At 37.8% G+C, this 118,998-nt stretch overlaps 12 protein-coding genes across 33 annotated transcripts; 7 read left to right on the forward strand and 5 right to left on the reverse strand.

Annotated features, from left to right (window-relative positions):
• The first annotated feature begins 5,702 nt into the window (after positions 1 to 5,702).
• LOC103998917 (protein IRX15-LIKE) lies at positions 5,703 to 7,429 on the forward strand. Its single transcript, XM_009420527.3, has one exon. It carries the CDS (start codon positions 5,903 to 5,905, stop codon positions 6,887 to 6,889), a length of 987 nt encoding a protein of 328 aa, XP_009418802.1. The 5' UTR covers positions 5,703 to 5,902; the 3' UTR covers positions 6,890 to 7,429.
• A 6,765-nt stretch (positions 7,430 to 14,194) lies between these two features.
• Positions 14,195 to 15,736, forward strand: LOC135623626 (probable isoaspartyl peptidase/L-asparaginase 2). 2 transcript variants are annotated; one of them, XM_065126795.1, is made up of 3 exons: positions 14,195 to 14,640; positions 14,719 to 14,805; positions 14,882 to 15,736. In XM_065126795.1, exons 1-3 carry the CDS (start codon positions 14,215 to 14,217, stop codon positions 15,395 to 15,397), a joined length of 1,029 nt encoding a protein of 342 aa, XP_064982867.1. In that variant the 5' UTR covers positions 14,195 to 14,214; the 3' UTR covers positions 15,398 to 15,736. The 2 variants fall into 2 exon arrangements, with proteins under 2 accessions (XP_064982867.1, XP_064982866.1); XM_065126794.1 differs by having other exon boundaries at positions 14,195 to 14,805.
• Positions 15,737 to 16,224: 488 nt separating this feature from the next.
• Positions 16,225 to 17,884, reverse strand: LOC135586149 (protein TEEBE-like). The gene is made up of 4 exons (XM_065126792.1): positions 17,820 to 17,884; positions 17,603 to 17,709; positions 17,033 to 17,530; positions 16,225 to 16,856 (listed from the first exon to the last, which is right to left on the reverse strand). Exons 1-4 carry the CDS (start codon positions 17,867 to 17,869, stop codon positions 16,333 to 16,335), a joined length of 1,179 nt encoding a protein of 392 aa, XP_064982864.1. The 5' UTR covers positions 17,870 to 17,884; the 3' UTR covers positions 16,225 to 16,332.
• Positions 17,885 to 19,485: 1,601 nt separating this feature from the next.
• On the forward strand, positions 19,486 to 23,171 carry LOC103998921 (uncharacterized). Its single transcript, XM_009420531.3, has 3 exons — positions 19,486 to 20,176; positions 22,765 to 22,836; positions 22,938 to 23,171. The coding sequence occupies exons 1-3, from the start codon at positions 19,526 to 19,528 to the stop codon at positions 22,938 to 22,940; spliced, it is 726 nt and encodes a 241-aa protein (XP_009418806.2). The 5' UTR covers positions 19,486 to 19,525; the 3' UTR covers positions 22,941 to 23,171.
• A 2,336-nt stretch (positions 23,172 to 25,507) lies between these two features.
• Positions 25,508 to 27,503, reverse strand: LOC135623627 (mavicyanin-like). Its single transcript, XM_065126796.1, has 2 exons — positions 27,229 to 27,503; positions 25,508 to 26,130 (listed from the first exon to the last, which is right to left on the reverse strand). Exons 1-2 carry the CDS (start codon positions 27,395 to 27,397, stop codon positions 25,688 to 25,690), a joined length of 612 nt encoding a protein of 203 aa, XP_064982868.1. The 5' UTR covers positions 27,398 to 27,503; the 3' UTR covers positions 25,508 to 25,687.
• A 17,245-nt stretch (positions 27,504 to 44,748) lies between these two features.
• On the forward strand, positions 44,749 to 54,369 carry LOC103998922 (probable serine/threonine-protein kinase WNK1). Of its 3 annotated transcripts, none has more exons than XR_010491450.1 (10): positions 44,749 to 45,117; positions 45,233 to 45,343; positions 45,433 to 45,611; positions 45,707 to 45,927; positions 46,046 to 46,203; positions 46,294 to 46,729; positions 46,822 to 47,924; positions 49,090 to 52,068; positions 52,171 to 52,222; positions 53,961 to 54,369. XR_010491450.1 is itself a non-coding variant. In XM_009420532.3 (7 exons), exons 1-7 carry the CDS (start codon positions 45,043 to 45,045, stop codon positions 47,274 to 47,276), a joined length of 1,611 nt encoding a protein of 536 aa, XP_009418807.2. In that variant the 5' UTR covers positions 44,749 to 45,042; the 3' UTR covers positions 47,277 to 48,037. The 3 variants fall into 3 exon arrangements, 1 of the variants encoding a protein (XP_009418807.2); XR_010491449.1 differs by having other exon boundaries at positions 45,233 to 45,270; positions 45,384 to 45,611; XM_009420532.3 differs by lacking the exons at positions 49,090 to 52,068; positions 52,171 to 52,222; positions 53,961 to 54,369 and having other exon boundaries at positions 45,233 to 45,270; positions 45,384 to 45,611; positions 46,822 to 48,037.
• LOC135623628 (small ribosomal subunit protein eS28) lies at positions 52,015 to 54,369 on the forward strand. The gene is made up of 2 exons (XM_065126812.1): positions 52,015 to 52,068; positions 53,961 to 54,369. The coding sequence occupies exon 2, from the start codon at positions 53,962 to 53,964 to the stop codon at positions 54,157 to 54,159; it is 198 nt and encodes a 65-aa protein (XP_064982884.1). The 5' UTR covers positions 52,015 to 52,068; position 53,961; the 3' UTR covers positions 54,160 to 54,369.
• Positions 52,075 to 69,049, forward strand: LOC103998925 (phosphatidate cytidylyltransferase 1). 18 transcript variants are annotated; one of them, XM_018818456.2, is made up of 15 exons: positions 55,044 to 55,172; positions 55,271 to 55,435; positions 55,595 to 56,026; positions 59,289 to 59,392; positions 59,829 to 60,082; positions 60,229 to 60,380; positions 61,646 to 61,787; positions 63,457 to 63,613; positions 65,981 to 66,028; positions 66,124 to 66,210; positions 66,896 to 67,024; positions 67,098 to 67,154; positions 68,019 to 68,102; positions 68,178 to 68,276; positions 68,488 to 69,049. In XM_018818456.2, the coding sequence occupies exons 4-14, from the start codon at positions 59,318 to 59,320 to the stop codon at positions 68,265 to 68,267; spliced, it is 1,275 nt and encodes a 424-aa protein (XP_018674001.1). In that variant the 5' UTR covers positions 55,044 to 55,172; positions 55,271 to 55,435; positions 55,595 to 56,026; positions 59,289 to 59,317; the 3' UTR covers positions 68,268 to 68,276; positions 68,488 to 69,049. The 18 variants fall into 18 exon arrangements, with proteins under 18 accessions (XP_064982881.1, XP_018674001.1, XP_018674002.1 ...); XM_018818457.2 differs by having other exon boundaries at positions 68,497 to 69,049; XM_065126800.1 differs by having other exon boundaries at positions 55,062 to 55,172; positions 55,363 to 55,435.
• Positions 69,050 to 74,333: 5,284 nt separating this feature from the next.
• LOC135623629 (DEAD-box ATP-dependent RNA helicase 37-like) lies at positions 74,334 to 82,780 on the reverse strand. 2 transcript variants are annotated; one of them, XM_065126813.1, is made up of 7 exons: positions 82,630 to 82,780; positions 81,620 to 82,497; positions 81,413 to 81,496; positions 78,716 to 78,958; positions 77,692 to 77,859; positions 77,419 to 77,532; positions 74,334 to 75,217 (listed from the first exon to the last, which is right to left on the reverse strand). In XM_065126813.1, the coding sequence occupies exons 2-7, from the start codon at positions 82,367 to 82,369 to the stop codon at positions 74,705 to 74,707; spliced, it is 1,872 nt and encodes a 623-aa protein (XP_064982885.1). In that variant the 5' UTR covers positions 82,370 to 82,497; positions 82,630 to 82,780; the 3' UTR covers positions 74,334 to 74,704. The 2 variants fall into 2 exon arrangements, with proteins under 2 accessions (XP_064982885.1, XP_064982886.1); XM_065126814.1 differs by having other exon boundaries at positions 81,620 to 82,463; positions 82,630 to 82,775.
• Positions 82,781 to 84,164: 1,384 nt separating this feature from the next.
• On the reverse strand, positions 84,165 to 91,091 carry LOC103998928 (carbon catabolite repressor protein 4 homolog 1). The gene is made up of 13 exons (XM_009420555.3): positions 90,858 to 91,091; positions 90,392 to 90,710; positions 88,944 to 89,700; positions 88,276 to 88,362; positions 88,105 to 88,188; positions 87,934 to 88,020; positions 87,760 to 87,846; positions 86,672 to 86,725; positions 86,483 to 86,574; positions 86,287 to 86,401; positions 86,060 to 86,210; positions 85,777 to 85,930; positions 84,165 to 84,364 (listed from the first exon to the last, which is right to left on the reverse strand). Exons 2-12 carry the CDS (start codon positions 90,547 to 90,549, stop codon positions 85,785 to 85,787), a joined length of 1,818 nt encoding a protein of 605 aa, XP_009418830.2. The 5' UTR covers positions 90,550 to 90,710; positions 90,858 to 91,091; the 3' UTR covers positions 84,165 to 84,364; positions 85,777 to 85,784.
• Positions 91,092 to 108,689: 17,598 nt separating this feature from the next.
• LOC135623630 (hydroxyproline O-galactosyltransferase GALT6-like) lies at positions 108,690 to 114,113 on the forward strand. Its single transcript, XM_065126815.1, has 7 exons — positions 108,690 to 109,736; positions 110,194 to 110,426; positions 110,518 to 110,805; positions 110,891 to 111,019; positions 111,150 to 111,323; positions 112,946 to 113,053; positions 113,489 to 114,113. The coding sequence occupies exons 1-7, from the start codon at positions 108,842 to 108,844 to the stop codon at positions 113,693 to 113,695; spliced, it is 2,034 nt and encodes a 677-aa protein (XP_064982887.1). The 5' UTR covers positions 108,690 to 108,841; the 3' UTR covers positions 113,696 to 114,113.
• A 1,674-nt stretch (positions 114,114 to 115,787) lies between these two features.
• On the reverse strand, positions 115,788 to 118,723 carry LOC103998930 (vesicle-associated membrane protein 721). The gene is made up of 5 exons (XM_009420558.3): positions 118,405 to 118,723; positions 116,726 to 116,867; positions 116,515 to 116,635; positions 116,335 to 116,397; positions 115,788 to 116,171 (listed from the first exon to the last, which is right to left on the reverse strand). Exons 1-5 carry the CDS (start codon positions 118,592 to 118,594, stop codon positions 116,028 to 116,030), a joined length of 660 nt encoding a protein of 219 aa, XP_009418833.1. The 5' UTR covers positions 118,595 to 118,723; the 3' UTR covers positions 115,788 to 116,027.
• Between the last annotated feature and the right edge of the window lie 275 nt (positions 118,724 to 118,998).

A 118,998-nucleotide genomic window follows, 5' to 3' on the forward strand; every position in this document is an offset into this window, starting at 1 on the left:
GCATCATCGCAGTTATACTGTGTGGATCATCGCTAAAGAGGAGAACGCTTGACCTCCTTTATCCTCTCCTACAGATCTGCTGGGATAATGAATTATGTAATATCATGCTTGATAATTCTTGACTCTTTAGGTTGATGCGGGTTCTGTTGGGAGTGTTTTGTATTTTTATAGTGTAGGATCTCGTCCATCCATCTTAACTCTTCCCAAACTGTAGCAATGTGATGCTTCTCAATGGTTCAAGTTAGTAATGTTTCGATCAACAACTAGCCATCCTTTGGGGTCTAGGTCAATGCCAATCTAGCAAGTACATCGACCTGAGCATTCTTTTCGTGGGGGGACCCATAACAATTAAGTTGAAAAAGCTGTGGGTTAATTTTTGTACCTTGATCAGATACTTTATCATGGTTACATCTTGAGCTTCATTATTCTCTTTCACTTAGTTCGTGACCAACTGTGAGTCATTGAACACCATCAAGCCCTAGACTTTGAAGCTCCCGGGCAAGTCGAAGCCCGAAGAGATATGCCTCATACTCGACTTCATTGTTGAAGATTTTGAACCTAAACCGGAGAGCTTGCTCATACACTTGTTTGTTTGGGCCTTTTAGGATAAGTCCATTGCCTCCATTCGAGGTAGCGAAGCTATCCACAAACAGCGTCCATACGAGTGTGGTGTGCTTGTTGACCTCGGGTGAATGAAGAGTTAGTTCTGAAATAAAGTCCACCAACGCTTTAGCTTTTATGATAGTCCTCAGAACATATTGAATGTCAAACTCATCCAACTCTGCTGATCATCTCAACAGTCGATCCAAGACATCAAACCAAGAGAGAATCTACATGAGTGGTTACTTGGTGATCATCTATACAACATGCATTTGAAAATAGGGGCAGAGCTTCCTTACCGTCAATACTAGTGCAAATGCGAGTCTCTCGATAGTGGGGTATCATTCCTCGAATCCACTTAGAATATAACTGATATAGTAGAGAGCTTCTAAATTCTTGAGTCATCCCATACTAACGTCGAGCTATAACTAGGTCAATGGTAGTGAGGTAGAGACTTAGAATTTCACCTAAGGTCGAGGTGAGTTGTGACAACTAGGTGATGTAGTCCTTCAACCTTTCAAAAGTCTCATGACACTCTTTGGTCCGTAGGGAAGCTCTTTGGATTCTTTAATTTCTAAAAACAATGTGGCCATATATCTCTCATATAATGTAACTCAGACATTCTCGAGGTTTACATGTATTCTTCTCTAGTGCATAATAATCCGAGGATATTTCCCGAGTTGATTTTGAAAGCACATTTGGTTGAATTGAGGCAAATGTTAAACTTTTTTATAACTTAAAATGTCTTGACTAAATCTTTCAAATGTGAATTTATCGTCCTGCTCTTTACTATCATGCCATCTATATATGCTTGAATATTTCTCCCGATCTAATGCTTGAATTTTTCATTAACCATCATTTAGTATATCGTCCCAATATTTTTTAACATGAATGATATAACTCAGTAGCAATATGTGCCTCATTTAGTAATAAAAGAAGTGTGTTCTTGATCCTTTGGTACCATTTTGATTTGGTTATACTTAAGATTGCATCCATAAGGTGAGACGCTCATAACCAAGATAGCATCAACCAACTAATCAATTCGAGGAATTAGATAGTTATCCTTCGGTCACACCTTATTGAGATCGATATAGTTAACACATATCCTCCAATTTTCATTAGATATTTTAACGAATAAAATATTGGCGAGCCATTGGGGTTACTGCACCTCAATAATAAATCTTGCAGTTAACGACTTATCTATCTCATCACCAATTGCCTACTGATGGTCAAGATTAAACTTGCGATGTCTTTGCTTCATTGGTCATACCTCGGGAGAAATGTTCAAGTGATATTGAGTTATATTGAGGTTGATTCCCGGTATGTTTCTCGGTGACCAAGAAAACACTTTAGCGTTCTTCAGAAAAAAGTTGATGAGTTGCACTCATCTCTCTTCGAGAAGTGTCGTCCCAACCTTGATAACTTGATCGAGTTAGGCCTTGTATAGGGGTGCTTCAATCAGTGACTCCATCGATTCAAGATGTGGGATAGACTTAGCGAAGTCTTGAGGGTCCATAAATAACATCTCAGATCAAGCCTATTTCAATATGGAGATTGTTGTCAAGTAGTACTAGCATGATTCTCTTGGGTTGCTTCTTAGCTCTCTGATATCGGTTCTTATTGGGAACTTTATTATCATGTGTTAGGTTAACACCATCACCCTTTGTCTGTTTAGTATGGGTCTACCTATGATTGCATTATATGTCGAGGAAATATCCACCATCATGAATTTATCCAGTATTAGTTTAGAGTAAGGCTCATCCCCGAATATGACGTGTAGGTCCATGGTCTCGAGAGGAGAGATAGAGCCACTAGTGAACCCCATCGATGAAGTTATATGGGTAAGGTCGTTAATCAAAAACCCGAGTTTTTAGAAAGAATCAAAATAAAGGATATTGATAAAGCTATTTGTATCAATCATGACTCTCTTTACCCAAGCATTGATCATACTTATAGAAACTATCAAAGTATCATCATGGTTCGAGTCAAGGTACTTCATTTCTTTCTCCTTGAAGATTATCTCTATGTTGTCCTTCATTCTAGGGTGTTTTTCAATGGCAGCTCAAGCATAATCTTTATGACTTGAGGAGTTGTCTTCCCTCGAGATGGGTCCACCAATGATGATATTAATTTATCTCTCTATTAACTCTTGAGATTAAGATGATGGCTCCTAGTGCTTTCGGACAAACTGCCTGAGGTGTCCTTGACATATGAGTTCTTCAATCTACTCTTTCAAGTTACAACAATTCTTTGTGTCATGATTATAATCCCAATGGAACCGATAGTTTTGGACCTATCTCTTTTAACCAACAAAGTTTTTATTGGGTTAGGGTTTTTAAGAGCCGCTTCTCTTTTATCCGTAGAAAAACTTCAGTTCTAGTTATATTCATGGGGGTTAGCTCGGACCGTGGTCGAGGTAACTCAGGCCCTTCAGTTTTCCTTCATTATGGTGACCTTGGGGTCAAGATGGATTGTGGTTGCTCATACTTCAACCTCTTGTGTGATCTCTCAAGCTTACCCAAGACTATTGCCTTATGTATTGATTAACCCTTTAAAATATCTTTAATACCATCACTAGTGGTCTCTCAATCAATGACCAAAATAGGTGAGAGGGTCTCAACTCCATCATAATTGTCTATATTATAAGTAATTGATGGACATCTATCACGCCTCGAATTTCATTAGTGAACCGAGTAACGAAGTATGTAAGCATTTCCTTCTCCCCTTGTTAAGTTAGAGAAGTGTTGCTATCGATGAATTTAAGCACACATTTTCGAGGAAGTGAAGTTCGAACTCCTTCACTAGTTGAACAAAAGGACTAATGAAAAGTGGCTTTAGGTAAGCATATTATTCTTATGCTAGGCCTCTTGATATGGTTTGGAATGTATGAAATATCAAGGCATCCAAAGTGTCATATGACATTTAGGTACGAAAAACTGTAATGTGCTCCATCAAGTCAACATTCTCATTAAATGCCTCCAATGATGAGAGGCAAAAGTTTACTGAAAATAGTTCTTCCTAGATTTTCTTATTGAATAGCGATTGACGTAAGGTGGGGTTGACTACCACTTCCCCGTTGGATTATCTCTTCCAAACGTCGATCCATCTACTGTAGTTGGATACACAAGGAATCCTCTATCGAATCCGTCAGCTAGGTTTTGGATTCAACTAAGGTAGAGTAGTGGTGTGGTCTACTAAATTCTACGGTTGAGGATCGAAGTGCTCCCTCCACTGACAATTTGATGAGTCTCAAGTGCTCTTGAGATGTCAACACCATATCGAGTGGGGGAACCTCGATGGGTGCTGATGTTGATGGTAGTTGAGCAAGTGAATGATTGAGCTGGTGGCATCGCCTGTTATACTAACTGGGGCAAAAGTGAAGTAATGACATGTATTATGTCTATTAATGTCTATACTTATTGAGTGAGATTTAAAAATACTTTGATAGAGATAAGCAGGTGGCTCAAAGTTATCCTTGGGGGTAAGAGACTTGGGTCATTCAATATATACTAGTATTGCATCGATGTTTACACTGATGTAGGTACGTTCATGTGTGGAAAGGATGACTACTTCTCTCTTTAGGTGAAAATGCTATGGGTCGGGGATAAATTCTTATCGTTGAGTATTCATTGAGAGGGTTGATAGGTCGACGTTCTTGCGACACCGAACCCTCTTTCTAGCACTAAAAATGTTGAGGAAAGAAATCATTGATGTCTTGGTTAGTCCGACATGGTTCGGATCTATATACGCAAGGTTATATGAGGTACATATGAGGTAGAAATGTTGAACTACTAAGGTGTCACTTGCACGAAACTGAGGTCAAGAGAGTTTTTTCACCCGGTCTCTTCGACGCTCAAGCTAGTAACATGATATATATGAGTGTAGACATGAGTGGTCAGAAAAGATAACCCCGTTTTTCTTATATTAAAGATAACCCCTTTTATACCTAGTGTTATAAAGGGGTATAAATGAAATATTATGTAGAGAGATAATATCTAACCGCCCTTCCTCTTCTTGGTCTCTTGTCTAGGTGAATGATAAAAGAAAGGGTAGCCCATAATCATCTATTTTGTATTCTTACCCAGGTGGGTAGATACGTGGAGGGTAATCTTTATCGTCTCCATTCATCCTGAATATTACATGATGATTATATATCGAATGATAATTAATTTACGGTGCACTGTAACATCTCAATTTATGTAATTGAACATAAAAAACTTTGATACTGACCATATTAAGTCAATTCTGTTTTTTTTTGTAACACATGTAGTTGAAATAAGATCTTGTGATCCCAGAAGGTTTCACATGTTCTACTGGTTATGCTGGACATGTTGAATGAGTGATTCTTGCAAGACCATGATTCCTCCAAAATGTTAGAGAATATATATATATATATGACAACCAATTGATTTGTAGGGATTATTGGGCATAAATTTTAGCAAGGAAATCAAAGGCAAGATAGGAAGGAAGATTTGAGGAGATAGTTGTCTGCCTATTCAGATAAAAAAGAAACAATGAAATGAACCAACCACTGTTGCATCTGTGCATGCTTGTAAAAGAAGAACACATAATCACATCATCTAGTAATAAAATATCCATATTCACCTTTGCACATGATTGATGGCTCTCCCAATTGCACTGCTAAGAAATTGTTCAAGCAAAACCATCTGTGTTACATTTAAATGGCATCATTATGTTACTTGTGAGCAAGTCTGCTAGTTGTAAAGATTCTTTAGAACCCCAGAAATCTCTTTTTTTTTTTATTAGTCAATCAATTATTTATTTTTGGCAGCTCCAGAAGGGTGTTGTTCTGTGAAACTATATGCATCTACAATCTGGATGGAGACTCCTTGAAACACACAAATCTTATCAACCAAGAACAACTTTGCTTAGAAAGATCCAGGATTTGATCTTACAATTTTACTATCAATAATCAATTATTTTACTAATATCCTCAAATCATCAAACCAATATTTTGGACGTAAAAGTTTTGTCAGATCAATGTTTTAGATATAAAGAATGAGACTAATATCTCAAGCCAACACAATCAAAATAGCTGGTCGCACTCCACATTCCAACAACAGCAGCAAATCCTCATCTCTCTCCATTTATGATAATAATAAATGGGGAATGAACAGAACAAAGTTGGGCTGAATATATTAGACTCATTCTCCTCTCTCCTCTTCCTCTTCTTCTTCCTCCTCCTGCTATCCCTCTTCTCCCAATTCTCTCAATCAGAGAGAAGAAGGACTTATGGCAGTATTAAGTTGAACAAACTTCTCTTCTTTCACTGCACTTCAAGATGAAGGGAGTCAACAGCACCAGATTAATCCTTCTGCAGCCATCATCCAACCACAAGCAAGGTGGCAATGGGGTCAACACATCCATCTCCATCTCGGTCTTCCACCATCATCGTATTTGGCTCATCGCTCTCCTTTCCTTCTTCACCTTCGCCTCGCTCCTCACCCTTCTCAGCACCACCACCGCGAGAGATCCAAGTGACCTCCCCTCGGCTTCCTCCTCCTCCACCGCTGCTGTTGCGTCCGCTGGGTCGGCCTCTTACGGGAAGCCATCGCCGCTGCCGGCTCCTGTATTCGATGCCCTCGTCAACTACGCCGTGTCCTCCAACTCCACGGGGAAGATGAGGGAGGAGGACCTCCGGGCGGTCGCGGGCGTGCTACGACGGCGGGCGCCGTGCAACCTGCTCGTGTTCGGGATCGGGCACGAGACGCCGCTGTGGCGTGCGCTCAACCACGGCGGGCGGACCGTCTTCCTGGACGAGAACGAGTACTACGTCGCCCGCGTCGAGGGGCGCAACCCGGGGCTGGAAGCCTACGACGTGGCTTACACCACCAAGGTTCGGGAGATGCCAGACCTCCTGGCCGCCGCGCGTCGGCAGCGCCGCGGGGAGTGCCGGCCGGTGCAGAACCTGCTCTTCTCCGACTGCCGCCTCGCCATCAACGACCTCCCCAACCAGCTTTACGACGTGGCCTGGGACGTCATCCTGGTGGACGGGCCCAAGGGGCACACGCCGGCGACGCCGGGCCGGATGTCGGCCATCTTCACGGCCGCCGTCATGGCCAGGTCTCGCGGCCGCGGCCACACCGACGTGCTCGTCCACGACCACGACCGGGAGGCGGAGAGGGTGTGCAGCGCGGAGTTCCTCTGCCCGGAGAACCTCGTCGCCGCCACTCCCCACCTCGCCCACTTCCTCATCCGCGCCGGCCCCGCCGACGAGTTCTGCTCCAACCGGACCTCCACGGCCGGCGACGCAATAGCCACGTCGTAGTTTGACTTCTTCCCTTCACCGCCATGATCAGGTCAACTGTCACGATAAGAACAAGAAACATAACACAAATCACAACATATTGCAGTCGTCGTTTCCTTCACCCTTCTCTGTAGTTTCGTAGCCGGTAATGTTTATTAGGTTACATCATCGCATGATATGATAATATGAGAGCATGAATTCTCTGATCGAGATCGACGTTGACTTGGTCGTTTCTGCTAGAATCTTTATTTTGACCAGTTGCTGCTTGAGAGAAGCTTATAGATCTCATTTGACCACGTGCGGACGTGGGGCCCACCACGTGGCAATTGGCTGATAGGTGATCTCTCCATAAACTTCTCTTCGCTTTTCCTTTTTGATTACAGCTGTAAACAAGACCAAAAACAACTTTGAGACAACATAAATTGTATGCGGATGCAAACCAAATACTTTGATTTGGTATTGACATTGTTTCAATGTTATATAAGAAAGAATGCTTACATTTTTGTAATGATAGGCATTAATATAAAGGAACACACGTTATGATGGGTGATGACAGTTTCAGATGATGTCTCCAGTTCCCTCTCTGAAGAACTTGCTCAGAATTCTGGGTACCTGTGGCTCTAACAGTTCATTAATGTGACACCTGATCTGTTCCTTCAAGCATTTACAATGTCAGTAGATATGGTATGCTTTCCATGATCTGCTAAAATTTTATATTCACATCAAACTCAGAATCAGAACTTTTGCCCATTGCTTGTTTGATTTAAAGAGGGCAGGGGCTGAATCCAAGTAGGTAAGTTGTCAATGTCTCTTACCAGAATCTGACAGCACCTTAAACCTTTGATGCAGAAATCATACCTGCCACATGCCTTGCAAAACACCAAAAAATGTGATGTATACAAATATGTGATGCTGCTCAAGATTTTTGAAGTGAATGATTGTGTCGGAATGATATCCTGACAATATTTATTAAAAACATAGTGGTGTGTGCCTTCTTTGTGCTCTCAGAAGTCATATGATAATATTGTGTTTTATTTCACCTCAATGATCTTTTTTTTCGTAGCAGTTTAGTTCAGCAATCTGGCAAAACATTGCTTTTTGGTTAAGGAAAGTTCTTATTTCATTTTAAACCTGAATTTGTATTGGAAGTTTATCAGTCTTAAAAACCTATTCATGCAGGAATCTCCATTCATTAGTTCCTAAATTACCCCAAGAACCTCACATTTGTTGGGAAGAAATAATTTCTTACTCCAAATACAGAAAAGAACAAAGACCAAAGAAGATAATATATAATGAAGTATCAATTTGATTTAAAATTTTAAAAAGAAACACAGTTACAGATAAGGGAATCCACACTTCTAAAACTTGAGATGGTTTTTCTTTCATTATCTGCCCCTAAATATTTGAAGTTTGTGTTGCAACCCTCATTTAGAGTAAAGTTCATATTATTACTGGAAACTAACAACCCTAGCTACTGTGCAAAGGGTAAACTTGCAAAATAAAGAAAGGGATGGTTAGTCTAAGAACAAGACCTTTACACATAGCAAGTAAGAACAAGCATAAACTTAAAAAAGCATGAGCAAATGTAAAAAATATTGTGGCTAAATAACAATGAAATATTTAAGGATTCAAGTTATGAATATGGGCCAGAAATTTCCTTTCTTACTGGAATCTTAACGTCAATGTGCACTCCCTTAAATTTGGGCAGAGGCAATTGCATAAAAAATTTATAAAGCGTTCCCAATTGTTGATCTAAGCTTCCACCAATAACTTGAGCAAGCTGGCCTACCTTCCACTATAATGAATAATAAAATATAAAGTGCAACCACAGATTGACTTTAATTATTTCTTCCTTTCATTTTCTTCTTTATTCTTGGTGCAATCACCTCAAGTGGCTGTCCTTTCCTGAAGATGGAAAAGACCTTTGAACCCAAGTCACTGGATGGAGTTGGTCCAACTTATATAACTAAGTGCCCCAACCCCCAAGCTATCTCCTATACTCCCACCTGTAGGCTCTCTGAAGCTGACTTTTATTTGCATCCTCAACAGTTTGATCCTCATTTCTAGGGATGACAATGGGAAATAATATTCCAAAATCCAAACCAATTTTTCAGCATGTTTTCACTTAAGATACATTAATATTTATTTGATTTGTTGTGGATCTAGATTTACAAAAGGGATGAGTCTGATAACCAACTATGATTTGATCCAAATATTGGTCATATATCATCAGTTTGAATCCAAAAGATTATTGGATTCAGATCCTAGGTGGACCACTAGAATTTGACCAAATCTTGTTCCTACTCATTTCGACACGACAAATCTAAAGTCCTTTGTGTTATGGCATGATGCATGTGCTAATGCATATATGTCCTATAAACAAAAAGCCAATATAGATACCAACATAGAGATTAAAGCCTAGGCTGAATCTTGATTCCAGTATACACTCTATACAACAGTTTAGCTCATGTATTTCCCACGTTTCATATATGCTATCCTCCTGAACCGAAAAAGATTTTACATGGTGAGGGTATTCTTTCTCTTATTAATTAGTTCCTACTTTGAAATAGATATATATTAAAAAAGAAAGAAACAGAAAAGAAATGAGAATGATCCACACAGTACATTTAAATATACTGTGTGGATAGTAAACAATTAATGGATTTTAAAATGCTATGCCATTTTCCTTCTGCCCAGTATATTTAAATATTCACAGATAATCAAAAGTTAGGCAGTTATCATGTATTTATATTACATAACCTCTTTGATGTGCTCTATTCTTTTGTAAACACAAAAGTCATTCATTTTTACATGCATGGCATGTGCAAATTACAGTGTAATAAATGCCTTTGTAGATCCATATTACATCAGCAAAGATATTGAAACAAATTGCTTTGAAAGAAAAAAAAAAAAAAGAAGTAAATATTGTCCATACACCCCTTTGCTACTGCTGGGCAAGCTGAGATACATCAACACCATAGAAGATATTAATGGATGTTAAAGAACAAAAGGTTTAGGGTCATTGATGACAAACCTGCTAAGGTTAAGGTTAAGGTTAAGTTCACAAACCTGCTGAAACCACTCCATGCAAGGTGATGATATCAACAAAATGTTGTGGTCATTGATGACAGGTAAGAATTGCACTGCTGACAGGGGTAATTCCATCTGCATCACATCCAGTGTCATAACTTGTTTGACAAAAGCTCAAATCAAAATAGTTGGCACTTTCCAGTACAGAGCAAAAAAACATGTAGACTTCAAATTGTAGTTTCTGTATAGGCATCTAGAGATAATAACTAACTTCTGACCTAATTTCTTAGAGATTATATGGCCTTAAGTTGATCTAATTTTGAGGTAAGTACTGCTAATATATGGACAAAACCACTTGACACTGGTTTATAATGCATAACTAGACAATCAGCAGGACTGGGCCTATCAATCCTGACCTAGACCTATCAGCCCAAGCCAACTGACCAGTGTAAATTAAACCATCAGTTATTCGCCTGCTGGCGAGGGGAAGGGTGGATTTTGGTTGTAAGGCCTTGGACTGCTGAGTCAAGATAGACTTACTCCCATGAGCCCGATCCATATAGTAATCTAGGATACAAAGGCTTGAACCTATTGTAGTCATGGACCTAAAGAACCAATTAATTCTTGGCTCCAAGAATCCATAAAACTAGAACTAAAACACCATAAACCAGTTTATATAAACCAATCTATATAAACCATTCACCTCTATGCAAATATATCTAGAATCCAGTTTTCTATTGCATATTGAAATTAAAAAAGAACAATGTGACATAAAAACAACAGCATTGTAACATTTTTTCTAAGAGTCTGCAACTAAAAGAAGTGACAATTCTGAAAAGAAAAAAAGAAAGAAAGAATCTGAAGACCACATTATGTGTTATCGGTCGCTTATTGGAATGGACTGAAGAAAAGGCAGTGATCAACCACTTCTACAAACAGAAAGTGAAAGAAATCCTAAAAGTATTTGAAGTGTGCAAAAAAGGCATTTGAGAATATAGACCCCTCTAGCAGTAAATTGCATTGAGAACTTATTCCAACAAATTCTACTCAGAAAGAACAATTGGATACCTGTTGCACATCTCACAAACTGTGAGGGTGAAGATAGCTGCACTCACTGGCATTGATTATGTGCCAGAGATATTGTATCTGTAGAGATCCCAAGTAAATGGGAACTCTCATCAACAACAAGCAGACATAGTTATTCTTTGCTAGCCAACTCTGTCAGCTAATGTATGATCATGTCTCCCTCCTTGCACAAAGAAAGCTCCTTCATTACATCCTTCACCTGCACAAAAACGGCTGAATCAGAAAATGCCACTTCTCAAGATCTATATAAAGGATAAACCATCCACAGGTCACCACCGGATTATCACATGATATATTTGCATTGTTACATCATTCATATATTTTTGAGCATAAATACACTGCAACTATTTATTTCACCATGACTCTAAGATGTATATGTTAGATAAAGGAATTTTTTACGTGTATAATAAATGTTTAGAATTGTGAGGAAGATTGACAAAAGATATCCATGGAACAGTTCAGCTTGCCGATAACTTAACAGCTATCAACTAGTGAACAATGAAGCTCAGCTATTTCTTAACTCCTGAAGCTATGCTCCTTGCTAGGATCAACTCTCAACTTGTTTCTGTACTAAGATCTCAATGTGGAATGCTGACAATTTGTACGATTCTTTGAGACAACTGTATAAAATGGGGCAATAAATTAGAAAATGATGATGAGACTGTACAGCACAAAGCAAACTGGTCTCCACAGTTTTTATAATGAAGTAGAAAGATTAACACATGATATTATAATAGCCTTGAAATTAAAAAAGAGAAAAAGAGGGGGGGAGTGTGTGAGGATACATAGCCAGCTTGAAAAAGTTAAGGAATACCACAATTATGTTTGACATAGTAAAACCTAAATCCAGCAGACAATGATGCAAAATATCTGCAATTTAGAAATTTAGTTCCTAGTCACTTCATACCACAAACATTAGATACTGATTTCATTCTTGACACGGAAGTCAGAACCAGGAATTAAGGCAAATATGTAAAATGCAAAACAGGCTCGACCTCCAGAAGTTTGCTATAGAAATTTATCATGTTTATCGAATGTGCTAAATATTATCTTGTTGATTCTCCATCAAAGAGTCATGAATCGTGTGTCTCAATGGATCGAGCTCCATAAGAGGCAAATAACATTAAATTTATTTCACCGACAATATGGTCAAAGAATACCAAGAAATATAACCGAACGCAAAGTTTTCGAGATGTGATCCAACGATTACGGCGAAGATGGGCTTTTCCCGATGTTTCCGACAGGCGTATTGCTACCACTTGAGCCGACGGGCCCTTGGACAGGATGACGGGGCGGAGAAGTGTGGCGCAGGCGAAGAACAGGGAGGCGAGGCTCTGGACGAGATTGTGGGCACGATGCCGAACTTTCCGATGCCGGAAAGAAGACGGAGTCTGGGGCCCGGGCAAGGTCGATGCTCCGCAGGGGCCTCGCCTGCACCTGGAACGGGTCGGGCGGAGTCTGGGCTATTTCGAGCCGGGCTTCCATCTCGGACATTTAGCCCGGCCCGTGAACAGGTCTTGCATCCAGAAAAATCTCAAGATTAATTCAGGCAAATAATATGATTTTGGTATAAATATGTATTACATCAAAATAAATATTCTCTATCACAAAAATTCATACAAATTACTCAGCTTATACTCTTTCCATAAAATATTAACTATAGAACTCTTAGCTAATTGGCAATCATATGACTGATCTTAATGGCAATAAAACAACAATGAAGTTGATGTCCATTTATTCCTACATTGAAAGTGAAAACAAAACCTGAATTGTTTTATAAACTTAACATTCTTGTTGTTGATGAACATATGCATCGTGACTGATGAGTCAGTACGGTTTGGTTCACAGGTCGATATCGGGAGTCTTGGGTCGGCTGAGTTGGTTGTCGAGGTCGGTCAGGCCTTTGCGACGAGTGTTGATGTCGTGATGTTGAGTAGCGTCTCTCGGTCTCCAAGCTAGTTAGTGTCTCGCTTTCGTACACTGGATGGCAACTCCCAGGTCAGAATGCTCGTGGCTCGAGGGCGTCCGCTTTCCTACAAGAATGGCCTTCGTCGGGTGATTCCCGACTTTGGCCCTACGAACAAGTCAGTTGTGGGTTGTGGTTAAACAATTACACTTTTGTGCGGCCATCGTCTCGGGACAAGTGAAACAACGTCGGCCGACACCGTCCCGAGATTCCGAGACAGGACAAACTGAGCAACGTCTTTGGTATGGATTCTGACTCGACGCATGGGGGTACTCATCTTGCTGACTTGGGCTGTAACGTGGCGTGACATCGATCGTGACGTGGCCTACAACCAAAATATACCTTATCACTTGTGATCGGCAATAAATGTTTATCTTGTGATCAAAATACTTAATAACTCTTTGACATGATTTACTTGGTTGCTTGAAGTCCTCAATTTGAGAATGCTTTTCATGCATGTGTTGTATATCCACATGCTAAATTAGTTGGCCTCCATAATATACAGTATATTAACAAGCATGCATTGGTTGCATGATGTGTTTGAACTATATTTCTCTTTGAGACTAACAAAGGCCACTTGGACTTGACCACCTGCCTTTGTGTCCACCATTAGTTTGGCTATCAGTTGCCAGATTGGTGCTGATGCAAAGTTTAAGTAGCAGATAGAGTTGGACTAAGTCTTGCCTCATCTGCCACCTCCGATTCAAAGAAGTATTTTGTTTCAGCAGCAATTTTTGTCTCCCAGAAGACGTAGATTTTGACATGGATGATGATCATCATCATCCAACTGGTCAATGCTGTGATCACAAGCTAGCTCACCAAACATATATTTCGTGTGGAATAATACTCGAAGAATAATGGTATATAAAATGGTTTTAATACGTGTATATGATTGGCTCAAATTAGGATCATATGCGATGAAAAGAGTAACTTTGGTTCATTATCATTATTATTGTTTAATATATGTAAATTTGGTTCAATTGCATATTTTTTTGAACACATATTTCAAAGAAAAAGAAAATAATGTTGGATTTCGATGGAAAGACACGGGCGAAGACGTGACTCGGATTGCCTTACCATGAAGTGTCGTGGGACCCGCACTCGCGTGATCTTTTCCCCACGGATCGGGGGTTTGACTCGGACTCCACCGCCCTCTCTCAACTCCACCTCTGGAATCCTCTCGCGTCCGCGCACTCTATTTAGAGCCCTGGGAGTCGTGGCACGCAGAATACGACTCACGTACATCGAAGCAGATACGAAGAGGATGTGGAAGAGGCGAGAAGGAGAGGCAGAGATGGGAGGCTGGGCGATTGCCGTGCATGGGGGAGCTGGTGTGGACCCCAAATTGCCGGAGGAACGGCAGGAGGAGGCGCGGCGGGTGCTGAGACGCTGCCTTGGTGTGGGCGCCTCCGGCCTCCGAGCCGGCCTCCCCGCCGTGGACGTGGTGGAGATGGTGGTCCGGGAGCTGGAGACCGACCCGGTGTTTAACTCCGGTCGCGGGTCCGCTCTGACTCAGGAGGGCACTGTGGAGATGGAGGCCAGCATCATGGACGGCCGGGGACGCCGCTGCGGTTCCGTCTCCGGCCTCACCACCGTCAAGAACCCCGTCTCCCTCGCTCGCCTCGTCATGGACAGGTCTCCCCACTCCTACCTCGCTTTCCACGGCGCCGAGGATTTCGCCCGCGAACAGGTCCTCTCTCTCTCTCTCTCTCTCTCTCTCTCTCTCTCTCTCTCTTCCGCTCCTGATGCAATGCTAGTCCCGTTGCAGGGGGTTGAAGTGGTGGACAATAGCTACTTCATCACTGATGAGAATGTGCGTATGCTGAAGCTGGCAAAGGAAGCAAACAGTATCGTGGTATGTGAAGTAGATGTTATTTGATTGCAATCCGCGTTCATATATCATGTGCACTCATGTAGATGTTTTGGAGCAGTACGATTACAGAGTTCCAGTCCCGAGCGCGGACACCTGCAGCGCCAGCGCTGGACTGGTGGGTGCAACGACAGATGGGGGACTGCAGATGAACGGCCTCCCAATCAGCATCTACGCGCCGGAGACCGTCGGATGCGTGGCGGTCGACAGCGGTGGGTGGTGCGCCGCCGCGACGTCCACCGGAGGGCTCATGAACAAGATGAGTGGCCGCATCGGGGACTCGCCCTTGATCGGCTCCGGCACCTACGCCTGCGGAGCCTGCGCCGTGTCGTGCACCGGCGAGGGCGAGGCCATCATCCGAAGCACCCTAGCGAGAGATGTGGCAGCGCTGATGGAGTACAAGGGGCTCGGCCTCCAGGAGGCGGTGGACTACGCTCTCAAAGAGAGGCTGGACGAGGGCAAGGCCGGGCTCATCGCCGTGTCGAGGAATGGTGAGGTGGCCTATGGATTCAATACCGTGGGTATGTTTAGAGGATGTGCAACGGAGGAGGGGTTTATGGATGTGGCCATATGGTAGGCGTCATACTCTTTCTATTCGTGGCCTATGAATTTATAGCGAATGTATTGTATAAATCTTCATTCCATTTATACTGTGGCTTTCTATGAGCTTCAAATAGTTGTTGTTTATAGAAGTGGAAGAGGAATAAGTTACGCTTGTAGTAATGAGATATATGAGACCTCTTTTATATAGGATTTCGAACTGCTCAACAATAGAGAATCCAATGAGGGCAGGATCTCAACTGTGCTTAGCGACACGAGGGTAGAATCTCGATTGTACTTAATGATGAAGATTCGGATCTCGATTGTGCGGAGGATCCATATCTTCGCTATGCTTAGCAATGGAGGGTTGTGCTCAGCGATGGAAGACTGTGCTCAATGACGAAGGATACGAATCTAGGCTGTGCTCAGCGACGGAGGCTTGTGCTCATCCACAGAGCTGGAGGGCAACTGGGGCTCCGTGAAGAGGAGCGAGCTGCTGCACCACGGCCACCACAACAATCTTGTTGGAGATGGGGCCATTGTCGAACACTTTGCACTCCTCAAGGAGGTGGGAGAAGACATCATACGAGCGCCCACCTTTGTCGCTACCATCATTGTGTCATCGCCTCCATCCCTCGTTTGTTGCTGACGGACGATCTCTTGAGAGGGCCTCCGTCATTTGCCGCGCTCCTACCTCGACCGTCGAGTTTAGTCCTGAGAGACCACTGCCTCGACCGTCGGGAGACGAAGGCAACGAGAAAGGGGCGATGGTTTTCGTCAAAGATAAAGGGGGCTAATAACAAACAGTAAAGAACGCTACGAACGAAAAATAACACTTCACCATCAGCATCAGCAAAAGTGCTCTGGAGACAAGATCCATGCTTTAGATTACTAGAAAAACTTCAGATTCTTCCTCGGATGTTGCAGATTTCACTACAGAACACTCCAAACGAAGCAGCGACATCTAAAGATTCAAGCTTTGAGAGGGTAAACTCTAACTTGATCCAACAGAGGCCCGCAAAGGGAACCCGGATTACTAACACTAGTGTGGTAGTATGAACTGTAAAACGTGATCCGTGTCCTGCTCCCGGTTGCCGTAAAGTTCAAGCTTGCAGCTTTGAATCCACCCTTTCCCTGCGACTGGAATGACACCTTCGCTGTCCCATTGCCGGCAAAGGCTTCCACCAGCATCGATCCATGGCAACCGTTCTTGGCATCGCCTACCACGAAGCTCAGGTTGTAGGTGGTGTTACTGGCGGTCCTGATAACTTGGGCGATCGCGCTTTCTCTTCCGGCGACAAGCTCGATGGCGAACTGGCCGGACGGGATGGCGTAATGTGCGGCGTCGATAAACCTGACGGCCTTAAGGGATTCGATGATCCAGCCAGGGAGGGGAGATGTGCTGTCTTCCTGCTTGGGGGGGAGGAGGACGCCGGTCGTGGAATTCTTGAACACATGAGGGCCCTCTTCAAAGCCACCATTCTTGACTAAGTTGTCTGCAGTTGAAGAACAGTGCAGCAAGAGGTGATTGGGATTGTTGGATACATATCACAATCTCAGGTGAACGACAGTTGAACAAAACCAGCAGCATGAAGGGTTCTCCTCCTTCATTAGATCCGCCATTTTTGCATGCAAATCCACTGATCTCACATACATTAATGGCTAACCTTACCATGTGTCGACATGGGAGGAAAGAGCTCCTTGATGGCCACAGCGTCCAAGAGCGGCCCGCACGCCGGATCTTCCTGAACCCCCGTGTTGTGGAAGATCACCTGCACCGTCTTGTTACCGGGCCTGAATCCCCAGGCGTAGGTGTCACCACCGGTGCTGCTGTAAAGAGTCTGAATGGGGAGGTCGCCTGAGAGCGGCGGCACCGAGACCCTCAGCACCTCGTCCTGCGCGCACGTTCTGGTGGCGCTGAAGGTGAGCGCGTAGAGGGATCCCGGCTTAACGGTGATGTTCTGGGAAATGGAGGCGTCGTTGCCGAGCCGCACGGCGTGGACGCCGTGAGGCACCGCGAAGAACATGCCACCGGGCTGCGGCCCGCCGGAAACGTACTCCACCAGGCCGTGGATGGTCCAGTATGGGAGGGAGTGCTTTCCCTGGATAACCGTCTTGTTGAGCTTGTCCTGCCTTGGGCTGATCTCGAAGTTGCCGTTGGCAAGGAACCCTGCAACAGATCAACGGAGACAAGCTTGAATAGCTACAAACTTAAAGAAGGAGATGTTGCTAAGGTCATTACCATCAAGTTCTAGAGACCCGAGAACACCGATGCAGAAGGAGAGAAGCAGGAGAAGCTGCAGGGAACCCATTTCCCTCCTCAGTAAAGCTGAGACAGTGCTACAGGTACTGTGAGAGCTATATTTATCTCAGAAGCCTGCGTTCAGATATCCCTCAAGCACAAAGCTAAAGCCCACCTACACGACTACTCCCTCATGCCTTGTCATCCGAGCCCATACCTTTCCTTGAGTTGTATGCTTGATCCGGAGGTACATGTCAACTGCGTCATTGATTCACCCTACTCTGTTGCAGTAAAAAGGAAGCAGAGGGTTGCAGAAATCACGTTGGCGATGGCAGAAGCCTGTCGGATTGCTGCAGAGTTCATCGAGACCTGCCTTCTTAAAAGGATGGCAGAAATATATATATAGTTGGATACAATTCATGTGGTTGCAAGTGGCTCACACACATCGGTTACATCAAAAGCTCACAAGAAAATAAGGCTCTGTCAGAGTCAGTCGACAGAGACCCGTACATCTGCAATGGACATGGGGATGTACATGACTTGGCTTATTTAACTCCAAGATTAGCAGCAAAGAACATGAACAAACAAATGGTGGAAACATGTTCTGAGCGACAATTCCGCTCTCCAGTCTCACCTCACAATCTTGGAAAGGAAGACAAGATTATGGATACTTGATCAGGTATTGAAGTTGGTACTTTGGGCACTATCTTGGAAGTATCGGGGCTTTTAGGAAGCTGCAGGTTGCTATAAGTGATCTGAAACAAGCAGATTCAATTCAATGCACATGAAACATCAAATCATCTGAATCTCTACGCTAACGAGCTCTTCTACAGACTACTCTCTCTCTGGGAGAAAGAGAAATCAAGCTGTCATCTTCTATATACTATCTGACTCTATTCCTTACCGTGTACTGAACCCAGCGGATAAGGTTGTGAAGGGCATCGAGGGATTCCTCTTCGTCACGTCAGATTGGATCGGATGGGACTAAGAAAACCCAACGAAAAAGAAATCAGCTTCCTGGGGAAGACGAGAACAGCGGAGAGGGAATAGTTAGAGTCCGCCTCCCTCGCCGCCGACGATGGCGATGCTGCAGAGCAGCTGGGCGTGGAGTCGCCGCCAGTGCTTCGGCAAGCAGGAACAGGCGCACGTGGTGGCGGTGGCAGGCCACCGACTTGACTGCGGTCAATGCAGTCCTTGAGATTCATGTAGGCATCCTATTGGCGTCATCAAGCTTCTCACACGGTCGTTGATCAAAGAACCTTTTGTCGCTTTAGTCATGGCTATTACAGTGGTATTTACATTGATATACCAGTAATAGAATCAATATTGATCTGCACTACTTTTGATGCAATATAATTGAACATGATCTCTGCCGTCCATAACGATCAAAAGATCGATCGTGGTAATGAGAATGTCTCCTACGATCCACTTAACAATCTTATGGTTTTAGATATTGTCAAAATTATTATATTTGCTTAAAGGAATAAAAGAGAGAGAGCAGATCCGATCCGATCCATTTGGTATTGGCGGATCTGCTTAGGCTAGGCCTTCGTACCCGTATAATCGCATTTCGACCCGACCCATATTTTTACTCTTACGTGGACCCGGTGACGTGACTTCGATGTCAACACTGTTGTTATCACGCGTACGTCCCAAGTAAAAGAATCCAATTGGGCCACGTTTGGTCTTGAAAACCCATTCTACGCTAGACCTAAGGCAATAACTTCTCACACCTGATTATATGTTGCTCACTAAATTACCCTCAGTTCACGTAGTGATATTGACAAATTATGTGGTCCCACTGCGGGGTCAGAAATGAATTCCAATTACATGGCTGGTATCATATGTAGTTGAAAGTAAATATCCGAACAAATAATAAGAGTAAGAGCGGAGGCAGAGCAACCGCAATTGCTTCTCCTCGGCATGGAGAAAACGGGAGATCCCGCGGCTCCGCTCCTTCCGCCTCATTATCCGCCGGCGACGGAGCCGTGTTACGGCGTCCCAGCCGCAGCAGCTGCCCTCCAGGAACCCTACTTCCCGGAACCCCCGGCCTACGTGCTTCTCCCCTTCTACCCCCGCCGCCACCGCCGCCGCGGACGCTGCCACTGTTGCGGCTCCCTCTTTTCATCCTCCGCCCTCCTCTCGTCGGCCTTCCTCCTCGTCATCCTATGTTCCGCCGCCTTCTTCCTCTGGCCCTCCGACCCCCAGCTAACCGTCGCCCGCCTCCGGTTCGACGACCTCCGCGTCACCCGGTTCCCCTTCGCCACCATTGATGTCGTCCTTAGCGTCGACCTCATGGTCCGTAACCCGGACTTTTTCTCTCTCGACTACCGCTCCATCGTGGTCTCGATCGGGTACCGCGGGAGGCCGCTTGGCTCCGTCACGGCTGACGGCGGCCACGTTAGGGCGCGGGGAGTCTCGTACGTCCACGCCAAGCTCGATCTCGACGGGATCCGCGTGTTGAATGATGCCATCTATCTGATCGAGGATCTCTCTAGGGGATCACTGCCTTTGGACACCGTCACCGAGGTGCAGGGTCGGTTGCGGCTGTTCTTCTTCGACGTCCCCGTTCAGGTACAATTTACGAACGCTTCCTATTGTTCATTAATGTCTCAGCTGTTCCTTGACTTGGTTGCATCTTTTGTTTTATCTTCTCCCATCGATGAATTTGATGTGCCAAAATGATCCTTTGACATCTGATTTTTGTTGTAGGTTTGTAGGATAGGAATTTGATCTAATGAGGATTTTTATTATCTTGATGGATACATATAGAAATCTGAAAAAAAGTTGTAGCTTTCTTAATCCCAAGAAAAAGAATTGTATCTAATTAAATGCTTCAAGAAGCATTTCCCTGACTGTTGTGTGATTTATACTGGTAATCTGTAGATACTTCTCAAAAAACATTGCATACTTCATGTCACTATTGCCTTGTGTTAAGACTTCTAAGATATAGATTTGGAACGTTTATTTTAATAGAGTGTGCGAACCTATTATTACTGATTAAAATGGATGATTGACTTAACATTGTTTGCTCATACAAATCATGTCGAGAAGCCTCTCCAGTGTTGCGATGTGATTGAATATGTTCTTTTGCTCCTTCTCAACCATAAGGGTCATGTGAGGACTAAAAGATAGTCTAGGATTAGAATTATTAAAAGGTGAACTCGAAGCAGTCGTGGATAACATGTGCTATTATAATATTTAGGCAGCAGGGATGATCTGTCACTTAGAGGTGGTCATGGAAAAGATGAAAGGAATTGTTGCCCTGCGCAGAACTTGGAAACATCAGGTTTCTCTGTTGTCCTAGATGCAGGAATTGGGGTCTCAAGGACCAGATTAGTGGCTCAATGAGAACTGCATGTTATTTCATAGCATCAGGACTAAAAACACCGGTTAGGGTGTAGTTGGAAGGGATTATTGCTGGATACTAAGTACAAAGTATGATTTTGATCAAATTAGATGTTTAGATTTAGAGTTCATGCTATAGTTAAACTATCAAGTACAGAACACAAGAAGAAGAAACTAAATCTGGAATACAAATACAAAAGATGGATACCTAGAGACAACTCGATTACTGCAAACTACTCCGGTTTATGGCAATTGTTCTTCCAGCAGACCTCACACCAATAGTTCTACTGATGGCCTTGGTACAGTATAATAGAAAATTTTCAGGCTTCTTATTACAAAAACCTTGAAAACATTGTGTATATGTGATTTTTTTTAGTTTTTTTAAATCTAGTTCTAGGAAATTTTAGCCTTAGCCTTTACCCAAAAATTTAGTGGTTGATGGCTAAGATTTTGTACATGACAGCTCATAAAAGGATGAAATATAATGTTCATCCTTTACTAGTATTTCTAGGCTGATTAATTCTCATATATGAAGCATCCTTAGAAACTGCATGAATGCAGTAGAGGCTTGCCAAGCAACTTGCTTATGATTTCTTGATACATGTAATAACTGTAGCATCTGACTTAAAGTATTCATTGCAATCAGGAAGTCTTGAAAATATTTGCATGTTGGTGCTTTCTTTTTAAGTAGATAAAGGAAAGATTTCTTCATGTGATGTCAGAAGTTTAAAATCCAGCAGTTCAAGCTAATAGGCATAAAATATCCAAGCTAATAGTTTCAGGTTGTTATGTCCAATCTATTATTGTATAAAATATCCAAAGATAACTGTCCTCATGAGCAACAAGATAAAAAGGTGGCCTTCCCATGCAGATGGTTGGGTTACTACATAAGAGAGATGTTTTCTGCAGCTACTTCTGAGCTTAAAATGATATATAATTGAGTGCAAATACAGAAATATGCAAATGCAACCAAGTGATATGAGAATTCATGGTAGGGCACATGGAATAGTGATGTAAGAGAGGGAAAGGAAAAAACACAAGGGTAAAGGAGGAGGGAAATGGCATGCCGAAACATGACACCTAACTTGACCATCAAGGATATCGTGTTCCAAAATGACCCCTTTCTTTCCGAATAATGCAAGTATCCAGTTATTCTAAAAGGAAGAAAATTAAAAAAAGGCATCACACATATCCCTGCATGTATGTATTCATTAGGTTGAGAGAGGTGGAGGTTGAGGGATCAAGTTTGATAGCAATTCGGCATGAGAGAAAAAAGTCAGTTTAGATCAACTTTTGGAGAGATTGGTCTGGCCTGAGTTTGATAAGTTGCGGATACAATGGGGGCATTTTGCAAATTGGGTTACCTAACCCATATCATTTACCTGTTATTGGCTGAGCTCCAGTAATGGTGGCTGAGGGATGAAGGTATTTAGAGTTGTTTCATCCCTACAGGGATATACATGATATTTTGAAGTTAAAAGGGATAAATATGATATTTTGCTGTTTTGCAGTGATATTTAGTAAGATATTCCCAGAGTTGTCAAGCTTTAGGTTGTTTTTTTTTTTTTGTAAATATTCATTAGGTATATTCTGGCCTTCGTCTTCCTTGCTAACAAATATTCTCAGCCAGTCAAATTATGTAAGGATACATAATAAGTTAGCTAGAGTCATGCCAAATAGTAATGAACAACAATCTTCACATAGTTTCTTTTCTTCGTTAAAGTAAGATTTAATTGTTTTCTTGTCTATTCATTCTTTAGTACTTTTTGTCTAATCTGAGCATCAATTACCCACTTATCTCTACATTTTCTCAGGGAAATGTTTCGTGTGCATTGAATGTCAATCTAGAAAACCAGGAAGTCATTCGTCAAGACTGCTACTCTGAGGTAAGTTCTTGTCAAGTATGATCAAGTTATCTTATTGTTTTCATGTCTTCGCCTACCATAGGCTTCTGATGTTACATCCTTTCAATTATTCGGTTGTTCAGTGATCTCTGATACTTGAAGTGGAGGATTCAGGTGGATGGTTCAGAAGAATTTGTTTCCTTGTCATGTAAAGATTTTCTGCATGCATCATAATGTATATGAAGTAAAACAAAACATGTATGTGAGATATGAATATTTGTCCAGAAAACATATAAAGAAAAGTGTTGTAAATAAATGGTGCATTTGGCTCTTGTGACTGGTGATTATCTAATGTTGAACTCAGAATTCCTAGCTGAGTGTGTCTTTGTCTTTTGCCGATTGTGACTTTGATACTATTTTCTGGAGGTTGCCCTCTTTGGTAGTTGATTCCATGGCAAGGATGGACTCAGTTCACTAAAACAGAGTATCACCTACCTCAGTGTATGCTGGCCGAAACAAGGACTGAGAAAGTTGATCCTATGTCTCCTCTTCATTCTTGTCTGTGAAATCACTTGTTTTGAATGGCAGTGCTCCGAGGCCAAGATTTCGGTCATCATGTTGGACTGAGGCAGGAGGAGGATGTTGCTGCTCAAGGCCTGTGTTCAGAAGCTGCTCTCACAGGTAAGCTGAACTCTCAAGTTCATCAATGATCACTACATGAAGCTTATATATTTTGACAATTGCAGGTTGCACTGGATATCCTTCTACAAGTATCTCAAATCCAACGACTTCCTTTGCCAGGTAGTGGCCATGGGGGTTGAGCTAGGTCTTTCCAGGTAACCCCTTCTCCATTTTCTCTTTACCTCCTCTCCCTCCTGGTATGCATGAAAATGACACACACTGTTGTTCTCACTTTGCTTCATGCCCCAACATATTAAAGATTTGGTAATGAAGATTCTGTAGCTTCAGTTTGTTCCTGTATTTGATATGCATCTGTTCTTAATGTGTGAAGATCCTTCTTGTTTTGATATGAAATGAGAGATTGCTTGTTTGCCTTGCAATAATAGCTGGAACTTTAGTTGGATTATGTATATTACAACTTTCTCTCAGTCAAGGATTGATATGCATAATATGTTCCACCAAACTGAAGCCACTGGCACATGGTACAATCACATGAATATCAATCACCAGATTGATATTGCTCTACTGACACTATGGAAAAGCATTATTCATATACTTCACTCCCAACAACTAAAATCACTGAAGTCAACTTCACTAATGAGTTAGCATACTCAATTTGAAAATTTTCTCGTCTCTACATCATTCCTTCAATTCTCCAATCAACATGAAGTTATTAGGATTCAGTCACATCTCATCTTACATTTATGGATGGTGGTTATGAGGTTGAGATGGAAGGAAAGATGGTGATGCTATAAACGAAGGGAATACTGGATCATGCCAATTGATAGAGAATCATAGCTCCTGTTAATACTATGGCTCTGCATGTCACATTTACTTATATTTACTTTAATAGAAGTATTTGCAGGAGCATGTTAGAACTTATCACATTTATCTTAGCATTATATATTTCCTATTTTGTGTTTAGCTGTGGTTAATTTATCATTCTTCATAAGCTTTAATACTGTAAAATGTTTCACAGAACTAGTCAATTGACCATAGAGTATGTGTAGTTATAGCATAAGAATTCTCATGGTATCTGTTCTATGCAACTCTGATTCTATCAGCTAAACAAAAGTGAAACACATGAGAGTGCATAGGAAAAGAAAGCTGCTTTTGCCCTTCTACTGGAAAGATTCACATGTCGAGCACTGGCTCTGCAAGTTTGTGAGTTCAAAGTGGAGCTGGTCCAAATGCAATTGTGCAATGACAAAAGGAAAAGAGAAAGCAGACAGTGGAAACAAGAGCATGCTGAGCATCTATCTCCTCTTCAAGATCCTTCTCATCACACAGAAATGCCAAAAATGATACTTGAATGTGGCAGTGGAAATGTCTAGAAATGATTTGATCTGGGAGGTGGGTCAAAACCAGATTTGGCATGGCACTACAAGGCTCTTCTGCAAAGCTCTCTGTACCACCAGAGAATGTGAAGGTTGGATGAGACACAATAATGCAGTTTGTAGATGGCTGGCTTCTGCATCACCAGCACAGTTATCTGCACTGGTCCACCAGTTTCTTGTATGAGTTGCATAATTTTCTTCGAGAATTCATCCTCATTTCTTGTTAGTTTTTATTGGTGAATAAATTGATAAGAAATTATGCAAAAGATCAATCAGTAACTTGTGTTCTTGAGCACTTGTTGATGGATGCAGAAACCAAAGTAGCAACTTCTTAGCAACAATCAACTTGTCATAGCATCCAACCAGCATGAGAAAGTTCAGATTCACCAATTGGCTCAATTTGCACAAGTCAATCTCAGCACATCATGACTGACAAAGATTTAGGAATCAGTAGCATATATCACAGTATCAACAAGCATGCCCAAGATGAATTGCAGAGAAGAAAACATGAAATGTAGATACATTTCTACTTGCTCAACTAGGCAAGAACCAAAAAAGATGTAGATTTTCATGAAAATATTGCAGGGACCAGATAATAAATAGATGACATATATTCAACAAAATTCTGACTATCCACCACCAATTTGAGATACCAGGCAAATCAGAAATAAAAAGTCTAATTACCAAGACTGTTCTTCATGGTCATCTTCATTACTGATTCATAATTCTAATTGACCATCACCAACAATTGAAATCTTGGGTTGATATGCAAAATAACAGAGCGACTCTCGATAAGTTCTCATTCCTACTAATCAGATGCCATGCATATCGTTTATTGTCGAAACAATCGTATCTTATTTCTTCTGATAACTCAACTAATAATGCCAAACAAGGCCACCATATATAGCCGCCAATGAAAACACAGCAAGAAGAAGAGCAATGCCCCCAGGAACAGCTCTTGTACCAGTACTAGCTCCAGGGGCAGCTCCCGGGGTGGAGACACCTCCACCAGCACCACCACCACCACCACCACCACCACCACCACCGGAAGAGGGGGGAGTAGCAGGAGAGATGGAAGGAGGCGTGGGAGCGGGGGAGGTGGCAGGGGCAGCACAGGAGGAGACTTTGATGTCCACCTTCTGGCCAGCAGTGCAGTGCCCAGGGATGCCACAGAGGAAGTAGTGGTGACCTTTGGTCTTGAGGGTGACGGAGTCATTGCCGGTGGCATAGGTGGCAATAGGAGATTTTTCACTGCAGCAATCGTAGTCATGTTTTTTCACCTCAACCACATTATGATACTCCTTATTGTACTCGAACACTGCCAACACACATGAGAAGATTGAGTTACTGAGAGGTAATGGAAGATCTAAAACCAGTTAAGCATGAAGTGGAAACAGTGTAATCCTTGTCCAACAATCAACACATCACTTTAGTCTGCATGGGAAAACCTCTGAGAATTTTATCTGCATTCAATCATCTTTTGTGATCAGGAAGAACTCTTTCTATATGTAGAAGAAGATGCCAAGTTCAATTCAAGATATCCATGTAAAGAACAAAGGAAAAACAGAAAGAATATGTTATAGTTGGCAATATTCAATTCACAGAGAAAATAAGGGAAGACCATTAACTGGTGCACTACACATTCTACAGTCTTTATCTCAGAGCTCGTGATCTATCTGCACTTAAATTATCTATGACTACTTCACATTCTTCATTTGACTCTGTTCCTTACTAGTCCTTATAAAAGATCAGGAATAATTCTTTCAAATATTTTGAAAAAGCTAAACTACACCAAAGATTGGGAACCCAAGAAACAAAAAACATACAAGGAAAAAAATCAGGTAAAAGAAATAAGAATAACAAAAAAGTTCAGAAAACTGTCATACAATGAAGGAAGAAAGAACCAAGAGAAGGGTAATCAGAGGAACAGAGTCATATTGCTATTTTAAAGAAATTTATTTTTTTGTCTCTAAAGATTATATTTTTTTCTGATTAATTTTAGAAATATAGTGTATGACAATAAGGAGTGTTGATGAGTTAGTACTGAGAAATCGATTTCTATTATTGATGTGTTAATACTTCTAAGACTGAGAAAACAACAAACACAAACATTGTCAAACTCAAGCTTGAGTTATAAGCCGCAGCAAAACCGAACAGAAAGATAAAAATATATATACAAGGAGAGAAGGAAAAGAGAAAAGTTTGTCCCACGAAGGAAGTCTTCCATAGTTGAAAGTTCCAACTTTTCCAAGAAAACGCCAAATCAAAACTACACCAAAGTCAACAAAGCTCACAAAAAAGAACAAAAAAGGGAAATCTTGGTTTGGAAAACAGAGGAATAAAGTCAGAAAAAGGAGAAGTCTTGCGACCTGTCACACGATATTCTTTAGGGGGAAGGAAGACGAAGAAGACTCACCAATGGTGTCTCCCACTTGGAAGTTCTTGGACAAGGCCCAGGCGGTGTAGTTTGGGTTCCCCAAGAGGGTCCATCCTGCAGAATCTCCCACCTTGTACACCGCACCCTCCGACAACCCTACGCTGGCAGCGAGCAGGAACACCACCACCAACGCCATTGCCGTTGCCATCCCCTTCTCTCCTTGGTGAGGGAAGAGAACAAGACACAGAGATGGCTTCTCTCCTCGGTTACTCCTTTGGTAATTAGTGGTGGCTCGTCGTTATATAAAGCTTCATATGCAAAGACCCTTTTTGGCTTTCCATGTGGTCTTACTATTTATAAATATAATTATGTAAAATATCATAAATGTAATTATGTAAAGCAATAAATGCAGAGATGGCCAAATCTTTTGTGCCATTAATGACCACCAAACTTTTCATATTTATTCCTCTAAATTTTAGTTTACCATACATATATCCCTTCAAATCTTGAAAATATATCAACACAGAATATATATATATATATATATATATATATATATATATATTCTTTAAGAAAATTAAATATTTTCTAGATATTTTAATATTTATTTTTAAATTTAAAATAACATTGATTATCCACAATTATTAGTAGTTGAGATAAATTCTCTTGAAGAACTTTTTATATTTAGAGCAGATGTGCCATTTTCAAACATTGCAAATATGGATAGAAATTCTTATATATGATGGTATGTATTTAGTGTTACAATTTATTATTTACAGAATGTAGTTCTCTTCTCCTGCTAGACTTGGAAATTTTGATCTGAATGGAAGGATTTCAAATCAAAATATAGTTTGAGAAACAATCTACCCTTTTTTGACTTATTGTTGTTGTGGAAAACAAAAGGGTTCAGCTTTGTTTGACTACCAATGAGGTGTTCTTCTTCTTCTCAGTGGCCTTCCTGCCACAAAAAAAGCAGTGAGTCAACTTAGTTTAAGGATATAGATTTGAGTAGGAGAGGAGTGAGGAAGGCCACAGAAGTCAGAACTGGTAATCTTCCAGTTTCTTCCTGAATTCAGTTCAAAACCTATCAATCAAAGATGGAAAGTGGTCTGAATAAACAACAATCCTTTGAGTAATGACAGCAGTGGCATGGAATTATCCTTCCAAGAAAGTCTTTTTCCTAATTTAATATGTGCTTCTGTTTCTAGTAAGAGTCCAGTGGTGCAGACTGTTTACAAGTCACACCCAGCAAATGTTTCTGACAGCATATTAGAGACCCCAACCACATGTTAATCCTTTAATTCTTCTGGGTGTGTCATTTGGCACTTGGATTCAGTCTGGACCTGCTTTTATCCTTTATTTGATGCTAATTCCTGGCCATTTGGTCCAGTTTTGGCTTTCACTGTTAGGTTCATCTGATTAAAGGCAAATCCCAATTCCTGGATTTTTAGCATAATAGTCACATTTTCATTATATGAGACACAGACACTGCCATCACCAAGGATAAGATTACAAAAACATTTTAGTTTAAAGATTATTTCCATCACAATGAAACTTTCAATAATATATGTTTTCCCATTCATAAATGCTTGATGGAAAACCTTCCTAGAACTGTTTATAAATAAATATATGGAGATCCCTGCTTTATCTATATATGAACAGGGTAATGAGGATGAAGAAACATAGATGGATCCAGCTAAAGTTTGGACTACATTTAGTTCTCTGATCTCTTTTGATTTGATCTTTCTTGGAATATATTTGTATTAGATGTCCCTTTATGGTTTTTTTGGATTATTTCATGCTTATATCTTCTATATTGATTTCTCATCAACTCAGTGCCTTATTTTCTTAAAAGAACATAATAATTTTGATTCAGTGTATAATGGTAAGATTAAAACATAGGAAAATTTTCATGTATAATTCAGGTTGTCAAATAATGAGGAAATTTTGACAAGAAGCATAAAATCTGTTGTAATCTAATCTTTGATTCTTCAGTCCTCCCAGTTGTCTCCTACAACATCTGAAGTGTACTTACAAACTATAAAGCACTTCCAGCATAGAGTACAGCAAGAAGTGAAAGGAGACAGAAACTGCTACTGGTCTACATGAAAATTATGCCTGTACTTTTGTCTGCTATCATGTGATGAATCAGTAGTTGCATGGAAACAAAGATTACACAATGAAAAGAAGCATCAAGAATGCTAACTCTTCTACAAATGGACACCAAACTATGTACTATGAGTTGGTCTGAGATGTAAACTGATAGAAGATAACCACAAGTTCTTCCTTTATGCAAAAACAATAAGAATTCAACTAGTCATCATTTCTAATTTAGATGGTTTCTCATTAGCTTTGGTTCACTTCCTAGTTATTTGAAATCAGAAGCAATCAAAGCTAACATATATGAACATCAATACAGTGGTTTCAGTCAAGTAACGTGATATGATGTTAATGTTATGATTCAGATCTAATACGTAATGTCAACATAGTTTGCTTAATCAGAATACTTAAGTTTAAGGTGATAATTATATACCTATCAAATTTTTATAAGTTAATTTTAGTTTTATCTATTTTGGACGTGAGTTTAATCAGGGTGTCATAATCACTTTCACTCAAAAGCTTGAGTGAAAAATTTATCATCAAACTCTAACATAGTACATGTGGGACATAGCCCAATGGTGACGTCACGATGAGTTTTCTAACTCTATCCATTGGTACTCTTTTTTACTCGAGCCCTCTCACTATACTGTAATACTGTGTCATCTCTAATACCAAATATCTTAACTCGATGAGCCTCTTTATCATGTCACAATGTTATATCGGTGCTGATACCAAATATTATAACATAACCTGATGGTATAATTGGCCTCTCAACTTTGTTTAGTCCAAACCACTAGTCAAAATGCTTAAATTGATGTTGATATTAGTACAACAATCGGACTCTTATAAGTCAATCTTAGTCATACCCATTTTTGATAGAAGACTATTCGAGGTATTACAAACTCCCCTATTTAAAGGCTTAACGTCCTCATTAAGACTCAGCATAGTCTAGATTAAACCCTAGCATAGTACAAGTGAGACGTAACCAAGTGGTGACTCATCATCATGACAAGTCATCTTAGATTGACTATCCATTTGGGGATGAAAAGATATACTAAACTTTAATTATGTGCCCAAGAATTTTTACGGACTTTTTCAAAACTTAAAGAAACATTAGATCTTTATTAGAAATAACTAACTAATGTCTAATATATTAAATGATTTTCTTAATATATAAGTCTTTCGGTTTATCCAATAAATACTTCTTATTAATAGGGAGAAAATTAACATATTTAGTGAGTTTATCTATTACTATCCAAATTTCTTCGTATCTTTTGTAGCTTTGGGTAGTCATATCATAAAATTCATAGTGACCTACTCTCATTTTCATTCAGGAAGTAAAATATTTTATAATTTTTTTGTAAATACTTGATGTTATGCTATTATCTATTAGCAAATCAAATATTTAGACACAAACTCTACTATGTATTTCTCTAATATCACACAATCAATAGCTTTGATGCAAATACTGATATATCTTGATAGTTCTACGATGGATATTAAATCTTGATATGTGAGCCTCCTCTAATAGTTGTATCTTTACTTAATGACTTTCAGGAATACAAAGTCGATTATAAATTCTAATAGACCATCCTCGACTTTGAGGAATTCTGATCTAGATCTTTGAGCTATCTTCTTAACCGGAAATATATCTTTCTTTAACTTTCTTTAATCCTTTCTACTTTCTACTAAAAATGATTGTGTTTAAGTAAAAAAAAACCTTTATTTATCTTAGATAATAACTCAAGCTTCATTTTATCAAATCTTTCATCAGATATCCTTTGAATATTTATATAGCTATAAGACTTAAAAACTTTCGCATCAACAACTACATCAACCTTCCCAGGATGATAGTTAATATTAAAATTATAATATTTTAAAAAGTCTAATTATATTCTTTGACTCATTTAACTCCTTTTAAGTAAAGATATACCTAAGACTCTCATGATCTATGAAGATTTTAAGAGTTTGTCCATAGAAATAATATATCCAAATTTTTAGTACAAAAATGATAGTTACTAGCTTTAAGTCATAAGTACGATAGTTCTTTTCATAAGCCATTATCTAGATGCATAAGCAACTATATTTTTATTTTTGAATTAAAACATAATAAAGTTTTTAAATTGATGCATTAATGTACATTACAAAATCTTCTCCTATGGAAGGAATCGCCAAAATAGGAGCACCAGATATTTTTTTTTTTTTTTTTTTTTTTAGTTTTTGAAAACTTTGTTGACACTTGTTGTCTGAATTGAACTTCACATTCTTCTATTGTCAATCTAATCAAGGGTGCTACTAAGAAAAGTTATTTACAAATCTTCTATAATATCTAATCAAACTCAAAAAACTTTAATCTTTTAGGAGTAAATAGATTTACCAACATCAAAAATTGTATGGCCAAGAAACATAATTTCATTGAGCCAAAAATTATATTTGCTCAATTTGATATACCGTTTCTCTTATCTCAAGACTTTCAAAACTATCCGGGTGTTAATACTTTGCCATACTTTTAAAGTAGATCAAAATATAATCAATGAATACGATTATAAATTTATCAAGAAAAGGATGAAATACTCTATTCATGAGATCCATGATGGTAGTTAATGCATACGTAAGTCCAAAAGATATTATTAAGAATTTATAATGATTATATTTTATTCTAAAAGTAATTTTTTGTACATCTTCTTCTCGTATCTTCAATTGTTAATACCAAAACCTCAAATCAATCTTTTAGTATATTTGAGTACCTTAGTTAATCAAATAGGTCATCTATCTAAAAAAATAAATATTTATTCTTTATGATCACTTGGTAGAGTTACCTATGCACAGCCACATGAATCGATCTTTCTTCTTCACAAATTGTACAAATGCACTATAATGTGATACACTATGACGAATAAAGTCCTTATTCAAAAACTCTTGAATCTGTTTCTTTTAACTCATCCAACTCAATTTGGTAACTATAGAAAGATTTAAAAACAAGTATATTGTTAGGTAGAAGATCAATTATAAATTTAATCTACTTATTAGGTGATAGTTAGGTAGTTCTTCAAGGAAAATATTTAAAAAATCTCGTATAATATGGATATCCTTTAATATTGGCTTCTTAAATTCTTCTCTAGAAATAAAAGTCAAGTACCCTGACATTAATAAGTGAGTAGCAATTAAAATAATACAAGAAAGCTTTTTTTAAATACTAATTAACTAAAATAGTGGTTAATCTAGGGGTAAGAAAGTAATAATCTTTTGAAAATAATCGCATGGTATGTTGAAGGTCAATCCATACCCAAGATAGCATCGAAGTCTTAAAACTCTAGTGGAATAAGATGTACTAACAAATCATAACATTTAATAGTAATAACATATAAATATCTAATTAGTTATTAAAGAGTTTTTAATTGGTGCTGCTACTATTAATGTATTACTCGTTGTCTTAGGAATTTTATATAGTATCATAGTAAAACAATGTGCAATAAAATAATATGTAGAACCATAATATATAAAGACAATAGTATGTGTACCATAGAGTATAATTATACCTTAAACAATTGATCTTGAGACTTCAGCATCCCAATGTGTGAGTGTATAAACCCTTACCTAACTTTCCCCTCTAGGTCCTTGTTGCTATCTAGATGTTCGTTGTGGAGCTAGACGCTGATATTGCATCCATAGGTAATCCTTTGACATGTGCCCTGGTTGTTGACAAAAAATATGTATACGTTGTCACATAGGGCATGAGGTGTAAATATTATCAGGCTTCCTTAGAAAATAATATTTTATGACAGTTTGATTACTTAAAGCTCTTAGTTATTTATGTACGAACTATTTGCTCTTACCCTTCTTTTAAGATCTAGAATGTGATGCCTTATAAAAAATGGTGCAACACTAAAAGGTCACTTTCGATCCTATGTTTTTCTACTAATAGAGCTTGATTGAGTACTTCAGTATATATTGGTAAAATAAATATAACAATAGATTTTTCAATAGATAGATGAAGTTTTTTATCGAAGTGACAAGCTTTTTTATGTTCATTGAAGATAATATGTAAACATAACTGAGCCACCTTAGTGAATTAATGATGATACTCCATCATAGTCCTGTTTCTTTGGTGGACGCTAAGTAACTCACGTTGTTTCTCGAAGGTAATTGAATCAAGGAAGAACTGCTCATATAATATATTTTTAAATCATTCTTGATCACCATATTGCCTCTTGCCTCCCACATCCTCCTTGTTTTAGGTCCACCAAGTGTATACCTTCTATTCTTAAATGAAAGAACTAAAAGCACATTCTAATTTTCTCTACATTTAATAGTTTCATATGTTTTTTATATTTAATATATCCAACGTTTAGTAAAGATTAGATTTGGTTTGCATTAAAAAAATAGATAGTCTCAAATTCTTAAAGTGATCTAAAGAGTTATTTCCACCTCACTACGCTCAATCCTACTCCTACCGATGCTCAAAATAGCCTCCAATAGCATCAAGGACTCCATGTACATCATCTGAGATATTGACAGGTAATAAAGCATAAGGTGCATTCTACGGTGTCGAAGAAGTCAACACATAATTAATGATAGGTGTATGCGCACAAATACCTCTTTGTGTGCATAGGCCAATAATATTATAACCACGAGCACACCGAGTAGTAGGACCACTACTTTCTTGAATTGGCTCTATCACTTATATAATATGTTAAAGACAATCATTAGTCAAAATTAATCCTAAGATCAAAACATCTACGAGCCCTAAAGCATGCACTAAATTAATAAAAAGGATATTATATCTTGAATATTTTTTACAAGATTACAACATCTTGTAATGGGTACATCAATAACACAAAAAATTACTTTATTAATAAACATAAATTATAAATATTTAATATAATTTATTAATTTATAAATAAAAGTTAGTAATTATTGAGAAACATAATAATGTCACCTCTAAAATAAAATATAATTGGCTCTACCTAGTGGTAGAGAAAGATATGCTTTCCACTAGAATGGGCCTACTATAAGGCTGCTTTGAAAATAAAAAAATAAAATGAAGAAATTTCAACAACATTGAGTATGAACACTTATAAGTCAATTATAAAATATTTATATATCTAAAAATCAGTCATTGCACTGGCATATATTAAATACTCGAAAGAGCACTCCCCGAACAAAGAAGTCTTATCCTACAAGATGAGTTCATGTTCTCTCAACAGTAGATGGAGACAAACTCAGATCGTACTCACAACAATGGATATAGTTGTGCCTCTCTCCTACCAAAGTAGAGACATATTTCTCCTAATAGCATATGAAGAAATCATCAAGCCATCATGCTTGACGATCTATTAATCCCTGAACTGGAATCACCCTACATACCTTGGGTAGGGAAATAAAATCATCACATACTAGTCATATCTATATCAAGATTAAATAAATATTAAAAAAATTATTTATCTTTTAAATATCATTAATATCAAATAATATCAATTAGCCCTCAATTGATGTGAAATCTAGCTCAATTGGTACAATTGAGCTCGATTGGTCCAATTGAGTTTGATTTAACGAGAACTTAATTGAATTGATCTCTAATCATCATTTAATCGATCTAGAACTATCTTGAACTTATATAATTTGAATTAGATTAGGTTTAATTTAAGTTAAAAAAAAGACTTAAATAAGTTAAATCGATTCAAAATCACCCTAATTAATCTAAGCTTATCAAATCTGATTTGATTCAATCAATGTTTGACTCCAAATCAAATAAAGAAATGATAGTGGGCTTGGCTACGTAACACTAGGCTGGGTTAGGCTAGCCTATGTGCTAATCATGTGCACTGCACATGATTGTGCATATATCGTATCAAGTTAGGCTAACCCATAGCCTCATAGATTGCTTATGTGCATTAGACATGACTACCCTTGCTAGGTTGGATCGAGTTAGCATGTAAGCTATGACCTAGCCTACGGTTCAGTCGTAGTCTATCAATTAGGCCATGCCTACTAGTTGGGCCTAGTTTATGGATTGATTTTAGCCTAAATTTTAAATAATTCACTCAATTCCAAATTATAACTTAATAAAATTATAATCAAAATATCTAATAATTAATATTAAGTCATTATAATAAAATAAATAGTAGTAGATTAAAAAGATAAAATTATATTAGAAGGAAATAATATTTTTAATCAACTATTATACATGTCTGACATAAATCAAGTTTTATAACTAGCATCATGTATACAAGATAAAAATTTTAGAAAACTATACATGAATAATTACAATATGTTTTAATTTAAGTCTAAATATATAAAATTTTAAACACTTGAAAAAAATAGAAGAAAATATTTATGTTTCTAGAAAGGCATGAGAACTTACCTCTTCTCAATATAATGCAACTCCTTGTTCCTCCCGACTTAGCTTGGAGAGGAATGTGTTAGGACCGAAACAACACTAAGAGGGGGGGAGGGGTGAATTAGTGCTTTCGTAAAGCTATGATGATTTAAAAACTCGTTCGATCAAACCTGTATCGGAAATGCATTTAACTTAAAAACGTTCGTAAGAGTAGTGAGCAAGTTAATCAGTAATATGAATGAAAAGCATAAAGTAATGCAAATCGATTTTATAGTGGTTTAGTCGTCGCGACCTACATCCACTCTCGATTCCTCTTCCGTCGAGGCCACCAGTGTTCACTAATAATCTTTTTTAATGGGCAAAGACTAACTACCATCTTTATAACTCTTTCTCCTTTTCATGGGCAAAGAGAGAACCTTTATATCTCTCTCTTTTATACTAAAATCTCACTCCTCCCTTAGAAGACTTCTAATTCTAGGAGGAAGAAACTCTATACTTCAAGAGAGATTACAACTTACTTTTCACAAGAATTCTTTTCCCTTTTCCACTCTTTTTCTTGCTTACCTAAGCAGAAATAATTAGAGTATTTATAGATCCTAAATTACTTCAAAAAATGGAGCCAAAATTTAAATCCTTAGGTTTTTAGGGTACTAGGTTGTACCACTACTTACCAGACTGACTGGCCACTAGTGGTACCAATGCCCAGTTTAGGCGATACCATCACCTGACACATGGGAGATAGTGTACTGGAAGTACCACCACTAGTCTAGGCGGTACCACCACCAGTCTGGGCGGTACCATCGCTTGACACTAGTGGTACCATCGTCGGGTCTTCCGATAAATGTACACTTTGTATGTTTCAGCTCATAGGTGGTTCCACCGCCTGGTCTAGCAGTGCTACCACCTGACCTAACTTTGGGTGACTGAATGTACCTCTCAATGTGCCCAACTCATTCTTAATTCAGGCCCAATGGACCCCCAATTGAGTTAACATGGTTACACCCGAAATTAACTCAATTAAGGCCTAAGCTACTTCGATCTAGACACATACGATTACAAGCAAGAATGTCATGTTGTTCGGCATGTCATTAGTTCATCCGACACTTCTTCCGATCCTTCGGCACATCATCCTCTCTTCCGGCATATTGACCTCCCGCAATATGCGATCTTTTTGGTGCAATATACAATCCTTTTAGCCCAATGCCCAAACTTATGACACGAAGTCTATCTTCCGGCATATCGACCAATCCTCCAGCTTGACATCTAATCTTTTGATATAATGCTCTCCATCACAATGTTTGATTCTTCTGCTTTAATCGATTTGTCTTTCCATGATCGAAGTTAGTCCTATATTACTCAAACGCTGATTAGATCATAACTTCATCAATTGATTTTATCATCAAAATCTGAGATTCAATATAATGAAGTAAAGTAATATCTCCCCTTAAATAGGAGGAGATGAGCCCTCCAAGTAAGGTAATATTTTTTAAAATTTTAATTTATTAACAAAAATAATGTCACCCAACTTAGAAAATTAAATATTTCTTTCTAAATTTTATTTTCAGAAAATAAAATCAAATAATCATACATTAAATTGAGAGATTTAATTATATTTTTTCTCTCCTAAAAGAAATTTAGTCCCTAAATTTAACTTCTCAAGAGACAGATACAAGATCTAAATTAATTATGTTACTCTACGAAGGTAGCATCATCTTTTACCTATAGAGACCGATAAGATATGACATGAGATGAATCCCTAATATATCTTCAAAGCATAGATATATGGAATACATCATGATTACCAGCTAAAGCGGGGGGCAATATCAATCTATATGTCACAAGTCCAACCTTCTCTCAAATGGACTAATAAATCTAGGGGTTAATTTTTTCCTTTGACTAGTGACTCTCTTGATTGAGGACACTTTCAAGAAAATGTGATCATCAATTTTAAACCCAAATCTCTTTGCCTTCAATCCTCATAGCTTTTTTGACAACTCTAGGTTGTTAATAACTTTAGATTAAGTATCATGATTAGTGGTTTATGTAAAATAAAAGTGACAAATCAATTATCCTATTAAGATAATGATACTTAAATTGTTCAAGTTACAGCTGAAAATTGATAAATAAGTTCCAACAATAAGATGTACATCTAGTTTGGTTTTGATTTTTATAGACCTGATGTCTAATCTATAAATTTATGACTCGAAATTTAGCTATATAATATACCAATTAAGATCAGCATTAAATTTAAATACTAAATACCAAATCTCGGCAGTCATTTCCATTATATGACTACCATTATAGCAAATAACAAGTTACAATTAGCATTATCTTGAGGTCCATCCTTCATATGTTGCATGATAGTATCCCTTGACATATTTGTAGAAGTTCTCAACCTTGCTCAACATTAACCTTGATGATCTTGTGACAAGACACACTGTTGAGGCTAATTTTACAAGACACTGTTGTTGAGGCTGATCATCTTGGAGATGTCAGCATCTCCAAGTATCTGTTTAATGAAAGAAGACATTGTATCTTGAAGTAGAATCCTCTATCAGTTCAAGTTTAGCCCAATTATTTTATACCACCATGAGGTCATTGCATTTGATTCCTACTGAGTATTTTCACTATCTTCTCCTGCTTGCAAGTGCATTACTTTTTTTTATTTCCTTGCAGCAAAATCATGTCAAAAGTAAGCTCAGTAAATCCCTTTATCTAGTCCCTACACTGTCAATTCACTCTTTGTTTTCAGCAATTATTTTTTCTTTGAATTTTTATTGTCATTTTCCATGTGTGAACTATATATTTTTTTTATTTCCAAAGAAGTGATATAAACAAGATTTGAATCTCCAAAGAAGATTGCTGCAATCACATGTTGGTGTATATAATTTAGAGAATTGCAGTCCTCTGCCTTGTGTCCCTTCAGATATGATCTGGTAGAAATCAAGCAAAGTCTCAGTGCAGATGTCTATAAGAAAAGATTCCACTCACCATCTTGGTTGGCACAGCATTCATATCAGGAGTGGATTTTGAGGATTCTGAAAATTACTTCTCCATGAAAGATAAAAAATAAGAAGAATCCAAGTTTTGAAACATGATGCTAATGTGACAAAGTCAGGCAAAAATTATCAACGTTTACAGAGAGATAAGTCAGTTGCAAAAACAAGGTGTTTGTGCCAAATCCTTGTACCATGTTCTACTATTTAATTGCATTTTAATTAAATGTTCTAGGTGTAGTCTATTGGTAATCACATCTTCTTATGGCATATTTTAATAGTATTTTTTTCTCTTTTTTTTCCTCTGATTTATTCGATATAGCAGTCGCATATCATCCGAATTTTAGGTTCAAAAGGGTTCTCCTGCAAGAGACCCCTGGCTTGTCATGACAATTTAAGAGTGATGGACCAGCTGCACCAATGTTACCCTTAAAGAAGAAAATAATGGGATGCCTAAAAGGCCTAATTAGCTGATACCATCTTCTCTAGTGTTGGAAGACTATTCATCTGTCTTGATCTTAAAGACTAATTGCTGAGGCATGTACATGGTCTCGGCTGATTCATGGTCTAGCAAGCAAGAGATAGCTTTCCTGGTGAAGTGAGACAAGGAGAGCTTCAGAGAGAAGAGTGGGAGGGGGACAGCGACATGGTACCAAGACAATATGTGATTCATGATTGCGTTGTGGTCATGAATTCTTTTGGTGCAGGAGACACTGTGAAAGAGACTTCACCCCTGCCTAAAAGCAAACCAGGCTATTACTTGACTCTCCATCCTCCTCCTTCAACTCATCTCCCAACTCACATACAAATTCACCCTGCCAAAAATGGAACAGTAGTGCAGCTACCACCTCCTTCCTATGGGGTGGCTTCATTCCCTCTTCTCCCCTCTCAAGAGGCTCTGGTTTCGCCGGCATTCTGCTAACAAAAAGAGTATGTTATGATCCTCTACTCCATGTAATCTCTTCCATGCACTAAGTTTGTGTTCTATGTGGAGAAAAATCCAAGAAAAATGAGCAAGAATTGGACCATTTCATGTGTTCTTCTCAGAATCCTTTTGTGTTCATTGTGTGCTTTCTTTTCATGGCAGAGAGAGGGATATACATCCTGTATGAGGATGTGAAGTCATGCCAATGCGAGGATGTTCAGATCCTTTGGTCGATCCTGGTGGAGTCACACTCACCCTCATTGAGACTGAAGCAGTGAGGTGCTCCCCATTGATCCATGAAAAAACACCAGAGAAGATTGAGGTTTTGATGTGTATGTGTGTGTATATATATGAAGACACTGTCATATACCCCCATGAGAGACTCTAATTCTTGTTTTTTTTTCTTGATTCGTGAGAAAGAAAAGAGAGAGAGAGAGAGAGAAAGAAAACATAGATGGTATGTTCTGTACATACACAGAAGAAAAGAAACAACAACAACAGGGTGTAGTAGATGGCTTGTTTCTCCTTTTATCTGAGGAGTGCTATGTCTACTGTGGTTAGTTTGGTGTAGCAGGGAATTCACTTTCATGGTATTTCTGTCAATACTTCTAATGTGGATTGTGTATGAAGTCAAGTTGGGCACTTTCATGGTGTTTCTTCCTGCATGAGCTCTAGAATGAGTGAATGATTCCTGTGCCAACAGGGAAGTGACATGGACAGAGGAAGAAGAGAAAAGGACAGTATTCCTCTTGCTTGCAAATGGAGGGGCAAAAGCTTTTGCTCTCTTCTTCCTTTTGAAGGGTGGAGCCAGTTTTTTACACTTCTCCAATTGCTTTGTTTCTGCTTTGAAACCTGCCTTCATGAAACTACTTTTCTCTTTTCATTTTTCTTTTATGTTCTATCAAGTCACTCACTCCATCAAATTCCTTCATGATGTGTTCCAAGCATGAATCTTATGATTTCTTCTAGCTTATTCATATTTCACAAAAATCATTGTCTGCCACCACCAAATCATGATTTACAACATAGCTTAATGATCTCTCATTTAATTTGACTATTGTTTCCATTTTTGGTTGTCTTGATCACAGTAGCATTTTTCTTCAGATTATTGAAATCCTTGAATAAATTATGACTAAGATTCTCTAAATAGAATCTGCTTATCATTCTTGTATTTACCAATTCTATATTATTATGAGAAACAACCATAAATCTTAGATGCATAATGTCACTATTTTGCACATTTTTATCTGTTTTCTCCATGTATAATTTCATGGAAAAAAAATTGTAGGAAATATGTGAAAAATAAAATCTTTATCTTTGTTATGATTTACAAGGAAGGAGTTAGCAGCATTAGCATCAGTTGGGCTAAATTATTACAGAAAAAAATAATAACAGTTGTGTCGAAAACCATTACCAGTTGCTTCCAAGATATAAAGCACAAAAGAATTCCTATCACTTCTAAAGCAAAATTAGATCATGTAAAATTGTGTCCTTTTTCCTCCCAAAACTAATCAACCAGTCAATTCTAATCATGCTATACTGCTTAATGATCTGCTCAAATGCACTCTTTACAACATTTGGCTCAAAGCTATATCACCACCATATCCTCCATGGATCAAAATTGGTTGACTTGTCCAACTTTAACTTCCTTCAAAAATCGAAAACATGTAGAGGAAATATTTAGGAAAACAAAACCAGAAAATTGTAAAGATACTCTGTTAGATGATCAACCAGCAGAATCAAAGGCAATTTCTGCACTTTGCACTACACTTCAGTGTTCTATTGTTCATCTGTTTCATCTTCATCTTCACAATAAGATTTCATCCAATCTTCCATGACTAGTCTGTGTGATCAAGAGTTTCAGCAATCAGATGTCAACCAGAAGACTTGAGGATGGTGAGAAGAAGTTGATCAGTCCAATTTTTTGGGACTAATTAATGCCAATAATGCATTGTGGAAAGGCAAATAATGCAGTTGGATCAACTTTAGATCAATTGCCACCGATGACAGATAGAGAAAGGGTACCAGTATTAAGCATAGGAGGATCAAATGTCATGTTTTGATTGATTTCTATGAAGGTGGTATGACCTGCAACTTCATCTATTATTTTTTAGAGGTCTCCATGCCTCTATCAGTGCCAGTTGCATACAAATCCATCCAAATATTAAATTGTCCTGTTTATAAAAACTCAAGTTGACCAATACAAACCATGGATGTCAATTACTAGTTTGAATTTGAAATGTTTGAAACATAAAATATCTTACAATTCTTATCATCATAATTAGTATATTTTAAACCTATTGGATTGGCTAGTGATCTATATATATAATATTTAATTTTGATATAAAATAGAAAATACTGAATTTGGATATATATATATATATATATGTGTGTGTGTGTGTGTGTGTGTGTGTGTGTGTGTATTTACTAATTTTTATAAAAAAAATTATTTGCAGAGAGACTTTAGGTCAAAGAATATAAACATATATTTCCAACAATATATATTTTTACCACATTTTCCACCATGGACATCCTATTAGCTTTTCCAAAGATATGAGGGAAAAAAAGGCAAATCCAAAATGAAGGATCTCTAACAAAAATATTGTCCTCTCATGTCATATTTTCCAGGAGAAACAAGGAAAAGTAAATTCAACTCACTCTTCACACAATCCCTTTCCAGGAGATATGAATAAGAATGGATATTCTAGATGTAGATATTCACACAAGTCAATTGATAATAATTGACATAATAGGAATCAAAGTCCTAGAGGCTGCACTAGATTAGGATTTAATGCTAACCTTAAGTGGGAGAGCAATTAAGTTGATTTGTAAGAACAGATTAGTAACTACTATTAACTTCAATCTAAGAATTTTGGTTATTGATTCAAGCCTATCAATTACATGAATCAATTGTCCTATAGATAACATCATGACAAATGACATCAAACCCATATTGTATTGATCCAACTTCCAAGATTGTAGTATGCATGCATAAAACCATTCCCAGTCCTTGCAAACTCAACAGTAAACATTTTGAATTACACAGAATTCAATCTGTAACTCTCTCTATTTCATATCCACTAAATTTCTTCCCATGATCCAGTAATCCAACAGTTCAAGGAAGGTCTAAAGTTCACCTCAATCCCTTCTCTCATCTCCTACATCTCATCTCGGCTTTCTGTATTCTCCATGCAGTCATATATGACCTTCCATGAGAAACACTATAATCTAATAAATCCAAGCACTTCCCTGACTTCCAGTCCAAAATCTTAGCAGTGTCAAATTGAACATGGAAACCTTCATCAGTGGCATGAATAATCCAATGCACACACATTTATCTCAACAATTACATCTAAACTTTTGAATTCATAGACTGGATGTCAACTTACATGTGGAAAAGAATTCAATGATCCTTGTTGATTTCCATATAATACCAATAAATAATGAGTTATGAGCCCTCCAGTGGACTTGACTTCTTTTTTATTCATTTTTTCCTTCCACAGTGGTCAGAATAAGTTTGTATTTCCATCTATATACTCCTTCAACTCAATATTTTTCTTGCTTTGTGAGCTTGATATGTACCTAAATTTCCAGAAGAATTATCACATATTCATGGCACTATCTTCAGAAAAAAGAACATATCTCAAGAATTCAACATTGTTGAATCATCATGGTATTACAGGCTGAGCTTCAGGTCACCAAACAAGTTTCCTTGTTGAGGGATTCAAACATATTTATTCATAGTCCCATTCCCTCAGGAAAAAAAAATCTCAAGAATAGAACATAGTTGGATCATCATAATGACAGAAGTAAACCTCATGGTCAAGCCAAGTTAATTTGATTCACAAGGAACCCCTTGAGTCATTAATATATTATGAGCCTGATATGTACCTAAATTTCCATAACAATTCAGAAATTATCATAGCACTATCTATTATAAAAGTGAATATTCTTGTAATTACAGAAATGAAGATGTAAAGCTAATAATGCAATGAACCATTAGAAAACTTTGGTATTTTTCTCCTTAATTTGATAAAAAATAATTGGTATGTGGAGAGAATACAACTTTTTGATAGAAAAATAATATCTTGCAATTCCATAAACTTTAACTTCAATGTCATATATAAACTTTCATTCATGTTAATCAATTCCATAAAGTTTAGTTGATCATTAATTTTCATCCGTAAATTTTTAAGAATAAAATTTACCAATTTGACATAAATGGCAGGAATAAAAGTGATCCAATATGCTCATTGCAATTAAAAAATAAGTTTTAATTGAATTGATAAATTAAAGAATCATTATATGACTTAATAATTCTATACTCAATATTATGGGATGCAATCTGTGTGTCTAATTTTATCTAATGAAACTATTGTTATTCCTTAATCTTTATTCTAATTGACATTCTGAGCCTATTTAAGACATTAAACATGATGCAGATAGAGCATGTCAATAGACAAACCAACTAATTAGCTGACAAAGCTGATAGGTTTGGTAGATCTTTTTGACTTTTTGTTTTTAGTTTTCTTGGGATGGGACATATCACAGATCTGCTGATATATTTTGAATGACTAATTAATATAATTTTTCTTTGGGCTTCAAAATAAAATCTATACTTAATATTCAATTCTCAGAAATCAAAATTAGAAATAAAATCAAATTAAAATTACATATATATATATATATATATGGTGATTATATGAGAAAAAATTTATCTTTTTGAGTTTTTCTTGAATGATACCTCTTCTCAAAATTCTAAGACAGTGATATTCGATTTCAAAAATCTTAAAAATATCCTAAAAAAATATCATATATTTTTTCACCCAAATTATTTAGTATTTTATTTTAAAAATATTGTATAATATTTTTATTTTAAAAACACTTTATAGTATTTTAAAAACAATATACTGTGTTTTGTGGATAAAAATCAACCCATAAAACATCATAAACAATTGGCGAAAAAAATGATAGTTTTTAAAGGGAAATTTTTGGAAGATTAAAAATAGAGGATCTCTACTTAAAATTTTTGAAAAGGAATACCATCCCAAAAAAAACCCAAAAAAAGAAATTTCTTGGACTATCACCCATAATAAATAAATAAATAAATAAATATATATATATATATATAATGAATTTTGTGCTATAAATCTGCCCTGATCCAGTGGGATGGCATTTCTCCTGAGAAACATTTATGAAACAGCCTTGTTCAGTTACCAAAAAAATCTATGTTCTTGGTGGGTGAAACTTCCCAAGCCTACTTGCCAAAGAAACCCCCTACCACTACTTGTAGCCCATACTTTATTTAACCAGGAGTTGGATTTCCTTGTTCCAATCTTTGTCTTGTCTTCTCTTCTTTCAACCACTTGGCCTGCCTTCTCCACTTCTCCTCTCCAATCTCCTTGTAGGTGGCAGACCCCAAATTGCTGCCATCTGTGTCTGGCCACACTTCTTTCTTACATTCAAAGTCCTTCTGCAGGAGGGCAAACAGAATGATGGGTGTTCAAGTCCAAGACCCAGATTACTCAGAATTTGTGGAGGTTGATCCTACAGGGAGATATGGCAGGGTACCTGCACTCACAAACCCTTCAATTTTATTCATTCCTTTCACTTTCAAGGTCAATGCTTTTGCAGTTTCCATGTTGGCCAATGTGTTCCATCTTCTTGTTTGTGTTTCTGCAGTTCAATGATATCCTTGGCAAGGGTGCTTCAAAGACTGTGTATGTTCACTCTCACCTGTTGCACCACCCAAGCTCTGATTCCTTCTGATCCATGGAGTTCTGCTCATCTTGGGTTTGTTTTGTTTTCTTTTTTTGATGTAATTTTATGCCAGTTATAGGGCTTTTGATGAGTATGAAGGGATTGAGGTTGCCTGGAACCAGGTGAAGCTCCATGATTTCCTGCAGAGCCCTGAGAACCTGGACAGGCTTTATTGTGAAATCCATCTTCTCAAGACTTTGAAGCACAAGAACATTATGAAGTTTTATACCTATTGGGTTGACACCTCTGAGAGGAACATCAATTTTGTCACTGAGCTGTTCACCTCTGGCACTCTTAGGCAGTAAGTGGATTTGTTAGGAAGATGTTGGATCCAAGAAATCATGCAATTTTGTCGACCATAGATTTTCTTTTGATCATGTGATAATGTGTGGATAGGTATAGGCAACAGCATAGAAGGGTCAATATTAGGGCAGTGAAGCATTGGTGTAGGCAGGTTCTTAATGGCCTTCTCTACCTCCACAGTCATGAACCCCCTATCATCCACAGGGACCTCAAGTGTGACAACATCTTCATTAATGGGAACCAAGGCGAGGTCAAGATCGGTGACCTTGGCCATGCTGCCATGCTCTGGAAATCACATGCTGTCCATTGTGTTGGTATGAGCCATAGACATTAGGAATCAACTATAAGGATTTCTATCGATTCCACAGACAAAATTCTTCCTTTATGTCGTTAGTAGTATCAATTTCATGTTGTCTTTGAAATATTTTGCAGGCACACCAGAATTCATGGCTCCAGAGGTGTATGAGGAGGAATACAATGAATTAGTGGACATCTACTCATTTGGGATGTGTGTCTTGGAAATGGTCACCTTTGAATACCCATACAATGAATGCACCCACCCGGTGCAGATATACAAGAAAGTTATCTCTGTAAGAACTGTAAACTTTCAATTCTATTTGCAATTTAGCATCTTGTTTTGATTATTATGTCAGTAAAGATAGCTTTCATTTTACCGCTAGGGGATCAAACCCAAAGCTTTGTACAGAGTTAAGGATCCTGAGGTCAGGCAATTTGTTGAAAAATGCCTTGCCACAGCATCTGAAAGGCTTTCCGCTAGGGAGCTGCTTAAGGATCCTTTTCTACAAGTTGATGATCTTGGTTCGAGCTATGACGAAGGAAACATCAGCAGTATCGACTGTATTTTGGGGCAACCCTCCCTTGGTCTCATCCAAAGTAATGTTTCCTTTATCACCAATGAGTTTTCAAAGATTTTGCACCCTGAAACAGAGTTGCAGAATGGCTGGGACTACGATGTGACAAAAATGGAAGCGCTTGGAATGGACCTACTCAATAGTCACGAAGATGAGCATCCTGCTATTATGGACATTACTATCCAGGGAAGCAGAAGGGAAGATGGGAACATCTTCCTGAGGCTAAGGATTTCAGACAAAGATGGTACAAGTGATTTTAGTTCAAAATGTAATTTTCTTGTATTAATTCTTTGATCCAAAAAAGAGATAACGGACACCTAAGTATTATTTTTGCAGGCCATGTACGAAACATATATTTCCTCTTTGACATTGATGCTGATACTTCATTGAGCGTTGCCATGGAGATGGTAGCAGAGTTGGCTATCCTGGATTATGATGTGACTAGAATAGCAGATATGATTGATAGAGAGGTAGCTTCACTGGTACTGGAGAGGAAGCCAGGTCCAAGATTAGAAGGAACTCCAGGGGTTCCTGCAGCTACTTTCTGCCAGAATTGTCCCTCCAATGTTTTATCATGTGGTTCACTTCTAGACTCTCTCTCACTGAGAAATCCATGCTGCAGTAACATGAAATCAGTTCACTGTTGCCAACTTGAGGGTGCTGAAATGCCTGGTCAATGTGAAGAGTTAATGTACCCGGTTGAGGGATCCGAGCTTCGTATGACTGGGAGACCACCTATGCTATCAACAGGCCAAGGCTTAATCACTCAAACAATGAATGTAAATGATTAGAACCTATTGTAGGGGGATGAAGAGGTTCTACAATTTGATGACTGCAAAAGAAGTGTGTGAGAAATCTCTAGGCAAGTCAATCTCGGAATCTCACCAGTAACAGTCTCTTGATTTACCAGAGGGGAGTTACCAGTTCACTACACCCAAAAAATTAATCAATGGCTATTAAAATGAGATCAGTCATGACAAGGCAAGGTGCCAGATTGAGCTACAAGAACAGATCAACCAACAGATGACAGTATCCAAAAGAATGCTGTATCCAACCCCAGACTCTACCAATATAGAAAGAATAGTGGAGTCCTCCCTTTCAGACAATCATAACTTCTTCCATATACCTCAAAGTGATACAAACTGTGCCTCTATGCTTAAGATGGCTCCTGCTGATGTAAATTCTGGGTAGCTGCGGAGAAACTGAACACTGCAGGTGGCCCCTGAGATAATGTTCACAAGAAGGAACTTCTATGCTGGATCCATTGCGCCACATGCTCTTACTAGAACCAAGTCCTTCCTGTTGATAATTAACATCTGAGAAGCCTTTTTACAAATACACTGGCAGTCTGAATATCATCTCTCCACCTGCTTTCTTGTACAGCAATAGTGAGATGCACTGAAATGTATTGTTGTTCGCATATTCTTTCGCAGTTTCATGTAAGTTGATTTTCCTACTCGGATAGATGAGGGCTGTTGTACTAAAATAAACACTAACTTGTTTTACGTTATAAGATTTTCCCAAGAGCATGAGAAACATTTCACTTGCTTAATGAGCTTAATCATGTCACTATGTTAATTTTCATTTTCGGGTTTAGCAAGCCTTTACTAAGTTCCTTTAACAGCTTCAGCATGTTCACTGTGAGTTTGCTGCTGTAAGATAACTGTAATTAGCCTAGTAGGTCATTGGAACTTCAAAATTGTTGCTGAAAGCTTGTAATTGACTATCTAAATCATTAAATGAATGAATCAAATATCAAAACCTGTACTTTAACTGTTTGCTAGTTCCTTCAGTTGCTGTCTGTGTTCTTTAAGCCTCTTTCTTTGAAATATTGAGGCTGGTGTTGATCTTCATTGAATGGCACAAGCCAGACAATGAGTGTCCACTGAAGAGGTTGAAAAGTCAGAGCCAGCCTTGCAGTTGCTGCTAATAGGCCTACAGTGGCTTCCATCACATGCTCTCAAGAATCAAAGGTGATAAAGATAGCCATAAACAAAGTAATACTGTAGAGAGATCAGGAAATGGATGGAAACTGATAGTTAAAAAGGTCCGCAGTTGAATGTGAGAGAATGACAAAAAGACTTTTAGAAGTCAGCTTTATGATATGGTCAAAAGCATCGACTCAGATTGTGGTGGATAGCAAGGGAGAAAGAATCTTTGTGATGAGGAGGAATCAAGAGCACTTCCTTTGCTTGATCAAAAGCAAGTCCATCTTGTTTATAGATCACATACCATGATATGTACAGGCACATACACCTCTTTAGGATCTACTTCCATGAAAGTGCCAAAACTGACACCAGTGGAGTTGGCCAAAGGTGTCTGTTTGATAGTAGAGCTGGGTTTTGTTCATATGATGAAGCTCATTTATTCACAAGCTGGTTAATGAGTTATTAAATTAATATTCTTTAGATACATCTCCTTTTAATCATGACAAAGGACTCATCAGAAATATGGCATGCACATCAGGATCTAAATCAGTATGTTCTGCTTCTTTTTTAAATAACTTTTACTGACAAAAAGATGAGTAAAAATTAGTTCATGCACAAATTTGATTGAAGATTTAAACCTCAGGCTTCATACTAACTGTCTGTCTTCTCTGTCCAGGCAGAGATGATTAGATCATGAGTTGGAGTGAAGATTTCAGGAAGGAAAAATCTATTGGGTTGAAGTTTTGAGTTGCCTGAATGGCTTACTTGCACTTTTCCTCCTTCCAATTTATGACTTGGTCAGGTATCAGTTAATGTAGAAGAAGATTGTTTTTCTTTCTAGCAGTATTCTCTTTTCTAATAACATCAATCCTACCAGCTTTCCCCACAAGTCTAATTCTTTCAAAAGATTTGATTGCAGGCTATCTTTTTATTCATGAGGTACCTCACATAAAAGTCTGTGAGATCAGATGAGCAAAAGCAACATGAATGAAATGATATAATATATGAGCTGCCAGATTTCATGGGACAAAAAAGATTTATATGCTGAAGATCCAAAACAAAAGCTTCTTACAGCAAAAAATGCAGTCTATGAAACTGAGTAAAACATACACCTAACTATTACTGGCTTTAGCAAGAAATTATCAAACTGTCTGCATATGGTATAGAAACCAAGAATCGAATGTCAGTATATAGCAAGTCCTCAACATCATGGCAGCTCAGAAACCAGATCAAATCTTTTCCAGAATGGCTGGTAAACAGCATACTGGAGTCAGACAGACAGACATATATATGTATATAGTCAGATCTTTGGTCCAAGACATATTTTGGATACCTAGACTTGTCTTCGTTGATCAATGAGGATCATGACAACCCTTAATTGAGTAGAATTCTTGGTTTGAAATAAATTAAGGAGTTCTAAAATCTGTTGATCTGAGAGGCATTATAGGGCTAATAAGGACTTGATAAATATACTAGTAATAAGGTGAGCTTAAACATTTTGAATTAGTGTATAATTTCAACAAAATTAATGTCAGTTATTTCATTGGATCATTCTCTAATAAGAAAGGACAATTAGACATGACATCACAAAGGAGGATGGTTCAAACTAGTATGCACAGGATTGTCTAAGGTGTCTTTAAGATAGAAACTTTAAGCTTTCAAGGTACTTCCGGGATGAAAACTGAGTTTATGAGAGATTTTCCGACTCGGTCTCTGTATTACCCAAGTTAATAACCTGAAATATATGAGTCGTACATGAGTAGTCAAAAGAAGTAAGCCCTGCTCATCACGTTGAAGACAAGTTTTTATACCTAATCACTTTATAGAATATTCTATGGGGAGACAACTTCTAATCACCTCCCCTTTTGGCCTCTTGTCCATGTGGGTAACAAGAGAGGGGACATGAACTATTTGCCTTGGACTTGTTTTGAAATCTTATCCACATGAGCAAATGGGTGAAAGGTGATTTGAAACTTTTCTCTCTACGGAGGACACACATTGGTTAGGCTAGAAGTTTTATGACCTCCCCATCTCTTCGGGACCTCTACGTCTCAAACGAAGGTAAGGGTTGGCCTTCTCAACCTATACACCTTAGATAGAGGCAAGGATTAGCCCTCTTAACCTCCACATATCTTGAAAGTACCTTAGATAAGTTTATATATATAGATTCGGATCATGTTGGATTGGTAAATACGATCAACCATATATTTTTTTTCCTAGTAGCGGTATTCTAAAGACCAGCATTCCCATGACAGGACAAAGAGGGATGATGTGCAGAGAACCAGCTCCGTCAAAAGGTATCTCATGTGCTCTGTTCTTGGGTCTTTTCTAATAGCTAAGGATTCAGCAGAATATTACAGTCAGTCTGTCAAATCTCTGGATTCTTGAGGAGTTCCTGCAGGGAGGACCTCAATGGGATTGCCGCTAGTTTGGCAGTTATGCTTCTACGGTACTTTAAAGAACATGTAGAAGCTGCAAACAAGAAAGAAATCAATCAATCAATCAATCTAACAATGGTGGTTGCTCCATACAGATGAGAGACAGCTCAAAATATGGGTCATGCAACTGTCATGCCAGCTAAAAGTATTGCACCAACTTGTGGACAGCCCCTTCTCCTCAAGCAAAGAAAAGAAAACCCTACAGCTTGTGAATCCATGGTAGAAGAAGGAAGCCAGCCTGTGCAGTCCAAAACTATACACAGCCTTCCCTTATAAAAAGCTCGCCTTCTTCCACAACCATAACTGCATTCCCTTATAAAAAGCTCTACTTTTCCCTCCTTCCGTTAGTAGCAGCAATGGAGGCAGCTCTCAAGCTCAGGCTCTTTGCCGTCGCCATGATCGCAGTCGTGATGGCCTCTTCCTTAGTGGAGAAGGCCGCCGCGGCCGAGGCTCCCGCCCCCAGCCCCACCTCCGGCACAGCAACCTCGTCGTTCTCGGCCACTGCTGCTGCTGCTGCTGCTTTGTTCACCCTCACCTTCGGCTATCTTTTCTGCTGAGCGACATGTTCTTCGAATCCTCTCTATTGTAGCTTCATTCTTCATTCCTCTGTTGCCATGGGTGGATCTCACTGTTGTGTGTGTAATGGATGGAGGGGAAGAGTACAATGCATGTATGACGATAGTAAATGGTGGGTTTGTATCATTTCCATGGTGTTTATAATGATATGATTTGTTTTTTTTAGCAAATTTCCCAAAATAATCAAGTTTTTATTTTGTTTTTCACATAGCACCCGTGCTTTATTTTGACAAAGTATTTTTTTAATTTTTTAAAAAATAAGATTACCGAAATATTTTTAATTAAATAAGTATTCTTATTTATAAATAGAAGCTCTGAAGTATGAATTCGAAAAAAAATATATATTTCAAATTGAGACCTCGAACAAATCATGAATTATGAAATCATGAACATCCACCTTTTCCAAGTTGTTGAAAATGAATTATGAATTATTCCCTATATTTAAGAATTGGTGGGATAAGAGACCAGGAGCGGATCGGATCCAATCGGATCTGGGATGTGGATCCGAGTCAATAACGCCAACCCGCAGGGGAGTGACAATGGTATTACCGTAAATTTTGTGAATCCAAGGATGCTAATGTGTCGTATCACCGTATGTAAGGAGAGCCGGGAATTAGGGTTCTGCCAACGCTGCATCCGAGGTACGTGCGTGCCTGCTCACCCTTGTCGATCGTCGTTTGTCATCTCCAAACTCGATCTTTTCGTTATCTGACTACGAGTAAGTCTTGCTTCGGTCTCCATAGTTCGCGCTCTCAGCTGACGGTTTAGGCTTCTTCCGGAGGCGGTCCTTGAGAGGTTAGGAAGAAGAATTTGTTTCTTCGATGTGTCCTCTTGTTATTTCTCTCAACTTGTTCCCTAGGCTACTCTGTTTACGATAAATTCCTCAAGGGACTTGGGGATTGATATGTATCATTGTAAAAGTTCACTTTTTTTTTTTAATGTTTTTTGGGTTTGAAGCTCAGCGCTTCTTGATCTTTCTGTGACGCATTTACATATCTATCATTTTGCATAGGTGCTATTGTTCCTTTTCGGACTTCTTCTTGTATTAGATATATTCTAGCTTAAGTGTTGATTGGAGTAGTAGCGTATTGGGCTAGAAGAGACTTAATTTTTCATGTTACTGATGTATGTGCTAAAGCAACATGAATCATTTGTCTTAATTTTCTTCAACAAACCATGCCTTGTTATACATAATACTGAACAAGAACAATATATTTAATTTGCTAATTTTTCCCTAGGCATGAGTTGGTTCCTGTGACCCCTTTTAACAAAGTTTGCCCGGTCATTATTACACTACAGCAATTGATCGAAGTAAAGAGAGATGTTGAAATAGTTAATCTAGTTTATTTTGATGTCAGTTTCAGGCTTTGCCAGAAGCAAAGAGTTTTTCTTGGTGTTATTTTTTTTTCTTTTGCTGCTTAAGCCCTTGTCATATGATGTTGAGATCTATACTGGCATTTATTTTTATGTTCATATGTATGTGCTGTTTATATGTTTGTAGACGTAAAGATTATATACCATAATGGCTGTATGTATTTATATGAGTGACAAAATCCCTAGAACCTATCAGAATTATTCATAATGTTTTGGAAGATTTAGTTATTTTAAGTTGTGGTTTTTAAACATCTTCTGAAGGAAGCCTTCTGCTGTCTACACCACTAACATCACGGTGTTGCCTTTGCCATTTATACTGCTGACAAGCTAATTTGTCCTAAAATATTAGTTTCTTGCACCTGCGCCGCCCCTACGATTAATGGATTTTTAGAACTTGATTGTTCAAATGTATTCTAATGGTTTTGAAAAGATTGAAATTCTTACTATTGGGATACAGCTTGTGTACATATTCAAAATCAAAATAGTAGGATGCTTTGGAATGTCTGCTTAGACATTTTAATTTTAATTTCAACTTTTTGAACTAATTTAGGTATTGTTTTTTTCCCCTTCTGTTCCTCTTTGAGGCATTGTTATGTAACTTTCAAACTCCATGCAATATATTTTGTACCTCAATCATAGTCTTAGTCGAGACTTGTGTATCAATGTTTGAGCGTTTCAGTACAATTTCATCCTCTTATTTGACACAAGGAACTGGTTATTGACAATGTATATGAGGATTAGTACATCCTAAGAACCAACCATCTTAAGGTTTGTTGGTAGAATTCAATAGATTTTCATTTTCCCTTTTGATATATTTGTGTTTATTTTACTTGTAATTGATGGATTAGTTTCAGGATATCATGTGCTGTTTTCATTGTAAGCTTTTGTCGAGGAAACCATACATGCTGTCTTTTAAAGGCTTTATTTGTTTTAGAAGGTCATGCTTGATGACTTCTACTGCTATTCTGTGCTAAATCAACGTTACAAACCTGAACCATGTGATTCTTCAACCAAGACCTGCAACATTTAATTCGTTGGACATGCTATGCTTACTATGTTTCGTCTCTTTTCCATAGTTATGTTGCTTTTGTTTCATAAAAAAATAGCAGGATCCACCAATACCTTATCTGATCAGATTGTGTAACTTGTCTTTCTGCAGCATGGATACTCAAGCTAAGCTTGCAGTCGTCGTCAAGGTGATGGGTCGTACCGGATCCAGAGGTCAAGTGACTCAGGTCAGGGTCAAGTTCTTGGATGATCAAAATCGTCTCATCATGAGGAACGTGAAAGGTCCAGTAAGGGAAGGTGACATCCTCACTCTCCTCGAGTCCGAAAGGGAAGCGAGGAGATTGCGCTGATCGTATTCCCTCGGTGAATCCTGCATGGATGTGCACATGAACATGATGCAGTTTTGTGGTAGATTAGTTATTTGCCCTATTATGGCACTTTGGTGTGGTGTGCGATACCATTGCTAGCTTGACCAAATGCCACAACTATCACTTTTATTGAACTCTTGGAATCATTTTGTTTGGTGCTTATTAAGTTGAAAATGTGGTACTTGTGTCTGATCCCTCGCATCTAATTCTTTTTGGTTACTAGAATTAGAACAACTATTATGTCATCATTTTTACTCTCCATTTGATCTTTAGTCTGATCTATTAACATTGATGAGTAAATAATTAAAAGGTTCATAAAAAAAAATTAATCTCTGTTCTATTAAAATTCACTGAATAACTAAATATAGAAATCAACAATATACACATGAAGAAGTATCATTTTTTTTTCGTTTTATGCATATAAGCCCTCTAAAAATATAATTACATAGGATATGCCCTTATATTAGCATGGTTAACACCACCACCACTCCAATGCCTTGCAACGACATGCTTTAGGGGTAATCCTGTCATTCCGACACTTCTTCCAGAAAACAATATTGATGTAAATTATACACCATATAATTTCCCACTTTATATATTCCGAGAAACAAACAGATTATAAATATATGTATTGTCTAACCCTTATTCCTTTAAATATTCCTTATTCTTGTGTTCGCAATCACATCAGTACCCTTCGAAATAAACTATAGCACATACTATAGGGGTGTTTTTATGATTTCAACTTTTTAATAGACCTAAGTTATAAAAGAAGTAATGCAATTATACGCTTTACGTAATTAACTACTTACATGAGGGTGGTTATGCAAAAATACCCGTCTAAATATCACGGGCACCGTTCCTCCTGCCATCACATCACACCTGTGTTAAATCTGCCATTCAGTGGCCGTCGCTCCCCAAATCCATTTGGAGGAAGCCCAAAGAGATAGGAGAGCTCGACTTCCGCTCCCGAGACGGTCATCCCTGCTTCCCCCGAGGTAAAAGTCGAATCTTTGGTGCTATTACTCCAATTTCTTTTGCGGAGATGGCAATCATCTTTTTGTTCATCGTTGGTTTGACTTCCCTTCCCCCACAGCTCCGGAATTGCTGGGAAAGGGTCGGCGGCGGGTTTGATTTAGCTAGTAATCGATTCACCCAGAGACCAATCTTGTTTGTCCTTTGTGATAGGTGTGATTTCTCTTTTCCGCTACCAGGGTTGTTCTTGTTGAGCAGCGGCGGAGAGCGAGTTCTTCAGGGAAAGGTAAGATTGGAGCCGCTTTTTCCTCCCTCTTTCGGGCTGTCTTTGCCCTTCCTTGCTGGGAACTTTCTATCGCAGGGTCGTCTGTGGTGGGTATCTGGGTGCCTTTTTCTTCGGTGCTTTGTGTCCTGGCTCGCCTTTTTGATCTGTAGTTACTTACAGGGTGTAGCCGTGAGTTGTTTTGAAGGGTCATAGATGCTTAAGATGGAAAAAAAAGGAGAACAACGATGGTTTGTTCTTCGAAATCGACACTACTAGAATTTGCTGCGGAAGCAGAACTCTAGGGTTGATGATGTTTGTTGGTCGAAACATCAAGCTATTCTGAGACGGAACTAAAGATCGAGCCTCTGTCACTTAAAGGTTCGCTGGGAGGGCCGGGCGCCCGCCTGGTTAAACTTAGGCCAGCTCGAGCGTGAGTCGAAGCAAAACACTCATCTGGTTCGATTGAACCAGGTATCTGTCGCAGAAACCACCACCCGCCTGTGCCCTAACGCCGAAGTCCTTCTTTCCCCCACTGCGTTCCTCGCGGCGGCGGAGTTCCTCCCACCGGCGAACGACGGCGGCAGCGGCGGCGGCTTCTTCCCCTCCCTCCAGGTATATCTCTCTCTTTCTCCTCCTCCCTCCTACCTCTGCCCCGTTCACCGCAGTCCCCCGTCTCCCCCACTCTTTCCCTCTTTCCCCTTCTTCCCCTCTTCTTCGTTCACCGCTGCCCTTCTACCGTCCTACGAACCTCGTTTTCCCTTAATTTTGATGTGTCGAATTTTGAGTATTTGGAATTTTTTCTTTGGATGTTTTTATGCTTGAGTTCTGGATTTTTTTCTATGAAATATCTAAAGGTTATGTTTTCTTCCCGATCAATTGTAATCGGTTTGGAATTTGGTTTTACAAGAATCTAGTATGCATGCAATGAGTGTTTGTTACGTTTTGTTGATTGGGTGGAAAGCTTTTAGTGGAAATAGCATTTCAGCATTCCCACATAAAGTCGGTCTGTGCCTTAGTTTGTATGAATTCATTGGACACCTGATGTTGTTCGAACAGCATTAGGAGGTACTGTACATGCATAACATACAACTTAGTGCATGGAAAGTTGCACATCATTGTGCGCTGGATCAGTTGAGAACAACAGCTGCCTGCTGTAGTGAACAATGTGGTTTGGTATTTTAAATGAATGCAAGTTTGATATATTATTTTAGTTTTAGTTTGTTTTTATTAATCATGATATATAATTTTTAAATTATAATATTCATGAGTGTCTTGCACTCGCTCGAGCGAGTGCCTAGCGTTTTGAACATTTTGGGACCGTGGTGCCTTTTGGCGTTTAGCATGTTTGACTACACTTAAGTTTCTTATACACATTCTAGGACGTATATCAGCACTTTTGGGCAGTGTCAATCTCAAGAAATTTTGCCTTTCTTTTCAATCTACTGCATGGTTGGTTTCTCACTAGTCGTTGTGACTTAAGAGGAGTCATAGTTGTTAACAGACATTTACACCAATGATTTTTGAGCTGATAGGAGATGAAGAAGATTCTGAAGAATCTACCTATCAAGATCCATTCTCTCTGGATTGTTTGCATTCGGTGGTTACTCGAATTAGATGTTGCAAAACTACATTGCTACCTATCAACTAGTACGGGATTAGTATGATGTCCTTAGAAACAATATTGTAATGCTGAATTTACCTGACCCCCAGGTGATGCTATTTAATTATTGTAGTTTTGGAGTGACAATTAGTTAAGGAAAGTTGACAGAATAATTAAAAGGCATCAATCATAATCTAGGAGATTTCTGATAGAATTGCATCTTCAGTGATATGAACCATTAACATGAGTGTCTTTCTATTTGATTTTAACACTTGTCTAGGATGAGATTTCTTTAGAAATTGGGAGTTTTTTTATGACCATTAATTGAGGGGGATGACAAGATACTGACGGTGTAAATAGTAGTGGTAAGTCATGGAGTACATGTGCTAAATGTCTTTGCCATTGATTATATATGGTTTAAATTTAAATAGTGTTTTATGTGGCTGCTTTTGTAGATGTGTCTGAGTGACCAAATTTTATAGGTCATGTATAAACCAATGATTTAAAAAGCGCTAGGCGCCAAAATGCGCTAAGGTCCAAAAACGCTCGAGCGCTCGCCCAAGCGAAACGAGACGCTAAAATATAAAAATATATAATATAATTATTTAAATAAAAAAATATGTTATTAAATTAAGAAAATCGGGTACAAAATCACAATGTCATATTAATAAAAAGTCTCAAAAATTAAAACAATAAAATTTTACATCAAATCTATTGAGTTACTCTATACACTTATCATTTATTCTGAAACTTAACAATAATTTTAAATAAACAAAAATTAATAGTATTTAAATCAAAATAATATATTATTAATCTAATAAATAAAAATACTATTATTAGTATACAGTTAGCAGTATACTATTAATATATTGTTAACAGTATAGTGAGAAGAGTGTGAGAAGACCGAGGCTGCTAAGGTAACGACAGCGGTAGCTGGAGCGGGAGCGGCGAGCGACGGCTGCACCGGGAGCCGCGAGCGATAGCGATAGTGGGAGCGGGAGCTGCGAGCAACGGCGGGAGCGGCGAGCGACGACAGTAGTGACGAGTGATGATTGTGGCAGCGGTGAGAAGTCGGCGAGCAGCGATTGTGGCAGCAGCGAGTAGCGACAGTGGCAGCGGCAGCAGAGAGCAACGAAAGCGGGGAAGAAATCTCGATGGCAAAATCGCGAGTGTTAGGGTTGGGGAAGTCGGGGAAATCGCGAGAGGGAGCCTATCGGTGATTTAGTTGGTTCGATCGAACCAACTAAAGCACTGGAGATCAAACCAAACATGAAACATTGGTTCGATCGCCTGGTTTAACCCGGGCGCTCGCCTGAAGCGCCACACGCCTGGGCTCGGGCGAGCGCCTAGGCTGCGCCTTGTTGAAGCAAGGAGCTTGGACATGAAGCGAGGCGCTCGGGCCTCACCTCGCCTCGCCCGAGCGCCTATTGAAATCACTGGTATAAACTTAGTGCACATGCAACAAGCATATAAAATACATTTGCCTTCAAATATATTTTTGGATAGATGTCATGCAATGTTTACGATGAATGGTTCAGTAGGTTGTCTATGTCATGTTGAGATGCTTAATGTGTCTTGCATTTCCAATAGAGGGTTTTGATGCTGGTAAGCTATCAACACTAGACATGTGCCATTGCATGTGTAAGAATTCATTCCATTTTTTCTGGTTTCAAGGATTGCGTATTGTGTGTAAAGAAACAACAGCTCACCACACAAGGTTCCTGTGCTGGATCAAGGAGGGTCAATGCGTAAGCAGAGAAAGGCTGTACAGGATCCAATTTGGCATGGTATCCCATGCTTTTCTTGTTCGCAAACCTGTGTTTGTGTTAGGACTTGTCATATGGCTTAATATCTTCTTAAGAAGTGTAGGTATCAGCCCGCATGGTTCAGTTATCATTAGCTGTTACTTCATTACATGTTGGAATATAACTATGTATAAAATAAGTGCTTCAGACTGTACTTTGTGTAATCAGTTTAAATGATGCATCCTCTCTTTGTTTTCACTAAAGAGAGATTCTTTTAATTCTTAAGCCTGTTATAATGAAAGTAATTTATGAGAATTATCTAAAAGTATGCATTGGAGTATACTGTTTTATTTCTTTATATTCCTGTTGTTACTTTTATGTGTCTTTTGCATTAAAGTGTGCTTAAAAACAAACTTCATTATGATCTATCTCAGGTATATTCTCTCTAAATTATCGCTTTAGGATATATACCTTTTAGATACATACCTTTTAATTTCTTAGTAACTTCTATATTGTCATTTTTGGTTAGCCTGGTGGATTACGAAGAATCAAGTTGCCATGCATAAAGACAGTGGCTCCAGTGACACTCCAAATTATTTGGGACGAATTCGACATCGTAAACGCCCTAGTGAGGTGGGTTGCTGCATTGTTGATGTTCTGTTTAACAAATGTGGATTCACTAATATTCTTTGGTTTTCAGATGTACACAAGTTAAGAAGCTTAGGTTTTAATTTTTTGAAATGTCTGGTAGCGTACATCACAATCATTGTTTTGATGGATTGATATGATTGATGCATTTAATTTAATTTGTTTTATGTCTTCCTATATTTCATTTGTGGGGTTGCTGTGAACTTAATGCAAATCAGGTGTCGGATGGAATGATATGCATATTGCTATGAGACTACCATTTTCCGTAAAGAGATTCACAGCAAATTGTTGTTGGGTGCAATCTGTTGTTTTTGTCTTTGTCAATTAATCAAAATTTTCTTTGTTTACTGGATGCATAGTATGATGTTATATCATTATAGTTTTTATGAAACATTTAGAGAATGTAAATCTTTCTTTTCAGGTTTCTGCAGATGCAAATAAAGCAAATGGATCAAAATTGCTTGTTAATGACCGCAATAAATACAAATCAATGCTTATTCGTACTTATTCATCAGTGTGGATGATAGGGGGCTTCACTTTTATAATCTATATGGGCCATCTCTATATATGGGCGTTGATCGTCGTCATCCAAATTTTTATGGCCAAGGAGCTTTTTAATCTACTCAGAAGAGCCAATGAAGAAAGACAGCTTCCAGGGTTTAGGCTGTTAAATTGGTATATCTTGGGTCTCGTTTTGCTATTTTTGCAGTTCCATTGGTTTGAATAGCTTCTGTTAATTTTTTGTAATTTTTCTTCATTGGTAAATGGAGACTTTGAGGTTGGCACTAATGTGGTATGATTTTTTATTTTTCACTTTGCAGGCATTTTTTCTTCACTGCAGTGTTGTTTACTTATGGGCGCTTTCTTAGCCGGCAGCTTGTCAACACTGTGACTTCAGATAAATTGTTGTATCAGCTTGTTAGCGGCCTTATTAAATATCAGATGTTTATTTGCTATTTCCTGTATATTGCAGGTTATATTTTCTTTTAGTTTTCACAATGTTTGTCATATTAACAAGGCATTTTCATGTAATAACATTATTATGACATCTGCTTATTATGTGCTTTATTGTGTTAATATTATGCAAGGTTTGTCGTACCGGACTGTACCGCCCGGTACGGGCGGTACGTACCGGTCCGATCGCCCCGTACCGTATCGAGTATTATAGCAATGTACAGTAACACTGTAGCAGTGTACAGTGCTCGGTACATGTGAGTGTACCGCTCGGTACACCTGGGTGTACCGAGCGGTATACCGTACCGGTATCGAGCCCGGGTCGAAACGCCGGTACGGTACGGTACGGCGAACCTTGATATTATGTGCTGTCTTTCTATCTTTTTCCTTTTGATTTAGTACATACCCAAACATACTAATGGTGACCTAACATTTTTCCTATTCCTCAGTAGAATTTGACATCTTATTTTATGGACAAGTGGACAATGATTACAAAAGTAGTAAACAAATTCATAAGCAATAGATTGATCAGGAACACAATCCATTCCATTTGTAGTGAAAATAAAAACAAGATGATGTGCAAGAAGAGAGGGATGTAGAATTTTTATCTTTTCTTTCCAATGCATATATTCTAAAGATAACTCCAGATCTTTCAAGAATAAGTTCAATATGAGACTTTGACTTTGAAGCCAATTCTAGATCTTAAAAAAGGCTGAAAAAGCAAAATTTGAAACTGAAAGTGTTTGTTAAATTTTATTACCCTTTCAAGATTACTCCAATGAATTGTTCCTTTTTTTAAATTTGAGAGTGGACGATAGAAGACAAAGCATCTCTGTTGCCAATGAGTTGATAGTTGGTCTTTTGCTGAAATTATGTAAATAATTTTATGTCCTACAATAACTAGTTTGATATGGTTAATTTTGTTTTGTAATTGGAAACCATACGAGAAAGTGTAACTTGTTATCATTTTGTTTCTGGTCTCAGTTGGAGAAACTGTTTTAACTCCCATAGATAGGATTCCTCCTCTATTCTTTAACCAGTGATTTTGTATCAAATTCTTCTTTTTTCCAATTTTGCATGGAATTCTTGCCTATGTTGTTTGAATGTCTGAAACTTAAATCATGTAGTACACCCAGTTAGTACCTCATTGGTCTACAACTGGCCTCTCTTAATTAGAAGCATCACCTATTAATGCTATCATGCAATTTATTTCTTATAATGGGAGTGTTTTGTGACTCAAAATTACTATTAGAGGAATGATCAATATCATTTCATGTGGCATAGGTTTTGTGTGGTTTATTCTTACACTTAAGAAGAAGATGTATAAGTATCAGTTCAGCCAATATGCGTGGACACACATGATTCTTCTAATGGTATTTGTGCAATCTGCTTTCACCGTCGCAAACATATTCGAGGGTATATTTTGGTAAACTTCTATTGATCTTATTCCAATTTTCCATTTATGAGAAGTTGACTATTGTCAATGTCTTCTAGAGTAATTTACTTTCAAAGGCATGGCATCTCTCTCTCTCTCTCTCTCTCTCTCTCTGAAATAGTATGACATCGTTATCAAAGTTTTTGGCATTATCAAAGTTTTTGGCTGTATTGTTTAAAAAGCTTAGATGATTGTACTTATTGTTTATTTTGTTACTCCATGGATACTGAATAGAATACTAATATGACTCAATACACTTGATCATTTGGTACATCAAATCTTCACAGAAAAAAGAGTCTTTTTTCAGATTTATTAGCATCTACACCCCAATGGTCTTTGTACTTGATGAGCATCGGCACCCTGAAACAAGGGCCCTTGTTCAATGCCCCTTCAAACTCTCTCTCTATATTTTTTTAAAAAAAGGTTAAAAATCTCCCTGCATCTCAATAAGTCAAATTTCTGAATGGTTTAACATTTCGTCTTAAAGGATCACATTTTGTCTTAAAGGGTTTGACTCCATCATGAAATTTCTTTCTTTTTCCTTGGTGACAAAAGTCTTTTCTTAACTTCCCCCTCCCCTCTTTTCTTCTCTTTGTCCATTGTTGGAGATGTTGTGGTTCCTTTTAAGATTGTTTTATATATTCTCTTCCTTTTTCCTTTCACTTCCATCAGTTCTCTTTTCTAACTATGAAGATGCGCCTATATATGCCAATGGCATCTATTATGCCAGCCATTAATCAGCATGGGAGTGCTTTAGAAAGACATTCTTTTCTAAAATATAGGATAAATGCACCTTAGAAACAGCAATAAAAATCTTTAGTTATACCATGGGAACTATGCTTCTGTAACATTGTTCGCCTTGCATGCAACTAGGGCTGTTATGCAACCCAGGCATCGATGATAAATTTTTTCTTCTCCTTTAGGAATATTCAAACGATTGATTATCTTCTCATCCTGGGTAATGACAGTGTCTCATGTGCTATACATGTGCAGGCTTCTAGTACTTACTAGAAGTTAATCTTTGGAACATAGTGCTCGGGAGATAGCAGATAATAAAAGATGTATCAATTTCACTCTATTAACAATAATTTGATGCTTAATAATAATGACATAAAAAACATCAATTCCTCCTGAGAGAACCATCAGGTATCTCCAAGATACAGTATCCTGATAATATCTGCTTTCTTATTCAAACACATTTCTTCATTGTTACTTATTTGAAGTATTGAGAAGTGCTGCTATCTGACACACCTGTTATGTGTACAGAAAAGAATAAATATAACAACAATCATGTCCTAAGATTATAGAATGAGTGTATTAAAATCACTTATATGAGTATAGCATCACTTATCTGAAAAGAGAATTCTAGTGCAAGATAGAAAATATCAAAAAATTTTCAGTTTCAATTTCTTTGGACTTTTTTCATCTCCATGATACATTCATATGAAAGAACAATGCGGACTATATGATTATATATATTTGAATGGTATCTTTTTAACTGCTCCAGGAACAGAGTAATCGTAGTGTTCTCAATTGTATGTTTTGAATTTTAGCTTAGAATACCTCGTTTATTATTTCTAGCATGCTTTTCAGATTTCTTGTGATTCAAAGTTTTATGTTTGTAGTAAAACTATGAAGGATGAATATTGCCCCTTTACAGGTTTCTCTTACCAGCATCACTTATTATTATCAATGACATTGCTGCATATTTTTTTGGGTTCTTTTTTGGGAGAACACCATTGATCAAACTATCTCCAAAGAAAACTTGGGAGGGTTTTATTGGGGCATCAATCACGACATTGATCTCTGCCTTCATGGTGAGCATCATCAACTTGTTTGTTGACTATGCATTATACTTTTTAGTCTGTTTATTTTCTTTTTATTACATAGGCAGTTTTTTTAGTTCATATAAGGCAGATAATGCATCTAGGCTACTGTTGGAAATGCGAGACCCATATATGTATATATGCAGACAATGGGCTTTCATGTCATGAACTTTGTTAGTAACATTCTTAAATGTATTTCTTTTTCTTTCTCTCTCTTATGTTCATTTTGGTGATATATATTTATGATGTACTGATGTCTGAATTATAAATGAAAGAATAAAAACAGATGAGAAGAGATAATAGCAAGAGGGACCTGCAAGAAGAAATATGAAGAATAAGGGAGGATATTCTAATGGAAAGAAAGGAAAAGATAAGAGAAGAGGGAAGATGCTCATGTTGATAGATAGGCTTTGAGCAAAATGAGATGGATTTCATTGTTGCAAAGCATCTTCATTAAAGACTCATCCACTCTTCTTAAGTCTCTTATTATACTAAAAAATAATTACTTCAAACCATTAAAATTTTGCCTACTAACATGGCATAACGAATGAATAAGCGTAGAACATATTTTCAACCCAAGTTAAACTTGTCTGGTGTTGGAATTGAAACTATATTTTCTGGCACATAAATATACATGAAAGGCCTCTAATCCTTTCTCACTTTAGAAGGAATATTGTGATAGAAAAAATAGAATTTTTAGATGTTTGAACCTATTAAGTAGCTCAGTAATGTAAGAGATCAAGCCATTGAATCTCTTGCTATGTATATTTAATGGCTGGCATATAGGATCTTGTTCCAACTAGTGGTTTGTTGCCATAGAAGATATGTTAGTAACAATGCACACATAAACAGACCAGCTGTCTTTGTTTGTATTTATCATGAACAGTATTTACATAGAATGATGCAAATGTTGGGCATTTTATTCATCTATTGAGAAGTTGGGAACTTCACACTTTCAACATGTCATGTGTTGCAACTAAAACAATTATACAGTTTTTTTCTTTTTCAGAAAGACCAAGGTTTGGTAAGATACTAAGATTCAATCAGGATGATATCATGGGACCATTCTTTCTTGATTGAAGCCTTGTTTTCTGATTGTAATAATCAGTTGTTTAAAGTCGAATAAATAAATTTTTGGAGTCTCGTTTTCTTTGAATGTGTTAGCTACAAAGGATGATCATAACGTACCTTATCTATACTACATTCTATCAAGTGTTTGCCATGAAAAATACTAATTTTCTGGTTGGTTACATTTTCAGTGCATATTCAGAAATTCCTTTATGTTTGGCAATGATTTATTCAGCATGGTAGAAGACAAGTTTTGTGATAGAGGCTGGGACTTAGTATAACAATAAAGTTGCTTCCTTGCAACTTGGGAGATCAGGGTCTGAGTCATGGAAACCTCTTTATATTCAGAGAAAAGACTACATACATTGACCCTCTTAGAACTCGCATTTGGTAGAAGTCTTGTGCATTGGCCATGCCTTTCTAAAAGCTTTTTATAGAACATGAACAGTAATATGTTACCACACTGCATTCTGATTTTATGATACCAAATTATATGTTTCCGAGGAATTATTAGTGGTCCTATTGAAAAATCTCTTCTTTTTTTTTTCCTATCTCCAACATTAGATTGTCGATGATGAAACAAATCTTACTATCTATGGTTAAGTAAATTTCATCAATTGATCAAGAAAAATATGAAACTATTGGTAATAATTTTTCACTGTTGTTATTCAAGGCTCATTTACAACTTTCACTCAAGGATTCAAGTAAAACATAGAATGTTTTTAGTTTATATGTATTATTTAGGACAACTAATTACTTTTTTAGGAACCTGAAGCCTAGTGAGGCAATGTAATTTGGTTTAAAACCCAAGTCTGATACCAGTTTTGGCACCTTGACAGATTGTGTACTAGCCACTGTAGAGTTATATGGTCCGTTTGTCGGCCCTTATTCAGGTCGATAAATACCGATTGATATGTATGATCGGCATTCAAACCATGCTTGTAAATACACCTTTTTTTCAAAGAAAAATTGATATTCAGGACTTGTAATATCAAAATAGTAACATTTTAAAAATATTTCAGATGACACTAATCAGTTATATGTTTTTCCGGTCTGATCAACACAATTTGTATGAGCTTTTAACAAGGGTCTAATTGTGACCATTGATTCAAGTCTTCTCTTGTTGGTATTTGTCCTTACAATTTTTCGTTGTTTGTTATTTAAATTTGTAATATTTGAATGTGAGTTGTCAACGTATGTGTATATGGAGGCTGAACCAACAGGGATAGCTTTTGCAGCAAGCTACTGTTGATTTTTGGTCATTTAATTTTCTTTAATGTTATTTTGCAGTTAGCAAATATAATGGGCCAGTTCCAATGGCTTACATGTCCTAGAAAGGTAACTAACTCAATACAATTATCCAAGCAATTATCAGCTTGATTATGAGCTATATGATGCTTTTCCACTTTACTGACCAAATGGACTATTTGTAGGACTTATCAACCGGATGGCTGCATTGTGATCCTGGCACGTTGTTTAAACCAGAATATTTTTCAGTACCTAGATGCATGCATCAGTGGGTAAAAACACTCAAAACTGCTGGGATATGCTTTTATCTTTGAACTAGTGCATTTAATTTCACTCATTTTTTTGCAGAAAAATAATTATTTTATGGCTCCTTATTTATCTTTTCTGCTCCCTTTTGTTGTTGGCCCATGCAAATTCTTGGCCTTCTTAGCAAAAGAAAAAAAAATCATCTTGGCCTTAAAAAATCAATCTTCTTTGGTTTTCTTTGTAAATTGCTATAGTTTATTCAACAATCAAGAGATTTAGACATGAATAGTTATTTAATTTCCGAATATAACAGAGAATAAGGTCATTTATTATCGTATACCAATCATTCCCAGTTGCATCTCTTATAATAACCCTTGCCAGTACATGATTGATTTATTTGTTTATTTGTTCAATCCAAACTAATTTATGTGGTTGATTGTGTGGTAAAGAGTAATTGACCAAACCAGTTGTCATGATGACCTTTAGAAATTACATGTGTCTTTAATCATCTTTGAGATTCCTGATTAGTATCTTGGAGAACTATCAATGCTATGGTCATATCTAATTGAAACATGAAATAGTTTCTAAATTTTGATCTTGTTGATTTACTTGTTTTGTCGGTGTCTTTCTTCATTTGATTTGTTCATGGAAGTAATATTTTTCTCGTTGTTGAGTTGTTTCAATTTATATCTGACTTTTCCTTTTCTGCAGTTTCCTTGGAAAGAAGTAGCAATTTTGCCTGTGCAGTGGCATGCTTTAGCTCTTGGTCTGTTTGCATCAATCATAGCACCATTTGGAGGATTCTTTGCAAGTGGTTTTAAACGTGCCTTCAAACTTAAGGTGATATATTAGACATTTACGTTTTGAGGACCCAGAAGACTTCTTGGTAATATTTAATTTTTTCAATTTCTAGGACTTCGGTGACAGCATTCCTGGACATGGTGGAATTACTGACAGAATGGATTGCCAAGTAAGTTGCTGGTCCTTGACATTAAACTTCAACTACTTACCCCAGCTAGTATAACCTCCTACCTGGAGTGCCTAGAGAAATTACATTCCTATTAAACACTAACATCACATGTTGCATTTCTCAAATCCAGCCTAAGTAAATACTATATTAACCAATCAAATTAGATGGTCATATTCGATGCAACTGTCGTTTATGTGTTGCATCAGTTTTGAAATATATGTTTTATTAAGTTTGTGCTAAGTTTACCAGTCATACGATGCAAGCTTCTAGTTTTATATGACAAAGCATAATCCAGCCCCATACGTAACCCATCAATCAATGACCCAAACATGAAGCGGTTTGGACACGCAAAGCTGGTTTTTGCTCATTTAAGCTGTTTGATTTACATTGAAGTTAAATATTAAGTATGGTGTTAACCTTCTTGTCTTGCAATACTCTCATGTGTAAGTATTAAGTTTTTGTGCTTAAAAAATATGCATGATATGGTTCATTTGAATTTTATTTTGTTTGGTTTTCTATTGTTTATTCAAGATAGTATTAGTGGCTTTTATTCATTGCAGAACTCTTATATGCTCTTGACTCAAGATATATTTCACTGCTTTAAGAATTTGACATCAAATATTAAGTTACTTGGCAAATTCAGGAGCTGAGAATAATAAGATTCTAAGAAATAGAGTTTCAGTTCTTTCTTCAAATGTTAATAAGGAACATGCTATACTTAATATGCTCATGTAGGCAGAAGTGCCAACCTGTGACTTGAATCATCAATTTTTCTTGAATTGTGACATTGAGTTGGTGCCCATAATTATAACTACTCCAGGTTGCCATAATACAAATAAGTTCTTATGTTTCCTTTTGTTGCAGATGGTCATGGCCGTTTTTGCATACATATACCATCAATCATTTGTCATGCCTCAAAGTTTGTCAGTTGAGATGATTTTGGAGCAGGTATGGTGTTTCCATGAATTCCTTCGTTTGCTCACACCTTGGTATGCTATTCCAAATGTTTTGAACATCATGCAGATATTAAGGAACCTTACCTTTGAGGAGCAACAGTTTCTATATGAGCAACTTGGGAATATCTTTCAAGCCAGGCAACTGTTGCAAGCCTAGTTTCTTCGTGTAATTATCGCCTATGTTTCATGTACATTATGTTGCCTATTGCTGCTTCTTAAGATTGTCTTAGAATCGTGCATAGCCCTTTTTAAATTACATCTTAACAATCTTCTGCTCAAAAGCTTGATATAGTCTTGAGCTTCTCATGCATCCATTGCAAGTTATTCACTCTCTTTCCATGTTACTAACACTATTCTATTTGAAATTGATAACCTAGGATGGCCAGACTCCAGAATCATTATATATTTGGCACCATCTTATGATACACCATTGAACGGATGGAACTCGTGAAACTGTTGATCTTTGAAACTGCTTGTAAATAGTTTTTGCACCATATTAGCTTGCAGCATGACTGCAACTGGATCAGGTCCAGCACCGCGGAAACATACTATATCTTCTTGCATGTGTTTGTCCAGGTTGGAGTAAGCTGGTGTCATGCATCTATATAAAGTTGAGGATTAGATGTACCGAGAATCATTGATCTAGAATCTCATACATTGAAGTATATTTTGGTAATGCACTGAAATGATTAGAAAACAATGAGGATTGAATGCTAAAACGTCATTTTCTGGAGGATGAGCACTTTTTGCTGATGATGTTGTACTCTTTTATGCAACATCTGGAGGATTAGATGTACCCTTTCTGGATGTATGTTTATTATGCTTCTTTCTCCCTTGGGAATGATATAAACACATAGGTCTGAGGTATTGTGACAGCTATTGTGGCTTTAATTTGTTACGAAATTTAATGGAACAAACAAATCAGATGATTTTGGATTCTCTAAGTGTACAAAAATTCGTCATGGGAACATCATGTTTATGGATTATCTTTATCACCTTAGATGAGTTGTAGTTTTGTCGTTTGTTTTCCTTCAAAGTTTACAACAGTTTTCTCTTCATGCGTATACTTGTTGTGATTTGCATATTCTTCTCCGGGATTTCCAATCCCAAGATTCGAACCCACACGATCTTTAGCGGTACTGCATTTCTATTAGTCACCTGTATGTCTTTATAGGCTTTGTTAGATCGCGTTAAATGCATTCAAGATTTTATGAGCAATTTAAGGAATTTAACATCATAATTCATAAGCTTCAAAATCCTTATGGGACCTGCGAAGTAAAATTTGATTAGCACTATTTTTTCGTTTACATTCATTTGCTAATCTTGTGATGGGGCTTACTATTTGTCTGTATGATTTCATCCTTGCAATCGGCTATTACAGTGATGATTTGAACGCATGTCACATCAGCTATGAGTCGTCGTGTTCGGTACGTGGAATTTTTTTTCCTTTCTTAGTTTCGGTGAACCCTCACTCGAGCGCGACACCCATGTCATCACCACACGCCTAACGACACGTATAATGTCACAAATCATTGGCTCCTCCATCTTCCGCTGCGGCGCCTCGAACAGCCTACGCCAAGATTCATTCTCTCCTTTCGGTCAAGCGGGACCCTCCAAGTGCCACGTCAACAATCGAACCCCTTTTCTGGGTCGAATCCGACAATTTGTGTGCTTCTTTTTTGACGTGGGTCCCCCTGCCCCTTGAAGCCAGCTGCCGTCGTCGTTTCGACACGGCACCAATCGAGCCCGATCGCTGTCTGGAGTCGGACAGCTAAAACCCACGGAGCATTTGGCTTGATTAAGAATAGGAAACTTTCAGTATTGCCATGGTCGTCTGCACATCGGAAAGGGGATAATTACATATTACTCTTTATATTCAATTATCTTTAATATTTTAATTTTTAATTTAAATTATATTAGTATTTTTATAATTACCAAAGTACGAAAGTGTAACGTCGTGATTTTAATGTTCTAGTTGGTGTTGATGGACGTTGGTGGTGGCAGACGACGATGCCACTGGCGATCATAGGTAACCACCTTCATGCACCTTAGCGAGCACCCTCTCAGCCTCTTGGGATGTTAGACATCCGAGGAGTGATTGACTAAAGGATTTGCATTATAGAGTATCATTAATTATGTATACTTGATAATGCTTAACTCTTTAGGCCACGATGGGGTCAGTCTGCAGTGTCTTATCTCTCTTGTAGTGTAGGATATCATCCTTCCAACTCGATTATTCTCTTATTGTAGACATATCATTCTTCTTAATGGTTTGGGTCGATAGTATCTCGGCTAACAACCAGCCCTCTCTCGGAGCTGAGGTGGATACTAATATAGCGAGTGCATCAGCTTGGGCATTTTCTACGTGAGAGACTCTTAACACATTGAGTCGAGAGAAACTGTAAGCTAATTCTGCACTTCGGTGAGGTACTTTGTCATGATCGCATCTCGAGCCTCGTAACTGTTAGAATCAAGAGCACTAAGAGAGGGGGGTGAATTAGTGCAACGGAAAACTTTCGACGATTTTAAATGACGTTTGTACGATAAAGACGATTTCGATAAGAAAGCCGATTCGAAAATCACTTTAACTTGTGATCAAGCGAGATGCAGTTAAAGTAAAGATATGGAGGTAGTTTGTAGTTAAGATAGAGAACAAAATGTAATTGCAAACTGAAATACGACGTTCGTACGATAAAAGCGATTTCGGTATGAAAGCCGATTCGAAAATTGCTTTAAGTTAGATTAGGCGAAGTGCAGTTAAAGTAAAGCTATGGAGGCAGTTTGCAGTTAAGATAGAGAATAGAAAGTAAATGCAAACCGAGATTTAGAGTGGTTCAGTCAATCTTGACCTACATCCACTTTTGGCTTCCTCCTCCTCCGATGAGGTCACCGACGTCCACTAGAGGCCTTCCTTCAATAGGCGAAGGCCAACCACCCTTTTACAGTTTCACTTCTTTTGACAGGCTTAGGAGACAACCCTTATAGAATTTTCTCTCCTCTCTTGAAAGATTATAACTTGGAAGAAAAGATGGAGGATAACTTTTAGCTTATACAACACTTTTGAGCTCTAAAAATCACATAGTAAGATTGGATTTTCGGTGCCCTTTCATTCCTGAAATGGTGGGGTATTCATAGGCCCCAAACAGATTTGAATTGAAGCTCAAAACTGTCATCTCCCGAAATTCCGGGGTCTGGCGGTACCACCGCCTAACAGAGCTCGGAGACTGAGCCCTTGGGCGGTGCCACCGCCTGGCAGAGCTCGGAGACCGAGCCCCTAGGCAGTGTCACTACCTGACAGGGGCGGTTCCATCGCTTGACAGAGCTCGGAGACCGAGCTCAAGCAGTGCCACCACTTGACCAGGGCGGTTCCACCGCCCAGGTTTCCTGGGAGGCTGAGCTCCTGGGCAGTGCCACCGCCGACCCAAGCGGTGCCACCGCCGGCCAGAAAATTTGGGTCCGAATGGGTTGATCCATTCAGCCCAAATTGGGTCTATCAAGGGCCCAATTGTCCCAAGATTAAGTTAATGGGATCACCTCCCATTTCTAACTTAATCATCATGCTAACTACAATATTTTTAAGACATTTACTACGGCTTGCTCCGGTGTGTCAATCGCTTCTTCCGGCGAACTTCCGACGATCATCCGACGAACCTTCGGCGATGCTCCTGCGGACTTCCAGCAAACTCCTGGACTTGCGATGATCTACTTGGCGAGTTTCGACGAGCTTCTTTGGCAAGCTCCTGGACTTCTCGGATTTGTTCCCGCAGAACCTCCGACGACCGTCCGGACTTCCGTCAAACTCTCAAACTCCCAACGTGATCATAGTCTTGACTCCGGTGCAACTCCTACTGCATGTCTTATTTTTATCGTAGTTAATCCTGTACACTTATCACAAAACTTCGATCGAGACAATTAATCCTAAGCAATTAATCAAGTTGTCCGGCATGTCATTGGTCCCTCGACGCTTCATCCGATTCTTCGGTGCATCGTCCTCTCTTGCGGCCTATTGCCCAATCATCCATTTGACTCCGCAACTCCAATATCCTTGGCACAATCTCCGCTCTTCTTGGCCCGATACCCGAATCCATGGCCCGAAGCTTTCTGTCGATACGTCGACCGATCCACCGGCCCAACGTCCAATGTTCCTTCGGCCCAACATGATTTTCCTGTTTTAATTGTTTCATCCTAATTGAAGCATCCTGCATCACTCAAAATACAGATTAAATCATAAACATATATCCAGTGGTTTCATCATCAAAATATGAGATTCAACAGTAGCTCCCCTTCACTTGGCTCACGACTAGTTATGAGTCACTAAACACCATTGAGTCTTAGACTTGAAGCTCTCGAGCGAGCTAGAGCCTTGTAATATACAGATTGTAGCTACTCTTGTCACATGTATCATCACTCATATGATTGGCTTGCACGACACTTGTAATATACAGATTGTAGCTACTCTTGTCTCAGTCGTTTGCATGTCTCCTCATGCTTGGCTGAGACTATTACCTTAACGGTAATATATTGATTGGCTCTCTAGGGTACCTTGAGTACTGTCGCTAGTGGCCTCTTTACTAACGACTACAAAAGACGAAAGAGCTTGAGTCTCATCATAAAGGCCTATATTATGAGTAACGAATAAGCATCTTGCATGCTTCGGATTTCATTGGTGAACCGAGCGACGAAGTTTGAGAGGGTTTCCTCCTCCCCTTGCCAAAATCCGAGAAGCATTACCGCCGATGGCCTTAAGCGAATATACCCAAGCAAGTGAAACTCAAACTCTCTTACAAGCTAAGCAAAAAAACTGATAGAGAGCAAATTCAGACAGGCATACCATTCTTGTGTTGAGCCTCGTAATGTGGTCGGGAAGGTGTGACATATTAGGGTGTTTGAAGTATTGTGCAATAACATTTGGGTGCAGAAAGCAGTGACGTGCTCCAATGGGTCAATACCACTATCAAAGGCCTCCAATGATGGAAAATGAAAGTTGGTCGGGATCGGCTCCTCTTAGATGTCTTGGTGAATGACGACCAACCTGATGTGGGGTTAATCAGCCCTTCCCCTTTAGATTGTTGGAATTCTCATAATATCTCTTCCAAACATTGGTCCATTTATTTATCCTCATAAAATCATCCGTTGAATTTACCGATTGAGTCTAGGATTTGGTGGAGTAGAGTTATGGTATGGCAGTCTATTGAACTCCACAGATGGGGAGTGGGTTGCTCCCTCGGTTGTGGTTCAATGGGCCAATGGCAATTGAGCTATTAATCGCGACGGCTATGGTTCAATGGGCCAATGACAATTGGCGTCACCTATTAGGTTTGCTGGGGCAAGAGTGTAGCGATGGCTTGTATCATGCTTGTTAGCGTCTACACCAATTGGGTGAGGTTAAAGAACACCTTAATAGGGATGAATAGGTGGCTTGGGGTCACCCCCGAGGATGAGAGGCCTGAGTCATTGAATAGATGCTAGTATCGTGTCGATATTTGCGTCGAGATGGATGCATTCACATGTGGAAAGGGTGGGTGCTATCCCTTTGAGTGAAAGTACTATAGGTTAAGGGCAAAGCCTCCTCTCTCAAATATTCTTTGAGACGGTTGGTAGGTAGACATTCTTATGACATCGGGCCTTCCTAGCGCCAAAATCATCATGAGGAAAAATATAATCCGGACTGGTATACATAAGATTGCCTGAGATACCTCTGAGGTGAAAACATCAAGCTCTCGAAGTATCGCCCGCACAAAAATCGAGATCGAGAGGTTTCCCGAGTCGATCCCTCCAATACGTAAGTTAGTAACCCTAAATTTTCAAGTGCAAACTAGTGATAAAAAAGATCAATCCCCACTTTTATTGGGTTAAGGATCTGTTTTTATACACTATCACTTGGATTCTACCTAACAATTGTATGTCGTAGTCAATGAAACGAAAAGTTGATAGTAAAACATAAAAACAGTAATATTTATCTTAACACCGATAATCCCCTGTAATTTTTCGTTCGCCCCGACAAATCGCCCGCTGCTTCGAACGTTTTTATCACTTGACAAAAGTTTTGAACAGCCTTCAAGACTCCCGCTGCAAAGAACGATTTACTACTGCTACTACTACTACATGTCAGGGAGACAGCATCACGTTATTCAGCAGCCTTCCCTCTTTCTCTTTTCCCTTTGGACATTTTATTAGATGTTCAGAAATTTACTACAATAACTCTAAAAAAAGACCAATCACAAAGAACCAAAAAGCCCTACCACCTCTTGTTCACTTCTCACTTCTTAAATCACTGGATACGATCATGTTCTGAAATGAAAGAAACAGCCCCAGATTACACCAATTAAGGAAGAAGAAAAAAACACTGAGAAAGAAACCCAAAATGGGCCGACAAAAATTTGACGGTCACCACCAACTCCTTAATATCAGAACGACGCAGACGTCCCCCTCCTGCAGTGGGGAACCAATTAGAAGATAGAATGTTGGACCAACAGAACACAAGAGAGATCATCCCCTAACTACATTAATCCTACACGTTGCAGAGACCTATTAAATCATATTCCTAAATAAGGGGAGGAACAATGTCAAGTTGTTTGGGAACCGTCAATGATCCTAATCCCAAGCACTTGTCACCCCAGCACTCCCGTAGCCACCACTCCCATAACCTGAAGACGCACCATATGATCCTCCTCCGTATCCACCGCCCCCGCTGTAGTAATCTCCTCCCCCGCCCCTGCTGAAGGCAGAATCTCTCCTGAAATCACGACCACCAAAGCGAGGCCCACCAGATCTCCGGTTTCTGCCACCGCCACCACCCCCGTGAGAACGAGCTGCAGCATAGCGGGAGAGCCACTGTGGCACCTCCTGGTTTGCTTCCTGCATAAGCTCAGACAACGACCTCGCCAGGGATGCATTGCTCTCATTGAAAAAAGCAGTCGCCAGACCTGAATTCCCAGCTCTGCCTGTCCTTCCAATACGGTGTACATAGTCATCAATATCATTGGGTAGGTCAAAATTGATGACATGTGCCACATGCGGAATATCTAACCCACGGGCTGCAACATCTGTTGCAACAAGAATAGGAGTTGCACCACTCTTGAAAGTTCGCAGAGCATGCTCTCTTTCCTGCAAATAAATAAATGACATGATATGTCAACAGAATGCTTTCTGAAACACAAAGCTAGCATGTTTTCTCAAGGGAACAACATGCCGTACATTTGCAGAAAAGCAATCAAATAAAACTCCATACGGAGAGCACTGTCGGCCATCCCATATGAGAGAACCGGTTCATGCCAATTGTCAGGTCTCATTTTTCGCACGTTTTAAGTTGGGCATCTTACAGACATGTCATAACAGCCATCAACCCACCACCATAGTTAACCAAATTAATGGCAGTATGACAACTGCAAGAGTAACAACAATGCATAATCTCCTCTCTTTTTTCAAGAAAGTAGTCGGCTTTAATTACTGAGGATAAGAACTACATAATGACCTTAGTTTTGTTCAGCAATATATAATGTCCTTTGTTTTGTTCAACAATACATAATGTCTTTGCCCTTAGTTTTGTTCACCATCAGTTTCAGACGTTAGGATATTCAATATGGATTTTTGCTGCATCATTGACCACTGTTAGAGATTTAGCTGGAGTTGCAAAATCAAAACTAAACAGAACTCAAAAGTGGGAATCTTCAATTTGGATTTCTTTTCATCATTGAACCAGTGTCAGATATTTATCTAGAATCTCAAAGTCCAAATATACACACATGATCACATGAGAACTAAGACAATGGTTGTCATAAGCATTAGTTCACAATAATTGTATGGGGATTGATTGACGAAGATAAAATCAGGATGAGCAGGAACAATCAGACTGCTTTGGTGGGAAAGTAATTAGACAAATATAGTTTATGAAAAAAATTCATAATGTTAATGCATAAAATAAATTTTGATATAAATAAAAAATCAAATGCAAATTTTTTTACCTATAGTCCCTAGTTGTTAATAAAACAAAGACAAAAGATAAAAGATTAAAATTTGCATAAGAGATAAAGAATGAAAAGTAGTAGAATATATCATTAAGAATAACTACAATGCTTTAATTACAAATCACAGAATAATTATTATACATGTGATGCGAAAGACCCAAAACCTATCAACATGCAGCTTCAAAGAGAATGATGAACCTTATAATTTCCTTAATGTTTCTCTAATCACAATGATGAACTTTCTTTGAAGATTATGCCTATGAGATTTAAGATAAATCATTAGTTCCATGGCATCTAATTAAAAGATAATGCCTTATAAGGCTAAAGACTTCTTGATCTTCCCCTTTCATCTTCCAGTGTTATTTCCGGTCTATCTTTCATGGCAGACAATGAATATTTAAACAATGATGACAAACAACAAATGCAACAAATGCAACGGTCTCAAGAGGGTGGAGAGGTTAATCATAAACTAAAATATTGGAGTTTTAAGTAATCATCATGTGCCTTTATATTATAAAAAATTATAAGACAATTGTTTAGGTTAGTCATGCACCATGAGTCCAAGCATTGGATGGTTAAGAAACAATAAACAGAAAATTTTGTGCATCTGAGAAACAAATGTTAAGATGAACGCATGAAATTAGAAAAGATATAAAAGTGTATCCGTGAACATGTAAGTGCAGCCACAATGGAAATAATGAGAGGAGTATTTTAAGATGATAGTTCATGTTCAAATGAAAACTACAGATGTTGTGATTAAATGAGGTGAGTTGATTGGTTTTTGTGGTGTGAGATAAAGCAAATCTCAAAAGACTAGAAATAATTAAAAACAGATTCAATGCTCTTGATATTTCTACAAATATTGTCATGTGCAAAGACCAATGGAAGGAAAAAATTATGTAGCCTAACCCCATATACTTATACTTAAGACATTAGAGCATGTTGTTCATATCAAATCTGTCTATATAGACCAAGAGGTAAATCCTTCCAGCTGATACTAGCAACAAATATGCTTATGCGTGAACATGCACTAGCTAACCATTGTCACCTTCATATTGAACAAGAAAGTTATGCCTGATAAATATAGTGTTGCCAAGAAAAAGTCAGTCATCCTTTTTTTCTAATACTAGAAGATAAAATTACAGGACAAAAAGGACGGATCATGTTCTTTAGTATTCAGCACAATACTACACACTGTCGAAAAACAGAAGGTCCAAGCAAGATGGGAAAAAGAAGATGCTTATGAAATCCTAGACATAAAAGAAAACAAGTTGGCAGAGTGCTTTGGAACTAACAATACAAAAAAACCATGATTATTCGAGTACTACTAAATTTACCAACCTGCTGACTCCTATCCCCATGAATAGTGGTTGCAGGAAACCCATTCATACACAGCCAGTGTTCCAATGAATCAGCTCCTCTTTTTGTCTCCACAAAGACCAAAGTTAAAGCTTGCTGCATAGTTTTAAAAAAAAATCAGTCACTTACAGAACCAACAGAACATCACCAATACAATGAGACACACTAGAAAATAGAAGTATATACACACTTTAAATTGACAGGACACAATGTTCAAGAACAACACAAAAACACAGTAAATAGGTTGAGCCTTACTTTTCCATGAGCACCACTATCTCTTTGGGCATGAAGAAGGTCCATAAGGTGGCTTCTTTTGTCTGAATCAAGTACAAACTCCACTCTCTGAACAATCAAATCAGTACTAGAACCAACTCTTCCAACAGCAAGAAAGATGTAACTATAAAGGAAGTCAGAAGCCAATCTCTGCATGATTTAACTTTAAATATCAACAATTGCTTAAAGTAAAATGCGGGAAAACCATATGAAAATACAGGCCAATAAGAAACAGATAAGCATGCCATTATAAAAATATTCAATATCTCAATAATTGATAAAAGGAGCAGCAAAAAACAAGATATATATATCAACAGAAAAGACATGAGAAGACTGAAAATAGCTTAGGTAAACAAACCAATGACCGATAAACAAAGAGACCAAAAACAAACCAATCAAATTAGTACTGAATCTTCAACAATTTCCAATCCCATTCATCAAGGAACTGTTTACATATATATTATTCTACTCAAAAAATTATCCTAGTATACCATCATTAATAATATTAACAGTTCTTGTGGAAAACAATAACTTATTCCTTTCTCCCTCAGCATTGTCCACAAAGCTAGTTACTAAACCATTATTCTGTTCTTTGAGCTTATATACAACTCATCTAACAATGACGACCACCATCAATACTTATATACAATATTCAACGCAGTATTTAAACCAGTGTAACACTTAATACACCACATATATAGAACCAAAACCATAATAACTATAATCAATAAATTTCTCTGAGAATAAGAGTTTGCAATTATGAAGAATCATGCAAGACATAGACAACGCAAGTAACAGATATCTGGAAAGGAAAATATAAAATCAAATCAAGAAAAAATACTTGGAAATATAAAAAAACACTCGCCAAACTTCAAAATAATCACCCAGTATAACAAGAAAGCAGTCATAATGACATGTAGAAGATTGCCACAATGTTTATAAAAGCATACTATGCACCACAATCAGTTATCGAACAAAAGGTCTTTCAACAATGAGGTTAACTAGCCTGTATCTCCTTTGGAAATGTTGCACTGAACAGCATAGTCTGCCTTTGGCCTCGTGAAGGCATGTCCATTTGTTCAACAATTCTTCGAATTTGTGGCTCAAAACCCATGTCAAGCATTCTGTCAGCCTCATCTAAGGCCAAGTATTTAATGTGTTGCAATGAAACTCTAGCTCTCTCAAGCATATCTACTAGACGACCAGGAGTTGCCACAAGAATGTCAACACCCCTTTCCAAGTCTCGCAACTGCAAATATGGATCATCAATAAAATAAGCATAACACTAGAAACAAGAGAGAGAATGACACAGAATAACAAATTCCAACATTTAATTCCCTTTGTTACTCTGCAATATTTGAATGTACTGAAACAAGGAAACTGACTTCAGAGATACAAGATAGTTGGATAAATAAGGTTTTAAGAATTGTCATCCAATAACATACATTAATGCACAATCATGGATGAGTTAAAGCTACATTTTGGCATGACACCAAAAAGAAAAAACATTATTTAATCCACAATTAACAACTTTTGGGAAGTTCCTTTCATCTTGTTCAATCAGATAATTATTCAAAAAATTAAGAATTAACAATCATAAAAATTAACAAGATAACATGAATAATAAAAAAAATCAGCCATTTGATTCTTCCTTCTACTTATTTCTCGTTCTTCTTACTGTCTTCTCCTTAATCTCTCCTATCCATTTTTCTTCTCAGTACGTTCATTTTTCTTCCTAATGTGAGTACTCAGGTCTCTAATTAAACCTAAAGCCTTCATTTATGTTGTTCAAAGCTTTCACATATAATTCTTCTGAACTTCTCCATTCAACTTCTCTTTACCTAATTTTATCCCTAAAACTTTCTTCCAATTTGTCCCAAACAAAAAAAAACCACTTATTAAAGTTCATCCATCCCTCTTACTTCTTTCTAGGTGGCTTTTCTGTTTCATATTCGATGACTTATATCTGGAGATTTGTTATTCTCCATTCAACTTCTCTTTACCTAATTTTATCCCTAAAACTTTCTTCCAATTTGTCTCAAACAAAAAAAAACCACTTATTAAAGTTCATCCATCCCTCTTACTTCTTTCTAGGTGGCTTTTCTGTTTCATATCCAATGACTTATATCTGTAGATTTGTTATTCTCCATTCAACTTCTTTATTTTACCCATTGCCAAGGGGCTTATAGGTCCCACTAAGGAACCTGTCTGGCGAACAAAAAGTCGAGCAATTACAAGGGGACTCATGGATACAAATAAGTTCTGCCTTGCTCAGATGGCTTCATTCAAATGATCACTACGATATACTACTCAATGACCAATTTGAAAAAATATACAGCCAACAACACTTTGTTAGAGACAATACCACAATGATCCGTTCCAGAAATAAAATGTCAACCACCAAACAGAGTTCTTGTTGATAGCACAAACATACTGCTTCTGCGCTAAGAATCTCATTCTGTCACGTTTAGACATAATATATGCAGTATATTTAGATGTTTCTTAATAACATATCTATAAGCCATAGTGCTACATTTCGCCTGGACCATTACAATGACCTGTCGGGTTGGCAGCATTAAGCATAGACATGCCTCGCAATACCATATATACTTAGATTTTAAAAGAAGTTCCAGGACACGTTCCAGCATGCCATGTGTTGAAACGCCAACACTTGTGAGATCCATACCAGTCTAGCCAAAAACCAGCATGGTTCGCATAGCTGAAAGCCTAAAACGTCGAACCATGCTATAAACGGATATACGAATATCTACATACAACAAACAAGTCAAGATTCAGAAGAAAAGGTCCAGCATCAACAGCTTGTCTCAAGCAAGTATCCACTCTCATCTTTCCAAAACAACTACCCGATGTATGCAGAAATGGAGGTTAACAGAGGAAAAAAAACAAAACAACAGCAAGCAAAGATCTATGTCTATTGCTAAATGATTGCTATAACCATGATTCACCCATGTTATCCAGTCAATAAGAGAGCTATACTACAGTAGTTTCACCAAATATAAGAAATTTATTTCATAATTAATATCATTTTGTTATGTGAAATTATTATACTTCGCAATGTTCAGACCAAAACTTCAGCTGTTTCTAGTGTCTTCAGAAATATTTCAACAAACAGACAAGCTTCTCCACTAAAGATCAGAATTTATAATTAACATAGTAGAGTCAAAGTTGTACTAACATGAGTTTATAAGATTGGCATTACAAGTATTTTTGTTCCTTGATACCAAAGAATGAAGGAATTTTATTTGTTCATACTCCAACTCCGACTACATCAACAGAAATGAAAGGATCATAACAAATTTCACAACTGAGTACATTTTCCTCTTTTTTCCCCTGCTAACTATCCCAGAACAAGAAAGCTTTTTGAGATTATAATTAGTGGTGATCCTCAAGTGCAGAATTTTGTCAATTTGATTAATTGGCCCAAAAGAATCAGTAAGTTATCCAAATTTCTTCTGAAATATCACATCCTAGTTTCTTTCACTCCCTCCAACAATGGCCTCAAGTATATGCATCTCAATTACAAAAATTTACATATAGGCAAAAACAGGATGAGCCACATGTTAATATACAATTAATAAAACCTGGGGATGATAATGATTAGATGTTGCAACAGAATGCCACAAGTTACATCCTGCTAAAATCAACTCAAAGTAAATCTTCACGAACAGAATGAAAAGCAAACCTGTTGATTAATTGGAGCACCACCATAGGCAACGACAACCCTGACACCAGTCTGGTAAGCAAACTTCCTAGCCTCTTCATGTATCTAAGTTACCAAAACAGAATCCAACAAAATAAAAGGTGAGGCAGATGAACAAGGAAAATAATACTCATAGAAAACAATATTCATTGTAAACTTACTGAAGAAAAACTAAATTATACAGCATACCTGAACAGAAAGCTCGCGGGTAGGTGATAAAATCAGTGCGAGTGGGTAAGAAGTCCTTGAGCCTCTTTGCCTTGGTCCAGGTGGTCCACTCATGATACCACTTATAATCGGAAAGCAGAAAGCTGCTGTCTTTCCCGACCCTGTCTGAGCACAGGCCATCAGGTCCCGCCCAGCAAGTGAAATTGGGATCGCATGTCGCTGGACCGGGGTTGGCTTCACATACTTGCACCGTCTAATGTTCTCATTCAGTGCATCGCCCAAATCAATCTCTGCAAATGTGTTCACCGGTGGGGGCACATTCTCGCCGCTCGTCTCAACAGGTATGTCCTCGTAGGCATCAAAGTTGATCCCAGAATTTTCTTGGCTACTGAACGTAGCTTCTGTGGTCTCATCATCGTTCGCAAAAGGATTCACCTCACGGTCCCTCCGGGAGTGCCAACCGCCCTGTCCACCTCTCCCACCACCAGAGATGGGGCGACCCACGTCACGGATGGGGCCACTGCCCCAGCGGCTTGCACCAGCTGGCGCGGCACCAGCAGGCGGCTGTCTAGCACCCGACGGACCATCAGCGAGGGTCGGCGCCAGAGGCTCAGAAGACGGCTGGCGGTTCCGTAGATGAGGAGGAACGTAGGCGGGGCGACCACCGCGGGAGGGGGCCGCCGCGACAGACGAAACGTTACTAGGAGAGGCACTGGTCGCGGCCGCCGAGATCTCGGCGTTCGCGACTGCATCAGCCCATGAAGATCGCATAACTCGAGAAGCAAATCCGAACCCTTTCCAACCCAAACCTTCAAGAAAGGAACAGATGGACGCAGCAATCGACCCGCGCGCTCAAGATTACACCCTTGCGCCACAAAACAAGCCGCAAGATCAAATCACTTCCTCGGGAAAGAACACCAAATCGAAACCAGAAAACGAATCAGGAAAAAGAATCAAGAAAAGAAGGCAGGCCAAGCATTGATCGGAGAGAGGGAAGGAATCAGAAGAGAGAGCTTAACAGCGAAGGGTACCTGATGAGAACCAGTTGAAACCCTAGGACGGATGGAGTCGTCGTCGGAAAGAGAGGAAGAATCGAAATAGATGGAGGAAAGAACCGGAAACCCTAGAAAGAGAGAAATATCTCCGATTGCCCCCCTTTTTGTTCCTTTAAATATATTAATTAAGCATTTATAGAGAACTAAACATGTCTTAGAATGATTTCTTGGAAATTTATTTTAATATAGCTATACAAAGTTTATTTTTGACGAGGACAAAATTCATGACTACAAATCCGCATGGGACCCGCCCCTAACGGGACAGACAATAAATGGGATTTCCATCTATCAATATATGGGTATATATATGGGTCAATTGAACCTTTAGACTGGGTTGAATCTTGATTAAATTAATTATAAATTACTTGATTTTAATTAAATTAAATTAAATAATATCTCAATTATTATTATTATTTATTGATTTTAATATTATTAATTAGTTTTGATAATATTTTTATTTTTTAAAAAAATATTCGATCAAATCTCAATAGCTATATTTGTATCAAAACCAAAAGCATTGGAATAATTCATTCAGAAAAGCTCTCACTTGCATCACGTTTTTTCCGTAAATGAAGAAATATTTTCTTCTTGACTTTTAAAATTTATTGTACTATCGATATTAAATTAAATCAAATCAAATTTGAATTGGCTTAAACCAATTCAAATGAATCGGTTCAGAAAGTTTTGATTAGAATACAATTACTCCAATCTCCTGCAAACAAATGTCTTATGCCATGTACCAGAAAGTGGCGTGGGGTGAGAAGGACGCAGCTTTCAGCAGGGAACAACAAGTCATGGCAGAAGAAGCAGGGAAAGCATGCAGAATCAACGGCCAAAAGCTCAGAGATCACAAGGAAATAGGAACCCTATTCTAATCTGCTACCTTCTGTTAATTACGCAGTCTTGTATTAACCATGATTAAGACATACTTTACCAGGATAAATATGTTAAAGGAACCCTTCAAGAATTGTGCTCAATAAAGAATAGCAATATCATTGATTAGCATGGACTACAAAGGCATGGCCTCAAAATGAAACCACATTCAAATCAAAGGCATGACTTTCTTGCTGCGAGTCAACCAATTTGATTGAACTGCTGTGACAAGATTATTTCAGTACACATTTTGTTTGGAACACTGATTTAAAAGCAATGCTGTAGACACCCAAAAAAATGACACCCTAATCAACATTAAATGTGGGAATGATCAAGGGGAAATGATTCCTATATAAAGCAACCAGGTAAACAAGATTAAGAGAGATGAAGACGACGTTTGACATGAAAAACTAATATTGGCAATGTCTACTTTCAGAATGGCTCTATGAAGGACCTCAATCTACAGCAAGTAGATGAGTTGGGACACTGTTGCTCTGCCATGTGGACTGTATGAGTTAATAGCACCAGAAAGGTTTCCTATAACTGTTAGGAATACAGATTGCTGCAGACATACTGATCAAGTCAAATGGGTAGAGAGAGAGAGAGAGAGATTTTACTTGGATCATATAGCCTAAGAGTTGAACAAAAAGGAACATATTTTGCATAATTGCCTATGAGAAAGTACAATGATACATATAACTGATGACCCGTGAGGGATACATGATGAAAAGAGCAGTGGAAACAATATCTACCTCCTTCGAGAAACTGATCTGGTGAACCCTTCTCGAACAACCGACTCTTTTGTTTAATACAACACAAACACATCAGGCCAAAGGACCTGCAAAGCCATAGAAGAGAGCAGTCAAGTACAAGGAAGGGGTACTGCATGATCCCAAGTAATATAACTTCTTAAACAAACAGCATCAACCGCATTCTCCAAAAAATAAAGTTCCAATAAGTGGGCAAATTAAGCATCAACATCGCCAAAGAAGGTACATCATTGGATCGATGGGCAACAATAACCAAATGCAAGATTCCAAAACCTCTGAAGCCATAACAAGAATGAACATTCACTCACGATAAACAAGAGTCAGGGAACAACTCCATAGCATGCCTTGGGGCAAATCATTGATGGAAGGATAGTGGAGTTAATAGCAAAAAATCATATCAGGGAACTGACAGGATAACCACAGAAGGAAAAAAGAGATATAGACAAAAGATAACCATATACCGGTACACTGAAAACAAACCATGGTTAGAAACAATCACACTGAATTAGCAGAAACAAAGGTATAAATTTCATCTATGAAAAAATTCATATCAGGCAACTGACAGGATAACCACAGAGAAGGAAAAAAAGATATAGACAAAAGATAACCATATACCGGTACACTGAAAACAAACCATGGTGAGAAACAATCACACTGAATTAACAGAAACAAAGATATAAATTTCATCTATGAATACACATTCACAGAAGTTCTATGCTATGAGATTCTGATGGAATTCTATATTTCACAATCTTGATCACAACATGACATCATGATTAACAACACCTTTTTCTGACAATTTTTACCATAGTTCCAAAACCTAATACCATGTTATATCATATACCATACATTTGCCACATGCTAAATGACTAGTCATCTATTAACAAGGCATGGAAGACCATGTCATACTTTGATGAGTCATGACAACGTTGTTTCCCCACGCATTTAATACCTCAAATTGTAATTGCAAATGCAACTTACAGATGCAATCAGAATGAAAACCGGGAAAATCTAATTAGGTTGAGATCAATCCACATCTGATCTAACCCTCAAGCAAGATCTGATCAGATCCAAAATTTTAATGGATTGGTTTACAGTTGTTTCGAATCCAACATACATATTTGGATCTCCAACTCAATCTAGAGAGGAAGAAAACTGGAGACAGTAAGTTGTCAAATTCAATGGCAGCATTGGCTACAAGCAGCAGAGAGAAAGGGAGGGGAGTAGAGCAGCCAAAGTGATGGGAAGAGAATTGTATATGACACTGATGGCAGCAAAAAGAGGGCAAGAATGATAAAGAGGGAGCTGTACATACAGTTATTGGTAGAACAATTAGTTATTGGAACATCCCAGTATACGTTCATTCCATCTAATATCTGGTACACACAGGATTTGCTACAGTACATAAGCTAAACATTTTAATGGGTTATAATTGGAAATAACAAAAAGGCTACCAAAAAATAAAATATTTTCTACTTACTACTTGTTTCAGCGTCTAATTCTAGGCTTGCACCGAAATTCTGCTAGAAGTGCTATATGATCAGATGACCATTCAGGAGAAGGGATTGCAGTGTTCTTGCGCAGGTTCTCCTCGTCTAAGAGCTCCAACAGAGATTCTACCGAAAGTGAGTCCGCTAAAGAAAAAAGCAAGATGTCTTTAAGACAATATGCATAAGATATTCTGAAAAACCTTTAAACACCAAAACAGAAATCAAGAAAAGCATTTACAGTATACATTCAATTTACTAGAAAAGCATGTACACCTGTGTAAAATATGTAATCAACAGTGCCAATAAAATCCCTGGTGCAATTTGTAAACAAAGGTTCATGTGTTGAGGCATCCATTCTCCTCCTCTGCTGCTCTAGTCCAGGACTGACTCCAACCATTCTTGCAAATGATGAGTATGCACTGACCTGTGTGCATGTGCATATATGTTAACACCAAGAAAAGCTTAATTGTAAACACAAAGAGAAGTAAATAAAAAATTACCAATGGAAGCTGGTGAGTTATCTTGCTTGTAGGGCGCAGAATCCCCAAGGGATCTACAGCCAAATCTAGATGCAGTGGTTCAACTTTGCCATTTGCAAGAAGCGCATGAGAGGCACTACATTCATAACACTCATTTATATACTATGATTTCCTCTGTTTATGTAAATAGTGAAACTGACTAGAAAAAAGTGTAGACCTTCCTGGTACAGCGTTAAAATCTCCACAAACCAGCATCGGAATATCTGCACTAACAGCAATTTTCTCCAATCCTTTTAAAAGAGTATGAACCTGAAAGTAACGAATCGGCAAGAACATAATAATGATTTGAAAGAAAAACAAATGTAGCAATACTTACACAAAATATAGAGCAGGATAGAACAAATACCTGCCAAAGCTTAACATCCTTATGTTCATGATGGACACTTACGTGCGTGTTTGCCTGCATGGATGGTTAAAAACAAATGATTAAGAAAGTTACAAAACCTTACATTAGTAGCAAGAATAACAAATTATATATGTATTTATGCAGAAAATTTTAGCCAATGACTTCAACAGAGCACACACTTTCCTAACATGTTGGAAAACAAAAGCAAGTAAAAGAAGAACAAAATATTCTATTGTTGGCTTGGTGCACAAAAGATAAGAGCCTAAAGGAAAGCTCCAATAGCAACCAATTAAAATGATTCATCCACCAAATCAAAATGTAACACCATGCTTCATACTGATATCTATTTTCCCAACAAACTAAATATGATCTAAAACAAAATCTCATATTTGTCGAAGAATTCTCTATCATACTTTCAACTGCCAATGATCTAACTCTCCCCAATTTTATTTGTGAAGATTACTTGCAACAATAAAGAGCAGCATTTGCCTTGATCAGAAAAAACCATCCAATTGTTGAAAGAAAAATATTTTTGATGCCTCTGAGAGGATATTATCATGATCATTGTAGTTGAAACACAATTCAAATTGCACCAAATTCTTCCAAACAAAAAGTTAAGGCACATCTCAAAAATATTCTGTACAGAAATTCGAAAATTCCATAGAAAATGTCTTTCCTAGAGAAATCTCTTTCATGATTTGTTTTAGAGGTAACAACACATACACATAGAGACACACAAACATATATGAACAATTCCTCTTCAGACTTCTAGGAAAAGGTAATATTCAAGTTTTCAGGAACTTTATCTGGACAATGAAAGAAGTTTAATAAATCCTTTACCAGCTGTCTTTTTCCATAAAAAAAATCCCTAGAACCAAGCTTAACCATAAAGAACTTCAATTAGAAAGATGTAAAATATGATATAAAAGAGTTCGTCTTAAAAGCTTGACCAATTTATGGTTCATATGTACCTTAAAATCTTAACATTTTAAGCACATAACAAAACATATTCATAAGCCAAATAGATAGTAACTGTTATACAGTATGTAACTTTAGAAGGAAAAAAAAACAATATATTAAAAAATCACCACACAAATTAGCTGCCTCTTTCCAGAATTGTCAGTGCCATGGTTACTAAATTTTGCTTCCAGAACCACAATGAGGGCAATATTATCCTACAGATAAATAAACATCAATAAGAATGAGGGACAAGTAGCAACTATTAAAAATGTTAAGAAAACTATATTTGAAGGGCCAACTACCTTTATTAAACGACTCAAAGCAACTTTCTTCTGACCAGCTGTCATTGCAACATCTGTTACAGATTGTGCAGCCTTGTTGAATTCAACCTGCAAACAGACACTAAGTCAATCCTACATTGCATTAGATAACATCAATCAGCACACAGGAAATAAATTGCAAGGTGCAGCTACCTCATATTTTTTTACATGTGAAAATCTGTCCCTGCGGAAAAATGTAGCACAACCATCAACAGCATTTGAGTTGCCACCATAAACCTGAACCCCAACAATTACATTACCATGTGTAGGAGACAAAGTGATAGAACATGAAAATAATCGAGACAATTCAAAATGAAAGTAAACCTCTGAAGTTTTTTTCTTGTAAAGTGCTTGATATCCATGTTTATCAAGTTCCGGGGCAAAGAATTCTTCAAAATGGTCATTCTGGACCTGTAAAATATGTTAATTGCTAATAGTTAGTTTTCCTTACAGTAAAATCTAGTGATATTACAAAACTAAGAAACAAAATATTTCTTGTAGGATTATATATGAGGCGCATCAGAATACAGAGATTTACTCCATTGCCAACATTAACATGTTCATATACATTGCTGCAAAATGCAGGCAAGCAACAGGTACTGATATAGTTCATAGCAAAATCAATCAACAAGAAGCTCCATGAAGAAAAAGGATATAGGTACAGGGAAAAAATTTCTTTAATTACCTAGGTTCATATCTGATGTGTAAAATTGCCCATAAACAAAAAAATAATAATTCTTTGTTTTTTCTTTAATTGATTTCATATATACCTCGTTATTTAACAAATAAGATTATGTAAAATAACATTACACATATCCTATTAATAACTATCATAAGGGCATGTTGTTGGTCATATTTAGCTAAAAATTATAGGAATTCCAGGCAATAAGATTGCAAATAGACCAGAAAGATCAAAGAAAAGCTAAAATTTTCACTTAAGAGGATATTTAATATTTTTCTACAACACAAAAAATCAAATTTGGAATATGTACCTCTTGAAGACAAAGTATATCAGCATGGTAGCCAATTATTTCCCGCAACAAGTTTTGCCTGCGGTAGGGCCATGAAAGGGCCCAAGTTGGGCAGTAGCTATACGCCTCGCTTGTGGCATAGGCATCAGAGAGAATGTTGTATGAAAGAACTGAGAAAGTCCCAGAAGATGTTCGCCCATCTAGATCCAATTGCCCCAAGAGGTCACCATTCACTGGAACCATGTGACGTGGAGTCGGAGAAGGTGCTGGAATTACACGGGATGTCAAAACAGTATTTACATTTCCAACAGGTATTCTTGTCTCCACATCTACAGCTACACATTCAAACTTAAGAACATGGTTAATATCATCAGCTGTTGGTGTGTACGTCCTAGAACGAGCAACTTCAGACCAAGCTTCCCCACTTTTATCAGCAACAGTTGTAGGATATACAGAAATTGGACCATTATTAAGGCCTGGACTCTGAAGTAAATTGGGTGCAATACCACAGAGCCCTGAGTTAAAACTTCCAGATCCACTACTATTAAAACGTCCAAAGACCTCTTCCTCATCAGTTCCATTTTCACTTGCTGCTTTCTTTGCTCGTTCATGCAACGAACGATGATGCTGCCAAGCATCAGAGAAGCACCTTGGTGTACAATGGTAACTCTTGGCGATGGGCACTTTCTCCTTAAGGCAGACCAAACACTGCAGAGTTGCTTGCTCAGTCGGATGCACACTGCATACAGCAACTTTTTGGTCACCCAGATTTCGGTACCTGCAGGAACCCAAAAAGGTGTAAGGAAGACTGAAAAATATGTTCATACAAAAGCAGAGAGCGCAGACCACTAAACAATTAACTTCTCTTAACAAAAATGTTTCACGTTCTCATAAGATCAATCGAAGGTAATGTTAAGGATCAAATATGAGCTTCCTGACAACAAGCCACACGAATTCATTTGAAACAGCATGCAACATCACAACCAACAATCCTGGAATGAGAAGACCACACAAAGAAAAATTATGCCAAAAAGCTTATCAATTTTAGTGCCTCATAAGGCCCCTTTTCCTCTATAAGTACCTTAGGTAATCATCAAGTCCCTCTAATATAATTGAGCTGGATAACTCAGCAAATGAGGTGAACAACTGTCAGTTCAGGTATCTATATGGAACTATGGTATCCAACTAGAGAACACTTCATCTGGTAGGAAACCTGCCACTGAGAAAATTATGCAGCACCAACGAAGGTGCAGTGATTTTATATCTAAAAATCTATGCAAAATATCATCCTAATACATATAATTGGAAAAAAAAAAAAAAAAAACAAAATAAGGAAGAAAATATGGAAATGAAGTGCCACTAATAACAAACGAGAAGACAGAAACCTGATATTGAAGTAAAATCGATCCTTGGAGAAAGAAAGACGATCAGGAGACAAATCAAAGGAAGTACACGACGCGACAACTCACCACTTATATCTCATGCAGTAGCCATTGAGCGGGGCAGACTCGGGGACGTCGTCGTTTGAGATGGAGCCATCGGGCCAGCGCAAGAGAACATAGGGCGTGATCTCGCAGCCAACGACGGGTATCTCCGACGGCAGATGAACCCGCAGCACGGTCAGCATGCTTCCCCGCCCTCCAATTCCACCCTCCCAAGTCCAAGCCCTAGCCCCAAAGCCTCCTTTACCACCAACCCCGATCCCGCAAGCGCGGCGCTGATTCCAGACAGGCGGCGGCGGCGGGGACCCGCCATCACCCGGTCCTGGGTTTCGCCAGCGTTGACCACCTGAAATCCACCACCCACCAATCAGGAAGTGGCTCCAAGGCGCGCAATCGAACAAAGAGAGGGAACAAAAACACGAAAAAGGAGCTCATTTCGACGAATCTTAGAAGAAGCAGGCGCCAGGGGAATCGTTGTCCAAAAAAATCGTACCTTTAGGTCGGTCCTCGGCTGGAAATCGTTGGCAAAGGGGGGCCGAGGAGAAGCTGGACGGGAGGAGATTGGGGCGACTGGGGAGCGAGGTGTAAGAGAGCAGAGGGGATTGGAGATTAGGGTTTTAAGGGCGAGGAGGAGAACGAAGACGGGCCTGGTTGAGTCGAGACAGTGCGCCTCTATGTGAGATGGATTGCTGTGTGTGTGCGTGAGAGAGAGAGAGAGAGAGAGAGAGAGAGATGGCATCGTTGAGGAGTATTTAAAGATCGATGATTGCGATTTATTGTGGATATTTTGTGTCGTAATGACTTCCGTCTGTGAAGGGAAACGAAAGGGAAAAAATAAAAATAAAAAATCCTCGATATATATATTCCTCCCAAATTAATGATTTTATATCTGTCTAAACCTAAAAAATATATATAAATGCCAATAGTTATTCCTCATCAAATTGGTCATTATCAAACATCATATTTGGACAAATTTTATGAAAAAAACTTAAGTTTTGTTTCATAATTTTTATTTTTATTTTATTCATGTATAGTGTCTTTATTTTCTAAGAAAGCATATTATTAATGGCTCCATTGTCGTTCTTCTACCACACTCTCACCACACACTCCAGTATGTCTTCTACGCCTTTGCCACCTGACTTGATCTCCTTCCTCTTGTTTTCTTCTTTGCACAGTAATATTATCTTGTTTACCCCTATAACCTCTGTTATCATTCTCTATAGATTTACTTAAGTCAATGGAAACTCCTTCCTCTATTCCGGATGGACATTATTAATCATTGTCTCTACTCGAGACATCGACAAAGAAGCTCCTCAAAGAAAGAGAAGGAGCAAGACTTGTTTCTTCGGAAGAATGAAATATTAAGTGATAAAAGCATAGAGGATAGTGTCAAGGAACAAAGGTCAAGAGCTAGGGTAAAGAAGAGGAGTGTGAAGTGAGGGACGTCATAAAGATAATAAGTCATTGTAATGGGACAGAAATAGTAGGCAACACATAATAAAGCAAAAAGGAATGTTTCGTGCGAAAAAAAATAAAAACTTAGAGTATTTCTTAAAATATTTATCATGATATTTTATATTTATCCTTTAAATTTAAGTTTTAGTAATAAATTAAGGATAATTTAGGTATTTTAAAATTAACATTTAATTATAATTAAAGATAATTAATTTGAATTTATAAAACGGATGCTAATATGAATGCATTTGGAGGAATATACGTTATACTAAATTTTAGATGGGTAAATATGTTATTTTGAAATAATATAATAGAACGATGGGCAGCATTATAAAAAATATAATATAATAAAAATATATAAATTTTATTATATATAATATAAAATATATATAGCATATACATCCGTCAAATAGTAATATTACCTTCCATTAAAATGTTAGGCATAATGATATGTGACAAATTGGAGCTCAAGTTGATGGCATGTTGAGGAATGTTTCTTGAGGTCTATCAAAACAAAAGACAAAATTGATGAGAGAATGTGCAGCTGCATTTTTTAGTTTTGGGCTTCCATTATTCAGCAGTGAATGCACAGCAGGATAATCACAAGGCATAATGAGAATTATAAGGAGATTATTGCTGATAAGTTGCAGTACCTTTTGCATTGAATGGGTAAATTTATGGAAAAAGCCATTAGGATTGCCCAAGTAAAACTTTGATTGCCAATGTTATTTCATTGGAACAATTGTTTTGGCAGGTCCTTTAAACAACTCCTTCACAAATCATATTCCTTTTAATAAGATTTGCCAATTGTCATAACTGTTCTTTGCTTCTGGTAAGTGATCTATGGGAGCCAGAGGAGCTTTTGGGATACAAATCAGATTCAAGTTGGGTGTGGGGTGGGAGAAGGAAATCTGTGTGATAAATGTCAATAAATATGCAAGATACAGTGAGGATCACTGATTAATAATGGCCTCTGATGCTTGTGGTGTTTCAGTTCATGTCTCATGGAATTCACCAACCCAGCAACCTTTTGGAAGCAACATGTCACCAAGATTTTCTTCAGAAATGAGTCACTGCAAATTCTATTTTTATAGTGAGTTGATCAGCTATATAGATGGATATATAGTTTATGAGAGTTTATCTTCAAAACATTTTCACCATTTCCTAAGATGGGGATCCTACTGCAACAAAGACACTGAAGCATCATATTCCTTTGAAAATTGTGTGTGTTTTTTAAGAATAAAATGACATTGAATAATAAGTCATGATTTGAATTATGGATATTATTTATGTAACATCTAAGCTTAGTCCCATATGAAGTACATGTAGGTAACAATTTGTGTTGATGTATAAGAATTTGATTCTGTCTATATTTTCTCTATAAAAACATAAAACTCCTGATTAGCTTCATATTTAAGATGAATAATCATTTAAGTTAGTTTATAAAGACTTAATAAGTTTATTATCATCAACTTGCAGTCAAGTATTTTAGGTAATATAGTTTTAGATTTAATAAATCAAATATTGTATTGAATCATATTATAAAAATATGTTCATGGATTTTATTTTGGAATGTATAAAAAATGCCTATTGGTACTGATAGTGCTTCAGCCCTTTAGGAGGAGGAATGTTTGAAGATTGAGAAGCAAATTTATGTTGGTGGTGAATGCAATGGAAGTAAATGAACTGCAGATTCCGAGGTATGTGTCAGAAATGTCAGAATGGCTGATTGCTTTGGAGTTTGTAATGTCAAAGGAATTGCTGCAATTGACTTTTTGCTTTACAGAATTTTCTACTCTTTTGTTTTGATGTGTTTTTATCTTCTTACTTCTGTATGGTCGTTTGTGCCTGAGCTCTTGTTTTGTTGCTGACCAGACCAAGTTTAGTTCAATGATTCAAGTCTATTTAGTTGCATAAGCCCATCTCAAAACAAATTCTTTAAGATAAAGCCTGCTTAAGCCCAAAAACATATAAATTTATTATAAATATACAAATATAATAAGTTAATTTAAATGAATGATCGTTCGATAAAAAATAAAACTAAAATAAGAATAACCCAATACACCAAAGATCAAGTCAATATCGAAACAATAACGCTTTTATAATATTTATCATTGCATAAAGATTTACTCTTGTGGGGTTATATAACTTTACCGACAAGTTTGGAAAGTAAAAATAATATTTTATTAATAAGTAAGAAAATTCATTGTTGCATTTTATTATGTTCATGATATTTCAGAAAAATATTTATTTTTAATATATTTATTATGATATAATAATTTGGAGCCCTAAGTGAATAGATTTAATGTGAAAAGTAGTTTGATGAAAATTCACATTTATATTTATCATCGTGAATCCCTCGTAGAGAATTCTCATTATTATTTCTTTGTGTTGTTATCTTAATGTCGTTTATTAGGAGTTGGCATGACTCGATCTTGACCTAGAAGCATAAAGTCATCAAGGTGACACTCGTGGCGGTTCAACGAGGTAGTTGATGCGGCATCGAGGTATCCGAAGTGACTTGGAGGTGGCTTTAGAAGAGTCTCCGGCTACCCAAGGTGATCCTGAGACTAGGCTGAGGTGGGTTCTAGTTTTCTTGGGAGTTCTACACAAAAGTCAACATCGAGGGAATTTCCTAACCTGACTCATTTGACGCTCAAATTAGTAGTATGAAGTTGTGTAGATGTAGAGTATTTTCTGTGAGAGATGTCTGGCCCCTAGGCAGGCATTAGGGGTTAGTTTTTATACCTTGGCAACTGAGAGGACCATCCGTAACTGTCGCAACGCCCTCCTTTGGCTTTTTTCCTATGTGGCAATAGGCTCGAATGACACCCTATAGATTATTGTCCACGGAGGCTGACCAAGGGGGAGTAGATCTGAGCGATCGCCCAGGGACCATTGCCCATGGTGGCCAATCAGATTGGCCGAACAACCTCCTATGGATTGTTGTCTATAGAGGTCGATAGACCAGTATTTCCTCCATGTCAGCTCCTTAGTGGCGACCAGTTAGTGGGTTATGATTGCCACCCCCCCGAAGGCATGCTTCGGGGTTCTTATAGAGGGGTTTGAGGCAGGGTCTCCTGTCACTGATTGAGTTTTCCCGATTTGGATATTTCAGGTATAATAGGTTTGCACTTCTACTATAGCAAATATCTTGGCATGGGTTGAATTTTTCGACTCACACCTCGGGCTCATTTGGCCTGATGCCTCTATTATAGTGGATATTAAGGTGTGGGTCATATTTTTTGACTCACTCACCTCGAGCTCATTTGGCTCAATGCCTCCACCATTGAAGATATGTTGGCATCGATTGAATTTCCCAACTCACATGTCTTGGGAACATTTGGCCCAATGCCTTTACCATGACGAGTATCTTGGCATGGGTCAGTTTTCTAACTCATATGCCTCGGGCACATTTGGCTCGATACCTTTGTTATGACAAATATGTTGGCGTGGGTCAGATTTTTTTACTAACATGTCTCGAGCACATTTGGCTCGATATCTCCATCGTGGTGGATATATTGGTGTAAGTTAGATTTTCTGACTCATGCTTCTTGGGCATATTTGGCTTGATACCTTCATTGTGGTAGATATCTTTACGTGGGTTAAATTTTTCGACTCACATCTCAGGCACATTTAGCCCGATGCCTCTACCGTGGCGTGTTTCGTAGCATTGGTTGGATTTTTTGAGTCAACACCTCAAGCACATTTGGCCCAATGCCTCTGCCATAGCGGATATGTTAGCATGGGTCAAATTTCTTAACTCAGATCTCTTGGGCTCATTCAGCTTACTGCCTCTAGCATAATGAATATGTCAACCCGAGTCGGATTTTCTGACTCACATGACTTGGACACATTTGAGCCAATGCTTCCACCATGGTGGATATGTTGGCGTGGGTTAGATTTCATGACTCACATGCCTCGAATCATTTAGCCCACTGCCTTCGCTGTAGCATATATGCTAGTGTGGGTCAGATTTCCTAACTCATATGCCTTGGGCTCATTTGACCCACTACTTATGCCATAGTAGATATCCTGAGTTTCCATCGTAGTGGGCCTTTGTCCATTTTCTATCGCAGTGGATCTGGAGCTTTCGCCATAGCGGGCCTTCATCCATTCTCCATCGTAATGGGCCTTAATCCCTTCTCAATAGTAGTGAGCCTTCATCCCTTCTCTGTCATAGTAGATCTTGGACTTTCACCATAATAGACCTTTGTCCCTTTATGGTAGGTCTGAGTAGCTATGTTGTAATAGGTTCAAGTCAATTTGGTATGATAGGTATGCTAGTCATATGTGTTCTACAAGCTAATCACGTGAGTGATGACATATGTGACACGCTACATAGTCTTTTTGCTTATTATTATTGATATTTTCTCACTTTATGTTGGATGTTGCATATATTATGATGTCTATTGATCTATGCAATGAGAATCGGATCGTGATGATATCACGATACTAAGATCGATTCACTTTTAAACATAAACCCTAAATAAATCCGGTCGTATGTTACTCAAGAGGGACATCGAGATAACTGGACAAACTAGTGTGTTATGTATCCGTCCATATGATGGAGGCAACTGGTCTCATAGCTGCTCGTGTGGGGACATTGATTGGTTTATAAAATGCAAGTGCTCATTAGAGAATGAGTTCATCGATTAATTCTCTCATTGAATGCTGGATGGTTAATGATATATCATTGTTAGACAACGATTTTGTGGTCCCAGTTGTGTATTTGATCCTTAGACTTCATATACCAATGATGCCCTATATTAATACTCTACTCTTTGATACCAAACTTATATGTATAAATGTTCCAAATTTAGCACAATGGGTTATCGGGAGTGGTAGCCAACCTTACGAGGGCAATTGAGTATCAACAAAGGATCATCCACTCTTGGTATTATAAGAGGAATATCTTATGTATTCTTGCTCAAGCAAATCCATAGCCAGGGTTATTCAGATTGAAAGAGAAAAAGCTTTACGAGAGAATCTGATTAGAGTGAGACTCGAGTAGATTCCATTTGAGCTTGACAACACCATATCTGGTATATGATTTCTAGGATATTAAATAGATGAGGGACTATAGATACATGATAATTAAGGACAGACATGTCCAATGGATTGGATTCTCATTTGGGGACTACAACATAGTGGCTCAATATATCCATAGTTACTGAATCAAGTAAATTATTATAAGAGATGATAATTCACTAAGTCAAAAAGAGTTCTGATATGTATGACTTACGGTCAGCTCGATATTGGACTTAAAAGGTTACACACATATAATAGGTGTTGTGACGAGTAGAGATTCGAATATGAGATATCTATTAAGGCTCATATCTTATTGGATATCCAGTAAGCCCTTGAATTATTGGATCTTATGAATAAGATCCAATAAGAGTCAACAAAAGATTATTGGGTAGAGATCTACTAATCTAAGAGAATTGGGTAGTTGGATGGAGATCTAGTACCCAATAAGGCAGGATCTATTAGGGTTAAGTTGACAAGGGACCTCTATAAATAGAAGGGAATCAAAGGGGTATAAGCTAGACCATTTTTAGTTGTCACCTCTTATTCTCTTTCCTCTCTCTCATCCTTAGCCGATAGCCCCAGTTTGGAGCATGTGGACAGCAAGAAGGGTCAGTCACTTCTTGATAATGTGGTGCGCATAGAGAGGAAGATTGTGTAGTGATTTGAGGAGTGACTTCGTCATATCTACCATGTGGATCATCACTAAAGAGGAGGACAATTGACCTATTTCATCCACTTCTATAGATCTGGAATTTTACAAGGACAATCTCCCTGTGCAACAAATCTCACTTGATACGTGCAGTTTCAGTTTTGTATTTTGTTTTGCGCACTAATATTCGCACGACAACGAGAACATTTTTCTTTGAAAAATTTGAGATTTTATTTTTCTATTTTTTTGCTGCATATATAATGCTCTGTCTAGGTTTCCCAATAAGGTCGAGCCACTTCATCATGATAGATCGAGTCACTCTACCATAGTAGATTGAGTCATTTCGTTGTGGTAGGTCTCCCTGCCCGTTTTTCTACAGCGGGTTTTAGGGTCTGTGTTGTTGTTATGGTCTTTGAAGCACTTTGTATTTATAGCGAGCTTTAGATTTTCCTGCCATTGGGGGCTCTTTTGAGTCGTCTCCCAATTATGATGGGCTTCGGGTTTTTCCGCCATCAAGAGTCTTCCGAGTTCATTCTAGAGGTGACATGTCTCTGGCCTCTTATAAAGAATTATCTCGAAAGGATCGTCCTCACCTTGGTCCAATTCTCCCATTCCAAGTCAAGATATCATTGTTTTCTTGTACCAGTTCTGAGTCGCCTAGTCGACAATCCATTAAAGCCTATACTTTGTCCTCAAGAAGTTTGAGGGTGGAGTAAGTTGACTCATCCTTTTCTGGGAATAAGTCTCCCGAGAACCCGAGGGCTCTTCGAGACCTAGAGTCCATGAAGAGCTCTCACCACTGTGACTTGGTGGTAAACGCATCCAATTTGGATCGATTATCATCCCACTATTGCATCTCGACTTACTTCAAGTTGTATGTTACTTGACTTGGGCAATGCCTCTTTGACCTGATTCTCAGGGGCTTCTATTTGTTCTATGACACCCTCGAGGTAGAGCTTCGCCTCCCACTTCATTCAATCATTATGTCGTGCTTCTAGTGGTGGAGAATTTTGCTTTCTCAGATGCTGCCCAACTCATGGCACTATCTTGTAGCATTCATCGAGGAGTGCCGAGGTGTTAGAATAATCTCAACTTATACTCTCTTCTCCTCTTGCTTATAACTGTGTAAGGGATAGAGAGACTATTACTTGACCGCCTAAGGAGGTTTTAAGGTGAGTGGCACCCTTTCGAATAATAAAGGCTGGTGGTAAAGGGTGCATTATTTTTTTGTGAGCGCTAGCGGAAAATGGGGATTCTCCCTCACCTGATTGGCACAGACTATCAATAACACTCCCCCTTTCCTATAGGGCAAGGAGATAGATTATGTACGTCACCTGAAGGAGATTTTCTCCTCCTTTAAAGTGGTGAGAAAAATAGACGAGAATTGACTGGTTGTGGCGGGCCTTAACTTGGCCCCTCGAGGTATGACTCGAATCTTGTCTTGTTTATTTGACTTTCACTTTTAACCTCACACTATGATGCAAATTGTTGCCAAGCATAAACCCCAAGCATTTGAAGGGGTCGGGCTCCGCATTGGGTGCTGCAGAGCCTAGATCATCCCAGGCGACCCGACAAGAGTTCTTTGTGGATCCAATTGACCTACCTCGGTCAAGTCATGATGATGTTAGGCAGCCCAAAAAGAAGCTAAACATGTTGGCTTGGAAGGCCCTGAGTGCCAAGAAGGGGAAGGTCATCAAAGGTTCAACTTGGGGATTGGCTCACTCTGCATAAGCTCCTATCGAAGGTGAAGGCTTCACATCCGAGGGTTTTACTCGAGGAACAAAGCACTCTCCATCGACTCCTAAGGGGTGCCAAGATCCCGTGGTGCATTCGAGGAAGAAGGTGGTAAGGATGTGGTTGATGCGGGACTTGTGTAGGGGTAAGACCCTACTCTTCATGACCTTGCAGATGGTCAACCTTTCAAACCCTTCTTCAGATGCCCCACTAGAGCCCTACTGGGAGAGCCTCAAGCAGGCTCAAAGGATATGGGGTGAGGGCATGACTGTAGAGAAGTACTGTTAATGATCACTATGCCCTGGTCTAGTGAAGCAAATATACTATTCCCCCTCAGAGGTGGTGATTGGCAGTTGCTTCCGAAACGAAGTGACAATAAGCCGCATCACACTTCTCCTTACAATTCTCCTAATGCTAACTTGCACTTGTCATGCAGTACCATAACTATGTGATGATCTTGATTGACCAAGTCTAAGACACTAGTGTGGTGATCGACTAACTATCCTTAATGATCAATGAGATCTAAGTTGAGATTAAGGCATTGAAGATGGGTTCGACCTTGGCTACCGTTGTCAATGCGGAGGCTCGGGCAATAGAGTTGGCTAGTCAACTAGAAGATGCCCAAAAAACGCTCAAGGATGTTGAGCATAGGTTCAAGGAGGGTAAGGCATAAGTAGGCAAAGAAAAGACTAGAGAATTTAGAGCAGTAGCTAGGGGATATTGGGTGGTGTTTGGCTAGCCTCGACAAACAGTTGAAGGAGGTTCAAGTGCCAATCACGTCATGGAGGACTAGTTGTTGGAGTTCTCTTGAGAGTTGGGGGTGGTGAAGACTAAAGCTTGAGAGGCAAAGGAGGCACTGGAAGATAAGCAACATCATATTATCGAACGGGAAAGGGAAATAATTGTCGCCTACAAGGAGTAAGCTAAGTTCCAGAAGAGCCTGGTGAGATTGGGTCGAGTCTCATACAAATACAAGTATTTGGTCACCTTGGCTTGCTTTAATGTAAAGTACCCATAGTTGGAGATCGAGAACCCCTTCACGGATCAACCCGAGGATGATACTGTGCCGATGGTAGTGGATGTTGTTGCTTGTTGAGATAGTTGGGGTAAGAGTGGGGCAATGACTTGCATCGTCCTTATGAGAGCCTGTACCTAGTGCGTAAGGCTCAAAAAGGGCTCAACAGGAATAACTATGTGCCCCACGCTCCCTCAGAGGAGAGAGCTCGAGGTTATTGAATAATCACTAGTAGCACCCTAGAGTCCGAGCCAAGGTGGATGCATCCACTTAAGGGAAGGAGGGCAGTTGTCCTCCTTGCACAAATGTACTATGTATGGGAGGTGAGAGGGTTTGCTGGTGGACATTCTTGTAACATTCGAACCCTCCTTTTAACACCAAAATGTTATTGCCTTGATGTTATCGATTGGGAGTTGATAACACTCGATCTTGACCTAAAGGCATGAAGTCATCTAGGCAGCCCTCATGGTGATCCAACAAAGTGATTGACGTGACGTCGATGTGTTCTAGGTGGCTTTAGAGGAGTCTTCGGCTACTCGAGATGGTCCCCAGATTGGGCCGAGGTGGGTTTTGGTCTCCTTAGGGGTCCTGCACAAAGGTTGATGCCATAGGGGATTTTTTGACCCGACCTATCTAACGCTCAAGTTAGTAATGTAGAGTTGTGTGGGCATAGAGTATTTTCTAAGAGAGAGGTCTGACCCCTTGGTAGATACCAAGGGCCAATTTTTATACTTGAGCAACTGAGGGGACCATCCATAACCATCACACTGCCCTCTTTTAGTGCTTTGCTCATGTGGGTGACGGGCTCGTATGGCCTCCTACAAGTTGCTATCCATGGAGGCCAATTGAGGGGGAGTAGATCTGAGCAACCGCCCGGGGACCACTACCCACGACGACCAACCAAATTGACCTGAACGGCCTCCTATGGAGTATTGTCCACGGGGGCTAACAAATCATTATTCCTCCCATGTCGCTGTGGAGTGAGGGAATGACCTGAACTTCGTCCACCATGTAAGCTCCTTGATGGTGACCAACTAACTAGTTAGATTAATGACAGAATATTTTCTATTACTTTGTTAAATAACATATAGTGCTATATTTTACGAGATACTCCAACAAATTTTAGTTTACCAAATATGAGAAATTAGTTATACTAAAGATTATATCTTCATTTTATTTAAGGAAATGAGAATTTTGTTGATGAAATTTGAAGATCAATTAAATAGATTTTTTTGCAACTAGCTACTACTCTTTACACCTAAAGTTGGTGTATGAGATTGTGAAAGATGGAAATGTTTCTTTTAACTGTGGATGCCATATGATCATGAAGAGGATGAAACAAAGTTCTTAGAATAATATTGTAATATTCTTTATTTATAAATTATCTATGATATTTATATTATTTATTTATTTTAATATAAATTTTAATTTAATAATTTTTTATATTAATATTTGTATATTAGAAGCTTAGGGCTAGGGACCTAATAAGTCCTAGAATTTAAATATAATTTATAAAAAAAAGTGAGAAAGTAGAGGACTCAGGTCACTAGTTAACATAGGAGTGTGCCAACTATATTTACTATATTTTTAACACCTCTGATTTTTGTTGTATGCTTATTTATCATATTTTTATGTTAACTAAACCTAAGTAATTAGAAAAAAAATTAAAAATTAGAATCTTACTGGAATCTATCTTGTATTGGAAAAGAGGAGGACTTGAATAAGGAGAAGTATTACTTTAGCAAGAGGATTTTTGATCAATTCTTCATCTTGGGATTAACTTGTTCTAATACAAGTATTCTAACCCATCTTATAGTAATTTTTATATATGATTTCCTCTTGTTTGTGAATAATTTGTAGAGTTTCTTCTTGTATATATAACTTTCTGATCTAAAATTTATAAGAATTCTAACTTATCTGTTTTGTTTTAATTATAACATTTTATATAAAATTCTAATTTGGGCAAAACATATTTTTTTGAAAGGCAGATTCTTAGAATTTTCTTTTATTATCCTATTGATGATTTAGAATATGAATGCTAACACAAATATTTATTTTAATTAATCTTTTCATTTCTATCAAATAGAGATAAAATGACTTAGTTTATCTGTATTGTTTCAATTATAGTGTTATGTATAAAATTTAAATTTGAGTAAAACTACCTTTATCAGATACTAAACTCTTAGATCTTTCCTTCAATATGTTATTCAATTGATTTTAAGTATAAATGACTATCTAAATATTTATTTCTTTTAATCTTTTGAATCTTACTAAATAGAGATAATATATTTTGACCTTTTTTTACTAAATTGCATGTAACTTTCTATATATAACTTTAATTTATACAAATCTTATTTTATCTAAAAGTATACTCATATATCTTTTAAAAAATATTTTACTTAAAAATTAGAGCATTATTTCTTATCCAAATGTCTAGAACTATATACCTTATAGATTATGCTAGAACACATTTATTCTCAAATTCATCCATTCTTGCTTTTATCTTTTTGAACTTGATCTCAATTAAAATTCTTTCTTTAAATAAGTCATACATTGCATTTTAAACTCTTATATTTCTTATTTTAAATCTTATCACTTTGAATGAATTATCCATATATCTATGGTGCTTGATATCACTTTATATATGCTTATATATATTTTTATTGTTTCACATGTGCTTCATGTATATTCTAACTTTCTTGATCAAAATATTAAAGCCTATGGTGCTCTTACCAACCCTAAAGACTTTGTCTGGACATAGGTGGATGGAGCTCTTAGACGTGGGAGATTAATATTAAGATTCAGAATTGAATAAATCATGTTATATTATGATCTCACTTCATTCTTTTGATATATTTTCTAAAATACATGTTTATGTATTTCTATATGCTTTTTGGATATGCTCTTTGTATATAAATGAAATATTAAATATGACACTTGAGCTTATGTTTTATATTTATTTTTGGATATACTCCTGTAATATTCTTTACTCTATTCCTATAAATGAATCAGATATCAAATATGATTTTACTATGAAGCTAATAACTTAGTATCTTGATATTGCATAGTTTATATATTGCTTTTTATTTTTTTTGTTAAGTATACTTTTAATGAAATAATATGTATTGCTTTTTATTTTTTTTTGTTAAGTATACTTTTAATGAAATAATATGTATGGCTCTTCTATCTATGCATTGCATCTGGATTCTTAGGTCTATGAGATGTTATCTCTCTATGGATATATTAATTACTTGCTAAGTTTTATAACTTACTTTATTGCTATATAAATTTTTTAGTTAGCTTACTATTTACCCTAATGTTAGATTTGGGCTGAGGTAATGAAATATTAGAAGATTATGATAAGTTTTTAATGATTTGACATAATATTATTATAAAAATATATTTTTTACTTATAATATTATTTAAAAAATAAATTGATATCCCTAGTAAAGATTAAAGGAACTCTTTTGAAAGTTTAGAATATTAAGTATGAAGTGTTTATTGAATCCTTTATTTTGATGATGAAATCAATCGATGAGTTTACGATCTAATTTGCTATTTGAAAAATATGATGCAGGACTAACTTTGATAAAAAAAAGATAAAATGATTAAAGAAGAAGAATCAGACGTTATACCAAAGTAAGAGATCAGGCATCGGACCGAAAATATTAAACGTTATGTCAAGATCGAACATTATGAGAGTTAATATGCTGATGGATCAAACGATACGCCGAACGTTCGGACGACATGTCGAAAGTTCGCTATGAGTTTGGATGAACTAATGATATGGCAAACAACTTAGATTCTTATCTTGTAATTATTTAGGTTTTAATTGTCATAGTTAGGCCTTAAATAGAGTTAGGTTTGGGTGTAACCCTACAAACTTAATTATGGATTCTTTGGACCTAATCCGAGGTTGAGTTGGGCTCATTGGGAGGCCTATTTAGTGACTCGGGATTAGGTCAAGCGGTGGCACCACCTGACCAGGCAGTGGCACCGCCTATGAGTTAGAAAAGTACGAAATGTACTTCTTCTAAAAGACTTGGGATGGTACTACCAGTTGTCAGCTTGACAGGTGGTGGTACCATCCAGTAATAGCGGTGGTACCGCTAGTACCCTGGAAACCCGATATAAGACCTTTTTTGGCTCTAGTTTTGAAGCCATTTGAGGTCTATAAATACCCTACTTTTTCCTATTTGATGAATCAAAAAAAGAGAATGAAAACTTGTATTTTAGAGCAGGAAAACTCTCTTAAAAAGTTGAGTCCTTCCTCTTAAGCTTCAAGGTTGTTCTAACGGAGGTTGTGAGGATTTCCTTACGAAAGAGAGTTATAAGTGTTCTCTCCTAAGCCCGTCAAAAGGAGAAAAAATTGTAAGAGGATAGTTGGTCTTCACCAATTGAATGAAGATCGTTAGTGAACAACGGTGGTCTCGATGAAAAAGGAATCGGGAGTGAATGTAGGTCGCGACGATCGAACTACTATAAACTCGATTTGTATTTTTGTTTTGCTCTTTATTGTTATTGCTTTATGATTTAATTGCTTATTATACTTATTATAAGTAAAGCATAATTTCGATATCGATTTCATTGAACAAAATTTTCAAACTGATATTTTATTGAAAGCACTAATTCACTCTCCCTTGTTAGTGTCGAAACAGTCATAATAGTTTTAAGTTGATATGAACTTGTGATAAATTATTGATTTTATAATTATAGTAATTTTTTCCTCTTGTGTGTTTATAAGTGATTGTTAATGATTTTTGAGTTGACCTTTGGGTTTTATATAGTTGTTAATTAGTGTGTTGAATGATTATAAATTATACATGTTTTATAGATGTGAATGAAAATTTAATGTTTTTGGGTGTTGATAATTTTTTTGATTTAAAATAGATTCACACCTTTAAATATTATTTTGAGAGTATGACAAATATAATATATCATATACATAATGCAAATTCTTCCTTTGTTCAGCACAAATTCCAATCACAAGAGACTCAAATGGTGCATCAGAAGTTATATCAGCTGTTGGTATATTAGCTTATTATTTGGCAGCCTCTGAATTGCCAATTAAAAATAATTAATCCATGGTGGCACAGCTCCAATCAGCTGCAGAACAAAGCCTAGATTTAAGACTTGGCATAACTTATCACCTTTCTATGTCTCACCTGCTTATCATCTAATCCAAGTCTGTCACCAGCTGGGAAATTGATAGTGCAAAGTGAGCTTTTGAATATGAATGTGTCAGTGAATGTCAATGCTTAAAGTAAAGCAGAGTTCTGATGCCAACTTCTTTCTTGTGTGTGTGATTCATGTGGTCACCAGCATCAGCCAAAAGGAGAGGGAGGGGAAGAAGATTATAGATTTGAGACCTTCCCCTTTTCTTTTGAGAGAGAAACCATACTAGGTCTAGCATCAATCAGTGTCAGCACTTTTGTCCATGATTCTGAGGTCAAGACATGGATGTGGGTGGCCCTGAATGGACCAAACAAATAAAATTCTACTTGTTTGTTTGTGTTTGTCAGATTTAATTTGTTGGTTTGCACAATGATGACCATCTTCTTTTCCTAAAATCTTCAATGTAAGAATAGTTAGAAGTCAAACTTAGAAATACAATACAGTTCATCTGCTCTTGACATGTATACATATGAAGTTACAGTGTGATTTGATTTTGGGTTATTGATCTCCTTCAAACAAATTTGAGAGTAATATTTTATCTTATTCTCCAATCCTGAGTGAGTAAGATGAATTTACTATCATTAATTTAAATTTGAACATCTTGCATTAGTCTAGTTCAAATTTATTAGATTAATACTTTAATTATCTTGTTGAGCCGTTAGAATTGATATTAGACTTGACATAATATTAAATATGATAAGAGACGTAAATAGAAAATGACACTTCCCACGATTAGATTAAAGATAATATTTATCATCATTTAACCGAAACTTATAGACATCATACTCAAATATGGTTATGGGCTATGTTGGTTTTTGGATGAAGCTAAACAATTCTAAAGAAATTTATAAGGGTTTGAGCTCAATAAGTTAATGAGGTCAATCATTCTTTCGAGTATATACATATTAATCATTTGATCATTAATATTTGCTTGTTAATCTTTAAAATTCTAAATATAGTTTGCACTAATTATTCATGCTTAACAATGATAAACATCTCAAAAATATTTTAAATTATGATAATATTTTTAATAATATAAAATTCATTAAAAACATATAAAATAGACGACTACAAGATTAAAAATCTCAGAAATATATACATACAATCAATGTATTTGGAGTATAAAGCTCATGGACAAAAAATCAGTCTCTCTCTCTATCTTTCTCTCTCTCTCTATATATAAGGTTTTTAATTTAACATAAGAAGAAGATTTAACATATACTTTGAAGATCAATAATCTGCAGAAGATACTTTTTGATGCATAAACTTAGGTTGTAGCATGGATGCAAACTATTTCAACATTCTATTAATATCCATTATAGCCATCATAGCTAATCTTTTGCACAAATCCAATTTATTCTTTTTAAAGTGCTTCTATGATGGAAAAGCTCAACATGAGTTTGAGTCCATGATGTTGACATCAATCTCTGCAAAGAAGAATCACTAATCACCATTTTATGTTTCCTCCAACCTTTGGAATTTGAACTGAGAAGCCAAGCTAAGCTCCACAGCTTTTGAAGGCAAAGTTTCAGTGGCTGAAGAGTAAACCCCCCAACACCTACAAGGCTACATATTATATGCCAAGTATATATGTACAGTATCAGAAAAGATCATCTGACAGCCAATTAAACAATACAGTATGAATACCTTTAACAATATTATATGAAGACCTGAAAGGCTATCTCCTGACAGCCTTCCAACACTTAAACAAATAGCCCCCATGAGCTCACCACATCATTGTGTCATATGCAGCCTTTCAGATACAAGATAGAGAGAGTTGAAGAGAGGAGGAAACCAGATAAAAGCTGAGACAGAGACAGTGGAGTGCATGTGAGCAATGCTTTGACAGCATCACTATACTTTAGGAGTACAGATACTAGAGGGTGTGAGATGGAATGTAAGAACATTTCACATATTCTGCATCTTAATTGCCTAATCAATGAAGCAAACAAATGATTAAGGATCATAAACAATAATAAGAGCTCAATAATCAATCACTGATTGGGTAGCTAAGGAGGAACTAAATAATGATAAGTTTGGTATCATCTACAAATTAATTCTTAATCCAAGAATATGTAATACACTTAGTCCATTCTTCATCTCACTTCCTAGCTAGTGAAAGTGAGAGGCTCAAGAATAACATAACATCTGAAGTGACATGAACCTTATCATGTTAATGTCAGCCTCTAAGTAGTGAGAGAACAGTGAAAAGTAGTGATGTTTTGTGATCTAGCATGTTCCAAGGAAATTAAAGGATTAGAATAGATTAGGTCTTGCAGAACAAGTCAATCACCACCACAAAAGACACAGCTTCTAACATTGGGAGTCAATATGTGTGCAGAGGGTACCCTTTTGCAACAAATAGGTCAACCTGGAGAAGAATTTGGGATCAGTATCAAATGTTATTAGTATGTAATGCCAATCAATTCTTTTTTCTTTTCACAACATAATTATTTTTTCTATAAAAAAATTGAACTATCGAAAAGGGGATATATCTCGAATGCGTTAAACATGTCATCACCATAATTCCTTCTGAATATTAAAATCCTCTATATATTTCTGTTCTAAAAATAATCAAGATCAATAGTTAATTTATATTAAAAAAATAAAAAATTATAAAACTTTGCTAGTATAGGATTAGCAACTATGTTAATAAAAAATTAAAAGTTAATTAAAATAATTCTCAATAAATTAAGATTTACTTTTTTTATAAATACTCTACCAGAAAGTTTTTCAATATGCCTAAGAGGATCAAAAGAAGAATTCTTATATTTTTTTTTCATATAATAAATATATAATTTTTTTAACTTTTCGAAACATGAGTTTTCTAGTTTGTTCTTTGATTGTTGATCTTAGAGACTTCTCTGTCTTCAGAGTTGACAATTAAATTAACTATAGTGACAAATACTTAATAATCTTTGCAAATGTGAACCACCCATATTATCATAATAATAATGGTTTTGGTTTCTTTTTGTGTTCAAATAATAGGATGTGTTAGAGACATTTTTTTTTTCTGTGTTTTGATCGATTGCAATAATAATGGTTTTGGTTTCTTTTTTTTTCTGTGTTTTAATATATATATATATATATTATTATAACAATAATAAGGACAGCAACAAAATAATAATAAAGAAAACAACAGAAGGAAGTGAGGGAAGGTGGAATAATTAAAGGCGAGAAATAAAAACTCCCATCGACCGACCGAGCGACCTCTCAAACGGCCTACTTTACGCCTTTCCCTTTCCACCGCCCCCCCCACCTCACGATCTCTTCCTCCTCCTCCTCCTCCGTCGTCGGCTTCTGTCGCCCCACCAATCGTTGCACGCATCAATCGAGGAGCAAGTCCGAGACGTGAGGGTTTCTCCGTGCCCTCCATTCCTGACCCAGGTTTGGGCGGGGGGTGGTGAGGGGGGCGACGATGAGGCGACCGGCGAAGCTGGAGGCGGCGCTGTCTCTTGGAAGGAAGCGAACCATGCAGGGCCTCCTGGCCGCTGCCATTCTCTACGTGGCGCTCGTCTTCCTCTTCGAGTTCCCCGTCCTCTTCGGCCGGATCCCCTCCCCATCCTCCTCCTCCTCCTCCATCTACGCCGCCGCCGGGCTCCTTGGTGGCGACGGCCTCGGCCTCTCCCTCCACCTTGGCGCCGAGGATCGGCATGCCCCCCTCCGCCCCTCCCGGCGCACCCACCTCCTCCGCGGCTCCGCCCTCGGCCCCACCGGCTTCCGCGTCCCGTCTGACCGCCTGCGGTCGATGACCGTCTCGGGGCTCGATTTCCGGATCGTCAATGCCACCGCCGCCGGCCGCGGGCCGTTCTCCGGTCTCGACAAGGTCGCGAGGGACGCGTGGGAGGTGGGGCGGAATCTTTTGGAGGAGCTAAAGGCGGCGCCTTTTGCGGCCCCCGCGGTGGCCACGAAGGACGAGAACAGGACGGAGGACGGCTGTCCGCACTCGATCATACTTTCCGGGGAGAAGTTCCTTGAGCGGGGGAGGGTAATGGTGATACCCTGTGGGCTGACGTTGGGATCACACATCACCCTGGTTGCGAAGTCGTACCAGGCCCACCCAGAGTACGACCCCAAGATCGCGACCTTGAGCGACGGGGAGAAGGAGATCATGGTGTCTCAGTTTATGATGGAGCTGCAGGGCCTCAAGACGGTGGATGGGGAAGACCCGCCCAGGATCCTCCATTTCAACCCCAGGTTAAAGGGGGATTGGAGCGGGAGGCCTGTGATCGAGCAGAACACGTGCTACCGCATGCAGTGGGGATCGGCCCAACGGTGTGAAGGTTGGAAGTCCATGGCCAATGAGGAAACCGGTGGGTTACCAAAGCTTCCACTTTAAGCTATTCCCCGTGATGAGTCATGAGTATATTTGAAAGAAATACTTAATCCGGAAAAAGTCATCATATTGTTGTGAAATGCTAATTTCTGATGGATTCTGCTTTCCTCAAGAGCATGCTAAACATCTGAAATTCCACTTTTTTATATGGAAAAATTATTATTCTGATTTCTTTTTCTTTTTCTGTTGCTGTAAGTTTTGAATTTTGTGGAATATTGGAAGCTCACTAGATGTACAAGTCTGTGACTTTGAAATTTCTGAGGAATTACTCTTCTAGAATTTGGTACCGATAATAGTTTTTCGGAGAAAAAGAAGTCCTTTTACCATGAGAGTGTTGATTTCCATTCTGAGTACCCTGTGTATGTTTTACCAAAGTGTTTTGCTTTAAGAAGTAATCGTTGATTAATGAGCTTGCTTTCTGATTGCTATTTCAGTTGATGGGCTTCCGAAGTGTGAAAAGTGGATCCGTGATGATGACAACCAGATGGAGGAGTCAAAGATGGCATGGTGGTTGAACCGTTTGATTGGTCGGACGAAGAAGATTTCTGTTAATTGGCCATATCCATTTGCAGAAGACAAGTTGTTTGTCCTCACTCTGAGTGCTGGATTGGAAGGTTATCATGTCAATGTTGATGGGAGACATGTGACCTCTTTTCCTTACCGCACTGTAAGTTCCAGTTGCAAAAGCCCCACAGCTGATGTGATCTGGATTCAACATTGTGCTGGAGATGTAACTCTATGGTTTATCTCCCATGTAGGGTTTTGTTCTTGAGGATGCAACAGGCCTGTGGGTGAATGGGGATCTTCATGTCCAATCCATTTTTGCTGGTTCATTGCCTACATCTCATCCTAGCTTTGCTCCACAGAAGAATCTAGAAATGTTAGCAGAATGGCAGGCACTGCCACTTCCTGATGGACCAGTTGAACTTTTCATTGGCATCCTTTCTGCAGGCAACCATTTTGCAGAACGTATGGCCGTCAGGAAGGCATGGATGCGTACAGTTAGAAAATCATCCAATATGGTTGCTCGGTTTTTTGTTGCTCTGGTAAATAATTTTCAAGCTTTGTGCCCTACATTTTTCATTATTTTTTCTAAAGATATGCTAACTAATGGATTTTTTGTTCAAATAGCATGGAAGAAAGGAAGTGAATGTTGAGTTGAAGAAAGAGGCAGAGTTCTTTGGTGATATTGTCATAGTGCCTTTTCTGGACAGCTATGATCTTGTTGTTCTCAAGACTGTTGCCATATGTGAATATGGGGTTTGTATTGACTACAATGTGTTTTTCCCTGGATCTTAGTTGCTTGTTCTGCTTTTTCTGGTCCTGGTGATTGATTATTTCTAATCCCGAAGGTTTCTTTGGTGCTCTCTTTTCTTTCTTGCTCTGACAGGTTCATACTGTTTCTGCTCGCTATATAATGAAATGTGATGATGATACCTTCATTAGAGTTGATTCTGTATTGAATGAAGTGAAGAAAGTCTCCAGTGATAAAAGCCTATATGTGGGTAACATGAATTACTACCACAAGCCATTGCGAGAAGGGAAATGGGCAGTTACATATGAGGTAATAAATATAAGTTTTCCTTGTAGCTAAACACACGTATGGTGTGACAAAACTTGAGTACATTGGAATCCCCTTTTAATTCTGTATACAACATATTAATGTCATACTTTTACACACTTTGCAAGGGTAGAAATTTTGGCAATTGAATCTTGCTTCCTGAAGTTGGAATAAGTCCACTTGTCTTATCTGCAATGCTTGATTGATGACAGGAACCAGAATCTTTCATGGTTGCTGCCACCCTGTTCTGCTTAGAAGATGTGTTTGTAGATTAGATTTTTGTGTCAAATGCCTCCACGAAAAAAAGCTGCTTTTTTGAACTATAAATTATTATGCTTTTTTTTCGCAAAACTAGATGTATTTTGTCATCAATTAGAAAGAGAAAAGAAGTCAGAATTTTGATTGACTTTCTCATGATAAAAGACATGAGTATTTTGAAATCAGAAACATATGATTTCATGCACCAAGAAATGTGTAATGGAAATCATATCCCTGGGTGAATATATTCTTTATTATCACAAACAAAATGAAGCAATGCAAAAGCTGCATTTAGATCTACTAAAAGCACGCGAAGGTGTATATGACAGAAATCACCACTGCCAATTTAAGGTTAAAGATTGGCAAGGAAAACTTTCTGTTCATGCTTCTTGTGTTATGACTTGAACCAAAAGATTGTGCTGTAGTTGATTGATATATTTAATTCAAATAAAAGATGTTAAGCGATATTTAATGGTGGCGAGAGACTTTCAGTGTATGACATGTATTAATGTGCAGTTCTCATAGTTTGAGCTCTGACCTGATATATGCATCTAAGGTTAGATACTGTCAGGCCAATTTATACACTATGATGTGATAATGTAGCCTTTCACAAATTACTCCCTTATTCTTTCCATTGACTATATCATTTCGATAAATTTTTTCAGCTTTTTGACTGATCCTAATATTTATATGCTCATAATCAGTGTTCCAAGAAGTTACTTTTAGAAGTTTTTTCCTTACGAACAGTTATTACAAAGTGCACAAGGTGCTACTCTATATGCACTAGTCTCAAATGGGGATTTAAAACCATTGCCTACAGAAGCTTCCTGGATGAACAACCATCCAGCTAGCTGGATGTTGGCTTCTAAGTAGGTTTTGTTGCTGTCTATGCATATGCAGTCATGCCCTTCATTTTGTTGTTGCTGCTTATGCTAATTGTGGAATCACATGCACCAATATGGCCTCTTATGCATGAAAAAGCAGACGTGTATTCCTGTGCAACCTCATCTGGCTGCATTAGCGAGAAAATGAGGTTGCATATATGCCGTATGTTTCCTCATCCTTACTAACATTCTACAGTTGCATCGTTTTAAAATTATACAATACATCTTTTCCTATATCTTCTGTCTTGTCATCAAGTTTTGCTCTAGTATGCATCTTTCTCTTGCAATCATGTACCATCTCGTGGTCTCATCATCTGACACAGATCTATACATAATTAGTCTTCTTGGGTATGCGGCACACTTCGCATCACAATAAAGTTTTATTACTAAGAACTAACATGTTCATGATTACTTAATGTAATATCATCTGGTGAGATAAGGTAATGCATTTATCGTGCTGAGTAATTCTGACTCGTGTTACAGGAATGGCCTGAAGAGGATTATCCAGCATATGCAAATGGCCCTGGTTATGTTGTATCATCTGACATAGCACGCTTCATCATTTCTGAATTTGAGAAACATAAATTAAGGGTAAGTGTGTTTATTTTTCTTTCTCACATGGATAACAATTATAGTTTAGATTAGTATTACGAGTAGTAACATTATTGGGTCAAGATGACCTGGGAATTAGTTGCAACCATATTTCTGTACCTGTTTCTTCAGTGAAGCATGACTTTTCACACACCATTTTTAATGAAAATACTCAAACAAAATCATGATTTTGGCTACATGCTTTCTAGTTAGTTTACCAGAATGGATCTGTCTTGCTGCTTCTTTTTGTTGATAAGGTTTATTCTTTTTGTTTATGTATGAAGAGAAACCATCGCAATTGGCATGTCCTTCTCAATCGCATGCTTTTGTTGTCGTATCATGATGAAAAACTTTTCTGGCCCCCGTATAGCATATGAATATTCTTTTTGTCAAATGATTGTACATTAAGATGTGAGGTTTTTCAAATTGATGCAGTTGTTTAAAATGGAAGACGTGAGCATGGGTATGTGGGTTGAGCAGTTCAATAACTCCAGAGCAGTTGAATACATACATAGTGTCAAGTTCTGTCAGTTTGGATGCATAGACGATTACTACACCGCACATTACCAGTCCCCAAGGCAAATGACATGCTTGTGGGACAAACTGCAGGCAGGGAAGCCTCGGTGCTGTAACATGAGATGACGTCAACATGATTGAACAACTCAAAATTTTAGCAGCTATACGGCTGCATTCATCGCGCAGGCTGGGTTGATAGTGCTTACAAATTCGTTTCCTGCCTTTCTTTTCACATCGGCTGAGAAAGACTAGTGGCCATGGAAGAGCTACTCTGCTGCCTCTAGATATAACTACAAGGATCAAAACGATGCAGATCCTGTTACTCCACGATCCCTCTGATGGAGGTTGCAGCGGTTTTAAAAACTCATAATGTTCAGATCTTATGGCTGCTTCTTGTCTCAGATTTTGTAATTTAATCTCGGTTAAATCGGATGAAATGCCATGGCAAAGAATCACCCCTTGTTTCTGTGCAGAATCAGACATCGTTTCTGTGCTTATTGTCTATACTTGAGAAGAGCATATAACCACTGAGTTCATGGTTGAACTTGCGACTTTTTTGTTGTGATTTGCTCTTGTGAATTTACCATCACCTTCTTGATATTTGGGAGTATCAGAGCCATGGAAATATCGAGTTATATTTGCTTTTGCCACAGGCAGTTAATTCACTACCTGCAAATTTAAGATGAATCATTAGATAAGAAACCTCCATTGTTCACCAAAGCTTCATTCTTTTCATGTTCTTTAGCAGTGTGTCAGCTGTCCATGATCTTGGAACCAGCTTTGCAAATTGTTACAGCTTTCCAGTCGTTGTAATAGAAATCTAAGATGTTTGCCAGCTGAGACGTTGTTCTCGTTATTGGATTTTGTAGTTGGCAGAAACTGGTCAATCTTCTAAAGAGTAGTATGTTGCTTTTGGGTTGTGCATTCTGTGCCTACACTGTACCATTTTGCATACCATGACAGGATTCTTCTACCTCAAAAACTTCAAACTCAATCAATGGAGTTTCCACTTGATGAAAGAAACTTTCCTGTTGAGACTTGAAAGTCTAATCAATGGAGTTTCTTCCACATGGATTGGACCAGTGTACTTTCAAGAGAGCTTTATGAACTGCTGTTCTGTTTCCAACACGTTGATGTGGGTGATGCTGTTCGAAAGTGCACAAGTTGTTCGTAGGTCTTCAATCAAATAGGACTCTTTTTTTTTTTCTTTAAATTCTTGTATATTTCTTTCAAATTTGTTGTTATCAAAATAGAGGAGGAATCCTTTACTGGATTGGATTCTCCCTCTCACACATTCCTTCAAATTTCTTTTCCCTTTAACACTGTATGAGACTCAGATCCTGCTATACAATGAATACATTTGATGAATCCCATATGAGATGGCATAATTATATTGATTGTAGAGAAGAGAATTGCTAATCTGATAGAAATATTTGGGACCAAAAGGATCTCTTTTAATCTAATACTTGGAATATTCTCATCTCCTTATCTTTTTCTTTTCTTCCTTTTTCTATAGATCAATCTATAGAATAAACATGTTCCTTATTTTTTCTATGGATCGATCCATAAAATGAGTCTCGATACTGTGTTTACACTGCATTATGTTGTTTACAATAATAATAATAATAAATATTATAACATAATATTTTTGTATTATATTATAGTGATATTGCTAAGAACATTGTAACACAGTATAAAAACTATAGACATGATATTTTAATGAAATTTGTATATGTACTGCATTATAGTGTTTTTCTGATATTGTTGAAAACAATATAATGCAATGTAAAAAAAATCATAAATATAATATTTTTACAAAATCTATATGTGTACTGCATTACATTTTTTTGATATTGTTAAAAACATTATGACACAATATAAAAACTATAAACATTTTTTTTACAAAATTTATACATGTATTGTATTATAGTTTTCCTAATATTATTGAAACCAAAACATCATAACTTATAAAAATATTTTAATTAAAAAATAAAGGAAAAAAAAAATCTGAGAATGAGGACACTTTCTAAATAAAAAAAATCCAAAAATAGAAGCTTCTAAGAATTCATCCAAATATTTGTTTTATGATTTATACAAATCATGCAAGAAAATCCAACAATGCTAAAAACGAAATTGTATAGATTTGCGAGTCGCTAAAGTGAATCTAAAGCAGCAAGACTTACAAAGCATTAAGTTCTTGCAGAACAACATTGTACTCTGATAGCCACAAATGACAACACATCTGCCAATTCATTATTTAGCAACAAAGAACTGCGTTCAGGCTATACATGCATTACACAAAACCTGCTAAGCCAAACCCAAAATACTGATTTGCAACTTGGAATGCTAAACCACAAATCACCAATGTTTATGGAAGTAGCAAACTATATACCACTACATATAGCACTAGTGCTGCTGGGGAAGGGGTAATTGTGACAGCCCCCCTTATCGATCAATATTAGCATTTGAAGCCATGGCACACAGACAAAACGATAATAAGTACTAGTGCAATAATGATTCCCAAGACGATTAGCTTAACCTTCATGTTCTGAAGCCACATCTTCCTCCTCATCTGTGTTCCATGCTGTCTGAAATCTTGTGCCTGTGATACCACACATCGGAAATCCATGAGAACTGAATCCCCGGCAGAGGAAGCTAACAGATAGTACATGAAGACGCATGAAAAGCATAGCTCTCCACTGTACTAATACAGCAAGTTTACTATGACTTTGAGAAGGCAGTGTGTATAGATATGACTTCTATACCTGTGAGCGAAGGTTTTCTGTCTTGTCGACAAGCAACTCAATTTTCTCCCCGCGATCAAGAACCTAGCAAATCAAGAAAGATCGATCAAGGAAACAGCATCAAGAACATCCATCAGCTGTGAAAAAAACGAGATCTCTATCATGAAATTTATTTATATATAGATGGAAATGGCTAAGCACCTTCTCAATGTTCTCCATCATAACTCCTTTGACTTCAGAAACCTGAGCTTTCACCTTGGCAAGCTTGCTTATCTCTTCAGGGTGGTCAACACAGTACTGCATGTGCTCTTTAAGCTTGGACCTGATATGTTAGTAAAAGCTTCCCTGTTATGTTTGCTTATAGAAGATTATACGAATTGATTGAACAATTGAGTCATCATAAAAAGAGTACCCGAACTCGCGGGTGAGGCTGTTGGCTGCAGCAGTTGCAGCTTTTCCTCCTCCATATCTTTTGTTAAAATCCTCCTTCACCCTCTCTAGAAAGGCAATGGGAATTTGCCTGCCAACTGACTCGACAGCAACAACACAATATGCTGGAAAAATTGACTTTCGTTAAGCTCCAGGATAGATCTTTTAAGATTCTAAAGTATTAGGTGTGGAAAAAGATAAACAGAATGCGCATAAACAGAAACCTACATGGTCTAGTTTTATAATCTAACATTATATTTACCAGGAAAATAATCATAATGCCTGTAACAGAATGCGCAAGGGGCAAACAAATAGGAGTTTACCCTAGATTTTAAACCTCAAATCATCAATTCCCACAAAGGTGTCCAGTGTCCATGCCTCCATAATAATAAATCCAATAATTTTAACAATAAACCATACCTGGATATGCTATTATTTCTCACACAACATATTGGTCCTTGTTTCCAGAACCTCCACGAACAGGAAATATACACCAACCCTCCACAATCCCAGTAGTATAGAACATAACGTCTAACAAACAATATGCAACTGTTTCTAACGGCCAAAACAGCATCATTCTTGAATGCCTAACCTATATCCGATGAATCTGATAAGGATGGAATAAAAAGATATGAGAGTCCACCAAAGAAACTATTATAATTTATCTAAAGAACGTAACAGGTGATAGAGGATAAATTTGTGAATCATCAAAACTTAAGTTGGCAAAGAATATCTCAGCCTGATGTTAACATTACCGGAGGGCTCACTATTACTGGCAAGAGTAACACAGAAGCGCAAAGGTCCTTTTGACTTGCAACTAGGAAAAGGAGAAAATTTCCACCTTCAATGGCAGATGAGAATATTTATGCATGGTTCAAACATGAGCAAATGCAAACATCAATACAACCTTTATATCATGCTTACTAAATAAACATACAGGCTGTCTATTTAATATTATTATTACTCAATTAACACATCATAACGAGAAACATGAAAATTATACATAACTAGAGGTCAAGAATAAGTTTTTGAAGCAGAATGATACCAAATTAGATGCTTCAACATGGTATAAAGAGCTATAAGAAACACATTTCTACTTTCAGATAAACATGAGGAATGCAATCGAGTCCATCTTCTCTTAATCGTCCAAATTTCTACTGAATTTTCTAAGTCTCCACTGATTTCTTCTTCACTGATGCTTCTGTGTACTTAGGAATCTCAACAAAGGAAGAAAAAGAAAGACAAATGACTATCACATGTTGAATTGAACTTATTGATGCCGATAGAACATGTAGCAAAAGAACATCCTAACTCAAGCCAACATATCAGATCTGTAGAGGAACAATCATCTCCCACTCTATTCGCTCTTTCCACTCAAAGCTATCACCCCATATCGATCGCAACCAGAACTTACAAGAAACCCATCCTTCAAACGAGAACAATCCACCTAACTGCTCCAGGAACATCACGATCCATCAACAAAATCAACCGAGAATCAAACCCTAGCCTAACGAAAGACCCCATATTCGCCCTCAAATCAATCAGAACAACAACCGTCCAGACCAAACCCATCAATCGAACGCGAAAAATGAGCACGACGTCAACAAATCTAATCCAGCACGAAACCCCTCAATACTCCTGATCTGGAAGCAGAGCACTCACTGTAACCGTCCTCGACGAGGTAATTGAAGGTGTGGCCGTCGCAGTTGTAGGTGAACTTGTTGTTGCTAGCGGGGAGCTTCTGCAGGCACTGAGCAGCGATGCTGTTGAAGTTACCCGAGAACTCCGTGAACTCCGCCAGAACCACCGTTCCCCGCGCGACGAAGCTGTAGATCAACGACTGCTGTCCCATCTCCACGACCCCTAAAGAAACCCTAACCCCAGATCGGTCGAATCAAGACGAGGAGGAAGTGGAGGAGACCGCGATCTCCACCAAGGTAGAAGAGGCGAAAGGTGCCTCCTCTTCCTTGTCGTTTCTTGTAAGGGGAGCAATGGTATGCATGACGACTTTATCCATCTAATCATGGAGTAGTCCACTATTTTTGGTCTTTTGAGGGTAAAAATAAAAACTTGCCAAATATGCTCTTTCTTTATAAAGCCCTTATTATTTTCACATATTTCATTAAAAGCCATCTTAGATACATTTGTTTCCCCTAAGTATATAACCTAAAACAATTTTTAGATTTTAAAGAGAGTGTGTAATTGAACAGATAATAGCTCTTTAATCTACTACTAAATTTTGTTAATATTTCTAAA

Source organism: Musa acuminata, chromosome BXJ2-9 (assembly GCF_036884655.1).
Source record: "Musa acuminata AAA Group cultivar baxijiao chromosome BXJ2-9, Cavendish_Baxijiao_AAA, whole genome shotgun sequence".
In the NCBI taxonomy this organism is placed as follows: domain Eukaryota; kingdom Viridiplantae; phylum Streptophyta; class Magnoliopsida; order Zingiberales; family Musaceae; genus Musa; species Musa acuminata.

What these genes read in the sequence shown, in the direction of transcription:
- LOC103998917 (XM_009420527.3), top strand. Translation starts at nt 5,903, where the DNA reads ATGAAGGGAGTCAACAGCACCAGATTAATCCTTCTGCAGCCATCATCC.
- LOC135623626 (XM_065126794.1), top strand. Translation starts at nt 14,215, where the DNA reads ATGTGGAAGAGGCGAGAAGGAGAGGCAGAGATGGGAGGCTGGGCGATT. An exon ending in AGGAAGCAAACAGTATCGTG is followed by an intron (nt 14,806 to 14,881) that starts GTATGTGAAGTA and finishes GTTTTGGAGCAG; the next exon opens with TACGATTACAGAGTTCCAGT.
- LOC135586149 (XM_065126792.1), bottom strand. Translation starts at nt 17,869, where the DNA reads ATGACGCAGTTGACATGTACCTCCGGATCAAGCATACAACTCAAGGAA. An exon ending in AGCATACAACTCAAGGAAAG is followed by an intron (nt 17,710 to 17,819) that starts GTATGGGCTCGG and finishes TAGCTCTCACAG; the next exon opens with TACCTGTAGCACTGTCTCAG. An exon ending in TCCTCCCATGTCGACACATG is followed by an intron (nt 16,857 to 17,032) that starts GTAAGGTTAGCC and finishes CTTCAACTGCAG; the next exon opens with ACAACTTAGTCAAGAATGGT.
- LOC103998921 (XM_009420531.3), top strand. Translation starts at nt 19,526, where the DNA reads ATGGAGAAAACGGGAGATCCCGCGGCTCCGCTCCTTCCGCCTCATTAT. An exon ending in TCTTCGACGTCCCCGTTCAG is followed by an intron (nt 20,177 to 22,764) that starts GTACAATTTACG and finishes ACATTTTCTCAG; the next exon opens with GGAAATGTTTCGTGTGCATT.
- LOC135623627 (XM_065126796.1), bottom strand. Translation starts at nt 27,397, where the DNA reads ATGGCAACGGCAATGGCGTTGGTGGTGGTGTTCCTGCTCGCTGCCAGC. An exon ending in CCAAGTGGGAGACACCATTG is followed by an intron (nt 26,131 to 27,228) that starts GTGAGTCTTCTT and finishes GTGTGTTGGCAG; the next exon opens with TGTTCGAGTACAATAAGGAG.
- LOC103998922 (XM_009420532.3), top strand. Translation starts at nt 45,043, where the DNA reads ATGATGGGTGTTCAAGTCCAAGACCCAGATTACTCAGAATTTGTGGAG. An exon ending in CTACAGGGAGATATGGCAGG is followed by an intron (nt 45,118 to 45,232) that starts GTACCTGCACTC and finishes GTGTTTCTGCAG; the next exon opens with TTCAATGATATCCTTGGCAA. An exon ending in AAGGGTGCTTCAAAGACTGT is followed by an intron (nt 45,271 to 45,383) that starts GTATGTTCACTC and finishes ATTTTATGCCAG; the next exon opens with TTATAGGGCTTTTGATGAGT.
- LOC135623628 (XM_065126812.1), top strand. Translation starts at nt 53,962, where the DNA reads ATGGATACTCAAGCTAAGCTTGCAGTCGTCGTCAAGGTGATGGGTCGT.
- LOC103998925 (XM_065126809.1), top strand. Translation starts at nt 59,318, where the DNA reads ATGCATAAAGACAGTGGCTCCAGTGACACTCCAAATTATTTGGGACGA. An exon ending in CATTGATCTCTGCCTTCATG is followed by an intron (nt 63,614 to 65,980) that starts GTGAGCATCATC and finishes GTTATTTTGCAG; the next exon opens with TTAGCAAATATAATGGGCCA. An exon ending in GGCTTACATGTCCTAGAAAG is followed by an intron (nt 66,029 to 66,123) that starts GTAACTAACTCA and finishes GACTATTTGTAG; the next exon opens with GACTTATCAACCGGATGGCT.
- LOC135623629 (XM_065126813.1), bottom strand. Translation starts at nt 82,369, where the DNA reads ATGCGATCTTCATGGGCTGATGCAGTCGCGAACGCCGAGATCTCGGCG. An exon ending in CCCGCGAGCTTTCTGTTCAG is followed by an intron (nt 81,497 to 81,619) that starts GTATGCTGTATA and finishes TTGGTAACTTAG; the next exon opens with ATACATGAAGAGGCTAGGAA. An exon ending in ATAGTGGTGCTCATGGAAAA is followed by an intron (nt 77,533 to 77,691) that starts GTAAGGCTCAAC and finishes AAAACTATGCAG; the next exon opens with CAAGCTTTAACTTTGGTCTT.
- LOC103998928 (XM_009420555.3), bottom strand. Translation starts at nt 90,549, where the DNA reads ATGCTGACCGTGCTGCGGGTTCATCTGCCGTCGGAGATACCCGTCGTT. An exon ending in TTTAACGCTGTACCAGGAAG is followed by an intron (nt 86,402 to 86,482) that starts GTCTACACTTTT and finishes TTATGAATGTAG; the next exon opens with TGCCTCTCATGCGCTTCTTG. An exon ending in TAACTCACCAGCTTCCATTG is followed by an intron (nt 86,211 to 86,286) that starts GTAATTTTTTAT and finishes ACATGCACACAG; the next exon opens with GTCAGTGCATACTCATCATT.
- LOC135623630 (XM_065126815.1), top strand. Translation starts at nt 108,842, where the DNA reads ATGAGGCGACCGGCGAAGCTGGAGGCGGCGCTGTCTCTTGGAAGGAAG. An exon ending in CATGGCCAATGAGGAAACCG is followed by an intron (nt 109,737 to 110,193) that starts GTGGGTTACCAA and finishes TTGCTATTTCAG; the next exon opens with TTGATGGGCTTCCGAAGTGT. An exon ending in TTGCCATATGTGAATATGGG is followed by an intron (nt 111,020 to 111,149) that starts GTTTGTATTGAC and finishes TTGCTCTGACAG; the next exon opens with GTTCATACTGTTTCTGCTCG.
- LOC103998930 (XM_009420558.3), bottom strand. Translation starts at nt 118,594, where the DNA reads ATGGGACAGCAGTCGTTGATCTACAGCTTCGTCGCGCGGGGAACGGTG. An exon ending in AGCCTCACCCGCGAGTTCGG is followed by an intron (nt 116,636 to 116,725) that starts GTACTCTTTTTA and finishes CTAACATATCAG; the next exon opens with GTCCAAGCTTAAAGAGCACA. An exon ending in CAGAAAACCTTCGCTCACAG is followed by an intron (nt 116,172 to 116,334) that starts GTATAGAAGTCA and finishes GTGGTATCACAG; the next exon opens with GCACAAGATTTCAGACAGCA.